This window comes from Hemitrygon akajei, chromosome 6 (genome assembly GCF_048418815.1).
Source record: "Hemitrygon akajei chromosome 6, sHemAka1.3, whole genome shotgun sequence".
Lineage (NCBI taxonomy): Eukaryota > Metazoa > Chordata > Chondrichthyes > Myliobatiformes > Dasyatidae > Hemitrygon > Hemitrygon akajei.
In genome coordinates this window covers 117030308-117174486 of record NC_133129.1, presented here as the reverse complement: position 1 = coordinate 117174486, position 144179 = coordinate 117030308, and the positions used below count along the sequence as shown (strand labels likewise).

Here is a 144179-nt window from a genome sequence, read left to right as displayed (position 1 = left end):
TCGATCTCCCTCTCCAGACTCCATCACACTTTTCCATCTCCCCCCCTACAGGCCCTATCACCCATTCCTATCTGCCCCCTACAAAGACCTTCACCCATTTCCGTCCTCCCCAGAATCCTTCACCCATTTCCATCCCCCACTACAGACCCATCACCCATTTCCAACCCCCCCCCCAGACACCATCATCCATTTCCGTCCCCCTCCAGACCCCATCACCTATTTCCATCTCCTCCTCCAGTCCCCATCACCTATTTCCATCCCCCTCCAGACCCCATCACCTATTTCCATCCCCTCCAGACCCCATCACCTATTTCCATCTCCCCCTCTAGACCCCATCACCTATTTCCATCTCCCCCTCCAGACTCCATCATCTATTTCCATCTCCCCCTCCAGTCCCCATCACCTATTTCCATCTCCCCTTCCAGTCCCCATCATCCATTTCCATCTCCCCCTCCAGACTCCATCACCCATTTCCATCTCCCCCTACAGACTCCATCATCCATTTCCATCTCCCCCTCCAGACCCCATCACCTATTTCCGTCCCCCTCCAGACCCCATCACCTATTTCCATCTCCCCCTCGACTCTATCACCCATTTCCATCTCCCCCTCCAGACCCCATCATCCATTTCCATCCTCCCTCCAGACCCCATCACCTATTTCCATCTCCTCCTCCAGACCCCATCACCTATTTCCATCTCCCCCTCGACTCCATCACCCATTTCCATCTCCCCCCTACAGACCCTATCACCAATTTCCCTCCCCCTCCAGACTCCATCACCCAGTTCCATCTCCCCTCCAGACTCCATCATCTATTTCCATCTCCCCCTCCAGACCCCATCATCCATTTCCATCCCTCTCCAGACTCCATCACCCATTTCCATCTCCCCCTACAGACTCCATCGTCCATTTCCATCTCCCCCTCCAGACCCCATCACCTATTTCGGTCCCCCTCCAGACCCGATCACCCATTTCCATCTCCCTCCGGACCCCATCACACATTTTCATCTCGCACTCCAGACCCCATCACCCATTTCCATCAACCCCCTCCAGACCCCATCACCCATTTCCATCTCCCCACCTACAGACCCTATCACCCATTTCCATCCCCACTCAAGACCGCATCACGCATTGCCAACAGCCTACAGACAGCATCACCGATTTCGATCTCCCTCTCCAGACTCCATCACACTTTTCCATCTCCCCCCCTACAAGCCCTATCACCCATTCCTATCTGCCCCCTACAAAGACCTTCACCCATTTCCGTCCTCCCCAGAATCCTTCACCCATTTCCATCTCCCCCTCCAGACCCCATCACCTATTTCCATCTCCCCCTCCAGACCCCATCACCTATTTCCATCTCCCCCTCCAGACTCCATCATCTATTTCCATCTCCCCCTCCAGTCCCCATCATCCATTTCCATCTCCCCCTCCAGACTCCATCACCCATTTCCATCTCCCCCTACAGACTCCATCATTCATTTCCATCTCCCCCTCCAGACCCCATCACCTATTTCCGTCCCCCTCCAGACCCCATCACCTATTTCCATCTCCCCCTCGACTCTATCACGCATTTCCATCTCCCCCTCCAGACCCCATCATCCATTTCCATCCCCCCTCCAGACCCCATCACCTATTTCCATCTCCTCCTCCAGACCCCATCACCTATTTCCATCTCCCCCTCGACTCCATCACCCATTTCCATCTCCCCCCTACAGACCCTATCACCAATTTCCATCTCCCCCTCCAGACTCCATCACCCAGTTCCATCTCCCCTCCAGACTCCATCATCTATTTCCATCCCCCTCCAGACCCCATCACCCATTTCCATCAACCCCCTCCAGACCCCATCACCCATTTCCATCAACCCCCTCCAGACCCCATCACCCATTTCCATCTCCCCACCTACAGACCCTATCACCCATTCCCTTCTCCCTCTGCAGACTCCATCACCCATGTCCATCTCCCCACCTACAGACCCTATCACCCATTTCCATCCCCACTCAAGACCGCATCACGCATTGCCAATAGCCTACAGACAGCATCACCGATTTCGATCTCCCTCTCCAGACTCCATCACACTTTTCCATCTCCCCCCCTACAGGCCCTATCACCCATTCCTATCTGCCCCCTACAAAGACCTTCACCCATTTCCGTCCTCCCCAGAATCCTTCACCCATTTCCATCCCCCACTACAGACCCATCACCCATTTCCAACCCCCCCCCCAGACCCCATCATCCATTTCCGTCCCCCTCCAGACCCCATCACCTATTTCCATCTCCTCCTCCAGTCCCCATCACCTATTTCCATCCCCCTCCAGACCCCATCAACTATTTCCATCCCCCTCCAGACCCCATCATACATTTCCGTCCCCCTCCAGACCCCATCACCTATTTACATCTCCCCCTCGACTACATCACCCATTTCCATCTCCCCCTCCAGACCCCATCACCTATTTCCATCTCCCCCTCCAGACCCCATCACCTATTTCCATCTCCCCCTCCAGACTCCATCATCTATTTCCATCTCCCCCTCCAGTCCCCATCATCCATTTCCATCTCCCCCTCCAGACTCCATCACCCATTTCCATCTCCCCCTACAGACTCCATCATCCATTTCCATCTCCCCCTCCAGACCCCATCACCTATTTCCGTCCCCCTCCAGACCCCATCACCTATTTCCATCTCCCCCTCGACTCTATCACCCATTTCCATCTCCCCCTCCAGACCCCATCATCCATTTCCATCCTCCCTCCAGACCCCATCACCTATTTCCATCTCCTCCTCCAGACCCCATCACCTATTTCCATCTCCCCCTCGACTCCATCACCCATTTCCATCTCCCCCCTACAGACCCTATCACCAATTTCCATCTCCCCCTCCAGACTCCATCACCCAGTTCCATCTCCCCTCCAGACTCCATCATCCATTTCCATCTCCCCCTACAGACTCCATCATCCATTTCCATCTCCCCCTCCAGACCCCATCACCCATTTCCATCTCCCCACCTACAGACCCTATCAACCATTTCCTTCTCCCTCTGCAGACCCCATCACCCATGTCCATCTCCCCACCTACAGACCCTATCACCCATTTCCATCCCCACTCAAGACCGCATCACGCATTGCCAACAGCCTACAGACAGCATCACCGATTTCGATCTCCCTCTCCAGACTCCATCACACTTTTCCATCTCCCCCCCGACAGGCCCTATCACCCATTCCTATCTGCCCCCTACAAAGACCTTCACCCATTTCCGTCCTCCCCAGAATCCTTCACCCATTTCCATCTCCCCCTCCAGACCCCATCACCTATTTCCATCTCCCCCTCCAGACCCCATCACCTATTTCCATCTCCCCCTCCAGACTCCATCATCTATTTCCATCTCCCCCTCCAGACTCCATCACCCATTTCCATCTCCCCCTACAGACTCCATCATCCATTTCCATCTCCCCCTCCAGACCCCATCACCTATTTCCGTCCCCCTCCAGACCCCATCACCTATTTCCATCTCCCCCTCGACTCTATCACGCATTTCCATCTCCCCCTCCAGACCCCATCATCCATTTCCATCCCCCCTCCAGACCCCATCACCTATTTCCATCTCCTCCTCCAGACCCCATCACCTATTTCCATCTCCCCCTCGACTCCATCACCCATTTCCATCTCCCCCCTACAGACCCTATCACCAATTTCCATCTCCCCCTCCAGACTCCATCACCCAGTTCCATCTCCCCTCCAGACTCCATCATCTATTTCCATCTCCCCCTCCAGACCCCATCATCCATTTCCATCCCTCTCCAGACTCCATCACCCATTTCCATCTCCCCCTACAGACTCCATCATCCATTTCCATCTCCCCCTCCAGACCCCATCACCTATTTCCATCCCCCTCCAGACCCGATCACACATTTCCATCTCCCTCCGGACCCCATCACACATTTCCATCAACCCCCTCCAGACCCCATCACCCATTTCCATCTCCCCACCTACAGACCCTATCACCCATTTCCTTCTCCCTCTGCAGACCCCATCACCCATGTCCATCTCCCCACCTACAGACCCTATCACCCATTTCCATCCCCACTCAAGACCGCATCACGCATTGCCAACAGCCTACAGACAGCATCACCGATTTCGATCTCCCTCTCCAGACTCCATCACACTTTTCCATCTCCCCCCCTACAGGCCCTATCACCCATTCCTATCTGCCCCCTACAAAGACCTTCACCCATTTCGGTCCTCCCCAGAATCCTTCACCCATTTCCATCCCCCACTACAGACCCATCACCCATTTCCAACCCCCCCCCCCCAGACCCCATCATCCATTTCCGTCCCCCTCCAGACCCCATCACCTATTTCCATCTCCCCCTCCAGTCCCCATCACCTATTTCCATCTCCCCCTCCAGACTCCATCATCCATTTCCATCTCCCCCTCCAGACCCCATCACCTATTTCCATCCCCCTCCAGACCCCATCACCTATTTCCATCCCCTCCAGACCCCATCATCCATTTCCGTCCCCCTCCAGACCCCATCACCTATTTCCATCTCTTCCTCCAGACCCCATCACCTATTTCCATCTCCCCCTCCAGACTCCATCATCTATTTCCATCTCCCCCTCCAGACTCCATCACCCATTTCCATCTCCCCCTACAGACTCCATCATCCATTTCCATCTCCCCCTCCAGACCCCATCACCTATTTCCGTCCCCCTCCAGACCCCATCACCTATTTCCATCTCCCCCTCGACTCTATCACGCATTTCCATCTCCCCCTCCAGACCCCATCATCCATTTCCATCCCCCCTCCAGACCCCATCACCTATTTCCATCTCCTCCTCCAGACCCCATCACCTATTTCCATCTCCCCCTCGACTCCATCACCCATTTCCATCTCCCCCCTACAGACCCTATCACCAATTTCCATCTCCCCCTCCAGACTCCATCACCCAGTTCCATCTCCCCTCCAGACTCCATCATCTATTTCCATCTCCCCCTCCAGACCCCATCATCCATTTCCATCCCTCTCCAGACTCCATCACCCATTTCCATCTCCCCCTACAGACTCCATCATCCATTTCCATCTCCCCCTCCAGACCCCATCACCTATTTCCATCCCCCTCCAGACCCGATCACACATTTCCATCTCCCTCCGGACCCCATCACACATTTCCATCAACCCCCTCCAGACCCCATCACCCATTTCCATCTCCCCACCTACAGACCCTATCACCCATTTCCTTCTCCCTCTGCAGACCCCATCACCCATGTCCATCTCCCCACCTACAGACCCTATCACCCATTTCCATCCCCACTCAAGACCGCATCACGCATTGCCAACAGCCTACAGACAGCATCACCGATTTCGATCTCCCTCTCCAGACTCCATCACACTTTTCCATCTCCCCCCCTACAGGCCCTATCACCCATTCCTATCTGCCCCCTACAAAGACCTTCACCCATTTCGGTCCTCCCCAGAATCCTTCACCCATTTCCATCCCCCACTACAGACCCATCACCCATTTCCAACCCCCCCCCCCCAGACCCCATCATCCATTTCCGTCCCCCTCCAGACCCCATCACCTATTTCCATCTCCCCCTCCAGTCCCCATCACCTATTTCCATCTCCCACTCCAGACTCCATCATCCATTTCCATCTCCCCCTCCAGACCCCATCACCTATTTCCATCCCCCTCCAGACCCCATCACCTATTTCCATCCCCTCCAGACCCCATCATCCATTTCCGTCCCCCTCCAGACCCCATCACCTATTTCCATCTCCCCCTCGACTACATCACCCATTTCCATCTCCCCCTCCAGACCCCATCACCTATTTCCATCTCCCCCTCCAGACCCCATCACCTATTTCCATCTCCCCCTCCAGACTCCATCATCTATTTCCATCTCCCCCTCCAGTCCCCATCACCCATTTCCATCTCCCCCTACAGACTCCATCATCCATTTCCATCTCCCCCTCCAGACCCCATCACATATTTCCGTCCCCCTCCAGACCCCATCACCTATTTCCATCTCCCCCTCGACTCTATCACCCATTTCCATCTCCTCCTCCAGACCCCATCACCTATTTCCATCTCCCCCTCGACTCCATCACCAATTTCCATCTCCGCCCTACAGACCCTATCACCAATTTCCATCTCCCCCTCCAGACTCCATCACCTATTTCCATCTCCCCCCTACAGACCCTATCACCAATTTCCATCTCCCCCTCCAGACTCCATCACCCAGTTCCATCTCTCCTCCAGACTTCATCACCCATTTCCATCTCCCCCTCCAGACCCCATCATCCATTTCCATCTCCCCCTCCAGACTCCATCATCTATTTCCATCTCCCCCTCCAGACTCCATCACCCATTTCCATCCCTCTCCAGACTCCATCACCCATTTCCATCTCCCCCTCGACTCCATCACCCATTTCCATCTCCCCCCTACAGACCCTATCACCAATTTCCATCTCCCCCTCCAGACTCCATCACCCAGTTCCATCTCTCCTCCAGACTTCATCACCCATTTCCATCTCCCCCTCCAGACCCCATCATCCATTTCCATCCTCCCTCCAGACCCCATCACCTATTTCCATCTCCTCCTCCAGACCCCATCACCTATTTCCATCTCCCCCTCGACTCCATCACCCATTTCCATCTCCCCCCTACAGACCCTATCACCAATTTCCATCTCCCCCTCCAGACTCCATCACCCAGTTCCATCTCCCCTCCAGACTCCATCATCTATTTCCATCTCCCCCTCCAGACCCCATCACCCATTTCCATCAACCCCCTCCAGACCCCATCACCCATTTCCATCTCCCCACCTACAGACCCTATCACCCATTTCCTTCTCCCTCTGCAGACCCCATCACCCATGTCCATCTCCCCACCTACAGACCCTATCACCCATTTCCATCCCCACTCAAGACCGCATCACGCATTGCCAACAGCCTACAGACAGCATCACCGATTTTGATCTCCCTCTCCAGACTCCATCACACTTTTCCATCTCCCCCCCTACAGGCCCTATCACCCATTCCTATCTGCCCCCTACAAAGACCTTCACCCATTTCCATCCCCCACTACAGACCCATCACCCATTTCCAACCCCCCCCCCCAGACCCCATCATCCATTTCCGTCCCCCTCCAGACCCCATCACCTATTTCCATCTCCCCCTCCAGTCCCCATCACCTATTTCCATCTCCCCCTCCAGACACCATCATCCATTTCCATCTCCCCCTCCAGACCCCATCACCTATTTCCATCCCCCCTCCAGACCCCATCACCTATTTCCATCTCCTCCTCCAGACCCCATCACCTATTTCCATCTCCTCCTCCAGACCCCATCACCTATTTCCATCTCCCCCTCGACTCCATCACCCATTTCCATCTCCCCCCTACAGACCCTATCACCAATTTCCATCTCCCCCTCCAGACCCCATCATCCATTTCCATCCCCACTCCAGACCCCATCACCTATTTCCATCTCCTCCTCCAGACCCCATCACCTATTTCCATCTCCTCCTCCAGACCCCATCACCTATTTCCATCTCCCCCTCGACTCCATCACCCATTTCCATCTCCCCCCTACAGACCCTATCACCAATTTCCATCTCCCCCTCCAGACTCCATCACCCATTTCCATCTCCCCCCTACAGACCCTATCACCAATTTCCATCTCCCCCTCCAGACTCCATCACCCAGTTCCATCTCCCCTCCAGACTTCATCACCCATTTCCATCTCCCCCTACAGACCCTATCACCAATTTCCATCTCCCCCTCCAGACTCCATCACCCAGTTCCATCTCCCCTCCAGACTTCATCACCCATTTCCATCTCCCCCTACAGACCCCATCACCAATTTCCATCTCCCCCTCCAGATTCCATCACCCATTTCCATCTCCCCCTCCGGACCCCATCACCTATTTCCATCCCCCTCCAGACCCCATCACCTATTTCCATCCCCCTCCTGACTCCATCACCCATTTCCATCTCCCCCTCCAGACTCCATCATCCATTTCCATCTCCTCCTCCAGACCCCATCATCCATTTCCATCCCCCTCCAGACCCCATCACCTATTTCCATCCCCCTCCAGACTCCATCACCCATTTCCGTCCCCCTCCAGACTCCATCACCCATTTCCATCTCCTCCCTCCAGACCCCATCATCCATTTCCATCACCCTCCAGACCCCATCACCTATTTCCATCCCCCTCCAGACTCCATCACCCATTTCCATCTCCCCCCTCCAGACCCCATCATCCATTTCCATCCCCCTCCAGACCCCATCACCTATTTCCATCACCCTCCAGACCCCATCATCCATTTCCATCCCCCTCCAGACCCCATCACATATTTCCATCTCCCCCCTCCAGACCCTATCACCCATTTCCATCTACCCCTGATCCATCACCCATTTCCATCTCCCACCTAAAAAACCCATCACCCATTTCCATTGCCACCCATAAATACCCCATCACCCATTTGCATCACCCCCTACAGACCCATCACCCATTTCCTTCTCCCCCTAAAAACACCAACACCCATTTCCATCTCCCCCTACAGACCCCATCACCCATTTCCTTCTCCCCCTACAGACACCATCACCCATTTCCATTTCCCCCCACAGACTTCATCACCCATTTACATCACCTCCCTCCAGACCACATCACCCATTTCCATCTCCCTCCACAGACCCCATCACCCATTTCCATCTCCCCCTCCAAACGCCATCACCCATTTCCATCTCGCCCTCCAGACCCCATCACCCATTTCCTTCTCCCCCCTACAGACCCCATCACCCATTTCCATCACCCCCTACAGACACCAACACCCATTTACAACTCCCCCTACAGACTGCATCATCCATTTCCATTTCCCTGCTACAGACCCATCACCTATCTCCATCCCCCAACAGACTGTATCATCCATTTTGATCTCCACCCTACAGTCCACATCAACCATTTCCATCCCGCAAAAGACTGCATCACCCATTTCCATCTCCGCCCTCCAGACCCCATCATCCATTTCCATCCCCCTCCAGACCCCATCACCTATTTCCATCCCCCCCCCTCCAGACTCCATCACCCATTTCCTTCTCCCCCTACAGACCCATCACCTATTTTCATCTCCCTCCAGACCCGATCACCCATTTCCATCTCCCTCCGGACCCCATCACACATTTTCATCTCGCACTCCAGACCCCATCACCCATTTCCTTCTCCCCCCTACAGACACCAACACCCAATTCCATTTCCGCCCACAGACTTCATCACCCATTTCTATTCCCCCCACAGACCCCATCACCCATTTCCATCAACACCCTACAGACCCCATCACCCAATTCTATTTCGCCCCTCCAGACCCCATCACCCATTTCCATCTCCCCCCTCCAGACCCTATCACCCATTTGCATCACCCCCTACAGACCCATCACTCATTTCCTTCTCCCCCTAAAAACACCAACACCCATTTCCATCCCCCTCCAGACCCCATCACCTATTTCCATCCCCCTCCAGACTCCATCACCTATTTCCATCCCCCTCCAGACTCCATCACCTATTTCCATCTCCCCCTCCAGACTCCATCACCTATTTCCATCTCCCCCTCCAGACCCCATCATCCATTTCCATCGCCCTCCAGACCCCATCATCCATTTCCATCCCCCTCCAGACCCCATCACATATTTCCATCTCCCTCCAGACCCCATCACCCATTTCCTTCTCCCCCCTACAGACACCAACACCCAATTGCATTTCCGCCCACCGACTTCATCACCCATTTCCATCCCCCCTACAGACCCCATCACCCATTCCCATCACGCCCCCTCCAGACCCCATTGCCCTTTTCCTTCTCCCCTCTGCAAAACAATCACACATTTCCATCTCCCCCTAGAGACGCCATCACCCATTTCCATCTCCCCCTATACAGCCATCACCCATTTCCATCAACCCCACAAAGACCCCATCACCCATTTCCATCTCCCCCCACAGACTTCATCACCCATTTCCATCTCCCCCCTCCAGACCACATCAACCATTTCCAACCCCCCTCCAGACACCATCACCCATTTCTATCCCCCCACAGACCCCATCACCCATTTCCATCAACCCCCTACAGACCCCATCACCCAATTCCATTTCCCCCCACAGACTTCATCACCCATTTCCATCTCCCCCCTACAGACCCCATCACCCATTTCCATCACCCTCTGCAGACCCCATCACCCATGTCCATAACCCCACCTACAGACCCTATCACCCATTTCCATCTCCCTCTGCAGACCCCATCACCCATGTCCATCTCCCCCCCTACAGGCCCTATCACCCATTTCTATCTGCCCCCTACAAAGACCTTCACCCATTTCCGTCCTCCCCAGAATCCTTCACCCATTCCCATCCCCCACTACAGACCCATCACCCATTTCCAACCCCCCCAGACCCCATCATCCATTTCCATCCCCCCCAGACCCCATCACCTATTTCCATCTCCCCCTCCAGTCCCCATCACCTATTTCCATCTCCCCCTCCAGACTCCATCATCCATTTCCATCCCCCTCCAGACTCCATCACCCATTTCCATCTCCCCTCCAGACCCCATCATCTATTTCCATCCTCCTCCAGACTCAATCACCCATTTCCATCCCCCACTACAGACCCATCACCCATTTCCAACCCCCCCAGACCCCATCATCCATTTCCATCCCCCCCAGACCCCATCACCTATTTCCATCTCCCCCTCCAGTCCCCATCACCTATTTCCATCTCCCCCTCCAGACTCCATCATCCATTTCCATCTCCTCCTCCAGACCCCATCATCCATTTCCATCCCCCTCCAGACCCCATCACCTATTTCCATCACCCTCCAGACCCCATCATCCATTTCCATCTCCCCCCTCCAGACCCCATCATCCATTTCCATCTCCCCCCTCCAGACCACTTCATCCATTTCCATCCCCCTCCAGACCCCATCACCTATTTCCATCCCCCTCCAGACTCCATCACCCATTTCCGTCCCCCCTCCAGACTCCATCACCCATTTCCATTTCCCCCCTCCAGACCCCATCATCCATTTCCATCCCCCTCCAGACCCCATCACCTATTTCTATCCCCCTCCAGACTCCATCACCCATTTCCGTCCCCCTCCAGACTCCATCACCCATTTCCATCTCCCCCCTCCAGACCCCATCATCCATTTCCATCACCCTCCAGACCCCATCATCCATTTCCATCCCCCTCCAGACCCCATCACCTATTTCCATCCCCCTCCAGACTCCATCACCCATTTCCTTCTCCCCCCTACAAACCCATCACCTATTTCCATCTCCCCCTCCTGACTCCATCACCCATTTCCTTCTCCCCCCTACAGACCCATCACCTATTTCCATCTCCCCCTCCAGACCCCATCATCCATTTCCATCCCCCTCCAGACCCCATCACCTATTTCCATCACCCTCCAGACCCCATCATCCATTTCCATCCCCCTCCAGACCCCATCACATATTTCCATCTCCCCCCTCCAGACCCTATCACCCATTTGCATCACCCCCTACAGACCCATCACTCATTTCCTTCTCCCCCTAAAAACACCAACACCCATTTCCATCCCCCTCCAGACCCCATCACCTATTTCCATCCCCCTCCAGACTCCATCACCTATTTCCATCCCCCTCCAGACTCCATCATCTATTTCCATCTCCCCCTCCAGACCCCATCATCCATTTCCATCACCCTCCAGACCCCATCATCCATTTCCTTCTCCCCCCTACAGACCCATCACCTATTTCCATCTCCTACCAGACCCGATCACCCATTTCCATCTCCCTCCAGACCCCATCACCCATTTCCTTCTCCCCCCTACAGACACCAACACCCAATTGCATTTCCGCCCACCGACTTCATCACCCATTTCCATCCCCCCTACAGACCCCATCACCCATTTCCATCACACCCCCTCCAGACCCCATCGCCCTTTTCCTTCTCCCCTCTGCAAAACAATCACACATTTCCATCTCCCCCTAGAGACACCATCACCCATTTCCATCTCCCCCTATACAGCCATCACCCATTTCCATCAACCCCACAAAGACCCCATCATCCATTTCCATCTCCCCCCACAGACTCCATCACCCATTTCTATCCCCCCACAGACTCCATCACACATTTCCATCCCCCCCTCCAGACCCCATCGTCCTTTCCATCTCCCCCTACAGACCCCATTACCCATTTCCATCTCCCATCTCCAGACCCCATCACCGATTTTCATCTCCCCACTGACCCCATCACGAATTTCCAACCCCCCTCCAGACCCCGTCACCCATTTCAATCTCCCCTCTACAGACCCCATCACCCATTTCCATCTCCCCCTCCAGACCCCATCATCCATTTCCATCCCCCTCCAGACTCCATCACCCATTTCCATCTCCCCATCCAGACCCCATCATCCATTTCCATCCCCCTCCAGACCCCCACATATTTCCATCTCCCCCCTCCAGACCCTATCACCCATTTGCATCACCCCCTACAGACCCATCACCCATTTCCATCTCCCCCTATACAGCCATCACCCATTTCCATCAACCCCACAAATCCCCATCACCCATTTCCATCGCCCCCCACAGACTTCATCACCCATTTCCATCTCCCCCCTCCAGACCACATCAACCATTTCCAACCCCCCTCCAGACACCATCACCCATTTCTATCCCCCCACAGACTCCATCACACATTTCCATCTCCCCCTCGACTCCATCACCTATTTCCATCTCCCCCCTACAGACCCTATCACCAATTTCCATCTCCCCCTCCAGACTCCATCACCCAGTTCCATCTCCCCTCCAGACACCATCATCCATTTCCATCCCTCTCCAGACTCCATCACCCATTTCCATCTCCCCCTCGACTCCATCACCCATTTCCATCTCCCCCCTACAGACCCTATCACCAATTTCCATCTCCCCCTCCAGACTCCATCACCCAGTTCCATCTCTCCTCCAGACTTCATCACCCATTTCCATCTCCCCCTCCAGACCCCATCATCCATTTCCAACCTCCCTCCAGACCCCATCACCTATTTCCATCTCCTCCTCCAGACCCCATCACCTATTTCCATCTCCCCCTCCAGACTCCATCATCCATTTCCATCTCCTCCTCCAGACCCCATCATCCATTTCCATCTCCTCCTCCAGACCCCATCATCCATTTCCATCCCCCTCCAGACCCCATCACCTATTTCCATCCCCCTCCAGACCCCATCACCTATTTCCATCACCCTCCAGACCCCATCATCCATTTCCATCTCCCCCCTCCAGACCCCATCATCCATTTCCATCTCCCCCCTCCAGACCACTTCATCCATTTCCATCCCCCTCCAGACCCCATCACCTATTTCCATCCCCCTCCAGACTCCATCACCCATTTCCGTCCCCCCTCCAGACTCCATCACCCATTTCCATTTCCCCCCTCCAGACCCCATCATCCATTTCCATCCCCCTCCAGACCCCATCACCTATTTCTATCCCCCTCCAGACTCCATCACCCATTTCCGTCCCCCTCCAGACTCCATCACCCATTTCCATCTCCCCCCTCCAGACCCCATCATCCATTTCCATCACCCTCCAGACCCCATCATCCATTTCCATCCCCCTCCAGACCCCATCACCTATTTCCATCCCCCTCCAGACTCCATCACCCATTTCCTTCTCCCCCCTACAAACCCATCACCTATTTCCATCTCCCCCTCCTGACTCCATCACCCATTTCCTTCTCCCCCCTACAGACCCATCACCTATTTCCATCTCCCCCTCCAGACCCCATCATCCATTTCCATCCCCCTCCAGACCCCATCACCTATTTCCATCACCCTCCAGACCCCATCATCCATTTCCATCCCCCTCCAGACCCCATCACATATTTCCATCTCCCCCCTCCAGACCCTATCACCCATTTGCATCACCCCCTACAGACCCATCACTCATTTCCTTCTCCCCCTAAAAACACCAACACCCATTTCCATCCCCCTCCAGACCCCATCACCTATTTCCATCCCCCTCCAGACTCCATCACCTATTTCCATCCCCCTCCAGACTCCATCATCTATTTCCATCTCCCCCTCCAGACCCCATCATCCATTTCCATCACCCTCCAGACCCCATCATCCATTTCCTTCTCCCCCCTACAGACCCATCACCTATTTCCATCTCCTACCAGACCCGATCACCCATTTCCATCCCCCCTACAGACCCCATCACCCATTTCCATCACACCCCCTCCAGACCCCATCGCCCTTTTCCTTCTCCCCTCTGCAAAACAATCACACATTTCCATCTCCCCCTAGAGACACCATCACCCATTTCCATCTCCCCCTATACAGCCATCACCCATTTCCATCAACCCCACAAAGACCCCATCATCCATTTCCATCTCCCCCCACAGACTCCATCACCCATTTCTATCCCCCCACAGACTCCATCACACATTTCCATCCCCCCCTCCAGACCCCATCGTCCTTTCCATCTCCCCCTACAGACCCCATTACCCATTTCCATCTCCCATCTCCAGACCCCATCACCGATTTTCATCTCCCCACTGACCCCATCACGAATTTCCAACCCCCCTCCAGACCCCGTCACCCATTTCAATCTCCCCTCTACAGACCCCATCACCCATTTCCATCTCCCCCTCCAGACCCCATCATCCATTTCCATCCCCCTCCAGACTCCATCACCCATTTCCATCTCCCCATCCAGACCCCATCATCCATTTCCATCCCCCTCCAGACCCCCACATATTTCCATCTCCCCCCTCCAGACCCTATCACCCATTTGCATCACCCCCTACAGACCCATCACCCATTTCCATCTCCCCCTATACAGCCATCACCCATTTCCATCAACCCCACAAATCCCCATCACCCATTTCCATCGCCCCCCACAGACTTCATCACCCATTTCCATCTCCCCCCTCCAGACCACATCAACCATTTCCAACCCCCCTCCAGACACCATCACCCATTTCTATCCCCCCACAGACTCCATCACACATTTCCATCTCCCCCTCGACTCCATCACCCATTTCCATCTCCCCCCTACAGACCCTATCACCAATTTCCATCTCCCCCTCCAGACTCCATCACCTATTTCCATCTCCCCCCTACAGACCCTATCACCAATTTCCATCTCCCCCTCCAGACTCCATCACCCAGTTCCATCTCCCCTCCAGACACCATCATCCATTTCCATCCCTCTCCAGACTCCATCACCCATTTCCATCTCCCCCTCGACTCCATCACCCATTTCCATCTCCCCCCTACAGACCCTATCACCAATTTCCATCTCCCCCTCCAGACTCCATCACCCAGTTCCATCTCTCCTCCAGACTTCATCACCCATTTCCATCTCCCCCTCCAGACCCCATCATCCATTTCCAACCTCCCTCCAGACCCCATCACCTATTTCCATCTCCTCCTCCAGACCCCATCACCTATTTCCATCTCCCCCTCGACTCCATCACCCATTTCCATCTCCCCCCTACAGACCCTATCACCAATTTCCATCTCCCCCTCCAGACTCCATCACCCAGTTCCATCTCCCCTCCAGACTCCATCATCTATTTCCATCTCCCCCTCCAGACCCCATCACCCATTTCCATCAACCCCCTCCAGACCCCATCACCCATTTCCATCTCCCCACCTACAGACCCTATCACCCATTTCCTTCTCCCTCTGCAGACCCCATCACCCATGTCCATCTCCCCACCTACAGACCCTATCACCCATTTCCATCCCCACTCAAGACCGCATCACGCATTGCCAACAGCCTACAGACAGCATCACCGATTTTGATCTCCCTCTCCAGACTCCATCACACTTTTCCATCTCCCCCCCTACAGGCCCTATCACCCATTCCTATCTGCCCCCTACAAAGACCTTCACCCATTTCCGTCCTCCCCAGAATCCTTCACCCATTTCCATCCCCCACTACAGACCCATCACCCATTTCCAACCCCCCCCCCCAGACCCCATCATCCATTTCCGTCCCCCTCCAGACCCCATCACCTATTTCCATCTCCCCTCCAGACCCCATCACCTATTTCCATCTCCCCCTCCAGACTCCATCATCCATTTCCATCTCCCCCTCCAGACCCCATCACCTATTTCCATCTCCCCCTCGACTCCATCACCCATTTCCATCTCCCCCCTACAGACCCTATCACCAATTTCCATCTCCCCCTCCAGACCCCATCATCCATTTCCATCCCCACTCCAGACCCCATCACCTATTTCCATCTCCTCCTCCAGACCCCATCACCTATTTCCATCTCCTCCTCCAGACCCCATCACCAATTTCCATCTCCCCCTCGACTCCATCACCCATTTCCATCTCCCCCCTACAGACCCTATCACCAATTTCCATCTCCCCCTCCAGACTCCATCACCCATTTCCATCTCCCCCCTACAGACCCTATCACCAATTTCCATCTCCCCCTCCAGACTCCATCACGCAGTTCCATCTCCCCTCCAGACACCATCATCCATTTCCATCCCTCTCCAGACTCCATCACCCATTTCCATCTCCCCCTCGACTCCATCACCCATTTCCATCTCCCCCCTACAGACCCTATCACCAATTTCCATCTCCCCCTCCAGACTCCATCACCCAGTTCCATCTCCCCTCCAGACTCCATCACCCAGTTCCATCTCCCCTCCAGACTTCATCACCCATTTCCATCTCCCCCTACAGACCCCATCACCAATTTCCATCTCCCCCTCCAGATTCCATCACCCATTTCCATCTCCCCCTCCAAACCCCATCACCTATTTCCATCCCCCTCCAGACCCCATCACCTATTTCCATCCCCCTCCTGACTCCATCACCCATTTCCATCTCCCCCTCCAGACTCCATCATCCATTTCCATCTCCTCCTCCAGACCCCATCATCCATTTCCATCCCCCTCCAGACCCCATCACCTATTTCCATCCCCCTCCAGACTCCATCACCCAAATTCCGTCCCCCTCCAGACTCCATCACCCATTTCCATCTCCTCCCTCCAGACCCCATCATCCATTTCCATCACCCTCCAGACCCCATCACCTATTTCCATCCCCCTCCAGACTCCATCACCCATTTCCATCTCCCCCCTCCAGACCCCATCATCCATTTCCATCCCCCTCCAGACCCCATCACCTATTTCCATCACCCTCCAGACCCCATCATCCATTTCCATCCCCCTCCAGACCCCATCACATATTTCCATCTCCCCCCTCCAGACCCTATCACCCATTTCCATCTACCCCTGATCCATCACCCATTTCCATCTCCCACCTACAAAACCCATCACCCATTTCCATTGCCACCCATAAATACCCCATCACCCATTTGCATCACCCCCTACAGACCCATCACCCATTTCCTTCTCCCCCTAAAAACACCAACACCCATTTCCATCTCCCCCTACAGACCCCATCACCCATTTCCTTCTCCCCCTACAGACACCATCACCCATTTCCATTTCCCCCCACAGACTTCATCACCCATTTACATCACCTCCCTGCAGACCACATCACCCATTTCCATCTCCCTCCACAGACCCCATCACCCATTTCCATCTCCCCCTCCAAACGCCATCACCCATTTCCATCTCGCCCTCCAGACCCCATCACCCATTTCCTTCTCCCCCCTACAGACCCCATCACCCATTTCCATCACCCCCTACAGACACCAACACCCATTTACAACTCCCCCTACAGACTGCATCATCCATTTCCATTTCCCTGCTACAGTCCCATCACCTATCTCCATCCCCCAACAGACTGTATCATCCATTTTGATCTCCACCCTACAGTCCACATCAACCATTTCCATCCCGCAAAAGACTGCATCACCCATTTCCATCTCCGCCCTCCAGACCCCATCATCCATTTCCATCCCCCTCCAGACCCCATCACCTATTTCCATCCCCCCCCCCTCCAGACTCCATCACCCATTTCCTTCTCCCCCTACAGACCCATCACCTATTTTCATCTCCCTCCAGACCCGATCACCCATTTCCATCTCCCTCCGGACCCCATCACACATTTTCATCTCGCACTCCAGACCCCATCACCCATTTCCTTCTCCCCCCTACAGACACCAACACCCAATTCCATTTCCGCCCACAGACTTCATCACCCATTTCTATTCCCCCCACAGACCCCATCACCCATTTCCATCAACCCCCTACAGACCCCATCACCCAATTCTATTTCGCCCCTCCAGACCCCATCACCCATTTCCATCTCCCCCCTCCAGACCCTATCACCCATTTGCATCACCCCCTACAGACCCATCACTCATTTCCTTCTCCCCCTAAAAACACCAACACCCATTTCCATCCCCCTCCAGACCCCATCACCTATTTCCATCCCCCTCCAGACTCCATCACCTATTTCCATCCCCCTCCAGACTCCATCACCTATTTCCATCCCCCTCCAGACTCCATCACCTATTTCCATCCCCCTCCAGACTCCATCACCCATTTCCGTCCCCCCTCCAGACCCCATCATCCATTTCCATCACCCTCCAGACCCCATCCCCCTTTTCCATCTCCCCCCTCCAGACCCCATCATCCATTTCCATCCCCCTCCAGACCCCATCATCTATTTCCATCCCCCTCCAGACTCCATCACCCATTTCCGTCCCCCCTCCAGACTCCATCACCCATTTCCATCTCCCCCCTCCAGACCCCATCACCCATTTCCATCACCCTCTGCAGACCCCATCACCCATGTCCATAACCCCACCTACAGACCCTATCACCCATTTCCATCTCCCTCTGCAGACCCCATCACCCATGTCCATCTCCCCACCTACAGACCCTATCACCCATTTCCATCTCCCTCTGCAGACCCCATCAACCATGTCCATCTCCCCCCCTACAGGCCCTATCACCCATTTCTATCTGCCCCCTACAAAGACCTTCACCCATTTCCGTCCTCCCCAGAATCCTTCACCCATTCCCATCCCCCACTACAGACCCATCACCCATTTCCAACCCCCCCAGACCCCATCATCCATTTCCATCCCCCCCAGACCCCATCACCTATTTCCATCTCCCCCTCCAGTCCCCATCACCTATTTCCATCTCCCCCTCCAGACTCCATCATCCATTTCCATCCCCCTACAGACTCCATCACCCATTTCCATCTCCCCCTACAGACCCCATCACCAATTTCCATCTCCCCCTCCAGACTCCATCACCCATTTCCATCTCCCCTCCAGACCCCATCATCTATTTCCATCCTCCTCCAGACTCCATCACCCATTTCCATCCCCCACTACAGACCCATCACCCATTTCCAACCCCCCCAGACCCCATCATCCATTTCCATCCGCCCCAGACCCCATCACCTATTTCCATCTCCCCCTCCAGTCCCCATCACCTATTTCCATCTCCCCCTCCAGACTCCATCATCCATTTCCATCTCCTCCTCCAGACCCCATCATCCATTTCCATCCCCCCCCTCCAGACCCCTTCATCCATTTCCATCCCCCTCCAGACCCCATCACCTATTTCCATCCCCCTCCAGACTCCATCACCCATTTCCGTCCCCCCTCCAGACCCCATCATCCATTTCCATCACCCTCCAGACCCCATCCCCCTTTTCCATCTCCCCCCTCCAGACCCCATCATCCATTTCCATCCCCCTCCAGACCCCATCATCTATTTCCATCCCCCTCCAGACTCCATCACCCATTTCCGTCCCCCCTCCAGACTCCATCACCCATTTCCATCTCCCCCCTCCAGACCCCATCATCCATTTCCATCACCCTCCAGACCCCATCCCCCTTTTCCATCTCCCCCCTCCAGACCCCATCATCCATTTCCATCCCCCTCCAGACCCCATCACCTATTTCTATCCCCCTCCAGACTCCATCACCCATTTCCGTCCCCCTCCAGACTCCATCACCCATTTCCATCTCCCCCCTCCAGACCCCATCATCCATTTCCATCACCCTCCAGACCCCATCATCCATTTCCATCCCCCTCCAGACCCCATCACCTATTTCCATCCCCCTCCAGACTCCATCACCCATTTCCTTCTCCCCCCTACAAACCCATCACACATTTCCATCCCCCCCTCCTGACTCCATCGTCCTTTCCATCTCCCCCTACAGACCCCATTACCCATTTCCATCTCCCATCTCCAGACCCCATCACCGATTTTCATCTCCCCACTGACCCCATCACGAATTTCCAACCCCCCTCCAGACCCCGTCACCCATTTCAATCTCCCCTCTACAGACCCCATCACCCATTTCCATCATCCCCTACAGACCCCATCACCCATTTCCATCACCCCCCCTACAGACCCCATCACCCATTTCCATCTCACACCTCCATACCGCATCTCCCATTTCCATCCCCGTCCGGACACAATCACCTATTTCCATCTCCCCCTACAGCCCTCATCACCCATTTCCATCCCCTCCCTCCCGACCGATCACCCATTTCCATCTACCCCCTCCTGACCTATCACCCATTTCCTTCTCCCCCCTCCCGACCAATCCCCCATTTCCATTCCTCTCCCAGTTCTATCAGCTACTGCTGCTCCTCATGTCTCCTTTTTCACTCTGCTCCCATCTTTCATGTCTTCCCAAACCATCCCTCTTTCTCCCCAACTAGCCTTGATCTGCCGATCATGCTTCAATATCCCCTCTCCCCGTTGGTAATCCAGTTACCTCGGTCTCCTGTTCCACCATGCCCCTCTATTTCCCCTCTTCACTCTCAGATCTGATGTAGGATCTCTAAGTGAAACATTGCCAGTCTCACAGATGCTGCTGGACCTGTTGTGCTCTACTGACTGATGCTGTCTTGCTCCAAATCCAGTATCAGCCCCCTCCTGTGCCTTGATGTGCATTAAATGTTGGTGAGTTCAAAATGGCACTGTGTCACAACCTTTACAAGACGGATACAGTGGGTCAAGAAGACAGTCCAGTGACCCCAGAGACCGGGGTTTGATGCTGACCTCGGGTACTGTCAATGCGGAGTTTGCATGCTCACCCTCTGTGATCTTTAAACTACCATTGTGACTACCAACTCACGTGAATTAAAGGACGAGTCATTGACGTACTCAGCTGGGGGGTTTGGAAAGAGGATTGAGTCCTGTGCTCCATTTCCACCGCTCTCCAGTTTGCTCCTCATCCCAAAGTTGGTAGGTTCATTGGCCACTGTAAATTGTCTCTCGTGTACGGCTGTGTGGTTGAATCTGGGGTGGGGGAGCCGAGGAGCTAATGAACTGCTGGTACAGTACACAGTAAAAACGAAACAACGTTCCTCCAGGACCCTGGTGCTACATGAAACAACACAAAACTACACTAAACTATGTGAGACAGCACAAGGCTACACTAGACTACGTAAAGCAACATAAAACTGCACTAGACTACAGACCTGCACAGGACTACATAAAGTGCACAAAATAGTGCAGGGCAGTACAATAATTATAAATAAAACAATAGGCACCGTAGGGGACAAATTACAATATAATAATAAATGATATAGATGTCAGTCTAGACTCTGGGGTTCCTGGTCTGCAGGGATCTGTCTCCTATCTTCCCCCACCCTATCTGGTTCCATCTCCCCCACCCTCACCCAACCTCACCTGCTTCCACGTCTCATCTACCAGAGCCTGTCTCACCACCTGCCCGCTCTTTATACCTGCCATCTCCCCTTTCCATTCTCAGTCCTGATGTGGACTCTCTTTGCCCCCTACTCAGCGGCTGTTCAACGTGCTGATCCCGGAGCGGTTTGCTTGTAGCATCTGCATCCAGAAACACAGAAACCTGGTAGAAATATCCAGCTTGAACCAACCCAGTCCAAGGCTACAGAGTGATGGGTGAGGATACCAGCACAGCAGAAGGGAGAGCAAAGCACCTCCCAAGGAAAGGAGTGACTTGCCAGGATGCTGTCCGATTAGAGAGCTCGTCTTATGAGGATAGAGTGAGTGAGCGAGGGCTTTTCTCTTTGGAGCGAAGGAAGAGGAAAGGCAACTTGATAAGAGGCCCTGACAGAATGGGTGGCCAGGCCTTTGTCCTAGCACCGCAAGGGCATTTTACCGTGAGTGGAGGAGTTTATGAAAGGTACGTTGATTATACCCAGTGTGCTAAGTGCATGAAGCACACTGTTGGGGAAGGCGGTAGGCACTTTTAAAAGTCACTCAGATAGGGACGTGGATGAATGGAAAACAGGGTTATGTGCTGTCTAGGATGGAAGAGTGAGATTGATCAAATCTAGTCGTATAAGAGGGGCCAAAGGATGTGTTGTACTGTTCTAGTGTAAGTGGGTGAACCTGCTTGCATCTGTGTGAGTTATTGCAAAATCAGACTACAGCACGGTGGTCAGAAGCTGAGGACGAGGCTGACGCCTTTAAATAAAGACTAGCTTTGCAGCCACTGTAAAGTTGCAGCTGGCTGTTGACGCCAGTTAATGGCTCCAGCAATCCGAACCCACCCAGTCAGCTGAGTCCAGACCCCGGGCGGGACCAACACCGGAGCCGACAGGAATGCAGGAAGGCGGAGGGTGGGATATGCCTGGGGGAGGGTGCCCTGCAGTGTTGGAGAAAGGGTGAGGAGGTTTGACCCTCTGCAGGTTAGCTGCTTGTTTTCAGTGGAATTGATAGCTGAGACTCCCTAGAAGCCCAGCTGTCTCTGCTTGCAAAGACTGGCAGCTTTTCACTGACCCCGGAAAGGGGTTTTAAATACAAGGACCTCCCCCCCACAACCTCCTCTCTGACGCTGTAAGGTGAGAAGCTGCAGGTTGTTTGATGTTATGTCCAGGCAGGCAACAAAGAGGGTCAGGAACAGCTGGACGATGCATCACATTTCATGCCATTGGGTTCAATCGATCGATCCCATGCAACTCACTTCCTTTCGTGAAGAGGGTGGTGGGTCTGTGGAGCCAGAGAAAGTTGCAGGGGCAGAGGTGCTATTACAATGGTTGAAGGAATTTGGACAGCTACGTGGATAGGAAAGGTTTAGAGGGTATGTGCCAAATAGGCAGCGACTTGGCCGGCATGCACGAGATGGGCTGAAAGGCCTGGGCGGTGTATAACTCTGTGGTGAGTGACTCATATCCAGAGACCACCAAGCTTTTAAACACACAAACATATGTGTGTGTTCACCCGTGTGAGAGGGTACTACCTCACTCTACTGTGCGCTCCAAACTCCGAAACCACTGAGCCCGCTAGGATTGGGAGGGAGAGGTGCTGATGGGGTAGGAGGGCAGGAAGCCCAAGAGCTAGCCCTCTCCTTCCACTGAGGAGCTGGGCATCACTCATAACAACAACCGAAATTATCAATCTGCAGGTAGGAACTGAGGGAATGTGGGGAATTTTCAATAAGGGAAGTAATCCCTGCATTGTGTGAGGAAGGGGCTTGCATGAATTTCAACTCTTTGTACAATGTCAGCTATTCCATATGGCTGACCCCTCCCAGGAATCTGCATTGTAACTAATCTGGGCATCAGGAGCGATTTGTGTGACATATGGTACAGAGGCATTTGGGCCAAAAATAGTCGGGGAATGCACAGGAGCATTCTGTGGGTCAGCCGGTGCACAACGGTGAGCCAGGCGCAATGCTGGGCGTCAGTGAGCAGCGGGTAGACAAGCAGAGATGGAGGCCCACGGCCCGGCCCTGCTGCTCTGGAGCAGCCCCGTGCTGTTCCTACATCCGAAGCAAGGTATGTACTCCACACCTTCCTGACCGGGCTCTGTCAGTCCCACAGAGAAACGGTGAAACTGGTGCAGGGGGGCACGAGCAGTGAGGGGACGGGGTTAATGGTGAGGAGTGGAGGAGATGAGGGCATAGTGGGGCAGATCCTGAGGTGAGTGTGTGAATCTGAGCGCGCGAGCATGCGGTTGTGACTGCTGTTGTGAGTGTGAGTGAATGTGATGATACGTGTGTGTGACTAAGTTAGTGCATATTTTGTGCCCACAAGCATGGAGTATGAGTGTGAGTGGGTGTGTATATATTTATAGAAATTAGTATCTCTAGGAATGTGTCTGTATGTCATTACGTATGTTCATGTGTGCATGTGTACTCATTTGTGTGTCTGTGTAGGTGTATCTGCTGGCGTATGTGTCTGTGTAGGTTTATCAGAGGGTGTGTGTCTGTGTAGGTTTATCTGAGGGTGTCTGTGTGGGTTTATCTGAGGGTGTCTGTGTAGGTTTATCAGAGGGTGTGTGTGTGTGGGTTTATCTGAGGGTGTGTGTCTGTGTGGGTTTATCTGAGGGTGTCTGTGTGGGTTTATCTGAGGGTGTCTGTGTGGGTTTAACTGAGGGTGTGTGTCTGTGTGGGTTTATCTGAGGGTGTGTGTGGGTTTATCTGAGGGTGTGAGTGTGTGGGTTTATCTGAGGGTGTGTGTAGGTTTATCTGAGGGTGACTGTGTGGGTTTATCTGAGGGTGTCTGTGTAGGTTTATCTGAGTGTGTCTGTGTGGGTTTATCTGAGGGTGTGTGTGTGGGTTTATCTGAGGGTGTGTGTGGGTTTATCTGAGGGTGTGTGTGTAGGTTTATCTGAGTGTGTCTGTGTAGGTTTATCTGAGGGTGTCTGTGTGGGTTTATCTGAGGGTGTCCGTGTGGGTTTATCTGAGGGTGTGTGTGTAGGTTTATCTGAGGGTGTGTGTCTGTGTGGGTTTATCTGAGGGTGTGTGTCTGTGTAGGTTTATCTGAGGGTGTCCGTGTGGGTTTATCTGAGGGTGTCCGTGTGGGTTTATCTGAGGGTGTGTGTCTGTGTTGGTTTATCTGAGGGTGACTGTGTGGGTTTATCTGAGGGTGTCTGTGTGGGTTTATCTGAGGGTGACTGTGTGGGTTTATCTGAGGGTGTCTGTGTAGGTTTATCTGAGGGTGTGTGTGGGTTTATCTGAGGGTGTGTGTAGGTTTATCTGAGGGTGTGTGTGTGGGTTTATCTGAGGGTGTCTGTGTGGGTTTATCTGAGGGTGTGTGTAGGTTTATCTGAGGGTGTCTGTGTGGGTTTATCTGGGGGTGTCTGTGTGGGTTTATCTGAGGATGTGTGTGGGTTTATCTGGGGGTGTCTGTGTGGGTTTATCTGAGGGTGTGTGTGGGTTTATCTGAGGATGTGTGTAGGTTTATCTGAGGGTGTGAGTCTGTGTGGGTTTAACTGAGGGGGTGTGTCTGTGTGGGTTTATCTGAGGGTGTGTGTGGGTTTATCTGAGGGTGTCTGTGTGGGTTTATCTGAGGGTGTGTGTCTGTGTGGGTTTAACTGAGGGTGTGTGTCTGTGTGGGTTTATCTGAGGGTGTGTGTGGGTTTATCTGAGGGTGACTGTGTGGGTTTATCTGAGGGTGTCTGTGTGGGTTTATCTGAGGGTGACTGTGTGGGTTTATCTGAGGGTGTCTGTGTGGGTTTATCTGAGGGTGTGTGTAGGTTTATCTGAGGGTGTGTGTCTGTCTCTGTGTTTAAACTTCATGATTATCTGCAGTTACATTTGCCACTGTGCAGCCGGTTTGTCTCCATTTGGGGCGCTGAAGACCCTAAACCCTCTAGGGAAGATGTGAGTGTGTCCCAGCTACTGATGGCTCAGTTATGGGAGGCTGCACATGCTCTGCTGGGTGCTCCATAGGCCAGGCTTTACCTGCAACCCCGATTCTCAACCCGGTGTCCACAGACCCCTCGTTAACGATGAGGGTCCCCTGACCCAGACATTTATCCTGTACTGAACGTCCTGCTTGTGCCACTTGGGGTGAAATGAAAACTCCAAATTCAGAGCAAGTCCGCGGATCACTGTTTCAGGATTTGCTTGTGCTGGGGGGCAGGGTCCCACGGTAGTGAGACAGGGAAGGTTACACCTCCCTGGGAAGAGTTTATGAATGTGTGAGTGCATGTCTGAGTGGGTGCTGTGTTCAGGAAGTGTAGTTATTACGCACACACTCGTCACTGGCTATACTGGTGCCCAGCTTCTAACACGTGCTCCGAAATCCAAGGCAGAGTGTGGATTCCCTTGGAAGCCATGTCCTTCTGAGGCAGAGGAATCCATGGTTAGATGGGAGTTTCTCTTTTGCCAAAGCCATTTTGACAGGTACGTGGATAGAAGAGGTCACGAGGGAAATTGGTCAAACAGAGGCAAATGGGAATAACTCAGGCAGACATTTTGATCAGCATAGATGTGGGGGAGAAGGGCCATAGTGTTATGTGACTCTATGACTCTGTGAGGCTATTTCCAGTAGTGGTTAGATATCGCTAAAGCTGCCTTTAAGATAATAAATCATAGGAATAGAATTAGACCATTCGCCCATTGATCATGACTGATTTACTTTCCCTCTTGATCTTATTTCTCCTGCCTTCTCCCACGTTTGATGTCATTACTAATGAAGTACTTATCAACCACTCCTTTAGATATACCCAATTACTTGGATTCCATAGTCATCTGTGGCATTAAATTCCATAGATTCACCACCCAAGGAGATGGCGGATGAACTAAATGAGTATTTTGCATCAGTCTTCACTGTGGAAGACACGAGCAGTGTGCCAGATGTTGAAGGGTGTGAGGGAAGAGGAGTGAGTGCAGTCTCTGTTTCAAGAGAGAAGGAGCTCAAAAAGCTGAAAGACTGAAGGGTACAGAAGTCACCCGGACCAGAGGAGCTGCACCCCAGGGTTCTGAAAGAGGTAGCGTGAGAGATTGTGGCGGCATTAGAAATGATCTTTCAAAAATCTTTGGATGCTGGCATGGTGCCAGAGGACTGGAAAGTTGCAAATGTCACTCCACTCTTTAAGAAAGGAGGAAGGCAGCAGAAAGGAAATTATAGACCAGTTAGCCTGACCTCAGTGGTTGGGAAAATGTTGGAATTAATTGTTAAGGATGAGGTTATGAAATATTTGGTGGCACAAAACAAGATAGGACAAAGTCAGAATGGTTTCCTCCAGGGAAAATCCTGCCTGATGAACCTGTTGGAATTCTTTGAGGAGATTACAAGTAGGATAGATAAAGGGGATGTAGTGGAAGTTGTATATTTGGACTTTCAGAAGGCCTTTGACAAGGTGCCACACGTGAGGCTGCTTACCAAGTTAAGAGCCCATGGTATTACAGGAAAGTTACTATCATGGTTAGACCATTGGCTGATTGGTAGGAGGCAGCAACTGGGAATAAAAGGACCCTTTTCTGGTTGGCTGCCGGTGACTAGTGGTGTTCTTCAGGGATTGGTGTTGGGACCCGCTTTTTATGCTGTATATCAATGATTTAGATGATAGAATAGATGGTTTTGTTGTCAGTTTGCAGATGATATGAAGATTGATGGAGGGTCAGGAAGAGGAAACAGGTCGGATGCAGAAGGACTGAGTCAGATTGGGGAATGGGCAGGAAAGAGGCAAATGTAATGCAATGTTGGAAAACGCATGGTCATGTACTTTGTTAGAAGAAATAGATGTGCAGACTATTTTCTAAACGGAGAAAATCCAAAAATCTGAGATGCAAGGGGACTTGGGCAGAACACCCTAAAGGTTAACTTGCAGGTTGAGTCGGTGGTGAGGAAGGAAATTACAATGTTAGCATTCATTTCAAGAGGTCTAGAATACAAGAGCAGGAATGTGATGCTGGCTGAGGCTTTATAAAGCACTGGTGAGGCCTCACCTTGAGTATTGTTAACAGGTTTGGGCTCCTCATCTTAGAAAAGATGTGCTGGCATTGGAGAGGGTCCAGAGGAGGTTCTCTTGAATGTATGCCATCATTTCATGTGTCTTCCTTCCTATCAAATCAATCTGCAAGTTAACCTTTAGGGAATCCTGCTGTATTGTTCCCAAGTTCGTTTGCACTTCCAATTCTGAATTTGCTCCCCATTTAGAAAATAGTCTGTGCTTTTATTCCTCATATCAAAGTGCATGACCATACATTTTCCTGTACTGTATTCCAATTGCCACTTCTCCAAGTCCTTCTGCATATTCCCTGCTCATCAACACTACCTTCCCCTCCATATTGTCTGCAAACTCGGCCACAAAGGCACCAATTCCATCTTCCAGATTATTAACGTATAACGTGAGAAGTAGTGAACCCAAACAGAAACGGCCCCCTTTATTTCCACTCTTTCCGTCCTCCCGATCAGCTAATATCTTTCCTGTAATACCATGGACTCTTAGTTTGTTTAGCAGCCCCATTTGTGGTGCTTTGTCATCGGCCTTCTGAAAATCCAGGTAAACAACATCCACTTTGTCTATCCTGCCTGTCATTTCCTCAAAGAGTTCCAACACATCTGTCTGGCAGGATTTCCCCTTAAGGAAATTAGGCCAACTTCAGCCTATTTTATCACTTGCCTCCAAGTACCCTGAAGCCATTCCTGAATAATGGACTTCAGCATCTTCCCAGCCACTAGAGTCAGGTTACTTACTCCAGCCCTTTACCCTTACTGGTGTATCGGCCACCGACAGTAGATGGTCAGCGTCCTCTGTCCTGAGCCAGTCTTCCACTGTCCCCAGGAGTAGCCCATTTTCCTCTCCTAAGGACAAGGTCTTTGGAGCTTCTGTTGGTGTTTCTGTAGCACTGGGCTTTTGTGAGATGGTGCTGCTAGCCCCATGTCCAACCCTCCTCCTATCACAGCTGGGACTGGGACTGTCCATGGCCAACTGGCCTGTCTTTTGCTACCCTTCCTTTGCAACAAGTGGAGTGAAATTTGCAATTTTCTAGTCCTCTGGAATCATTCCAGAATCTTGAAATATCACTACAAATGTATCTACAATGTCTTCAACCACCCCTTTTAGAACCTTGGGGTGTTTTTAGATCTTTCAGACTGTCAAACAAAACTACACTGAGTTCTGCCTCCCGACTCGTTTGAGCTTCTGGTACACTGATGATTGCTGTAGATTGTGTGCGGGCGAGGGGTAGAATCCCCGGGGAAGTTGTTGAGAACGTGGGGAGAACGTAATGGGCTTTTTTCTGTGCTAAGTGTCTCTATGGCTATAAATGTGTATGAGCTGGGTAAATACTGAGTGTGATCCCACAGTCCCAAGGCAATCTCAGTACTGAGGGCAAGTGAAAAACTTGTCCTGTAAACTGTTCATTCACATCAGGCAGTGCAAGGGACACGTTAACACAATACTAATAAAATATACCATCTACAGAGAAAGTCAGATTCTAGTGACAAATGAGAGATTCTACAGATGCCGGAAATCCGAAGCAACACACAAAATGCTGGAGGAACTCAGCAGGTCAGGCAGCATCTATGGAAATGAATACACAGTCGACGTTTCAGGTCTAGACCATTCTTCTGGACTCAAAAGTCCCAGGAACCATCCAATAGCCTTGTCATTGGTAGAATGGGGTTAAACACCAAATAAATCTTCCTCAAAAGTGGTGTCAGAGGTGTAGATACAGAGGAGTAAAGCTACTTCAGCACTGGAGAGTGGGGCTGAATATAGACCAGCATGGCAGGCATTTAAACACGTAGCGCTCAACCCTATCTACGAGCCAATATGGGCAAAATCCCAGACCACAATGCATAACGTTCAGCACGCAACCAATCAGTGATGAGATTTCCACCCCACATCACAACCGAGTTTCTGAAATGACAACCAATCAGTGATGAGATTTCCTCCCCACATCACAACCGAGTTTCTGAAATCACAACCAATCAGTGATGAGATTTCCTCCCCACATCACAACCGAGTTTCTGAAATCACAACCAATCAGTGATGAGATTTCCTCCCCACATCACAACCGAGTTTCTAAAATGACAACCAATCAGTGATGAGATTTCCTCCCCACATCACAACCGAGTTTCTAAAATGACAACCAATCAGTGATGAGATTTCCTCCCCACATCACAACCGAGTTTCTGAAATCACAACCAATCAGCTGATTGATAAGTATCTTAAGGCCAAGCATTCGGAGGACACACCACAATTAACAGCACACTGATGGTGTCTCCTTGTATGGTGACAAAATTTTTGCGAGTAAATTGCCAAAATCAGAGAGCAAGTCAACACAACCATCAACCACCTGAGCTGCACATCTTCCGAATTATTTGCAACTGAATAAAGCTTCTACAAGACTTGTACACCAGAGGGGGTTAGAGAGTAGAGTTCCCTCTGTACTGGTAAAATAGAGGAGAAACGACAAGATACTGGGTGAACACTGCTTCACTGGTACAGCGAGTTTAGGAGCAGTAAGGGACCCTCCACTAGAACAATAAAACTAAACTGAAGATGTCGAAAATCTGAAATAAAAACAGAAAATACTGACCATGATCTAGAGGAACAGAAATCAAGGCCAACTTTCTTATGAAAGATCTTTAACCTGAATGTTAACCGTTTGCCTGACCTGCATTCTCTGTTTGAGCGGTGTTAATGTTACAAGTCACGGACTTTTTATTTCTTCTGGATTCCTCCTAAATCAGAATGAAAAAGTAAACATTGTCCAATTTCCAGACTCGTGTCCCAACTCCTGGTGTGGCTTAGCACCAAATCAGACCAATAAGGGGACAGAGGGCAAGTTGATGTTGAGGCCCTTTCTGTGAAGATACCTATTCCCTACTCTTGCACAACAGCAGATTGCTGGTTACAAGCTTCCTGGCATGAAGGGTTATGTTCGAAGAACTTCCCAAGATCCTGATGCTTGGCACTCGCACTCCACCGGGAGGTAAAGGACTGGTGGTATCAGACAGGCACTGTGCTTTGAGGATGTAAACCCAGACTCTGTGCAGTCTAGGAAGCTTACTCTGCTAAATGACAAACACAGGCCTTTCATCGTGTGCCTGTGGTTAGAAATACAAACTTTCCTGCAGTCTTCAGCCTGCATCCCATTAAGCAGGCTGATCTTCCACAGGCTTTATGTAATTCTGATTAATCATTTCTGTGCTCTAATACTCGAAAAAATCAAGTAAAGCAGCACTGAGATTCATAGAATACCTTCCAATGACAACATTGTTGATTGAAAGGATTAAATCTGGTGCAGAATGAACCCACGGATAATCTCAATTTGATGTAAAGATTTAAGTACTGAATGAAACACTACAGCTACAGCTGTGTGGTATGACCGGACCGGCAGGTGGCGCTGGTGCTGAGGGAATGAACGGGGCAGAGAGCGACTGGATGCAGTATCTGCAACTGTAGATAGATAGATAGATACTTTATTCATCCCCATGGGGAAATTCAACTTTTTTTCCAATGTCCCATACACTTATTGTAGCAAAACTAATTACATACAATACTTAACTCAGTAAAAATATGATATGCATCTAAAATCACCCTCTCAAAAAGCATTAATAGCTTTTAAAAAGTTCTTAAGTAGTTTACTTAAATACATTGAGTCCTAACCCCGGCACTTTAACATATCTTACCCCTGGCGGTTGAATTGTAAAGCCGAATGGCATTGGGGAGTATTGATCTCTTCATCCTGTCTGAGGAGCATTGCATCGATAGCAACCTGTCGCTGAAACTGCTTCTCTGTCTCTGGATGGTGCTATGTAGAGGATGTTCAGGGTTTTCCATAATTGCTACCGATGTTATACTCTCCAGTACTTTGCCCACGACAGAGCCCGCCTTCCTTACCAGCTTATTAAGACGTGAGGCGTCCCTCTTCTTAATGCTGCCTCTCCAACACGCCACCACAAAGAAGAGGGCGCTCTCTTTACAGTAGCGATGGAGCCCTTCTCTGGGGAGGGTTCAGAGCAGACCAGGGAGAGGACGTGGGCAGGCTGTAACACCCATATACATTGGACTTTGAGCTGCTGTCTCTTCATACTTTCAATGTGACAAAGTCACACACATACTTACCTCTCTGCAAAACACATTCCCCTTCTCGCTCTCAGTAAGTAACCCCACCACATTTTTCATCCACCCTACAGCTCGATCCCTCAATGCTCCCTTACGCCCTTCTTTATTACACACCAGTGTACATTATCTTTTCCCACTCCCTCTCTATTACACACCACTGTGTACATTATCTCTGCCTACCCCCTCTCTATTACACACCGCTCTGTGTCCTCTATCCCTGACCTCCCCTCTCTATTACACACCGCTCTGTGTACTCTATTCCTGACCTCCCCTCTCTATTACACACCGCCCTGTGTACTCTATCCCTGACCTCCCCTCTCTATTACACACCGCTCTGTGTACTCTATCCCTGACCTCCCCTCTCTATTACACACCGCTCTGTGTACTCTATCCCTGACCTCCCCTCTCTATTACACACCGCCCTGTGTACTCTATCCCTGACCTCCCCTCTCTATTACACACCGCCCTGTGTACTCTATCCCTGACCTCCCCTCTCTATTACACACCGCTCTGTGTACTCTATCCCTGACCTCCCCTCTCTATTACACACCGCCCTGTGTACTCTATCCCTGACCTCCCCTCTCTATTACACACCGCTCTGTGTACTCTATCCCTGACCTCCCCTCTCTATTACACACCGCTCTGTGTACTCTATCCCTGACCTCCCCTCTCTATTACACACCACTCTGTGTAAATCACATTATCTCTTCCCACTCCCTCTCTATTACACACCACTCCGTCTACATTATCTCTGTCATTACACACCGCTCTGTGTACATTACATTATCTCTGCCCTCTCCTGAGCAACACACACACAAAATGCTGGGGGATCTCAGCAGATCAGGCAATATCTACGGAAACAGTCGACATTTCAGGTCTGCAGGGTCTCAGTCCAAAACATTGACTGTTTATTCATCTCCATAGACGCTGCCTGACCTGCTGAGTTCCTCCAGCATCTTATGTGTGTTGCTCTGGATTTCCAGCATCTGCAGAATCTCTCCTGTTTATGATCCGCCCTCTGCTGTATACTCCATTGCATGGTTACATATAACTCTTTATCAAAAACCTTCAGCAATTCTCTATCGTGTTCCTGTCGTTTCTCACCTCCTACAACTACTCCTCTTTGTCTACAGCTCCTCTGTGGACAGACCCGTCTGCTCACCACTCCAACGTTTGTTTCCTTCTGCCCAGATCTCCTCTCCACTGAGCAGTGGCGGGCAGTTTATTGTCACATGCGAGGAACAGGTACAATGAAAAACTTTCTGTGGTTTTGCAGCAGAACCACAGGCATTTTGGTGCAGACAAAACCGAATATAAATTATACAATGCTGTGAAGAAAATTTACAGCAAAACAAGACATTACTGGAAAAAGCACAATCTTAAATAACTAACGGCAGTACAAGAGGCGTTCTGTTAGTGAGGTAAGATCAGCGCTGTACAGTTCCATTCAAGAACTGGATGTAACTGTTCTTGAACCTGGGAGTGTTGAACTTCTGAACCTCCCGTCTGACGGTAGCAGCGAGAAGAGAGCATGGCCCGGGCGGTGGGATTTCCGATAGATGCTGCCTTCTTGAAACAGGGCCTCCTGTAGATGCTGTCAGTAGTGGGGAGGGCTGTGCCCACTACTCCGCGGACTCTAGCACGTTGGAATCTTGTTCCAGGCCGTGATACAATCGGTTAGGATACTTCCTACAGTGCATCTGGAGAAGTCTGTTTGCTTTTGGTGACGGGCCAATTCTCCCGAAGTTTGAGAGAAACTGGAGGCATTGGTGTGCTTTCACTGTGCTGGGCCCAGGAGAGGTCATCGGCGATGCTGCTGGCTCACACGCTCCCTGGCTCCTGAAGTGCTGTACCACCGAGATACCGAACATGGCTGCAACTGAACAAACGGGGCAGCAATAGATGTGTGTGAGCCAGCTCTGAAATAGTGCCGGAGAAGTAAACGGAGGCGTGGGAGATACGCTCGCCCATACACCAGCCCTGCAGCAGTCTAAATTTCCCTGTGCTAGTCTTATAAATATCTGCTACTTTAGTCTGTCACGGAATTCTGCCCCTGTACGTTCAGAGCTGAACCTGCCTCAATCGCTGGGGTAGTGTCCAGCTCTTTGTACCCCCCCCCTCCCCCACAGTACGCTGCCTCGTTACATTAGCAGTCCACCTTTCCTGTCCCCCGTCACCTCCGCGCCTCTCGTCTCTGGCGGCACAAGCCAATGTCTCCTTCCCCGGCCTCGACCGCTGATTCAGCCTCCCGCCTGGCCCACAACCAGGAGCGAATGCCCAGAACGCGGAGCATTTGTTCAAAGCCGGGGAGATTAATATTAAACCCCGTCTCTCATACACTGATGCCGACCCTTGAACCTGTTAAGAGTTCTCAATCCCCTGCCTCCGAACCACAGCTTCCTTAACCCCGCGCCCGCAGCTGCTGGTCCGTGCGTTGATGATAGACACCCGCAGTGGACACGGCCATCCCTACAGGCAGCCCGGGGTTGCGGGCTGGAAGATGCGGGGCGAAGAGGAATTGTCTCTGCAGAGTGGGAGACCGGCTCTCTCTGCAGGATGCGCCGCTGCTGCTCTCTGATTGGCTTGGAGGGTGGGCACCTGGTCCGGGATTGGCTGGGAGCGGGCCGCCGCGGATGAGATCGCGACTTTAATTGGAAAGGAGCCGGTGACAGCGAGCGAGCGAGCGAGCGAGCGGAGCCGGAGCGCAGGGGGAGCGGAGCCCGATCGCTCGGTGCGGCCGCGGTCCGCGGAAGAGGGAGCGGGAGGAGTGAGGGACAGACCTTCCCAGGACCCCTGTCCCCAGCCGGACCATGTGAGGAGGAAAGGGCTACCACATTAGCAGCGTCCGGGCGGTCACCCCAGGGGATCCTCGTCCCGGGACCATGCCCCTCTCGGGAAGAGTTGGTCTCGCATGAGAAGACCCCGGTGGGAGCGTCCCCGAAGATGAACCGATCGGAGAGCGACGAGTCGACCTATCACCGCAGCCCGTCCGTGGACAGCAGGGACTACGCCGGCGCCCAGAACGGCTTCCGCCGCTACAGTAGCGTGTATGGTGGCCAGTTCGGGGCCAACACCTCCTTCCTTGGGATGCATACCAACCCCGGGCCTAAAGCCAGCAAGACGGCATACAAGTCGGCCAAGGGCAGTAAATATGTGGTCTTTTACTTGGATCTCTCCTTTATATTCCTTCTAGAATTGAAGAGGTGCAGCCTGGCCCAGAACTGCTTGCAGTGCCTCAAGTACCTCATGTTTGTCTTCAATCTTCTCTTCTGGGTAAGTGCTCTCTCCTTCTTCAACCTCTGACCCACTGCCTGTTAGTTCTTGCTCTGTACTGGTACTTTAGAAGAACTATTCCTCCGAGTCTAATAGCATGGAAGTGAACCGTCTGGGGCTATCCGTACTAATCACAATGATCACATTTCATTGTCTTCATCTATTCCCCCCGGGACAACCTGCAGTCACCCACTAACCTGTTGGCCTGCACAACTTTGAGAAACCAGGATGGATAAAGGGAAGGTGTAAGGCCAAATATGGGAATTGGACTAACTTAGGCATCTTGGTTGGATTGAAGAGGATGGGTTGAATGGCCTGTTTCCATGCAGTATTATTTTATGGCTGTAGAAATCCATGAACACTGCAAGAACATGCAAACTCCACGTGGACATTGACAGAACATGCAAACTCCACGTGGACACTGCAAGAACATGCAAACTCCACGTGGACATTGACAGAACATGCAAACTCCACGTGGACACTGACAGAACATGCAAACTCCACGTGGACACTGACAGAACATGCAAATTCCACGTGGACACTGCTAGAACATGGAAACTCCACGTGGACACTGACAGAACATGCAAACTCCACGTGGACACTGCGAGAACATGCAAGTTCCACGTGGACACTGCGAGAACATGCAAACTCCACGTGGACACTGCGAGAACATGCAAACTCCACGTGGACACTGACAGAACATGCAAACTCCACGTGGACACTGCGAGAACATGCAAACTCCACATGGACACTGACAGAACATGCAAACTCCACGTGGACACTGCGAGAACATGCAAACTTCACGTGGACATTGACAGAACATGCAAACTCCACGTGGACATTGACAGAACATGCAAACTCCACGTGGACACTGCGAGAACATGCAAACTCCACGTGGACACTGACAGAACATGCAAACTCCACGTGGACAGCACTGGATGTAGGTTTGAATCTGGGTCTCTGGCATTGTGAGACAGTAGTTCTACCTGTTTGTCTCTCTGCTGGCCCTGTGTCTTCACGCCTTGGCACTGGTTCTGAACCATGACTGAGTGAGTTAATTTCCACAAAGCTGCATGACCTCCCTATATTTTACTCACATTCCCGACCACTTCCCCTCTCCAAAGGGATTAATCTCCATTATACTTAACGGGTGTTGCTAGAGGTTTAAATCGTTGTAACCAGGACAGTTGCACCCCCACCCCCAGCAGCAATCGTTCCAGGACCGGTATTCCCATTATTCCTTTGGACAGAGGGGTGGCTTGGGAAAGCAGGGAGGCTATTGCCTGGAGGGAACCAAAAGGAGGCACTTCTGTTGATCGAGAGCGTGCATCTGGGACCAGATCAGCACGATGACCTGAGTTAACCCCACGCTTGCCTCCTGGTGCACGGGACTGAGTTTAACTTCCCAGAATCTACAGAATGACGGCTCCCTCTGCTTCGGAGCCCGATGACTAAGTTGTTTGGGGTGGGAAGATGCTCCACTCATCAGCACCCAGACTGAGGGGCACGCGCAATGTGCACGTCTCCACACGCGGCTGAGGACAACTTGCGGCTGCTGCGAGTGGTGACAAGTGGCACCAGGTTTTCGGGGGTGGCAGGCACCACAAGCTTGTCAGCCAACTGTAGTTACAAACAGCCAGCCTGGGCTACGAATACTCTGCAACATTTCAAATAACTTTAATAATTGGAGAACAGCAGGAAAAGTTAACATGGTGGGATTCTGAACCTTTAAGCTGAGTTATGTTTGCAGCTGGATTTGTCATTTGGAATTGGGTTTTTTTTGGTATTGTTTAGTGTCCGAGACACAGTGAGAACTGCTACAGACAGGTCATGCCGTACATAACTACACTGAGGCAGCAGAAAGAAAAGCAGATTGCAGAATACAGGGTCACAGTTACGGGGATGGTGCAGTGGAGCTAAATTTGAAGATATCAGAGGTCTATTCACCAATGGCATAGAAGCTGTCCTTGAGTCTGTTGATACGTGTCCTAGCTTTGGTAGCTTCTTCCCAGTAAGCTGTGTGGAGGTGGCACGGTGGGGTCAGATTTCTGGTGGGATGAGGGGCTGGTGTCTCTACGTGGCAGAACAAGGATGGGGCGCTGGTGGAGGCTGTGCTGTGGCACCTACTGAGAGTCACTGCACGGCACCTTTCCTTCGTCGGCTAGAAGTTGATTTGCTTGCAGCTGAAGCTTATGCACGAGTTAGCATTAGGGAACCAGGTCCTTCAGCTCAACACATCCATGCTAACCATCAACCAGCCAATTACACTAATCCCATTTTATTCTTCAACTCTCTTCTACCACTAACCCGTACGCTGGAGACAATTTACAGGGGCCGATTAGCCTACCCAACCCACACGTCTTTGGGATGTGAGAGGAATCCGGAGCACCGGGTAAAGCCAGGGAGAGTGTACGGATTCCACACACATAGCACTGAACCCAGGAACAAACCAACCAGGAGATCCCCCAACCCAGCACCAGCTCCCCCCCACCGCTCTGCATTGGTGACTAGAGATGAGGAGTGGGGCCTGAAGATAGAAAATGCAACGTCCCACACCCTGTGTATACATGGAGCACTGACTCCTCCCGGCTGCAGAAAGGGAACTGTGGACTGACACTGACTGGTTGTGTATTCCAACGGCTGCACTCCATACTTCCTGTGGAAAGGTAGACATCATTCTGCATGAAGTCACAGAGTTCACGGATGTCACTGTGTGACAGTTTACGCCTACGCTTGCAGGATGCGGGTCTTCGGCAAGGCCAGTGTATGTAACTCCTTCAGTTTCAAGTTTATTGTCACTCTTCCATACACATGTATGCAGCCGGAAGAACCATTGTACCTCTGGGTCCCAGGTACAAAACACAATACACACAGTCACGCACAGCACGTAGTTACAACGCAGCACTGACTGTCACAGAATCATATTAACACAGATCCCTGAGTGGCGTGGCTTGAAGATTGATGGTGCACAGGATGTTGTCCTGAAGCCACGTTTCTGTAAGAATAAGCAAGTTGCAGTTCCTCATTTCGTGTTTGGTCAGTTGATAGATAGATAGATAGATAGATAGATAGATAGATAGATAGATAGATAGATAGATACTTTATTCATCCCCATGGGGAAATTCAACTTTTTTCCAATGTCCCATACACTTGTTGTAGCAAAACTAATTACATACAATACTTAACTCAGTAAAAAATATGATATGCATCTAAATCACTATCTCAAAAAGCATTAATAATAGCTTTTAAAAAGTTCTTAAGTCCTGGCGGTAGAATTGTAAAGCCTAATGGCATTGGGGAGTATTGACCTCTTCATCCTGTCTGAGGAGCATTGCATCGATAGTAACCTGTCGCTGAAACTGCTTCTCTGTCTCTGGATGGTGCTATGTAGAGGATGAAGATGTAGATGAAGGTAATCCAGTTTGTTTTGCAGGGGATGGGAGAGATGGCCTCAAGGATTTAGGCTTTAATCTAGCAGTAATTCCAGCAGGCTTGCCCTGCTTCTCTTTTCTCTTACACAACTTCCCCGAGTAGCTGTGACAGGGGACACCGCCTGGTCCATGCAGTTGCCCAAGGCTACACAGCTCCTACGCGGTCAGTCTCACAGCATTTTGTATTATTACTGTCTAACAGGGTCTTGCAATCATACGAAAAACAAACATTGCACCATTTGTTGCACCTGGACTGTGACTAAGTCCGCCACCATCTTATCGGAAAATGTAATGAGACTCCTCATTGCCCTTACGCTAAATGTCTCACTGGACCATTACAAAAGACCAGTAGTGATCAATTTCACTGTACAGCCCTGTCTGGGGAAGAAGCCAGATTTCCTTTCTTAATGGGCATTAGTGCACCAAATGCAATCTGACAGTTCATAGCTGACATTACCCAGGCTGACTTTTTAATTCCAGATTTACTTAATTGTCCAGCTGCCAAGGCAGGACTTCAACTCGTGCCTCTGGGCACTGCTAAGCCAGTAGCTGATGTGTCTGTCAGGGTTTGCAGCACACAGACATGATGAGTTTCCGTGCCTGACGATGGGGCAGATGTTTGCCCCCTTGCTCTGGGTAGGGGAGGTCTGGGCACAAGGTGTGAATATTTGTCTGGTTTCTGGGAATTTAAACCCCTACGTGAGCTCTGAGCTTCCCCTTGACATCACAGACCACGGTCCAGAAACATTCTGCACTGGACACTGTGCGGCTGGGAAGTTGGCTAGATTACAGAACAGACGAGTTATGTTCCTGAGTCCATTTTTAAGTCGGATTTGTACATAAGTCGGAACAAGTACATCCGGTATTATTTAGCGTCAGTTAGTCAAACGTTTGTCTTAGTATATAGTATATATTTTACCTTTCTATGCATATAAAACACAAGAAACATATGTATTCCAATAATTAAACCACTGCATTGCTTAGTAATAATTGTAGCTTTCATCGGGGCAGCGCCTTCACACACTCCATCATTCTCACTTTATCCGTTATCCTTTAAAATTGTTCCGATTGTTGACCGACTTTTAACGATTGTTAACGATTGTTAACGATTTTCCAATGACTGATGGCGTTTCACCACTTTCCAAACGCTTTATTATTTCCACTTTATTTTCAATCGCGATCGCTTCCCGTCAATGGAACAGAGACACTGTGGCCGTCGGGTCCCAAGCTCCGCCGGCTCCCGAGGTCCACTGGGTCCTAAGAACCACAGCACTGAGACAGGTTAAATGGGACAAGTGGGGGCTGTGCTGGGTTTGGGTATTTGATCCTCCACAATATTCTGCGTGGGAATTCAAACAGGAGGTGGCAGTGTTTTTTTTTACGAGGTTGAGTTTCGAGCTCGACATCAACCCGGCACAGATGGTACGGGAGTCACTGGATTGACATCAGTCTGTCACTGGATCAAACTCGGGAACCTCCGTTCTCGAGCCCAGCACTGATCTCACTGCACCACCAGCCGACCGGAATGGGGGGGGGGGGGCGGCGGGGTCAGGGTGAATCTTGCTAAGAAAAATTTAAGCCAAATACAAAGTTACACACTCAACACAGTGTCACCGGCAATGATTTAACATGGCAGATGGTGTTCTCCTTCCTCGGTTCATAAGTACGAGTTGTCCATAAGTCGGATGTTCGTAACTCGATGACTACCTGTAATTCGAAGGCAGCCCAAATCCTGCCTTTTTATAGCCTCTGTTCTCTGCTGAGAGACGCTGCTGATTGCCTCGGGTCCTCTCTGCATCCATGACTCCTCTACCAAGTAAGGACACAGAGCGATAGAGCTCAGGAATAGGCCCTTCAGCCCAGACAGTCCATGCTAACCAAGACATCGACCTGATCTAGTTCCACTTGGGCCCATATCCCTCAGAACCTTTCCTATCCGTGTACCTGTCCAAACTACCTTTGAAACATTGTAATTACACCTGACTCTACACCTGCATGCAGGCTCATTCCGTATCCTCAGCACCTTCAGTACAGAGAAATCTCCTCTAGTCTCCTCTCCCCTTAAACCTGTGCCCTTTAGCTTTAGACTCCCCTATCCTGGGGGTAAAAGACTGTTACTATCTGCCTTACCGAAACCCCTCTTGATGTTATAAACCTCTATAAGGTTGAATAAACTCTTCTAGGATTTCCAGCCGGTTACAGGTGTTGATTATAACTGATGTTTCAATGACAACTCTGCCACCTTCACCAGGGATGATGCCTGGGCGTCTCCAGTCTGGTGAGATATATCATTTCGTCTAGTTTGATTTTGGTGGCTTCCTTTACCAGATAGCCCCAAAAACCACTGGCATGGCACGGTAGTTTTGTGCTGTTGAAGTCAATCCTAAGGCCATGTTCTGCTACCGCCGATTTCTCTGGGTAACCCAAACGGATACACCTCCTGTGCTCCTTGACGCGGGTTTTCACTGTGTGTCCCATCGGGTCGATATACGCTGCTCCACATTCACAGGGAATCCTGTAAATGCCAGCCAGCCCAAATCCCAGGTCATCTCTGACCCGCATAAGCTGTGCTTTGAGCTTCCTTATGGGATTGTGGGTGGTATTATTCCAGTATTTCTTCAAGAAGTCGGGTGGTTTCCACGTTTTCTGGAAGGATTGCCAGGATCCTGAAGAAATACCGGATTAATACCCTCCACAAGCCTGTGAGGAAGCTCGGTGGACACCCGTATTAAGGAGCACGGGAGGCTCACCCGGAGAAATCGGTGGAGGCAGAACACTGCATTCATAATGGCTACAGGACTGAGTTGGATGACACAAAACCACTGTACCGTGCCAATGGATTTCGGGACTGCTTGGTAAATAAAGCCATTGAAATAAAACTAGAGGATTTTAACAATGGTGAAGGTCTCATTCTAAATAAAAATGGAATTTGATTGTAAACAAGGTGGGACTGCAGAAAGCTGATTGGATAAGGACTAGCCAATCAGGAGGGACGGACTACAGGGGTGTAAATACCACCGGACTAGAGTTGGCCAGGCATCATCCCTGAAGAAGATGGCAGAGTTTGTCATTGAAACATCGGTTATAATTAATATCTGTACCCGGCTGGAAGCCTGAGAAAAAATTATTTGTCATATATGCTGGAAGAGCACTAGATCCTTTTTCACTGTCAGGTCACATTCAACCCTGACATGCCAGGGAAAAACATACCCGGCTTATTGAGTCTTCCAGTCACAATAACATCCTCGTGAATCTTTCCTGCTCAATGCCATCCCTCCTCGAGCTGGGCAGCCAAAACTGAGAGGGTGCTGAAGAATGCGATTGCAATCAGAGCCAAGGGGCGTGTAGATCATAAAGACGACCTCAGGGGTCCTAGAGGTGGACTGGATGGTGACATGGCAGAGAAACTGCAGAATCACTTGTCTGCGGTGTGGTGGTGGAGCATTGTGGTACGGGCAGCTCCATTATGTCCAGGTAGGTACACATTTATAGACCTGTCTCACTGCTCCAGGTTCAGTCCTCACCTTGGGTGCTGCCTGAGTGGACTCTGTATGCTCTTCCATCAGCTTTAATGCCAGTGGATGCTTACTGTGCTGGCCACAGCCAAGCCAGCGGGCTGCTGCTCTCCCACAGGGGAAAAGTCTGAAAGGTGGAGGTCGTATGGCTTTGGATAAGCCGACGATGCCTTGGCTGACAGGCAATCCGAGTGTAGCAACGGGAGATCCAGTTTACGTTCACTGAAACCCACCTTCCCCCACAAGCGAAGTTACAGGTCAGGGTGGAGTCTAGCCTTCCGCTCGGCCCTCTGCATTCTGTACTCAAAGGCATGGGACATGGGACAAAGGGCATGGGACAAAGGAAATCTGTGGTGGGAGGCTGTGAGGACAAAGGCTGTGGTCAGTGAGTCATCAGTGGGTTCCACGTGGGCAGGAGGCACGAGCAACAGTGACCCCCCTCCCCCCAGGTACATAAGACTGGAGTTCAAGGCCTGCTGTTTGGGGCCCGAGTCATCGGAGAGTCTGGAGTCGAGGCCTGGTGTTTGGGGTCCAAGTCATCAGAGTCCGGAGTCGAGGCCAGGAGTTTAGGGTTCTAGTCATTAGAGAGTCCGGAGTCAAGGCCTGGTGCTTGAGGTCCGAGTCATCAAAGAGTCCGGAGTCGAGGCCTGGTGCTTGAGGTCCGAGTCATCAAAGAGTCCGGAGTCAAGGCCTGGTGCTTGAGGTCCGAGTCATCAGAGAGTTCGGAGTCAAGGCCTGGTGTTTGAGGTCCGAGTCATCAGAGAGTTCGGAGTCAAAGCCTGGTGTTTGAGGTCCGAGTCATCAGAGAGTCTGGAGTCGAGGCCTGGTGTTTGAGGTCCAAGTCATCAGAGAGTCCGGAGTCAAGGCCTGGTGTTTAGGGTTCTAGTCATCAGAGAGTCCGGAGTCAAGGCCTGGTGCTTGAGGTCCGAGTCATCAGAGAGTTCGGAGTCAAAGCCTGGTGTTTGAGGTCTGAGTCATCAGAGAGTTCGGAGTCAAGGCCTGGTGTTTGAGGTCTGAGTCATCAGAGAGTTCGGAGTCAAAGCCTGGTGTTTGAGGTCCGAGTCATCAGAGAGTCTGGAGTCGAGGCCTGGTGTTTAGGGTTCTAGTCATCAGAGAGTCCGGAGTCAAGGCCTGGTGTTTGAGATCTGAGTCATCAGAGAGTCTGGAGTCGAGGCCTGGTGTTTAGGGTTCTAGTCATCAGAGAGTCCGGAGTCAAGGCCTGGTGTTTGAGGTCCGAGTCATCAGAGAGTCCGGAGTCAAGGCCTGGTGTTTAGGGTTCTAGTCATCAGAGAGTCCGGAGTCAAGGCCTGGTGCTTGAGGTTCGAGTCATCAGAGAGTCCGGAGTCAAGGCCTGGTGTTTGTGATCCTTATCAAGGCCTTCATTTGTCATTATTGGTGAGTCCTGAGGTTGATACCAAAGATCAAAGCTCGAAGGTCAATCAGAAGTCAAGGCTCAAGGTTGAGTCTGCATGTCCAGGGAGGAAACTGAAGCCCCATCGGGAAACCCCAATGGTCATTCCTGGGGTTGGAGAACTGTGTATGTGTGTGCTCGGAGGGAGGGAGGCTCTTGTTTTGTTGCGTATGTGTTCTATTTCCTTTTGCCTTGTGTTGTTCTGCTGAACGTTGTGGGCACGCTAAGTTGGCAGAATGTGTCACAAACAGGAGAATATCTGCAGATGCTGGAAATCTGAGCAACGCACACAAAATGCTGGAGGAACTCTGCAGGCCTTGCAGCGTCTGATGCCATGTCAGAGGTTACAGCGGGACATTGATAGGATGCAAAACTGAGCAGAGAAGTGGCAGACGGAGTTCAACCCAGATAAACGTGAGGTGGTTCATTTTGGTAGGTCAAATATGATGGCAGAATATAGCATTAATGGTAAGACTCTTAGCAGTGTGGAGGATCAGAGGGATCTTGGGGTCCGAGTCCATAGGACACTCAAAGCTGCTGCGCAGGTTGACTCTGTGGTTAAGAAGGCATACGGTGCATTGGCCTTCATCAATCGTGGAATTGAATTTAGGAGCTGAGAGGTAATGTTGCAGCTATATAGGACCCTGGTCAGACCCCACTTGGAGTACTGTGCTCAGTTCTGGTTGTCTCACTGCAGGAAGGATGTGGAAACCATAGAAAAGGTGCAGAGGAGATTTACACGGATGTTGCCCGGATTGGGGAGCATGCCTTATGAGAATAGGTTGAGTGAACTTGGCCTTTTCTCCTTGGAGCGACAGAGGATAAGAGGTGACCTGATAGAGGTGTATAAGATAATGAGAGACATTGATCGTGTGGATAGTCAGAGGCTTTTTCCCCAGGGCTGAAATGGCTAGCACGAGAGGGCACAGTTTTAAGGTGCTTGGAAGTAGGTACAGAGGAGATGTCAGGGGTAAGTTTTTTACGCAGAGAGTGGTGAGTACGTGGAATGGGCTGTCGGTGACGGTGGTGGAGGCGGATACGATAGGGTCTTTTAAGAGACTCCTGGACAGGTACATGGAGCTCAGAAAAATAGAGGGCTATGGGTAACCCTAGGTAATTTCTAAGGTAAGGATATGTTCGGCACAGCTTTGTGGGCCGAAGGGCCTGTATTGTACTTTAGGTTTTCTCTGTTTCTGTGTTTCTAACGCACACAAAATGCTGGAGGAACTCAGCAGGCTGGGCAGCAACTATGGAAAAAAGTACTCCCTACGCGACTCCCTTGTCCATTCGTCTCTCCCCACCATCCTGTAGACAATACAAACTGCTGCCGCTGTGCCTCGGTAATGGTGGAGTGTGTGAACGGTTGTGGATGGCATTCCTGTGAAGTGGCTGTAGTTGAGCTTGTTTTGAAGCTGTGTGTTCCTCATGCTCCTAACTGGAGCTTTGCCAATGCTGAACAGACTGGGGGGGGGGGGGGTATTTCTCAAGCCGGACCAGTGTACTTGACTGTGAAGGAGGCAAGTCTACAGCTCACTGAAAGGGTCAGGATATCTTATAAAGATGTGTTGCTCAAAACTAAACAGACACGTATAAATTAAGCTGGAGCCGAGTAGCCAATCAGTTACGAAGTCAGGTCTGTGGCTCAGTATAGCAGGTGGCAAAGGGCACTTGCGACACAACTTTGCCCGCACAGAGATAAGGAGGAACACTGGTAAGATAACTTTGCCCGCACAGAGATAAGGAGGAACACTGGTAAGATAACTTTGCCCGCACAGAGATAAGGAGGAACACTGGTAAGATAACTTTGCCCGCACAGAGATAAGGAGGAACACTGGTAAGATAACTTTGCCCGCACAGAGATAAGGAGGAACACTGGTAAGATGTTGCTGCAAGTAAATGTGTGCTAATCAATAAAATGTACACCACCTGACAGAGATCGTGATCTTCAGGAGGAGACAAATTACTTGGAAACACCGTCTCACCCAGGGAGATTTTCACTTGCTTTAAAGAGTTGGATTTGTGTTCCATTCAGCAGATAAGATAAAGGGAAGTCCGTTGTTAGGACAAGATGGAGTGGAGTTTGTCTCTGAGTAAATTTAATATTCAGCTCAGGTTCACATCCTGGCTCCCACTGTTGTCTAGCATCACCCACACATGCCTAGGTGCCCTTGAGTCTCCACAACAGCAACTTGCATTTACGAACACCTTTATCCAGCAAAACGCTCCTGGCTGATCTGGGGGGACCTTCATCGAGGTAACCTGGAGACATTGATGACCAAAAGATGGGTTGAAAGCTCTGCAAGTCTGGCATGATGAGAGGCAGGGGAATTCAGAGACTCCAGGGTAGTGGGGTGGTGGGAATCACCGTGGAGAACCCCAGGGGAGGCAGGAGATTAGTGGGGTGGTGGGTTTCTGTGTAAACCCCCTGGGGATGCAGGGGATTAGAGAGGCTGGGGGTAGTGGGTTTCAGTGCGGAGAACCCCAGCAGCTGAAGTAGTCCCCTTTGGTGGCGGGCCTAAGCTCAGGGGTGATTAGAGGCTGGTATCATATTGGACAAGTATCTCCAGAGAAAAAGGATCTAGTGCTTTCCCGGTGTACATGATGAATAAACACTTCTCGGCTTCCAGCCGGGTACAGGTATTGACTATAACCAACGTTTCGATGACAAACTTTGCCATCTTCTTCAGGAATTCATTCCTGTACCCGTCTGGAAGCCCAAGAAGAGTTTATTTATCTGCAGAGAGTTGCTCTGTTTATAATGGATGGGACAGACCTATTGCCAATGGGGTAAGACCCCAGGCATTCAGTAAGTCACTGTTCTGTGATCTAGAGAGATAACCACAACTCTGTACTGGATGGCAGGCTAACCCCCAATACTAAGTTACGTTAACCCTGCGCACCCAGTTGTAAAGACTTGGTGACTTGACCAGTTCACCTTTCCTGCATTGCCCCATCCTCTGGAGGGCCACCGTCTCCTGTCAGTTCCCAGCTACTCCTTGCCCCGCAGTCTCACTTACGTCAATCATCTGTGGATTACAAACCTTGCTTGCTGTTTCTCTGATCCAATACACTAGAATTCAACTCAAACTGGTGAAACAGCCCTTCATAGAGTCATAGACTGACTGGTCCGACATGGAAACAGGCACTTCAATCCAACTCAGGAGCTAATCCCACATTTGGCCCATAGACTTCCAAATCATTCCTATCCATGTACCTGTGCAATGTCTTTTAAATGTAAATTGTATCTGCCTCTATCACTTCCCCTGCTAGTTCATTCCATGTAGCCCCTGGCCTCTCTGGGAAAAACTTGCCTTGCAGACCCCCCCCCCACCTTAAATCTTTCCCCTCTCAAATCTGAACAAATACCCTCTAGCTGTCGATTCCCCTGAAGGCTTTGACCACATATTGATTTTATAAACCTCTGGTCATCCCTCACCCTTCTTCACTCCAGGGAAAATAGCCCCAGTCTATCGAGCCCTCCTGTCTGTAACGTCCCTGAGAATCCTTTGTGCATTTTCTTCAGCTTTATCACGTCCCTCCTACGATGTACTGACCAGAACGGTACCAATACTCCCAAGTGCAGTCACGTTGGAATGGGAGATATTAATCAGTGCTGCTGCAGGGTTTCAGCCCAAACTCTTCCTCCTCCCCACCCACAGGTTGGTTGTTGCTCCAGATTCCAACGTTGCAATCGCTTGTGTCTCTCTCTGAATGTCACTAGAATCGATTTTAGACATTTAACAACAACTATCCAAGTTCATCAGCAAGCTGAGTGCTCAGGGAGTGGGACATCAAATTAGTTTGGTGGGACAGGGGAAGAGATTGAGGTAACAATAACTTCGCTGTCTCATGCTCAAGTTCATGCATGTAAATATGCAGTTTCAACCTGCTTGCAACAGCATCGCAGGAACTTAGCATCATATAGGCAGCATTCACAAGAAAATATAAACTATGTATAATTTTTACAAGAGAACACAATCAGAACAAAAAGAAAGCAAAAAGATCACAGTGAAGCTAAACCGAGGTGATGGTTAGGTCAAAGGGTTCAGCAGCAGCTGAGCCAAGTCGTGGAGTGAGATGGACGATGTTACTGTGAGGGGGAGTAGATCGGTTTGCTGACTCTGTGGCTGTGTGGTCCAAAGCTCAGCTCGGTATTAAATGTATCTCCAAAGAGTGGTGACTTTCATCGCTCAGGACTGCTGGCCAGCAGTGGGAGGTGCCGAGAGAGGCCATCGTGAGGATGGCCATTGCTCGTTTTGTGTGGAAACAGATTGCCACATTCTCCAACGATGTTGCTGGGGAACAGGAAGCAGATGGAAGAATGGGTGAGTGGAGGAGGGACCATTGCAAGTGAATCTAACCCAGGACTGGATAGGGACCAATAAAGGTCATAGACTTGTAGAGCACGGAAGCAGGAGCTTCAACCTGTTTGGTCCAAGATGCAAGTCCATTTCACTGCATTAGGCCCATAGCTCCCTAACCGTTCCTGTTCATGAACCTGTCCAGATACCTTTTCAAAGCTTCAATTCTATCTGACCCAATTACTGGCTCGTTCCATCGACCCATCATATTCTGTCGCTCAGTTCCTTTTAAATCTTTATCCTTTAATTTAAAATCTGTCTCCTCTAGTTTTTAATTCCCATTCCCTAGAGAAAAGACTGTATGCATCAACCTATCTACATCCTTCATGCTTGTACACACCATTATCAGTCACATGTACCAGGATAGTGATTGTACACACCATTATCAGTCACATGTACCAGGATAGTGATTGTACACACCATTATCGGTCCAGAGTACCGAGATAGTGATTGTACACACCATTGTCGGTCCCGTGTACCGGGATACAGTGATTGTACACACCATTAATTGTCCCGTGTACTGAGATACAGTGATTGTACACACCATTATCAGTCACATGTACCAGGATAGTGATTGTACACACCATTATCGGTCCAGAGTACCGAGATTGTACACACCATTGTCGGTCCCGTGTACCGGGATAGTGATTGTACACACCATTATCGGTCCAGAGTACCGAGATAGTGATTGTACACACCATTATCGGTCCCGAGTACCGAGATAGTGATTGTACACACCATTATCGGTCCCGAGTACCGGGATAGTGATTGTACACACCATTATCGGTCCTGTGTACCAGGATAGTGATTGTACACACCATTATCGGTCCTGTGTACCAGGATAGTGATTGTACACACCATTATCGGTCCCGTGTACCGGGATACAGTGTTTGTACACACCATTCTCGGTCCCGAGTATCGAGATAGTGATTGTACACACCATTATTGGTCCCGAGTACCGGGATACAGTGATTGTACACACCATTAATGGTCCCGTGTACTGAGATACAGTGATTGTACACACCATTAATTGTCCCGTGTACTGAGATACAGTGATTGTACACACCATTATCGGTCCCGAGTACCGGGATACAGTGATTGTACACACCATTAATGGTCCCGTGTACTGAGATACAGTGATTGTACACACCATTAATGGTCCTGTGTATTGAGATACAGTGATTGTACACACCATTATCGGTCCCGAGTACCGGGATACAGTGATTGTACACACCATTATCGGTCCCGTGTACCGGGATACAGTGATTGTACACACCATTATTGGTCCCGTGTACCAGGATAGTGATTGTACACACCATTATCGGTCCCGTGTACCAGGATAGTGATTGTACACACCATTATCGGTCCCGAGTACCGGGATAGTGATTGTACACACCATTATCGGTCCTGTGTACCAGGATAGTGATTGTACACACCATTATCGGTCCTGTGTACCAGGATAGTGATTGTACACACCATTATCGGTCCCGTGTACCGGGATACAGTGTTTGTACACACCATTCTCGGTCCCGAGTATCGAGATAGTGATTGTACACACCATTATTGGTCCCGAGTACCGGGATACAGTGATTGTACACACCATTAATGGTCCCGTGTACTGAGATACAGTGATTGTACACACCATTAATTGTCCCGTGTACTGAGATACAGTGATTGTACACACCATTATCGGTCCCGAGTACCGGGATACAGTGATTGTACACACCATTAATGGTCCCGTGTACTGAGATACAGTGATTGTACACACCATTAATGGTCCTGTGTATTGAGATACAGTGATTGTACACACCATTATCGGTCCCGAGTACCGGGATACAGTGATTGTACACACCATTATCGGTCCCGTGTACCGGGATACAGTGATTGTACACACCATTATTGGTCCCGTGTACCAGGATAGTGATTGTACACACCATTATCGGTCCCGTGTACCAGGATAGTGATTGTACACACCATTATCGGTCCCGAGTACCGGGATAGTGATTGTACACACCATTATCGGTCCTGTGTACCAGGATAGTGATTGTACACACCATTATCGGTCCTGTGTACCAGGATAGTGATTGTACACACCATTATCGGTCCCGTGTACCGGGATACAGTGTTTGTACACACCATTCTCGGTCCCGAGTATCGAGATAGTGATTGTACACACCATTATTGGTCCCGAGTACCGGGATACAGTGATTGTACACACCATTAATGGTCCCGTGTACTGAGATACAGTGATTGTACACACCATTAATTGTCCCGTGTACTGAGATACAGTGATTGTACACACCATTATCGGTCCCGAGTACTGAGATACAGTGATTGTACACACCATTAATGGTCCCGTGTACTGAGATACAGTGATTGTACACACCATTAATGGTCCTGTGTATTGAGATACAGTGATTGTACACACCATTATCGGTCCCGAGTACCGGGATACAGTGATTGTACACACCATTATTGGTCCCGTGTACCGGGATACAGTGATTGTACACACCATTATTGGTCCCGTGTACCAGGATACAGTGATTGTACACACCATTGACAATAAGTACTCATGTTTGAGTACTGTTGGGGGGGACAACCTACCTGGAGGAAGTGACAGTGGCCGGGCCTCCGGCACAGAGGTCGGCCCTGTAGCTCAGAAGGGTAGGGATAGAAGAAAGAGGACCATAGTAATAGGGGACTTGATAGTCAGGGGTTCAGACAGGCGGTTCTGTGGAGGTGATCGGGAGTCCCGGATGGTAGTTTGCCTCCCTGGTGCCAGGGTTCGGGACATTTCTGATTGCGTCCAAGATATCCTGAAGTGGGAGGGTGAGGAGCCAGAGGTCGTGGTACATGTAGGTACCAATGACATAGGTAGGAAAGGGGAAGAGGTCCTGAAACGAGAGTATAGGGAGTTAGGAAGGCAGTTAAGAAGAAGGACCGCAAAGGTAGTAATCTCGGGATTACTGCCTGTGCCACGCGACAGTGAGAGTAGGAATGGAATTAGGTGGAGGATGAATGCGTGACTGAGGGATTGGAGCAGGGGGCAGGGATTCAAGTTTCTGGATCATTGGGACCTCTTCTGGGGCAGGCGTGACCTGTTCAAGAAGGACGGGTTACACTTGAATCCTGGGGGGACCAATATCCTAGCGGGGAAGTTTGCTAGGGCTACAGGGCAGACTTTAAACTAGTAAGGTGGGGGGGTGGAAATCAATTTGAGGAAACTATGGGAGAAGAGGTTAGTTCACCAGTAGAGCAAGTAAGTTGACAGTGTGTGAGGGAGGAAAGGCAGGTGATGGAGAAGGGATGCGCTCAGCCCGAAGATGTAGGGGAGAAGAAAGAAAAGAATAATAAATTTGAATACATTGTTAGGGATGAAAAGAGAGGAGGAGGTGGAGAGTATCTTAAATGTATCTATTTTAATGCTAGGAGCATTGTAAGAAAGGTGGATGAGCTTAAAGCGTGGATTGATACCTGGAATTATGACGTTGTAGCTATTAGTGAAACATGGTTGCAGGAAGGGTGTGATTGGCAACTAAATATTCCTGGATTTAGTTGCTTCAGGTGTGATAGAGTAGGAGGGGCCAGAGGAGGAGGTGTTGCATTGCTTGTCCGAGAAAATCTTATGGCGGTGCTTTGGAAGGATAGATTAGAGAGCTCCTCTAGGGAGGCTATTTGGGTTGAATTGAGGAATGGGAAAGGTGTAGTAACACTGATAGGAGTGTATTATAGGCCACCTAATGGGGAGCATGAGTTGGAAGAGCAAATGTGTAAGGAGATAGCAGATATTTGTAGTAAACACAAGGTGGTGATTGTGGGAGATTTTAATTTTCCACACATAGATTGGGAAGCTCATTCTGTAAAAGGGCTGGATGGTTTAGAGTTTGTGAAATGTGTGCAGGATAGTTTTTTGCAACAATACATAGAAGTACCGACTAGAGATGGGGCAGTGTTGGATCTCCTGTTAGGGAATGCGATAGGTCAGCTGACAGATGTATGTGTTGGGGAGCACTTCGGGTCCAGTGATCGCAATAGCATTAGCTTCAATATAATTATGGAGAAGGACAGGACTGGACCTAGAGTTGAGATTTTTGATTGGAGAAAGGCTAACTTTGAGGAGATGCGCAGGGAATTAGAGAGAGTGGATTGGGTCAAGTTGTTTTATGGGAAGGATGTAATAGAGAAATGGAGGTCATTTAAGGGTGAAATTATGAGGGTACAGAATCTTTATGTTCCTGTTAGGTTGAAGGGAAAGGTTAAAGGTTTGAAAGCGCCATGGTTTTCAAGGGATATTAGAAATTTGGTTCGGAAAAAGAGGGATGTCTACAATAGATATAGGCAGCATGGAGTAAAGGAATTGCTCGAGGAATATAAAGAATGTAAAAGGAATCTTAAGAAGAGATTAGAAAAGCTGAAAGAAGATACGAGTTTGGTTTGGCAAATAAAGTGGAAGTAAATCCGAAAGGTTTCTACAGTTATATTAAAAGCAAGAGGATAGTGAGGGATAAAATTGGTCCCTTAGAGAATCAGGGTGGTCAGCTATGTGTGGAGCTAAGGGAGATGGGAGAGATTTTGAACAATTTCTTCTCTTCGGTATTCACTAAGGATATTGAATTGTGTAAGGTGTGGGAAACAAGTAAGGAAGTTATGGAACCTATGACAATTAAAGAGGTGGAAGTACTGGCGCTTTTAAGAAATTTAAAAGTGGATAAATCTCCAGGTCCTGACAGGATATTCCCCAGGACCTTGAGGGAAGTTTGTGTAGAGATAGCAGGAGCTCTGACGGAGATCTTTCAGATGTCATTAGAAACGGGGATTGTGCCGGAGGATTGGCGTATTGCTCATGTGGTTCCATTGTTTAAAAAGGGTTCTAGAAGTAAGCCTAGCAATTATAGACCTGTCAATTTGACATCAGTGGTGGGTAAATTAATGGAAAGTATTCTTAGAGATAGTATTTATAATTATCTGGATAGACAGGATCTGATTAGGAGTAGCCAGCATGAATTTGTGCGTGGAAGATCACGTTTGACAAACCTTATTGAATTTTTTGAAGAAGTTACGAGGAATGTTGACGAGGGTAAGGCAGTGGATGTAGTCTATATGGACCAGCAAGGCCTTTGACAAAGTTCCACATGGAAGGTTAGTTAAGAAGGTTCAGTCGTTAGGTATTAATGCTGGAGTAATAAAATTGATTCAACAGTGGCTAGATGGGAGATGCCAGAGAGTAATGGTGGATAATTGTTTATCGGGATGGAGGCTGGTGACTAGCGGGGTGCCTCAGGGATCTGTTTTGGGCCCAATGTTGTTTGTAATATACATAAATGATCTGGATGATGGGGTGGTAAATTGGATTAGTAAGTATGCCGATGATACTAAGGTAGGAGGTGTTGTGGATAATGAGGTGTGTTTTCAAAGCTTGCAGGGAGATTTATGTTGGTTAGAAGAATGGGTTGAACGTTGGCAGATGGAGTTTAATGCTGAGAAGTGTGAGGTTCTACATTTTGGCAGGAATAATCCAAATAGAACATACAGGGTAAATGGTAGGGCATTGAGGAATGCAGTGGAACAGAGAGATCTAGGAATAACAGTGCATAGTTCCCTGAAGGTGGAGTCTCATGTAGATAGGGTGGTGAAGAAGGCTTTTGGAACGCTGGCTTTTATAAATCAGAGCATTGAGTACAGAAGTTGGGATGTAATGTTAAAATTGTACAAAGCATTGGTAAGGCCAAATTTGGAATATTGTGTACAGTTCTGGTCACCGAAGTATAAGAAAGATATCAATAAATTAGAGAGAGTGCAGAGACGATTTACTAGGATGTTACCTGGGTTTCAGCACTTAAGTTACAGAGAAAGGTTGAACAAGTTAGGTCTCTATTCATTGGAGCGTAGAAGGTTGAGGGGGGATTTGATCGAGGTATTTAAATTTTTGAGAGGGATAGATAGAGTTGACGTGAATAGGCTGTTTCCATTGAGAGTAGGGGAGATTCAAACGAGAGGACATGATTTGAGAGTTAGGGGGCAAAAGTTTAAGGGAAACACGAGGGGGTATTTCTTTACTCAGAGAGTGATAGCTGTGTGGAATGAGCTTCCTGTAGAAGTAGTAGAGGCCAGTTCAGTTGTGTCATTTAAGGTAAAATTGGATAGGTATATGGACAGGAAAGGAGTGGAGGGTTATGGGCTGAGTGCGGGTAGGTGGGACTAGGTGAGATTAAGAGTTCGGCACGGACTAGGAGGGCCGGAATGGCCTGTTTCCGTGCTGTGATTGTTATATGGTTATATATTATTGGTCCCGTGTACCGGGATAGTGATTGTACACACCATTGTCGGTCCCGTGTACCGGGATACAGTGATTGTACACACCATTAACAGTCATGTGTACTGGGATACAGTGATTGTACACACCATTAATGGTCATGTGTACCGGGATACAGTGATTGTACACACCATTAACGGTCCCATGTACTGAGATACAGTGATTGTACACACCATTATCGGTCCCGTATACCAGGATACAGTGATTGTACACACCATTATTGGTCCCGTGTACTGAGATACAGTGATTGTACACACCATTATCGGTCCCGTGTACCAGGATACAGTGATTGTACACACCATTATTGGTCCTGTGTACCGGGATACAGTGATTGTACACACCATTAACGGTCCCGTGTACTGAGATACAGTGATTGTACACACCATTATTGGTCCCGTGTACCGGGATACAGTGATTGTACACACCATTATCGGTCCCGTGTACCAGGATACAGTGATTGTACACACCATTATTGGTCCCGTGTACCGGGATGCAGAGATTGTACACACCATTATTGGTCCCGTGTACCAGGATACAGTGATTGTACACACCATTGTCGGTCCCGTGTACTGAGATAGTGATTGTACACACCATTGTCGGTCCCGAGTACCGGGATACAGTGATTGTACACACCATTGTCGGTCCCGTGTACCGAGATAGTGATTGTACACACCATTATCGGTCCCGTGTACCAGGATACAGTGATTGTACACACCATTATCGGTCCCGAGTACCGGGATACAGTGATTGTACACACCATTGTTGGACCCGTGTACTGGGATACAGTGATTGTACACACCATTATCGGTCCTGTGTACTGGGATACAGTGATTGTACACACCATTGTCGGTCCCGTGTACCGAGATAGTGATTGTACACACCATTATCGGTCCCGTGTACCAGGATACAGTGATTGTACACACCATTGTTGGTCCCGTGTACTGGGATACAGTGATTGTACACACCATTGTTGGTCCCGTGTACTGGGATACAGTGATTGTACACACCATTATCGGTCCCGTATACCAGGATACAGTGATTGTACACACCATTATTGGTCCCGTGTACTGAGATACAGTGATTGTACACACCATTATCGGTCCCGTGTACCAGGATACAGTGATTGTACACACCATTATTGGTCCTGTGTACCGGGATACAGTGATTGTACACACCATTAACGGTCCCGTGTACTGAGATACAGTGATTGTACACACCATTATTGGTCCCGTGTACCGGGATACAGTGATTGTACACACCATTATCGGTCCCGTGTACCAGGATACAGTGATTGTACACACCATTATTGGTCCCGTGTACCGGGATGCAGAGATTGTACACACCATTATTGGTCCCGTGTACCAGGATACAGTGATTGTACACACCATTGTCGGTCCCGTGTACTGAGATAGTGATTGTACACACCATTGTCGGTCCCGAGTACCGGGATACAGTGATTGTACACACCATTGTCGGTCCCGTGTACCGAGATAGTGATTGTACACACCATTATCGGTCCCGTGTACCAGGATACAGTGATTGTACACACCATTATCGGTCCCGAGTACCGGGATACAGTGATTGTACACACCATTGTTGGACCCGTGTACTGGGATACAGTGATTGTACACACCATTATCGGTCCTGTGTACTGGGATACAGTGATTGTACACACCATTGTCGGTCCCGTGTACCGAGATAGTGATTGTACACACCATTATCGGTCCCGTGTACCAGGATACAGTGATTGTACACACCATTGTTGGTCCCGTGTACTGGGATACAGTGATTGTACACACCATTGTTGGTCCCGTGTACTGGGATACAGTGATTGTACACACCATTGTTGGTCCCGTGTACTGGGATACAGTGATTGTACACACCATTGTTGGTCCCGTGTACTGGGATACAGTGATTGTACACACCATTGTTGGTCCCGTGTACTGGGATACAGTGATTGTACACACCATTGTTGGTCCCGTGTACTGGGATACAGTGATTGTACACACCATTATCGGTCCCGTGTACCGGGATACAGTGATTGTACACACCATTATCGGTCCCGTGTACCGGGATACAGTGATTGTACACACCATTATCGGTCCCATGTACCGGGATACAGTGATTGTACACACCATTATCGGTCCTGTGTACCGGGATACAGTGAAATGCTTGACGTAGACCATTGATACAGATGGGGTCAGTACACTCTACATTGAGGCAGAACATGGCAAAAGAACAGCAATGCAGAAATACAGCTCCGGAGAAGGTGCAGGTTAACAGTAAACAGCGAGGTTATAATGAGGAAGGTAGTGAGTGCTCCTCTCTCTCCTAGCTTCCTGGTTATCACAGTCATGGAGAGTGATGCAGTGATGCACTAAAGGTTGCTCTTTGCCTGGAGCTTGGTAGCAGGCTGTCTGCTTTTAGTTAGAGTGTGATGAGTCTAATTTGCGGCATTGTTGCCCGGCTGAAGTGCCCCTGGTCTGGCTGCCACTGAGGGCAGTGCCTTTGGTGTCACTGACTTTCCTGCCCGGGTCAGGTCCCTGATCTTCGAGCAGAGCTCTGACTGACAGGGGAGAATCAGTTCTGTACAGGTGGATGAACTGTGAGCTAGACTGAGTGTGCGATGCCAGAATTTTCCAGGAACTTCAGAACAGTCCATCAGCCACTGCGAAACAAGTGGCATATGTCATTGTGTCATTGGCTACAAACAGCCACACTGCCGCATTACTCAGGCAGAACCTTCTCCATCCGGTATCCAGCTTCCCTCAATGTCCCAGACCATCTGCACTGTTTGAAACTGGGAAGGTGACTCACTGCTGTGGTCTTCAGCAGCAACACTTTCTGTATCCACCTTAGAGTGCAGATACATGATCACGTATTCCCTCGTACTGTATGTGGAACTGTGGCACCATATATTGCTTCATGTTTGGATATGCGCCTCCGGTTGTCATATATCTCCTTATAACCCTTCCCATATGGACACGTTCCCTTCACGTATCTGCAGGGTGATCCTCTGCCAGATTGAACCTGCTGGCCTGTCCAAGGTGTATCAGCTGTTGTGTCGGATCCACCTGCGCCTCATCTTCAGAGCCCCATCTTTTCTAACTAGGCTGGACATCCCAGCTCTGAGTTGCCTCTCATTGTCGGTGTTCCTGACCCGGACAAGCTCCATCACCTCAGGCTGGAGAAGCTGGTATGGGGTGATATGGATGATTTATGGTCACTCTGGAGGCTCTTTAGAACACATTCTGCTTCAAGACTTCCTCCAGCTCTCGCCGCCTCTCCGTTCTGGACAGAGTGAGGAGGAAGCCATGAATGGCCGGGGCCATGATGGGCTACAGAGCCTGTTTTTCTGTTGTAAAACTTTATAACTCTGTTACTCTCTGATCACATGAAGCATTCGACCAGATGCAATGTGAACTGAGGGCCTTTTGTGAATACCGATTTCTCCCAAGCCCCATTGCAGTTCTGTACCCCACGGCTTCAGACCGACCCCCTCTGTGTCTACAGGATCTAGGACATCGGCATGTGTTTTCTGGTCAAGGTCAGTATTGGTATTGGTAGTAGTTTATTGTTGGCGCATGTACTGAGGTGCAGTGACTTCCAAACTGTCCATACACGGCAAATTGAGTTTGAACAAGGTAAAACAATAACGTTGCAAGATAAAGTGTAACATCTACAGGGAAAGTGCAGTACAGGTAAACAATAGACAAGATCATAATGAGGTGGACTGAGGCCTGAAATCCACTATCGTACAAGAGGTCTGTTCAAAAATCTGACAGCAAGGAGGTGGTAGATATCTTTGAGCCTGTGCTGTGTATTTTCAGGCCTATGTATCTTGCGTCTGACTGGAGAGGGGAGAGGACAGAATGGCGTCTTTGAGTATGCTGTCTGCTTTACTGAGGCTGCAAGGAATATGGACAGAGTCCGTAGCAGGGTGTGCTGAGCTGTGTCCACAACTCCCTGCAACACCTTACAGTCACATGCAGAGCAGTGCCATGCCCGGTCATTACAGATTCAGGTAAGATGCTTTCCGTAGTGCATCAATAACAATTGGTCATGCTCGATGGGCGTGCCCAATTTTATTAGCTTCCGGAGGAAGTGGAGACATCAGTGAGCTTCTTGGGCTGTGATTGGACTGAACAGGTTAGTGGTGACGTTCTCACATAGGAACTTGAAACTGTCAATCTCAACACTGTTGATGCAGTCAGGAGTGCGTGCACTGAGGTTAGTGATCACTGTTTTTGTTGACATTGAGGGAAAGGTTGTTGTCACTCACCAAGCTCTCCTCCTCCTTCCTGTACTCAATGAGGTGACTCCATACTGCAGGCTTCCACTACACTGTCGAAGTCCTTCCGAATGTGGCTGTCCAGCTGCTTTAGAACCTCCTGCAGACACCCAGATGTGTGTTAGCCATGGTGATGAGAAGCTCATCCCTTAACACAGGAGAGGTTGGTCTGTCGTGTTGAAGATTTGATGTTATCCTATGGCTTTGATAGCGAAGTACTTTGGAGTTTTATATATAAATATATGGTTCCCTTACATGCTTCTTTAGTACCTGTGTCTGTTTTTACGAGGTCGAGATGCTAGCTTGATGCTCAACCCAGCACAGATAGAAAGCGTGTAAAGAGCCAGCCGGAATTTGAACCTGGGATTACTTGCTTCGAAGCCCAGTGTGGATGCCACTATACCACTGGCCAGCTAATTCAGAGTTTCCTCGTCCAAAAGTAGTTGTGCCGGAGACTGCGTCTCCCCGTCCTGGTGCTGGAGACTGTCCGTCTGCCCTGGCACCGGAGACTGCATCTCCCCGTCCCAGCACTGGAGACTGTCTCCCCGTCCTGGCGCTGGAGAATGTGTCCACCCGCCCTGGTGCTGGAGACTGTCTGTCCGTCCCGGTGCTGGAGACTGTCCGTCTGTCCCGGTGCCGGAGACTGCGTCTCCCCGTCCCGGTGCTGGAGACTGTCCGTCTGTCCCGGTGCCGGAGACTGCGTCTCCCCGTCCCGGTGCTGGAGACTGTCCATCTGTCCCGGTGCCGGAGACTACGTCTCCCCGTCCCGGTGCCGGAGACTGTCCGTCTGTCCCGGTGCCGGAGACTGCGTCTCCCCGTCCCGGTGCCGGAGACTGTCTGTCTGTCCCGGTGAGTCGCCGGTGCAAATTGTCGCTTGGTGCTGCATCCTCCTTCAGGGAGCAAACTCGAGTGAAGGTCCTCCTGATTCCCAGCACATGCAGTCACGTGATCCCACTCTTGGTCACGTGACACTGCCCCTGTCCAGACGGAGATCTTCGGCTCCACTGAAACTGGTTTGTCAGTCACGTGTGGGCTCACTGAAGCCAGCAGCTTGGCTGGATCTTTTCACCACACAAACCCCACACCATACACAGGTTACACCTCCCTGACCTGTGACACCATTCTTGGGCATTCCCCCACCCTGTGGTGCTGGCTGACGGCTTGCTTCTCTCACCTGGGTGTGCTTTGCAGAGTTGTTAGTGGGGTACAGGTAGTAAGAAGAGAGTGAATGAGACTGCTAGAATTATTCCCTAGGAACTAGCATGGCCCAATGGGATGAATGGCCTGTGAGAGAGTGTGTGATGCGCTTTATTTATTGAGTAAAGTAACTGCTTTCACCAGAGTATGCAATGCCAGTGTGATCTCAGAAATATCACTGCATAGGGATCCGTGCCATTTGGCCTTCCAGTGCCTTGTGAGACTAGTGCGTCCTTGTCACTACCTTCGATCCATTTTCCTTTCTCATGGAGATGTGGTGCCCAGATCTCTTGCTCACTCACTCATCTGCCGCCAGTCCCTCTTACCTCTGCCCTCGATTCCTGCTGCCTGTGCCTCTCCTCTCTCCCTCCCTCATCCTCCCGCAGTCCAACAGTGGACATCAGTGCCTGGAAACCATCATTGCCAAGAAATGGTCCCAAACCAGTGCCGAAGCTTTTCCGGAAGAAGCCTCATCCCTCCTCTGTCAATCTGCGTCTGAGTGAAGACTATCCTCATCATCAGATGTAACAGACTGAGTCTGGCTCAAGTTTATTGTTACATGTGTAATTATGGTGAGGTACAGCTGCAATGATGGAGCCACATCACGACACATAGGTACTGATGATGGTCAGGGTATGAATTGTATCATAGAATATAGAACATACAGCCCAGGAGTCCCATGATGTTGTGCCAGCCTAATGACATTTAATCAGTCCCGTGTCGGCAGGGTCTGTATGGCCTCCATCCTCTGTATACTGAGACTGTGTAAAAGCCTCTTAACTTCCTCTGTTGTATTTGCCTCCAGCATCACCCCAGCAGTGCATTTCAGGGACCTGCTGCTCTCTGTGTACTGGAAACTTGCCGCAGACATCTCTTTTGAACTTCCCCATCTCATCTTAAATGTCTGCCCTCTAAGATTAGGTATTTCAACCCTGGGAAAAGATACTGGCTGTCTGTCTATGCTTCTCGTAAGTTTGTAATCTTTTGTCAGATCTCCCCTCAGCCTCTGCCACTGCCACTCTAAGAGACAACTCAAGTTTGTCCGGCCTCTCCTTACAGCACAGACCCTCATCCTGGTAAATCTGGACTGCAGCCCCTCCGAAGCTTCCACGTCCTTCCACGTCCTTCCTGTAATGTGTGACTAGAACTGGATACAATACTCCAGATGTGACCAACCTGGAGTTATAGAAAGCTGCGGAAAAACTTCCTGGCTAAAACTTAGAGTCTCAACTAATAAAAGCAAATATACCATAAACCTGAATTATACATAAATTATACCAAACAGTGAAAGAAAAAAGACTGTGCAGAAGCAGGACACGTTCATAGACAAGTCCATGGTAGTTCAAAAGGTGGTCTATAGTGTTCTGTGGGTTCGAGTTGTGCAGGTTGGTTCAAGAACCTGATTTTTGTAGGAAAATGGGTGTCCCTGAACCTATGTGGTACTTCTGTATGATGGTAGTAGTGAGAAGAGGGCACGTCTCAGATGCTGAGGAATCTTGTTATAGAAGTCATCTTCTATAGGTGCTGTCAGTGCTGGGAGCCTACTGTCCTGTGTGTTGAAATTGCCAAACCAGGCTGTGGTCAAATCAGTCATAAAAACATCAGCCATTGAGGCCTGCCTGCCTTTTCTCCATAAACTTTAATTCCCCTACTATGCAAAAATCTATCCAACCTTGTCTTAGAGATATTTGATGAGGTAGTTTCTTCTGCTTCCCCAGATTTACCACTCTCTGGGAAAAACAGTTCTCCTTATCTGCATCATAAATGTATTCCCTTGAACCTTGAGGCCACGTCCCTAAGTTCTACTGTCATTTACCAGAGGAGACAACTTCCCTGTCTCTATCTTTCATAATTTTCCATGTTTCTATAAGGTCTGCACTTATTCCTCTTCCCCTTGTCAGGAAAGGGGGAATTCCAGCGAGTATATTCCCAGGTGACTCAATCTCTCCTCATGGTCTAACCCCCTCATCTCTGGAATCAACCTGGTGAACCTCTTCTTTAGTACTCCATCTATCAGATCCTTGCCCACTCAGTTAACCTATCTATATCTCTCTGCACAAATTACCTTTCCGGTAAATTTAGTGCCGTCATCAGACTTGGATATATATGCTACACTATGTCCCCTCTTCCAAATCGTTAATATATATCATGAACGGTGGTGGGTCCAGCAGCAAACCCTGTTCACTGCTGACTGCCTACCAGAGAAAAACCCATTTATCCCAACTCCCTGCCTCCTGTTGGTTAACCATCACTCCCAACTACATGCATCCTTATCTTCTGGATAAGTCTTTTATGCAGCACCTTATCGAACCCTTCTGGAAATCCAGGTGTACTCCATTCATCTGTTTCCCCCCTACCAGTTAGGATATTTACAACAGTACATCTATAGAAGTTTGACAAGCATTTGGTGACAAACCAAGTCAAGTCAAATTTATTTATAAAGCACATTTAAAAACAACCCATGTTGACCAAAGTGCTGTACGAACCATAACAGGTAGCTAAAATCACAAATACGAGAAACACAGATATTAACAACAAACCAGATCTTGGTTATTGGGTGTGAGGGCCCTTGCTTGAGGATCATCCCTGAACAGGGAGCAGGCCATGACTTCCCATCTCACCAACTGCATCACTTCCTCACCTGCAGAAAACGACCCGAGTTCTGCACACTGTCATAATGAGGAAACACATGAAATGAGACTCAACTTCAAATGTAATTAGACAGGGAGATTTAAAAAAAAGAATATCACCAGGAGACTGATGACAGCTCCATCATTCATTCTGTCTCTTCCATAATTTTATCTTCATTTATAATTCAGGAAAGAAACAATGACCATAGAACTTTCATTCAAACTGGGATAATTTGTCTTTATTAAGGCTTAATCGGGGACCATTTATTTCACTTCTACATTGGGTCTTTTCCACACATGCACTTGCCTGCCACTGTTCAAGTCAAAGATGTTAAATAATTAGGTGAACTCTTCCTTAGACAACTTGTTTGTGAAGCCTCACTCTCAATTCACAATCATTATCCACTTCCACTCCCAATTCACACTGTGTGTGTTGATCTACCTGCAAATACAACTTAGGTTGAGTGCAATAATTTTACATCTCACCCTATTCCAGCTTACATTGAGCTGCCCCAATTGCCACCCTGTTCACATACACACAGATATACTCAGGGTGCACAATCCCCTCACTCCCAATGCCAAAGTTCTTGACCCTCACCCTCATTCATAATGAATGCACACTGGTTCCCCCTCCTCACCCATCTCACAATGGCTGTGCATTGATTCCACCCTCCCAGTGATTTCATACTGTGCACCAGATTCCCATGCACTCAATTCTCAACACACACACACACACACACACACACACACACACACACACACACACACACACACACACACACACACACACACACACACACACACACACACACACACACAGTTCGTGCACGAATTTCACCCTCACGCTCACTCTGTAGTTTGACTGTAGAACACAGAAGAGCACAACTCAGGAACAGGGTCACGGTGTCTGTGCCAGCATTTGATCCATTCACTTGGAGGGAAGAAGATGGAATATGTAGGAACTCAACTGTACAACATCCACAACATTGTAAATTTTAAATTGTCCCATTCAGGCCTAAAAATTGCATCGCTGTGGAGGATTTCTTACTCTTGTGGGATAGTGTCTTTCCTGACGGGGGGGTGGGATCACTCTGCTTGGCAACTGAGACTTGTAGCTGTGAAACAATCTCAGGTTCTGGAGCCTCCTCCACAGTGGTTGTCGGAGTTGACTCTGGGACTGCAGGAAGTGGTTCTGACAGCTCTGGGCACCTTTCTTCTGGATGTGTTGACATCTGGAACAGTGCATTGCAAGTTTCACTGGACGATGTAGGTCAGAATGTGTGAGTGCAGGGTCTGGGGTCACCATTTCCTTTGCCTTTTGGAAAGCCACCTCACGCTGCTTTGTCCATGGCCATTTCTTCCCGATTTGTAGTAATGAGTTCAAGGGGAGAAGCACAGTGTCCAGGTTTAGCAGAACAAATCATAAAAAGAACTACAACTAACACATCCTATGGCCTTGGGGCATCCATCACTGCTCGAATTTTCTCAGCACACTTGTGTAATGCTTGTGTGTCAATGGTGTGACCACAGTTAGTGATGTTTTGTTTAAAGAATTCACACTTGTTGCATTGTGCTGTGAGCCCATAATCTAATCTTTTTATCACTGTTGAGATTTTGGAAATGTTCCTTGTTACCCTCACCAGTAACAATGATGTCATCCAGGTAACAGTGAGTACCTGGGCAGCCTTGCAGCACCTGGTCCATAGCAGATGCTGCTCCAAAAATAAGCCTGTTATAGCGATAAAGCCTTTTGTGAGCACTTATAGTGAGAAACACTTTGGACTCTTCTTCCATCGCCATCTGTAGGTAGGTTTCAGCTAAGTCCACTTTGCTGAAGTGTTTTCCTCTAGAAAGGTTTGCAAAGATATCCTGTATCATGGGCAGAGGGTATTGATTTGCTTTCAGTAAAGGGTTGATGGTGACCTTAAAATCACCACAGATCCTGACAGATGCATTCTTCTTGGCTACTGGGATGTCTAGCCTTGCCCATGAGATCCACTCAAACTTGGAAAGAATTCCTTCAGCCTCCCTGCAATACAATGTAGCTCACTGGCTACTTTATCACAGATGGCATTTTTATTTGTATTTTTTGCACAACTTATTTTAACTTAACTATTTATTAGAGATATATATATTTAATGTTCATTGTACTGTTGCAGTAAAGTTAACAATTTTCATGACATTATAGGCATCTATTAGTCTCGAGAGACCATGGATTTGTGCCTTGGAAAATTTCCAGGGCGCAGGCCTGGGCAGGGTTGTATGGGAGACCAGCAGTTGCCCAAGCTGCAAGTCTCCCCTCTCCATGCCACCGATGTTGTCCAAGGGAAGGGCAAGGGCTGATACAGCTTGGCACCGGTGTCATGGCAGAGCAATGTGTGGTTAAGTGCCTTGCTCTTGAAATATGAGGAGGATGTTAGGAGATGCAGGGTGACTTGGACAAGTTGGGTGAGTGGGCAAATGCATGGCAGATGCAGTTTAATGTGGATAAATGTGAGGTTATCCACTTTGCTGGCAAGAACAGGAAGGCAGATTACTATCTGAATGGTGTCAAGTTAGGATGACAATGAGATCTAGGTATTCTTCTACATCAGTCACTGAAAGTAAGCATGCAGGTACAGCAGGCAGTGAAGAAAGCTAATGGCATGTTGGCCTTCATAACAAGGGAAGTTGAGTATAGGAGCAAAGAGGTCCTTCTGCAGTTGTACAGGGCCCTGGTGAGACCACACCTGGAGTATTGTGTTCAGTTTTGGTCTCCAAATTTGAGGAAGGACATTCTTGCTATTGAGAGAGTGCAGCATAGGTTCACGAGGTTAATTCCCGGAATGGCGGGACTGTCATATGTTGAAAGATTGGAGCGACTGGGCTTGTATACACTGGAATTTAGAAGGATGAGAGGGGATCTGATTGAAACATATAAGATTATTAAGGGATTGGACACACTAGAGGCAGGAAACATGTTCCCGATGTTGGGGGAGTCCAGCACCAGAGGCCACAGTTTAAGAATAAGGGGTAGGCCATCAGGAAAAACTTTTTCACCCAGTGAGTTGTGGATCTGCCTCAGAAAGCAGGGAGGCCAATTCTCTGGATGCTTTCAAGAAAGAGTTAGCTAGAGCTCTTAAAGATAACGGAGTCAAGGGATTATGAGGAGAAGGCAGGAACGGGGTACTGATTGATGATCAACCATGATCACATTGAATGGTGGTGCTGGCTTGAAGGGCCGAACGGCCTACTCCTGCACCTATTGTCTATTGATACAACACGCTGCCTTAGCTGAGGCTCAAACTAGTGACCTTCAGATCACTAGACCAACGCCTTAACCACTTGGCCACGCGCCAACACTTTCATGACATAAGGTGGTGATATTTAACCTGATTCTGATTCTAATGAACCAGACGAACTTTGTAAAACTTGGTTGTGGCATTTTCCTTTAACACTATTTTACCCCTGATATGTTTGAGTTTTCAGATGCCATCCTTGACACAGCCGTGGCATCATCCAGTACCTTCCTTAATTCACTTTCAGTTGCTTCTGTTGCAGAGGGTGTGGCATGCAAATGGTGGATGGATCTCCAATTAAGTTGTGGTTGTTTCAGCCACTTACATCCCCACAACACTGTCCCTCCTGTTTTTACCACATTCAAGCCCAATGTGGCTTGTTGGTTGTTGTATTTCAGTGTTACAAATGTCATTCCCACAGGAATTATACTTTCTCCTGTATAACTTCTTACTTGGATATCTGCAGGCTTAAGTTCAGAATCTTTGAAATGCCGTTCAAACTCATTTTGTGGAATGATTGAAACAGCTGAGCCAGTGTCCAATCCATTTTAATTAATTTGCCGTTCACTTCTGGTGTAAGGCACATTGCTGTCTATTGTTATTTTTCACATTGAGTATCTCAAGGTTATCCAGTCCTGGATCACTCTCATCAATGTATGATTTTTCATCAACAGTGTACAGATTAGTGTTTTTGAAATTGAAACTTTACTTCTTAGCTTTTTCTCTTCCCTGTGCAGTCCATTTATTTTTGCCTGCCCAGCATGTTCTTTGTATGTGTCCTACTTTGTTGCATTTTATGTAAGTTTCGCCTTTAAATCTGAATTGGTTTGGTGTATGTGAGCCCCTGCCACAACAGTAACTCAGTTCGTTTGGCCAGGCCATTTTCTGTTTAGACATTGCAATTTTTTTGATGCTCACTTTCATTCGTGACTGCAACTCAATTGTGTCTTGGTCCACTGTTTCCATTGATACAGCTATTTCAATTGCTCTTTTAAATGTAAGTTGTATTTCAGTTAGGAGCTGTTTTTGAATGTTTTCTTGTACGATTCTACAAACAAAATGATCTCTCAATGCATCATTAATCCCATTACTGAACTGACAATGCTCAGACAGTCTCTACAATTCAGCCACATACACTGAAATGGACTCCTCATCCTTTGATATTGCTTATGAAATCTAAAGTGTTCTGCAATTAACAGAAGTTTTGGTTCTAAGTGTTCTTGCATTACTTTCATGATACAGCAATGCTCATTTCAGCTGGTTTGGTTGGTAGTCGAACTTCTAATCAAACTGTACGTTTTTCCACCAATTCAGAAAACTCATTTCTCATTGGCTATTCCATTTGCTTTAAAATACTGCTCAATTTGTTCAGTGTACTTCATCAACTTATCTCTTGTGCAATCAAGCATACCTGTCTTTGTGATGTAGCCAGCCATTGCTGCTTTTAAAAAAATATGATTTCTATAATCAAGTACTTACTGTTTATGAACCCATGAATTTAGTACACTTTCTACCTTTTTTTTCAACCTGACAAAACTGCATTGTCCAGCACTTTTGTTCCAACTGTAATCTTGGGATTGCTGTCTGTGCCATGTGACATTGAGGATAGGAATAGAATGAGGTGGCGGATAAATGTGTGGCTGAAGAATTGGAGCAGGGGGCAGGGATTCAGATTTCTGTTCATTGGGGCCTCATCTGGGGCAGGTGGGACGAGTTGAATACAAGGGGGACTAGTATCCTTGCAGGCAGATTTATTAGAGTTGTTGGGAGTGGTTTAAACTAATATGACAGGGGGATGGGAACCAGTAATGTAGAGCTGAGATGAGCCAGCAGGTTTACGAGTAGATGATGGGTGTAACATGAATGTAAGGAAGGACAAGCAATGACTGGGTACAAGTGCAGACAGAGCCAAGAATTAAATTGTACCACAGAGGCAAAATTCAAAAGGGCGAAGAATGCAGGACTGAAGATGCTGTATTTAAATGCGTGTAGCATTCAGAAATAGGTGGATGAACTCGTGGTGCAATTTGAGATTGATCGGTATGACCTTGTGGGCATCATTGACTCGTGGCTGAAAGTAGGCCATAGTTGGGAGCTTAACATCAAAGGACGTTCTTTGTATCAAAAGGACAGGCAGGAAGGCATAGGCGGTGGTGTGGTTCTGTTGGTAAGAGATGGAATTACATCCTCAGAAAGAGGTGACATAGTGAATGTTGAATCTTTGTGGGTGGAGTTAAGTACATGCAAGGGTAGCGAAAACCATTATGGGAATCATATATAGGCTTCCAAATAGCAGCCAAGTTGTGGGGTTGAGATTGCAAGGGGAGCTGGAAAAGGCGTGTGATAAGGGGAATGACACAATTATAACGGGGGACTTCAATATGCAAGGGGATTGGAAAAATCAGATTGGAGTTGGATCACAAGAGAGGGAATTTGTTGAATGCCTACGAGATGGCTTTTTAGAGCAGCTTGTGCTTGAGCCTACTTGGGGAAAGGCTGTCTGAGATTGGGTGTTGTGTAATAACCCAGGTCTCATTAGGGAGCTTAAGGTAAAAGAGCCCTCAGGAGGCAGTGATCATAATATGATTGAATTCATACTGAAATTTGAGAGGGAGAAGCTAAGTCAGATGTATCAGTATGGCAATGGAATAAAGGGAATTACAGGGGCATGAGAGAGGAGCTTGCCCAGGTGGATTGGAGGGGGTAGTGGCGGGAATGATGGTGGAGCTAAGGAGGCTGAATTTTCTGGGAATAGTTCACAAGGTGCAGGATAGGTATGGCCCACAGAAGAACTCAAATGGCAGGGGTAGGCAACAGTGGCTGACAAGGGAGGTTAAGAACTGCATAAAAGCCAAGGAAAGGGCATATAAGGTAGCAAAAGTGAGTGGGAAGTTGGATGATTGGGAAGCTTTTAAAATCCAACAAAAGGCAACTAAAAAGCTATAAGAAGGGAAAAGATGAAATATGAGGGTAAACTAACTAATATATAGCAGGATACTAAAACTTTTTTCAGTTATGTAAAGAGTAAAAGGGAGGTGAGAGTTGATACTGGACCACAGGAAAATGATGCTGGTTAGGTAGTAATGGGGGACAAAGAAATGGCAGATGAACTTAATGGGTACTTTGCATCAGTTTTCACTGTGGAAGACTCTAGCAGTGTGCCAGAGGTCTGTGAGTGTCAGGAAGCAGGAGTGAGAGCCATTGCTATTACAAGGGGAAAAGTGCCAGGCAAACTGAAAGGTCTGAAGGTGGGTAAGTCACCTGGACTACATCCCAGAGTCCTGACAGAGGTTGCTGAAGAGATAATGGATCCATTGGTCATGATCTTTCAAGAATCACTTGATTCTAGCATGGTCCCAGAGGACTGGAAGATTGGAAATATCACTCCACTTTTTAAGAAGGGAAGAAGGCAAAAGAAAGGAAATTATAGGCCAGTTAGCCTGACCTCAGTGGTTGGGAGATTGTTGGAGTCTATTATTAAAGATAAAGTTTCAGAGTACATAGAGACTAATGATAAAATAAGTCAAAGTCATCATGATTTCTGTGAAGGGAAATCTTGCCTGACAAATCTGTTAGAAGTAACCAGCAGGGTGGACAAAGGAGAGGCAGTGGATGTCACTTACTTGAATTTACAGAAGGCATTTGTTAAGGTGCCACGCACAAGGCTGCTTAACAAGGTAAAATCCTGGTGTTACAGGAATATACTGGCATGGTTAGAGGATTGGCTGACAGGCAGGAGACAGCAAGTGGGAATAAAGGAGGCCTTTTCTGGATGACTGCCAGTGACTAGTGGTGTTCCTCAGGGGTCAGTACTGGGACCGCTGCTTTTCACATTGTTTGTCAGTGATTTGGATAATGGAATTGATGGCTTTGTGGTAAAGTTTGCGGATGATCGGTGGAGGAGTAGGTAGTACTGAGGAAGCAATGTGATTGGAGCAGGACTTAGACAAATTTGAAGAATGAGCAAAAATGTGGTAGATGGAATACAGTGTTGGGAAATGTATGATGATGCATTTTGATAAAAGATACAATAGTGCGGACTATTATCTAAATGGGGAGAAGGTTCAAACATCAGAGGTGCAGAGGGACTTAGAAGTTCTTGTGCAAGACTCCCAGAAGGTTAATTTACAGGTTGAGTCTGTGGTAAAGAAGGCAAATGCAATGTTGGTATTTATTTCAAGGGAAATAGAATATAAAAGCAAGGAGATAATGCTGAGGGTTTAAGAGACACTAGTCAGGCCGCACTTGGAGTATTGTCAACAGTTTTGGACCCCATATCTCAGAAAGGATGTGTTGTCATTGGAGAGAGTTCAGAGGAGGCTCAGAAGGATGATTTCGGGAATGAAGGGGTTAACATATGAGTAGCGTTTGGCAGCTTTGAGCCTGTACTCACTGGAATTTAGAAGAATGCATGGGGATCTCATTGAAATCTGCCGAATGTTGAAAGGACTTGATAGGGTGGATGTGGAGAGGATGTTTCCTGTGGTGGAGGCAGCCAGGAGGAGGCACAGCCTCAAAATTGAGGGGCAACCCTTTAGAACAGAGGTAAGGAGGAACTTTTTAGCCAGAGAGTAGTGAATCTGTGGAATATTCTGCCACAGACTGCAGTGGAGGTCAAGACTGTGGGTATATTTAACAGAAAAATTGAGTTTCCTATCAGAAACAAGAGAAAATCTGCAGATGCTGGAAAACCAAATGAAGGGTCTCTGCATGAAACATCAGCTGTACTCTTTTGCATAGATGCTACCTGGCCTGTTGAGCTACTCCAGCACTGTGTGTGTTGCTTTGATAGTTTCCTGTTTGGTCAGGGCATCAGAGGGGTGTATGGAATTCAGTGGGATCCAGGATCAGCCATGGTGGAATGGCAGAGCAGACTCGATGGGCTGAATGGCCTAGCTCTGCTCCAATGTTTTATGGTCTTATGGAGTGCAATAGGTAGGATGGCCAACCTTTTAAATCTGCTTCCTATTCCAATTCCAACAATTTGGTCCATGACTTCTTGTAACATCACTTCCAGGTTGGAGGAGCAACACCTCATATTCTGTCTAGGTAGCCTCCAACCTGATGGCATGAACATTGATTTCTCCAGCTTACGGTCATTTCCTCCCCTTCCCCTTCCTCTCTTTTTCCAGTCCCCATTCTGTCTCCCCTCTTATGCCCTTACCCCACCTTCTTCCCTCTCTCCCACAGTTCACTCTTCTCTCCTACCAGATCCTTCCTTCTTCAGTCCTTACCTTCTCCACCTATCACCTCCCCTCCCCACCTCGCCCCACTCCTGGCCTTACCTGACGGCTTGTACTCCTCCCACTCCCCCCCCACCTTATTCTGGCATCCTTCTCCTTTCCTTTCTGGTCCCAGTGAAGGATCTCGGCTCGAAATGTTGACTATTTGTACATGTCCGTACGTGCTGAATCCCTCCAGCACTGTGTATGTGTAACGCGTACAGAGGGAGCTCATCGACCTGGGCAGACTCATCTCGGAGCCTGAACTGCCGCATGTAATTCCCCCAAACTGGCTGAGACTTGGCTGAAGCCGGTGTCAGACCCATCTGTAACCACCCCCACCCCCAGTCACAGTGACATGAAGCCGGGAGTGGCCCTTGCATTGTCTTGCAGAACCACTGACCCCTAAGCTTCAAGGAGAGAGGGGAGAATACCGCTGGAAGCAGGAGTCATGGTGAGATCGTAGCAGGGAACCCTCCAAGGGCAGCAGGAGCTGTCAGTTCAATGTGATGGCCTCATATTTGACAGAGCAGTTCCAAAAGAAGCAGCGAGAAATAAAATAGCCAGGTGTCCCTTCGGCTTATCTGTGATGCAGTGATTTCAGAGCTCAGCAAGCTCCTCCATTCCCTGTGAATCGCTAAGCAGTTTAGACTTACGGTGAAGTGGCTCCAAGTAATATCAATTTAATGCTTCAGTCAAGCCTTCATCTGTTCCAGATGTATTTCCCTCTGCCTTTAAACACTTCTGTGGTGAGCTGCATGAGATTCTGGTCCACTGTGGGCTTAGTGCCTTGCATTTGCTGTAGCTATCTCGCTGTGTCAGCAATCGCAATCTGACCTCTTGCTCTCCGGCTGGTATTTAACTCCACCAGGGCCCCCCTGCTCCCAGTAATCTCACCTGTCCTACTGACAAATGACGGTACAGCTTTGTCAGCATGGGCCCGTTTCCTGGCTATATGACTGTAACATGAATTAAAATTGTGTCGTTTCAATATTAAGTAAAACATTAAACCAAAAATCTTAACTTTATTGTCAACATACACAAGTTGCTGAAGGAACTGAGCAGTGGCAGGACGTACAGGAGCAATGGAAGAATTACTTGGAGCAGCATCACAGGCACATAGCATTACAGTCACCCCATTCACAAGGAAAGCATAAATGAAAATTATACAAAATTGTATAAAAAAACACATTTAGGGCAAAATTAAACCCACTGTGGTGCAAAGTGTACCTGATGTTACTATGCTGTGGCAGTGATTAGATTGTCGCGATTGGTTCAAGAACTGAATGGTTGAAGGGAAGTAGCTGTTCTTGAACCTGGTGGCATTGGACTTCAGGCTTCTGTATCTCCTGAATGGTAGCTGCGAGAAGATTGTAATGGCCTGGATTGCGAGGAACGTTGATGACGAGGACAAATTATTGGATCTAATAATCTGGAAGATCTGCCAGTCGGGTACTAGCTCTGAGTGTGTCAGGTTATCAGAGTTTCATTGTAGCTTTAACTCCTTGTTCTGATTGGTATTTGACCTCATTTACTCACCCTGACAGTTCTGCTCAGTCAGATTCTCTCTAGGTTTCTGAATCGCCTCTCCTCCTCCTCTCTTTCTTATCAGATGTAGGTGAGTCTATCTGCACCATAAGTTGAAGGCCAAGATTGGACACTAGTCCAACATATCCTGATGCCATGGTCAACAACACCACTGCTTTTATTAATCCAAGTTCACCCATTCTGAAGGCATCATCATGATCCAAACCCCAAATGAATTTATTGAGTTCCTTTAGAGTTGACAATATATTCACCTATCTTATTTTTCAAGTTTGCTCCGTCCTCCATCCCCTCCACTTCCTCAATCACTGTCACCTGCTGCACAGCTCATTGAGGTAGAATTACACAGCATGGAACCAGGCCTAGAGTTACACAGCATGGAACCAGGCCTAGAGTTACACGGTATGGAACCAGGCCTAGAGTTACACGGCATGGAACCAGGCCTAGAGTTACACAGCATGGAACCAGGCCTGGAGTTACACAGCATGGAACCAGGCCCAGAGTTACACAGCATGGAACCAGGCCCGAAGTTACACAGCATGGAACCAGGCCTTTGCACGGCATGGAACCAGGCCTAGAGTTACACAGCATGGAACCAGGCCTGGAGTTACACGGTATGGAACCAGGCCTAGAGTTACACAGCATGGAACCAGGCCTTTGCACGGCATGGAACCAGGCCCAGAGTTACACAGCATGGAACCAGGCCCGGAGTTACACAGCATGGAACCAGGCCCAGAGTTACACAGCATGGAACCAGGCTCAGAGTTACACAGCATGGAACCAGGCCCGGAGTTACACAGTATGGAACCAGGCCTTTGCACGGCATGGAACCAGGCCCGGAGTTACACAGCATGGAACCAGGCCCAGAGTTACACAGTATGGAACCAGGCCTTTGCACGGCATGGAACCAGGCCCGGAGTTACACAGCATGGAACCAGGCCCAGAGTTACACAGCATGGAACCAGGCCCGAAGTTACACAGTATGGAACCAGGCCTTTGCACGGCATGGAACCAGGCCCGGAGTTACACAGCATGGAACCAGGCCCGAAGTTACACAGCATGGAACCAGGCCTTTGCACGGCATGGAACCAGGCCTAGAGTTACACAGCATGGAACCAGGCCTGGAGTTACACGGTATGGAACCAGGCCTAGAGTTACACAGCATGGAACCAGGCCTTTGCACGGCATGGAACCAGGCCCGGAGTTACACAGCATGGAACCAGGCTCAGAGTTACACAGCATGGAACCAGGCCCGGAGTTACACAGCATGGAACCAGGCCTAGAGTTACACAGCATGGAACCAGGCCTGGAGTTACACAGCATGGAACCAGGCCTGGAGTTACACGGTATGGAACCAGGCCTAGAGTTACACAGCATGGAACCAGGCCTAGAGTTACACAGCATGGAACCAGGCCCGGAGTTACACAGTATGGAACCAGGCCTTTGCACGGCATGGAACCAGGCCTAGAGTTACACAGCATGGAACCAGGCCCGAAGTTACACAGTATGGAACCAGGCCTTTGCACGGCATGGAACCAGGCCCGGAGTTACACAGCATGGAACCAGGCCCAGAGTTACACAGTATGGAACCAGGCCTTTGCACAGCATGGAACCAGGCCCGGAGTTACACAGCATGGAACCAGGCCCGAAGTTACACAGTATGGAACCAGGCCTTTGCACGGCATGGAACCAGGCCCGGAGTTACACAGCATGGAACCAAGCCCAGAGTTACACAGCATGGAACCAGGCCCGAAGTTACACAGTATGGAACCAGGCCTTTGCACGGCATGGAACCAGGCCCAGAGTTACACAGCATGGAACCAGGCTCAGAGTTACACAGCATGGAACCAGGCCCGGAGTTACACAGCATGGAACCAGGCCCGAAGTTACACAGTATGGAACCAGGCCTTTGCACGGCATGGAACCAGGCCCAGAGTTACACAGCATGGAACCAGGCTCAGAGTTACACAGCATGGAACCAGGCCCGAAGTTACACAGCATGGAACCAGGCCTTTGCACGGCATGGAACCAGGCCTAGAGTTACACAGCATGGAACCAGGCCTGGAGTTACACGGTATGGAACCAGGCCTAGAGTTACACAGCATGGAACCAGGCCTTTGCATGGCATGGAACCAGGCCTAGAGTTACACAGCATGGAACCAGGCCCGGAGTTACACAGCATGGAACCAGGCCTGGAGTTACACGGTATGGAACCAGGCCTAGAGTTACACAGCATGGAACCAGGCCTGGAGTTACACAGTATGGAACCAGGCCTAGAGTTACACAGTATGGAACCAGGCCTAGAGTTACACAGCATGGAACCAGGCCCGGAGTTACACAGTATGGAACCAGGCCTTTGCACGGCATGGAACCAGGCCTAGAGTTACACAGCATGGAACCAGGCCCGGAGTTACACAGCATGGAACCAGGCCCGAAGTTACACAGTATGGAACCAGGCCTTTGCACAGCATGGAACCAGGCCTAGAGTTACACAGCATCGAACCAGGCCTTTCAGCCAGACTCGTCTATGCTCACCAAGGTGTCTTCCTGAACTAGTCTGCAGTTGGTGCATATCCCTTTAAAGTTTATCCCTTTCCTATCCATGTATCTGTGCAAAATGTCTTTTAAATTTTGTAATTATTACTGAATATGGAGTCCGTTTCTGTCAGTGACAGTAGGGTGCTGTTGCTAACCGTGGGACTGGGGTCCAGTCACTGAGCGTTGCTGGGAGTGGGCGTCATCAACAGACATGAAGTACAGTCACTATCACAGGTGTAACTTCCATTCATCAGATGTGGGTGTGGTCACTGTGGTCTGTTGTCTGATGTTAGGCATGGGGTACAGTCACTCACTCCAGTGTGGAGTACAGACACCAGATGACTGTACAACCACTGTGAGTTGAAAATAGTCACCATAACTGTCCATTTCTCCTGGCGCTGAGGGGAGGTTTTGTCCTTGAAAGGATGCCAAGGGAGATGATGATTCCATTCCAGAGTATCAACAGTAAGCTAGTCCATTGACTACACCATTGGCATTTAGCTAAAGGAGAGATTAGACAAACTTGGACTATTTTCTCTGATGGAGTATTGGAGGCCGAGGGGAGCTGATAGAAGTTTGTGTCATTATGAAAAGCCAAATCAGAGTGGGCAGTCAAAATCTTTTTCCCCAAGTTACATGTACAAAATCCTTATGAAGAGTCCCAGCTTGAAGCAGTGACTGTTTATTCCTCTCCGTAGATGACACCTGATCTGGTGAATTCCTCCAGCATTTTGTGTGCGTTCTGCAGGATCTCTTGTGTTTAGAATCTTTTCCCTACGATTTTTACTGGGGTTGGGAGTTCAGCACCTGGCTGGACAGTGGAGCACTTTTATAATAGATTAAGAGAACTGTGCTGCTTCAGAGAGCGCTGTATGAGGTCATTCTTACCCTCAGCCATTAGGCTCTACAATGAGTCAGCCTACGTTCAGGGAGGTGATGACCTCCTCCTGTTAGACTGTTTATGGTAACTTACTTTTTATTCTTTCTACTTCTCTTCTAATATTTATATCTATGCACTTGTAATGCTACTGTGACACTGTAATTTCCTTTGGGATCAATAAAGTATCTCTCTATCTGTCTCTAGCGAGATAAGGTAGATGGTCACAGTCTTTTCCCCAGGGCAGGGAAGTCTAAATCTAGATGGCATAGATTTAAGGTTACAAGGGAAGGATTGAAAGGGTACCTGAGGGGCAATTTTCACACAGAGGGTGGTGGGTAATAGAATGAGTTGTCAGAGGAATCTGTAGAGGCAGGTACAATTACAATGTTTAAAGGTCATTTGGGCAGGTACATGAATAGGAAAGGTATAGAGGGATATGGGTGATGTGCAACAAATGGGATTGGCTGAGGTAGGCAACTTGGCCAGAACAGATGAGATGGGCTGAAGGGCCTGTTTCTGAAATGTATTACTCTATGAATACTAGAGGGCATAGGTTTTAGGTGAGGTGGGGGAGTTTAAAGAAGATGTGCAGAGCAAGTCTTTTACACAGAGAATGGTGGGTGGCTGGAACGTGCTGCTGGGGAGATGATGGAAGCAAAACAGAAAGCAATATTTAAGAGGCATTTAGACACATGAACACACGGGGTATGAAGAGATATGGGTACATGTGCAGTCAGTTTTGTAGTTTAAAATTGGTATTATGTTCTGTGGAAGGACCTGTTCTGTGAAGAAGCTTCCTCAATAAATATATTTAAGATACAGTTAGATAGGTTTTTACATAGTAAGGGAATTAAGGGTTATGGGGAAAAGGCAGGTAGATGGAGCTGAGTTTACGGACAGATCAGCCATGATCTTATTGAATGGTGGGACAGGCTCGATGGGCCGGATGGCCTACTCATGATCTGATTTCTTATGTTCCTGCACTGTACTGTTCAATGTATTCTGGGCATCCCAAGGTCTAGCTTGGTGCTATATAAAGGCAGGCTCTTCTTTTCTCCAAGTTCAGCCTGCTGTGTCCTGTTCCCCGGCAGCGCGCAGTGTTGCATGGCTGCTGCAAGGACAGAGCTAGCTGTCCGCGAGATCTGAAGGAGACACAAGCTGTTGGCCAGCTGCCCGTCCCCACACCTGCTCTGCTTTGACAGACAGACATTCTTTATTGATCCCGAGGGAAATTGGGTAATTCGTCAGTGACCTTCTTCCAGTTTATCAAGGGCCGGAGGACAGGGCCCTGTGTTGTCTTATTCTGCATTTTAAGATGTGCAGGCCTTGTGCATTCGGAGTTCACTGTTCCCGAGGCAGTGTCTTTGCCTGGTTGGTGTCCTTGTGAACTGCTGGAAGCCTGGTATCAGCACGTGGTGTTGCAACCCATTCCCTGTGGCCTGCCAGCGTACACTGTGGCCCCTTTTCGGTAAGGCTGTCTCCATGCTGACATGTCCTGTCAGCACCACTCTAGCACCATTTACACAGAGGGACAATGGAAGCAGGGATGTAAGGAATACCTTGAGTCAGTCAGCCGCCACTGTGCACAGCGGGCTGCCCCACAAAATACTCTGCAGACGCTGGGATCAAAGCAACACGCTGGAGGAACTCAGCAGGTCAGGCAGCATCCATGGAAACAAGCAGTCAACATTTCGGGCCGAGACCCTTCGTCAGGACTGAAGAGGGAGGGGGCAGGGGCCCTATAAAGAAGGTGGGGGGCGGGTGGGAAGGAGAAGGCTGGTAGGTGCCAGGTGAAAAACCAGTAAGGGGAAGGATCAAGGGGTGGGGGGAGGAGAAACAGGAAGGGGATAGGCAGGAAAGGTGAAGAAGGAATGTAAGGGGAAAGCACTATGGGTGACCTACCACCCCACCGGCCTCCAGATCCAGCACATTATCCTCCACAACATCCGCCACCTTCAACAGGACCCCATCACTAAGCACATCTTTCCCTCTCTACCCCTCTCCGCTCTCCGCAGGGATCATTCCCTCCGCAACTCCCTGGTCCACAGATCCATCCCCACAGATCTCCCACCTGGTACTTATCCCTGCAAGCGTAAGTGCTACACCTGTCCTTACACCTCCTCTCTTACCACCATTCAGGGCCCCAAACTGTCCTTCCAGGTGAGGCAACACTTCACTTGTGAGGCTGTTGGGGTAATCTATTGCATCCGGTGTTCCCGGTGCGGCCCTCTCTACATCAGTGAGACCCGACGCAGATTGGGGGACCGCTTCGTCGAGCACCTCCACTCCGTCCACCACACAGACAGGATCTCCCGGTTGCCACTCACTTAAACTCTGCTTCACATTCCCATTCAGATATGTCCATACATGGCCTCCTCTACTGCCATGATGAGGCCAAACTCAGGTTGGAGGAGCAACACCTCATATACCGTCTGGGTAGTCTCCAGCCCCTTGGTATGAACATCGAATTCTCCAACCTCTGGTAATTCCCTCCCTCTCCCTTCCCCCATCCCACCTTCACTCTGCCTCCTCCTCCAGCTGCCTTTCACCTCTCTCATGATTCTGCCTTCTTCTACAACCCATAGTGCTTTCCCCTTAGATTCCTTCTTCACCTCTCCTGCCTATCCCCTCCCTGCTTCCCCTCCCCCACCCCTTGATCTATCCTCTGATTGGTTTTCCACCTTCCCCCCACCTTCTTTATGGGGCCCCTGCCCCCTCCCTCTTCAGTCCTGACGAAGGGTCTCGGCCCGAAACGTTGACTGCTTGTTTCCACGGATGCTGCCCGACCTGCTGAGTTCCTCCAGCGTGTTGCCTCAGATGGGAAGTGGGGCAGAAGGTGCACTGAACACCTCGAGTCAGTCAGCTGTCGCTGCACACTGCTCGCTTTCTCAGGGAAAATGGTCACAACCGGAGATGCAACACAGCTTGGGCTAGGCTGGACATTCACAGCTGCATCCCAGGCGTGATTAACATGCACTCATTTCCAGACACACTCACATGTCTCGAGGCACAGGAACGCTGTATCCATCACCAGAGACCCCCACCACCCAGGACACGCTCTCGTCTCACGGCTGCCATCAGGAAGAAGGAACAGGGGCCTCAGGACTCACTCCACCAGGTTCAGGAGTAGTTACTATCCCTCAACCACCAGCCTCCCGAACCAGAGGAGATAACTTCACACAACTTCACCCCGTCACTGAGATGTTCCCACAACCGATTCACTCACTTTCAAGGACTCTTCATCTCATGTTCTCAATATTTATTGCTTATTTATTATTTTTATTTCTTATTTTTTTTGTATTTGAAGTTGTCTTTTGCCCATTGGTTAAGCCCAATGATTCTGTAGTGGTTATTATTCTATTGTGGATGTATTGAGTGTGCCCACAAGGAAGTGAATCTCAGGGTTGTATATGGTGACATAAATATACTTGGATAATGAATTTACTTTGAACTTTGATCAGCTCAGCTCCTCACGGTGCACTGTGATTTCACTGTGTCCTCGATCTCAGTGAACAATCACACACCAAACAGGCAGACACAACCACTGGGTCTTGGTAATGATTTCCACTGCGCCCCGAGCCCCATATTTATTCAGTTTGTAACACTATATTCTGAAATTGCTTTTCCCTAGTACTGATGTGATGGAAGGATTTGACCTCAGTACTCATGACAAGAATAAGCCAGTTCACCCATTTCACAGCTCGCTGCTGTGACAAACTGAACAAGCTGCGGTAATGTCACTGCATTGAGAGACTGTGGGTGACCTGTCGCAGCAAACACTGCCTCGGAAGGTAGTGGAGGCCAATTCTCTGGATGCTTTCAAGGAGCTAGATAGGTATCTTATGGATAGGGGAATCAAGGGATATGGGGACAAGGCAGGAACCGGGTATTGATAGTAGATGATCGGCCATGATCTCAAAATGGTGGTGCAGGCTCAAAGGGCCGAATGGTCTACTTCTGCACCTATTGTCTATTGTCTATAAACAGGAATAGAACAAAGCGGCTGGAGAGAACTGCTGTGACTAGGGGGAGAGGAAATGGATTAGAGCAGACATGTCAGAGGGAAGGAGGGTGGAAAGCCAGACAAAGGAAAAAGATGGGATAGGGAAGGAAGACACAGATATGGCAGTGAGATATTGTTGGTGGAAGCTCAGACAGACATGAGGGATGGACTCCAGTCAGGATGATGGAGAAAGTGTCCTGGTCAGATGTTATATGTGGAGCTTTGACCAGACGTTGCACATGGTACTTTGGTAAGATTTTTATTGATAGTACCTTGGTCAGTTGTAGCGAATGGAGACTTGTACAGATGAATAAACTCTTCATGGGCTTCCAGCAGGGTACAAGTATTGCTTACAACCGACATCTGAATGACAAACTCCAGCATCTTCATCAGGGATGATGTACCCAGCTGGAAGCCCAAGAAGAATTTATTTATCATATATGCCAGGAAAGCACTAGATCCTTTTTCACCTGTACAGATGTTGTGGGTGGAGGAGTGATCTGATAAGTTAATTGCCCTTCTCAGACATTTCAGATAGTATATAAAACTGGAGATTGGACAGTTGTTGGGATGTAGTAAGGGCAGATGTTGGGGATGGTGTCATGAGTGATCATTGAAGATGGTGTTGTGAATGAGTGTTGGGGATGGTGTTGTGAATGAGTGTTGGGAGTGATGTTGTGAGTGATCATTGAAGATGATGTTGTGAATTAGCGTTGGGATGGTTTTGTGAATTAGCGTTGGGGATGCTGTTGTGAATGAGCATTGGAGATAGTGTTGTGAATGAGCGTTGGAGATGGTGTTGTGAATGAGCGTTGGAGATGGTGTTGTGAATGAGTGTTGGGGATGGTGTTGTGAATGAGTATTGGGGATGGTGTTGTGAATGAGTGTTGGGGATGGTGTTGTGAATGAGCGTTGGAGATGGTGTTGTGAATGAGCGTTGGAGATGGTGTTGTGAATGAGCGTTGGGGATGGTGTTGTGAATGAGCGTTGGAGATGGTGTTGTGAATGAGCGTTGGGGATGGTGTTGTGAATGAGTGCTGGGGGTGGTGTTGTGAATGATTGTTGGGGATGGTGTTGTGAATGAGTGTTGGGGATGGTGTTGTCAATGAGTGTTGGAGATGGTGTTGTGAATGAGTGTTGGAGATGGTGTTGTGAATGAGCGTTGGAGATGGTGTTCTGAATGAGTGCTGGGGATGGTGTTGTAAATGAGCGTTGGGGATGGTGTTGTGAATGAGTGTTAGGGGTGGTGTTGTGAATGAATGTTGGGAATGCTGTTGTGAATGAGTGTTGGAGATGGTGTTGTGAATGAGTGTTGGAGATGGTGCTGTGAATGAGTGTTGGAGATGGTGTTGTGAATGAGCGTTGGAGATGGTGTTGTGAATGTGTGTTGAAGATGGTGTTGTGAATGAGTATTGGGGGTAGTGTTTGTGAATGAGTGTTGGGGATGGTGTTGTGAATGAATGTTGGAGATGGTGTTGTGAATGAGCGTTGGAGATGGTGTTGTGAATGAGTGTTGGGGATGGTGTTGTGAATGAATGTTGGAGATGGTGTTGTGAATGAGCGTTGGGGGTAGTGTTGTGAATGAGGGTTGGGGGTGGTGTTGTGAATGAGTGTTGGAGATGGTGTTGTAGACGCACGTTGGGGATGCTGTTGTGAATGAGTGTTGAAGATGGTGCTGTGAATGAGTGTTGGAGATGGTGCTGTGAATGAGTGTTGGAGATGGTGTTGTGAATGAGTGTTGGAGATGGTGTTGTAGACGCACGTTGGGGATGGTGTTGTGAATGAGTGTTGAAGATGGTGCTGTGAATGAGTGTTGAAGATGGTGTTGTGAATGAGTGTTGGGGGTAGTGTTTGTGAATGAGGGTTGGGGATGGTGTTGTGAATGAATGTTGGAGATGGTGTTGTGAATGAGCGTTGGGGGTAGTGTTGTGAATGAGGGTTGGGGGTGGTGTTGTGAATGAGTGTTGGAGATGGTGCTGTGAATGAGTGTTGGAGATGGTGTTGTAGACGCACGTTGGGGGTGGTGTTGTGAATGAGTGTTGGAGATGGTGCTGTGAATGAGTGTTGGAGATGGTGTTGTAGACACACGTTGGAGATGGTGCTGTGAATGAGTGTTGGAGATGGTGCTGTGAATGAGTGTTGGAGATGGTGTTGTGAATGAGTGTTGGAGATGGTGTTGTAGACGCACGTTGGGGATGGTGTTGTGAATGAGCGTTGTGAATGGTGTTGTGAATGAGCGTTGGGGATGGTGTTGTGAATGAGTGTTAGGGGTGGTGTTGTGAATGAATGTTGGGGATGCTGTTGTGAATGAGTGTTGAAGATGGTGCTGTGAATGAGTGTTGGAGATGGTGTTGTGAATGAGTGTTGGAGATGGTGCTGTGAATGAGTGTTGGAGATGGTGTTGTGAATGAGCGTTGGGGATGGTGTTGTGAATGAGTGTTAGGGGTGGTGTTGTGAATGAATGTTGGGGATGCTGTTGTGAATGAGTGTTGAAGATGGTGCTGTGAATGAGTGTTGGAGATGGTGTTGTGAATGAGTGTTGGAGATGGTGCTGTGAATGAGTGTTGGAGATGGTGTTGTGAATGAGTGTTGGAGATGGTGTGATTGAGTGTTGGGAATAGTGTTGTGAATGAGTGTTGAAGATGGTGTTGTGAATGAGTGTTGGGGGTAGTGTTTGTGAATGAGTGTTGGGGATGGTGTTGTGAATGAATGTTGGAGATGGTGTTGTGAATGAGCGTTGGGGGTAGTGTTGTGAATGAGGGTTGGGGGTGGTGTTGTGAATGAGTGTTGGAGATGGTGTTGTAGATGCACGTTGGGGATGCTGTTGTGAATGAGTGTTGAAGGTGCTGTGAATGAGTGTTGGAGATGGTGCTGTGAATGAGTGTTGGAGATGGTGTTGTAGACGCACGTTGGGGATGGTGTTGTGAATGAGCGTTGGGGATGGTGTTGTGAATGAGCGTTGGAGATGGTGTTGTGAATGAGCGTTGGGGATGGTGTTGTGAATGAGTGCTGGGGGTGGTGTTGTGAATGATTGTTGGGGATGGTGTTGTGAATGAGTGTTGGGGATGGTGTTGTCAATGAGTGTTGGAGATGGTGTTGTGAATGAGTGTTGGAGATGGTGTTGTGAATGAGCGTTGGAGATGGTGTTCTGAATGAGTGCTGGGGATGGTGTTGTAAATGAGCGTTGGGGATGGTGTTGTGAATGAGTGTTGGGGATGGTGTTGTGAATGAGTTTTGGGGATGGTGTTGTGAATGAGTGTTGGAGATGGTGTTGTAGATGCACATTGGGGATGCTGTTGTGAATGAGTGTTGAAGATGGTGCTGTGAATGAGTGTTGGAGATGGTGTTGTGAATGAGCGTTGGAGATGGTGTTGTGAATGTGTGTTGAAGATGGTGTTGTGAATGAGTATTGGGGGTAGTGTTTGTGAATGAGTGTTGGGGATGGTGTTGTGAATGAATGTTGGAGATGGTGTTGTGAATGAGCGTTGGAGTTGGTGTTGTGAATGAGTGTTGGGGATGGTGTTGTGAATGAATGTTGGAGATGGTGTTGTGAATGAGCGTTGGGGGTAGTGTTGTGAATGAGGGTTGGGGGTGGTGTTGTGAATGAGTGTTGGAGATGGTGTTGTAGACGCACGTTGGGGATGCTGTTGTGAATGAGTGTTGAAGATGGTGCTGTGAATGAGTGTTGGAGATGGTGCTGTGAATGAGTGTTGGAGATGGTGTTGTGAATGAGTGTTGGAGATGGTGTTGTAGACGCACGTTGGGGATGGTGTTGTGAATGAGCGTTGTGAATGGTGTTGTGAATGTGCGTTGGGGATGGTGTTGTGAATGAGTGTTAGGGGTGGTGTTGTGAATGAATGTTGGGAATGCTGTTGTGAATGAGTGTTGGAGATGGTGTTGTGAATGAGTGTTGGAGATGGTGCTGTGAATGAGTGTTGGAGATGGTGTTGTGAATGAGTGTTGGAGATGGTGTGATTGAGTGTTGGGAATAGTGTTGTGAATGAGTGTTGAAGATGGTGTTGTGAATGAGTGTTGGGGGTAGTGTTTGTGAATGAGTGTTGGGGATGGTGTTGTGAATGAATGTTGGAGATGGTGTTGTGAATGAGCGTTGGAGATGGTGTTGTGAATGAGTGTTTGGGATGGTGTTGTGAATGAATGTTGGAGATGGTGTTGTGAATGAGCGTTGGGGGTAGTGTTGTGAATGAGGGTTGGGGGTGGTGTTGTGAATGAGTGTTGGAGATGGTGTTGTAGACGCACGTTGGGGATGGTGTTGTGAATGAGCGTTGTGAATGGTGTTGTGAATGAGCGTTGGGGATGGTGTTGTGAATGAGCGTTGGGGATGGTGTTGTGAATGAGTGTTAGGGGTGGTGTTGTGAATGAATGTTGGGGATGCTGTTGTGAATGAGTGTTGAAGATGGTGCTGTGAATGAGTGTTGGAGATGGTGTTGTGAATGAGTGTTGGAGGTGGTGTGATTGAGTGTTGGGAATAGTATTGTGAATGAGTGTTGGGGGTGGTGTTGTGAATGAGTGCTGGGGGTGGTGTTGTGAATGATTGTTGGGGATGGTGTTGTGAATGAGTGTTGGGGATGGTGTTGTCAATGAGTGTTGGAGATGGTGTTGTGAATGAGTGTTGGAGATGGTGTTGTGAATGAGCGTTGGAGATGGTGTTCTGAATGAGTGCTGGGGATGGTGTTGTAAATGAGCGTTGGGGATGGTGTTGTGAATGAGTGTTGGGGATGGTGTTGTGAATGAGCGTTGGGGATGGTGTTGTGAATGAGTGCTGGGGGTGGTGTTGTGAATGATTGTTGGGGATGGTGTTGTGAATGAGTGTTGGGGATGGTGTTGTCAATGAGTGTTGGAGATGGTGTTGTGAATGAGTGTTGGAGATGGTGTTGTGAATGAGCGTTGGAGATGGTGTTCTGAATGAGTGCTGGGGATGGTGTTGTAAATGAGCGTTGGGGATGGTGTTGTGAATGAGTGTTGGGGATGGTGTTGTGAATGAGTTTTGGGGATGGTGTTGTAGATGCACGTTGGGGATGCTGTTGTGAATGAGTGTTGAAGGTGCTGTGAATGAGTGTTGGAGATGGTGCTGTGAATGAGTGTTGGAGATGGTGTTGTAGACGCACGTTGGGGATGGTGTTGTGAATGAGCGTTGTGAATGGTGTTGTGATTGAGCGTTGGGGATGGTGTTGTGAATGAGCGTTGGGGATGGTGTTGTGAATGAGTGTTAGGGGTGGTGTTGTGAATGAATGTTGGGGATGCTGTTGTGAATGAGTGTTGAAGATGGTGCTGTGAATGAGTGTTGGAGATGGTGTTGTGAATGAGTGTTGGAGGTGGTGTGATTGAGTGTTGGGAATAGTATTGTGAATGAGTGTTGGGGGTGGTGTTGTGAATGAGTGTTGGAGATGGTGTTGTGAATGAGCGTTGGAGATGGTGTTGTGAATGAGTGTTGAAGATGGTGTTGTGAATGAGTGTTGGGGGTAGTGTTTGTGAATGAGTGTTGGGGATGGTGTTGTGAATGAATGTTGGAGATGGTGTTGTGAATGAGCGTTGGAGGTAGTGTTGTGAATGAGGGTTGGGGGTGGAGTTGTGAATGAGTGTTGGAGATGGTGTTGTGAATGAGCGTTGGGGGTAGTGTTGTGAATGAGGGTTGGGGGTGGTGTTGTGAATGAGTGTTGGAGATGGTGCTGTGAATGAGTGTTGCGGATGGTGTTGTGAATGAGCGTTGGGGGTAGTGTTGTGAATGAGGGTTGGGGGTGGTGTTGTGAATGAGTGTTGGAGATGGTGTTGTGAATGAGCGTTGGGGGTAGTGTTGTGAATGAGGGTTGGGGGTGGAGTTGTGAATGGGTGTTGGAGATGGTGTCGTAGACGCACGTTGGGGATGCAGTTGTGAATGAGTGTTGAAGATGGTGCTGTGAATGAGTGTTGGAGATGGTGTTGTGAATGAGTGTTGGGGATGGTGTTGTGAATGAGTGTTGGGGATGGTGTGAATGAGTGTTGGAGATAGTGTGTATGAGTGTTGGGGATGGTGTTGTGAATGAGTGTTGGGGATAGTGTTGTGAATGAGTGTTGGAGATGGTGCTGTGAATGAGTGTTGGAGATGGTGTTGTGAATGAGCGTTGTGAATGGTGTTGTGATTGAGCGTTGGGGCTGGTGTTGTGAATGAGTGTTGGGGATGGTGTTGTGAATGTGTGTTGTGGTGGTGTTGTGAATGAGTGTTGGGGGTGGTGTTGTGAGTGAGTGTTGGGGATGGTGTTGTGAATGAGTGTTGGGGATGGTGTTGTGAATGAGCGTTGGGGATGGTGTTGTGAATTATCGTTGGGGATGGTGTTGTGAATGAGTGTTGGGGATGGTGTTGTGAGTGAGTGTTGGAGATGGTGTTGTGAATGAGCGTTGGAGATGGTGTTGTGAATGAGCGTTGGGGATGGTGTTGTGAATGAGTGTTGGGGATGGTGTTGTGAATGAGCGTTGGGGATGGTGCTGTGAATGAGTGTTGCGGATGGTGTTGTGAATGAGCGTTGGGGATGGTGATGTGAATGAGCGTTGGAGATGGTGTTGTGAATGAGCGTTGGAGATGGTGTTGTGAATGAGTGTTGAAGATGGTGTTGTGAATGAGTTTTGGGGGTAGTGTTTGTGAATGAGTGTTGGGGATGGTGTTGTGAATGAATGTTGGAGATGGTGTTGTGAATGAGCGTTGGGGGTAGTGTTGTGAATGAGGGTTGGGGGTGGTGTTGTGAATGGGTGTTGGAGATGGTGTTGTAGACGCACGTTGGGGATGCTTTTGTGAATGAGTGTTGAAGATGGTGCTGTGAATGAGCGTTGGGGATGGTGTTGTGAATGGTGTTGTGAATGAGCGTTGGGGGTGGTGTTGTGAGTGAGTGTTGGGGATGGTGTTGTGAATGAGCGTTGGAGATGGTGTTGTGAATGAGCGTTGGAGATGGTGTTGTGAATGAGTGTTCGGGATGGTGTTGTGAATGTGCGTTGGGGATGGTGTTGTGAATGAATGTTGGAGATGGTGTTGTGAATGAGCGTTGGAGATCGTGTTGTGAATGAGCGTTGGAGATGGTGTTGTGAATGAGTGTTGGGGATGGTGTTGTGAATGAATGTTGGAGATGGTGTTGTGAATGAGCGTTGGGGGTAGTGTTGTGAATGAGGGTTGGAGATGGTGCTGTGAATGAGTGTTGGAGATGGTGTTGTAGACGCACGTTGGGGATGGTGTTGTGAATGAGCGTTGTGAATGGTGTTGTGAATGAGCGTTGGGGATGGTGTTGTGAATGAGCGTTGGGGCTGGTGTTGTGAATGAGTGTTGGGGATGGTGTTGTGAATGTGTGTTGTGGTGGTGTTGTGAATGAGTGTTGGGGGTGGTGTTGTGAGTGAGTGTTGGGGATGGTGTTGTGAATGAGCGTTGGGGATGGTGTTGTGAATGAGCGTTGGGGATGGTGTTGTGAATTAGCGTTGGGGATGGTGTTGTGAATGAGTGTTGGGGATGGTGTTGTGAGTGAGCGTTTGAGATGGTGTTGTGAGTGAGCTTTGGAGGTGGTGTGGTGAGTGAGCGTTGGGGATGGTGTTGTGAATGAGCGTTGGGGATGGTGTTTTGAATGAGCGTTGGGGATGGTGTTGTGAATGAGCGTTGGGGGTGGTGTGAATGAACGTTGGGGGTGGTGTGAATGAGCGTTGGGGGTGGTGTGAATGAGCGTTGGGGGTGGTGTGAATGAGCGTTGGAGATGGTGTTATGAATGAGCGTTGGGATGGTGTTGTGAATTAGCGTTGGGGATGCTGTTGTGAATGAGCGTTGGAGATTGTGTTGTGAATGAGCGTTGGAAATGGTGTTGTGAATGAGCGTTGGGGATGGTGTTGTGAATGAGCGTTGGGGATGGTGTTGTGAATGAGTGTTGGGGATGGTGTTGTGAATGAGCGTTGGGGATGGTGTTGTGAATGAGCGTTGGAGATGGTGTTGTGAATGAGCGTTGAAGATGGTGCTGTGAATGAGTGTTGCGGATGGTGTTGTGAATGAGCGTTGGGGATGGTGATGTGAATGAGCGTTGGAGATGGTGTTGTGAATGAGCGTTGCGGATGGTGTTGTGAATGAGCGTTGGGGATGGTGTTGTGAATGAGTGTTGGGGATGGTGTTGTGAATGAGCGTTGAAGATGGTGCTGTGAATGAGTGTTGGAGATGGTGTTGTGAATGAGCGTTGAAGATGGTGTGATTGAGTGTTGGGAATAGTATTGTGAATGAGTGTTGGGGGTGGTGTTGTGAATGAATGTTGGAGATGGTGTTGTGAATGAGCGTTGGAGATGGTGTTGTGAATGAGTGTTGAAGATGGTGTTGTGAATGAGTGTTGGGGGTAGTGTTGTGAATGAGGGTTGGGGGTGGTGTTGTGAATGGGTGTTGGAGATGGTGTTGTAGACGCACGTTGGGGATGCTTTTGTGAATGAGTGTTGAAGATGGTGCTGTGAATGAGCGTTGGGGATGGTGTTGTGAATGGTGTTGTGAATGAGCGTTGGGGGTGGTGTTGTGAGTGAGTGTTGGGGATGGTGTTGTGAATGAGCGTTGGAGATGGTGTTGTGAATGAGCGTTGGAGATGGTGTTGAGAATGAGTGTTGGGGATGGTGTTGTGAATGTGCGTTGGGGATGGTGTTGTGAATGAATGTTGGAGATGGTGTTGTGAATGAGCGTTGGAGATGGTGTTGTGAATGAGCGTTGGAGATGGTGTTGTGAATGAGTGTTGGGGATGGTGTTGTGAATAAATGTTGGAGATGGTGTTGTGAATGAGCGTTGGGGGTAGTGTTGTGAATGAGGGTTGGGGGTGGTGTTGTGAATGAGTGTTGGAGATGGTGTTGTGAATGAGGGTTGGGGGTGGTGTTGTGAATGAGTGTTGAAGATGGTGCTGTGAATGAGTGTTGGAGATGGTGCTGTGAATGAGTGTTGGAGATGGTGTTGTAGATGCACGTTGGGGATGGTGTTGTGAATGAGTGCTGGGGATGGTGTTGTGAATGAGCGTTGGGGATGGTGTTGTGAATGAGCGTTGGGGATGGTGTTGTGAATGAGTGTTGGGGATGGTGTTGTGAATGAGTGTTAGGGGTGGTGTTGTGAATGAATGTTGGGGATGCTGTTGTGAATGAGTGTTGAAGATGGTGCTGTGAATGAGTGTTGGAGATGGTGTTGTGAATTAGTGTTGGAGATGGTGCTGTGAATGAATGTTGGAGATGGTGTTGTGAATGAGTGTTGGAGATGGTGTGATTGAGTGTTGGGAATAGTGTTGTGAATGAGTGTTGAAGATGGTGTTGTGAATGAGTGTTGGGGGTAGTGTTTGTGAATGAGTGTTGGGGATGGTGTTGTGAATGAATGTTGGAGATGGTGTTGTGAATGAGCGTTGGAGATGGTGTTGTGAATGAGTGTTGGGGATGGTGTTGTGAATGAATGTTGGAGATGGTGTTGTGAATGAGCGTTGGGGGTAGTGTTGTGAATGAGGGTTGGGGGTGGTGTTGTGAATGAGTGTTGGAGATGGTGTAGTAGACGCACGTTGGGGATGGTGTTGTGAATGAGTGTTGGGGTGGTGTTGTGAATGAGTGTTGGGGATGGTGTGAATGAGTGTTGGAGATAGTGTGAATGAGTGTTGGGGATGGTGTTGTGAATGAGTGTTGGGGTGGTGTTGTGAATGAGTGTTGGGGATGGTGTGAATGAGTCTTGGAGATAGTGTGTATGAGTGTTGGGGATGGTGTTGTGAATGAGTGTTGGGGATAGTGTTGTGAATGAGTGTTGGAGATGGTGTTGTGAATGATTGTTGGGGATGGTGTGAATGAGTGTTGGAGATAGTGTGAATGAGTGTTGGGGATGGTGTTGTGAATGAGTGTTGGGGATAGTGTTGTGAATGAGTGTTGGAGATGGTGTTGTGAATGAGTGTTGGAGATGGTGTTGTAGACGCACGTTGGGGATATTGTTGTGGACACATGTTAAGGATGGTACATACTAAGAGCTCTCATTTCTCTGGTAGGAGCTGGAAACTCCCTGCACATTCGCTCCACTGATAAATCAGAATTCCTCCCCTCCCTTCCTCACCCGAGGACTAGATCCAAATCATCTGGGAGACCTGCCAACAACCAGATACTTCCCCGCTGCTCCTGGATTTGAGGGATTGTCTTCCCACCGGGAGAGCCCCATGCTCGGCTGCTACATCACCAGTGCACCATCTGCACTCCGTGGGAGATAGTCACACCTCCCCTGGCACCCGTCCAAACACAGCTATTCCTGTTATCTGAAGGAAACGGGATCGCTTCATGTTCCATTCATCCAGCTTCTTAAAAATAATTCCAACCAATCCACTCAGTCTTTTTCCCAGGGTTGGGGGATTATGAACTAGAGGTCACAGTGTTAATCAGAATCCGGTTTAATATCACCAGCATATGTCGTGAAATTTGATAACTTAGCGGCAGCACTACAATGCAATACATAATAATAGAAAAAAACTGAATTACGGTAAAAAATACACACACGCACACACACACACAGACACACACACGCACACACACACACAGACACACACTACTCTCACACAGAGACACACACACACAAGTGTGTGTGTGTGTGTGTATAATAGTTAAATAAGTAGTACAAAAGTAGAAATAAAAAAGTAGTGAGGTAGTGTTCATGGATTCAATGTCCAGTCAGAAATCGGATGGCAGAGGGGAAGAAGCTGTTCCTGAATCACTGAGTGTGTGCCTTCAGGCTTCTGTACCTCCTACCTGATGGTAACAGTGAGAAGAGATCTAATGGGAACTTGAGGGGCATCTGTTTTATACAGTGGGTGGTGAGTACTGTATGTGGAACGAGCTGCCACAGGAAGTGGCCAGAGGCATGAAATGTGACATTCAAAAGGCACTTGCACAACTACAGTACATGGATAGGAAAGGTTTAGATGGGCATCTTGGTTAGCATGGATGTGTTGGGCCGAAGGGTCTTTTTCTGTGCTCTACAGTCAGATGTGGTGTTGAAAAGGTCAGCCACACCCCACACACGTTGCAGTGGCTGAAGTTGAGGGCACAGTCTAATGCACTCCAGGATCCTGTTGTTCGTGCTCTGTGAGGGTAATATCACACAGCCCCCCGGCAAAACGCAACCTGAGATGAGGCCTACTGGTCACGAGCTTTCTGAATCGCAGCTGCTCTGCACACTCACCCTCAATAGTGGGGAGTCCTTCAGCAGGCAGCATATGAGATCTGTTTCGACGCTGAATTTACAGAGTTGAGACCTTCGCTGTCCTTACATCAGCCTCCTCTGCTCTCACGGGAGGGCAGGGTCCAGGCCGACAACATTGTGGGAGCTTGCCGTACACCACCCATCCCTCACTGGCTCTGGTTGGCCCTGGCAACTGATTGTATTCGGGGTGGCTACTGAACCTTCAAACCCCACCTGCCACGCCAAAAACATCAGGTCAACGTCTGCCTGTGGCGCTGCTACTCAAAGTGCCTACAACCCAGTGGGTCCCAGCTGCTCAGAGGAGCTCAGTAAGTTAATCCAGTCTCTGCCACACTCTCTCAACCCTCATCGGCCCCAGACCTCAGGCACCATCTCAGTGGCCGGCCACTGCTGTCCACGGGATGCTCGAAACCAAGCTGTCGGTGTTCCAGGTTCCTCCCACAGTCATTGGCAGGTTAAATAGTCATTGTAAATTGACCTGAGATTGGGCTGGGATGGAATCGGGGTTTGTCTGAAGGGGCCAGGATGGCCTATTCTCAACATGGCAGGTGTGGGACACCCTGTCTGTCCATCCAGGGGTGAGGTCAGGGTTACCCATAATGCAACATTTAAAGCTCTGGTTAAACAGAGGGAAGGGGGTTCCACATTCAGTGATTATGTTTGAGTCTGTGGTTACTAACAATATAACGATGATGGCTTTGTACTCATCGTGAGTCAGTGTTGGGGTTCTGTGGTTGTGGCTGTTGATGAATGGGAACTCAGTTCTCTGTGGGACGTCAGCTCATTGATCTGAATTGATGGTGAGGGACCTCAGTGTTGAGACTGACGTGACAGAGAGCAGATGGGGCTCTGTCCCAGGATAGTTAATCTGTCTAACAGTAGACAAAGATGACAGTGTCTTTCAGTCACCTTACTGCTCCAGCTGACAAAGAGTACTGTCTGAGAACAGCCATCCAGTCAGACTCTATCCTGTCCACACCACATCATGTCATTAGGATCTGCTGATTTAATATTTACACACTCGGGAGATCAGCGGAAGTCCTGTCTCACACTTTCTCTAACAAATGTACGGACATATCCTGAGGAATTGGTCAATTAGAATGGTGGTCAGTTTCCAGATCACTCGTGGCAAGTGGTTCCTCCTGTGCACTGGCCCACCAGGCAACAATCTTCCTTCATCACCTGGTGATTCCAGCGTCACTGCAGGTCTGAGAACTCACACAGCACCAGCATCTCTCCCACCGATTTCCGACTAATGGTGGACCTCCAACATGCTGTTGGTGAGTTCCTGAACTCACAATCGGCCTCATCGTGGAGCTCGCAGCTTATTTGTCCCCCGGCACTGCATTATCTCACATCCCGAGGTTTGTACCACCTCATCTGTCTGGATAGAGGTCTTCCACTGTTCCTGGGTACATAATAAACAGATGATCAATTACCCTTCAATGGCAGAATGTTGTTCACTAATCCCATGTCCTTGTAGGTATTTAAATATTTTATTGTGCCTATTAATATGTGTTAATAGTTTTAGAATACAATAGAACATATTTAAGTTTATTTGGGAGGGTCTATTTGGGTATGTGTGTGAGAGAGAGTGAAAGATTGTGCACATGTGTGGATTCTGTCCATCCAGAGGAACAGTGGACATCAAGATGTTTCGTCCATCCAGAGGAACAGTGGACACAGGATGTTCCGTCCATCCAGAGGAACAATGGACATCAAGATGTTCCGTCCATCCAGAGGAACAGTGAACACAGGATGTTCCATCCATCCAGAGGAACAGTGGACATCAAGATGTTCCGTCCATCCAGAGGAACAGTGGGCACAGGCTGTTCCGTCCGTCCAGAGGAACAGTGGACACAGGATGTTCTGTCCATCCAGAGGAACTGTGGACACAGGATGTTCCGTCCATCCAGAGGAACAGTGGACACAGGATGTTCCGTCCATCCAGAGGAACAGTGGACACAGGATGTTCCATCTGTCCAGAGGAACAGTGGACACAGGATGTTCTGTCCATCCAGAGGAACAGTGGACATAGGGTGTTCTGTCCATCCAGAGGAACTGTGGACACAGGATGTTCTGTCCATCCAGAGGAACTGTGGACACAGGATGTTCCGTCCATCCAGAGGAATAGTGGACACAGGATGGAAGGAGTGCACTGCCCCCAAAAGCCCCATCTATGGAAGAGACAGTGGGGCCCACATTTGTCACCACAGAGCCCAGACAACTAGGTGGAAGAGACCATCCTATCCTCGATCTCCTAAGACTGACTGAGAAGAGGAGTGGGTGTGTGTGTGTGTGTGTGTGTGTGTGTGTGTGTGTGGGTATATGTCTGTGAGTGTGTGTGTGCGTGTGTGTGTGTGGGTATATGTCTGTGTGAGTGTGTGTGTGTGTGTGGGTATATGTCTGTGTGAGTATGTGTGTGCGTGTGTGTGTATGTGTGGGTATATGTGTGTGTGTGTGTGTGTGTGTGCGTGTGTGTGTGTGTGTGTGGGTATATGTCTGTGAGTGTGTGTGTGTGTGTGTGTGTGTGGGTATATGTCTGTGTGAGTGTGTGTGTGTGTAGGGGGGGTATATGTCTGTGTGAGTGTGTGTGTGTGTGTGTGTGTGTGTGGGTATATGTCTGTGTGTGTGTGTGTGGGTATATGTCTGTGTGAGTGTGTGTGTGCGTGTGTGTGGGTATATGTCTGTGTGAGTGTGTGTGTGTATATGTCTGTGTGCATGTGTGTGTGTGCGTGTGTGTGTGTGTGGGTATATGTCTGTGAGTGTGTGTGTGTGGGTATATGTGTGAGTGTGTGTGTGCGCGCGCGTGTGTGTGTGGGTATATGTCTGTGTGAGTGTGTGTGCGTGTGTGTGTGTGTGTGGGTATATGTCTGTGTGCGTGTGTGTGTGTGTGGGTATATGTCTGTGTGAGTGTGTGTGTGCGTGTGTGTGTGTGTGTGTGTGGGTATATGTCTGAGTGTGTGTGTGTGTGTGTGTGTGGGTATATGTCCGTGTGAGTGTGTGTGTGTGTGTGTGTGTGGGTATATGTCTGTGTGCGTGTGTGTGTGTTTGTGTGGGTATATGTCTGTGTGAGTGTGTGTGTGCGTGTGTGTGTGGGTATATGTCTGTGTGCGTGTGTGTGTGTGTGGGTATATGTCTGTGTGAGTGTGTGTGTGTGTGTGTGTGTGTGTGTGTGTGTGTGGGTATATGTCTGTGTGAGTGTGTGTGTGCGTGTGTGTGTGTGTGTGGGTATATGTCTGTGAGTGTGTGTGTGTGTGTGTGTGTGGGTATATGTCTGTGTGAGTGTGTGTGTGCGTGTGTGTGTGTGTGTGTGTGTGGGTATATGTCCGTGTGAGTGTGTGTGTGTGTGTGTGTGTGTGGGTATATGTCTGTGTGCGTGTGTGTGTGTTTGTGTGGGTATATGTCTGTGTGAGTGTGTGTGTGCGTGTGTGTGGGTATATGTCTGTGAGTGTGTGTGTGTGGGTATATGTGTGAGTGTGTGTGTGCGCGCGCGTGTGTGTGTGGGTATATGTCTGTGTGAGTGTGTGTGCGTGTGTGTGTGTGTGTGGGTATATGTCTGTGTGCGTGTGTGTGTGTTTGTGTGGGTATATGTCTGTGTGAGTGTGTGTGTGTGTGTGTGTGTGGGTATATGTCTGTGTGTGTGTGTGGGGGTATATGTCTGTGTGTGTGTGTGTGTGTGGGTATATGTCTGTGTGAGTGTGTGTGTGTGTGTGTGTGTGTGTGTGTGTGTGTGTGTGTGTGTGTATATGTCTGTGTGAGTGTGTGTGGGTATATGTCTGTGTGAGTGTGTGTGTGTGTGTATAGATACATCATATCCTGACATTGACACATAGCATGTGTCGGTGTGAGAGTTGTGAGTGTGGGATAGGTGAAGAGTGTGAGTATTGTGGGTGTGAACAGTGTGGGAACTGTGAGTGAGCACTGTGAGGATGTGCTTCACTCTGGGGCAGACAGACTGACTGACTGACAATCGTCTCTGCTTCCTCCTCAGCTGGCGGGCTGCGGTATACTGGGAGTGGGAATCTGGCTGGCAGTGACACAGGGCAACTTTGCCACACTCTCTGCTACCTTCCCCTTCCTGTCTGCTGCCAACGTGCTTATGGGCATGGGCACCGTGGCGATGGTGGTCGGATTTCTTGGCTGTGTTGGTGCCATCAAAGAAAACAAATGTCTCCTGCTGTCTGTGAGTATCAAAGCAGCTTCTCCTACACACCGTTCACACTTGCTCACACTCACACTGCATACCCACCGCACACTTCGTACCCACACTTCCTGTGCACACCTCAGTCCCACACTTCCTGTGCACACCTCAGTCCCACACTTCCTGAGCACACATCAGTCCCACACTTCCTGAGCACACCTCATTACACCACTTCCTGTGAAGACCTCAGTCCCACACTTCCTGTGCACACCTCAGTCCCACACTTCCTGAGCACACCTCAGTCCCACACTTCCTGAGCACACTTCATGACACCACTTCCTGTGCACACCTCAGTCCCACACTTCCTGAGCACACATCAGTCCCACACTTCCTGAGCACACCTCATTACACCACTTCCTGTGAAGACCTCAGTCCCACACTTCCTGTGCACACCTCAGTCCCACACTTCCTGAGCACACATCAGTCCCACACTTCCTGTGCACACATCAGTCTCGCACTTCCTGTGCACACATCAGTCCCACACTTCCTGTGCACACATCAGTCTCACACTTCCTGTGCACACCTCATTACACCACTTCCTGTGCACACCTCAGTCCCACACTTCCTGTGCACACATCAGTCCCACACTTCCTGAGCACACCTCATTACACCACTTCCTGTGCACACCTCAGTCCCACACTTCCTGTGCACACCTCAGTCCCACACTTCCTGAGCACACATCAGTCCCACACTTCCTGAGCACACCTCAGTCCCACACTTCTGTGCACACCTCAGTCCCACACTTCCTGTGCACACCTCAGTCCCACACTTCCTGAGCACACCTCAGTCCCACACTTCCTGAGCACACATCAGTCCCACACTTCATGTGCATACATCAGTCCCACATTTCCTGTGCACACCTCATTACACCACTTCCTGAGCACACATCAGTCCCATATTTCCTGTGCACACCTCATTACACCACTTCCAGTGCACACCTCAGTCCCACACTTCCTGTGCACACCTCATTACACCACTTCCTGAGCACACATCAGTCCCATATTTCCTGTGCACACCTCATTACACCACTTCCAGTGCACACCTCAGTCCCACACTTCCTGTGCACACCTCAGTCCCACACTTCCTGTGCACACATCAGTCCCACACTTCCTGAGCACACATCAGTCCCACACTTCCTGAGCACACATCAGTCCCACACTTCCTGTGCACACTTCATGACACCACTTCCTGTGCACACCTCAGTCCCACACTTCCTGTGCATACCTCAGTCCCACACTTCCTGTGCACACATCAGTCCCACACTTCCTGTGCACACCTCAGTCCCACACTTCCTGTGCACACATCAGTCCCACACTTCCTGTGGACACCTCAGTCCCACACTTCCTGTGCACACCTCAGTCCCACACTTCCTGTGCACACCTCATTACACCATGTCCTGTGCACACCTCGTTCCCACACTTCCTGTGCACACCTCAGTCCCACACTTCCTGTGCACACATCAGTCCCACACTTCCTGTGCACATCTCAGTCCCACACTTCACGTGCACACATCAATCACACACTTCCTGTGCACACCTCATGACACCACTTCCTGTGCACACCTCGTTCCCACATTTCCTGTGCACACCTCGGTTCCACACTTCCTGTGCACACCTCATTACACCACTTCCTGTGTACACAACAGTCCCACACTTCCTGTGTACAGCGCATTCTCCTACAATCTCTCACTCCCCCTTCACTCACTGAATGCCACACTGACCATTCCCTCTCCCGTCCCCAGACTGACCGCTCCCTCTCCCGTCCCCACACTGACCGCTCCCTCTCCGGTCCCCACACTGACCGTTCCCTCTCCCGTACCCACACTGACCGCTCCCTCTCCGGTCCCCACACTGACCGTTCCCTCTCCCGTACCCACACTGACCGTTCCCTCTCCCATACCCACACTGACCGCTCCCTCTCCCGTCCCCACACTGACCGTTCCCTCTCCCGTACCCACACTGACCGTTCCCTCTCCCATACCCACACTGACCGATCCCTCTCCCGTCCCCACACTGACCGCTCCCTCTCCCGTACCCACACTGACCGCTCCCTCTCCCGTCCCCACACTGACCGTTCCCTCTCCCGTGTCCGCACTGACCGCTCCCTCTCCGGTCCCCACACTGACCGTTCCCTCTCCCGTACCCACACTGACCGTTCCCTCTCTGGTATTTTTTGGCAGTTTTTCTTCCTGCTGCTTCTGATTTTCTTGATGGAGTTGATTGGAGGAAGCCTCTTCTGCGTTTACAGAGTTCAGGTACGAAGAGGCAGTCCGCTTGTGTCCACCCCCACCCCCCCCAGCCGTGCACACATCCCTTCCGTTTGTCCCTGGCTCAGTGGCAATGTGGGTCCGGTGTGGGAAGAGCACTTTGGGAGCTGGACTAACCTCTTCTCACCCACAGCGACTCGAGGTCCAGGATCATCATCAGTCAATCCGTCAATCTGCTCCACCTTCCATTAATCTGTCCCTAATCTTCCCAGCGCTGATTTACTGAATTACCTTTGTATCCTTTACCCTCCCTCACTGTCAATGGACACCATGTCTCACCCATTGGAGGGACAGAGTTCCGGATATTTCCATGGCCCACCTGAAGATATCTTCCCTCATCTATGTATCAGAAGGCCTCATCCTGACTGGAGACCGCTCCCCGGCCCTGGATCCCACTAGCTTACTCCTTAGATACTGCTGAGTTCCTGCGGCAGGTTGTGTGCTGCATTGCAGGAGCTGTACAAGAGGGTATGTCCCAGGTGGTGAGGGTCCTTACTGATGGATTCTGCCTTCTGGAGGCACCATCTCTTGAAGATGTTCTCGATGGTGGAAGGGTTATGTTCTCGACGGTGGGAGGGTTTGTGTACTCGACGGTGGGAGGGTTTGTGTACTCGACGGTGGGAGGGATTGTCTACTCGACGGTGGGAGGGTTTGTGTCCTCGACTGTGGGAGGGTTTGTGTCCTCGACGGTGGGAGGGTTTGTCTACTCGACGGTGGGAGGGTTTGTGTACTCGACGGTGGGAGGGTTTGTCTACTCGACGGTGGGAGGGTTTGTGTACTCGACGGTGGGAGGGTTTGTCTACTCGACGGTGGGAGGGTTTGTGTACTCGACGGTGGGAGGGTTTGTCTACTCGACGGTGGGAGGGTTTGTGTACTCGACTGTGGGAGGGTTTGTCTACTCGACTGTGGGAGGGTTTGTGTACTCGACGGTGGCAGGGTTTGTGTACTCGACGGTGGGAGGGTTTGTCTACTCGACGGTGGGAGGGTTTGTGTCCTCGACGGTGGCAGGGTTTGTGTACTCGACGGTGGGAGGGTTTGTGTACTCGACGGTGGGAGGGTTTGTCTACTCGACGGTGGGAGGGTTGTGTACTCGACGGTGGGAGGGTTTGTGTACTCGACGGTGGGAGGGTTTGTCTACTCGACGGTGGGAGGGTTGTGTCCTCGACGGTGGGAGGGTTTGTCTACTCGACGGTGGGAGGGTTGTCTACTCGACGGTGGGAGGGTTTGTGTCCTCGACGGTGGGAGGGTTGTGTCCTCGACGGTGGGAGGGTTTGTCTACTCGACGGTGGGAGGGTTTGTGTCCTCGACGGTGGGAGGGTTTGTGTACTCGACGGTGGGAGGGTTGTGTCCTCGACGGTGGGAGGGTTTGTGTCCTCGACGGTGGGAGGGTTTGTGCCCTCGACGGTGGGAGGGTTTGTGTCCTCGACGGTGGGAGGGTTTGTGTACTCGACGGTGGGAGGGTTTGTGCCCTCGACGGTGGGAGGGTTTGTGCACTCGACGGTGGGAGGGTTTGTGTCCTCGACGGTGGGAGGGTTTGTGTCCTCGACGGTGGTAGGGTTTGTCTACTCGACGGTGGGAGGGTTTGTGTCCTCGACGGTGGGAGGGTTTGTGTCCTCGACGGTGGTAGGGTTTGTCTACTCGACGGTGGGAGGGTTTGTGTTCTCGACGGTGGCAGGGTTGTGTACTCGACGGTGGTAGGGTTTGTCTACTCGACGGTGGGAGGGTTTGTGTTCTCGACGGTGGCAGGGTTGTGTACTCGACGGTGGGAGGGTTTGTGTTCTCGACGGTGGGAGGGTTGTCTACTCGACGGTGGGAGGGTTTGTGTTCTCGACGGTGGCAGGGTTGTCTACTCGACGGTGGGAGGGTTTGTGTTCTCGACGGTGGCAGGGTTGTGTACTCGACGGTGGGAGGGTTGTCTACTCGACGGTGGGAGGGTTTGTGTTCTCGACGGTGGGAGGGTTATGTTCTCGACGGTGGGAGGGTTTGTGTACTCGACGGTGGGAGGGTTTGTGTACTCGACGGTGGGAGCGTTATGTTCTCGACGGTGGGAGGGTTGTGTCCTCGACGGTGGGAGGGTTTGTCTACTCGACGGTGGGAGGGTTTGTGTCCTCGACGGTGGGAGGGTTTGTGTACTCGACGGTGGGAGGGTTTGTCTACTCGACGGTGGGAAGGTTGTCTACTCGACGGTGGGAGGGTTGTGTACTCGACGGTGGGAGGGTTTGTGTCCTCGACGGTGGGAGGGTTTGTGTACTCGACGGTGGGAGGGTTTGTCTACTCGACGGTGGGAGGGTTGTGTGCTCGACGGTGGGAGAGTTTGTGTACTCGACGGTGGGAGGGTTTGTCTACTCGACGGTGGGAGGGTTGTGTACTCGACGGTGGGAGGGTTGTCTACTCGACGGTGGGAGGGTTGTCTACTCGACGGTGGGAGGGTTTGTCTACTCGACGGTGGGAAGGTTGTGTACTCGACGGTGGGAGGGTTGTGTACTCGACGGTGGGAGGGTTTGTGTACTCGACGGTGGGAGGGTTTGTCTACTCAACGGTGGGAGGGTTTGTGTCCTCGACGGTGGGAGGGTTTGTCTACTCGACGGTGGGAGGGTTTGTGTACTCGACGGTGGGAGGGTTTGTCTACTCGACGGTGGGAGGGTTGTCTACTCGACGGTGGGAGGGTTTGTGTCCTCGACGGTGGGAGGGTTTGTCTACTCGACGGTGGGAAGGTTGTGTACTCGACGGTGGGAGGGTTTGTGTCCTCGACGGTGGGAGGGTTTGTGTACTCGACGGTGGGAGGGTTTGTCTACTCAACGGTGGGAGGGTTTGTGTCCTCGACGGTGGGAGGGTTTGTCTACTCGACGGTGGGAGGGTTTGTGTCCTCGACGGTGGGAGGGTTTGTGTACTCGACGGTGGGAGGGTTTGTCTACTCGACGGTGGGAGGGTTGTCTACTCGACGGTGGGAGGGTTTGTGTACTCGACGGTGGGAGGGTTTGTCTACTCGACGGTGGGAGGGTTGTGTTCTCGACGGTGGGAGGGTTTGTGTCCTCGACGGTGGGAGGGTTTGTGTACTCGACGGTGGGAGGGTTTGTCTACTCGACGGTGGGAGGGTTTGTGTATCGACGGTGGGAGGGTTGTGTACTCGACGGTGGGAGGGTTGTGTTCTCGACGGTGGGAGGGTTTGTCTACTCGACGGTGGGAGGGTTTGTGTACTCGACGGTGGGAGGGTTGTGTACTCGACGGTGGGAGGGTTTGTGTCCTCGACGGTGGGAGGGTTGTGTCCTCGACGGTGGGAGGGTTATGTTCTCGACGGTGGGAGGGTTTGTCTACTCGACGGTGGGAGGGTTTGTGTCCTCGACGGTGGGAGGGTTTGTCTACTCGACGGTGGGAGGGTTGTGTACTCGACGGTGGGAGGGTTGTGTTCTCGACGGTGGGAGGGTTTGTGTCCTCGACGGTGGGAGGGTTTGTCTACTCGACGGTGGGAGGGTTTGTGTATCGACGGTGGGAGGGTTGTGTACTCGACGGTGGGAGGGTTGTCTACTCGACGGTGGGAGGGTTTGTGTCCTCGACGGTGGGAGGGTTTGTGTCCTCGACGGTGGGAGGGTTGTGTCCTCGACGGTGGGAGGGTTATGTTTTCGACGGTGGGAGGGTTTGTCTACTCGACGGTGGGAGGGTTTGTGTCCTCGACGGTGGGAGGGTTTGTGTACTCGACGGTGGGAGGGTTTGTCTACTCGACGGTGGGAGGGTTGTGTACTCGACGGTGGGAGGGTTGTGTTCTCGACGGTGGGAGGGTTTGTGTCCTCGACGGTGGGAGGGTTTGTGTACTCGACGGTGGGAGGGTTTGTCTACTCGACGGTGGGAGGGTTTGTGTATCGACGGTGGGAGGGTTGTGTACTCGACGGTGGGAGGGTTGTGTTCTCGACGGTGGGAGGGTTTGTCTACTCGACGGTGGGAGGGTTGTCTACTCGACGGTGGGAGGGTTGTGTACTCGACGGTGGGAGGGTTTGTGTCCTCGACGGTGGGAGGGTTCTGTCCTCGACGGTGGGAGGGTTATGTTCTCGACGGTGGAAGGGTTTGTCTACTCGACGGTGGGAGGGTTTGTGTCCTCGACGGTGGGAGGGTTTGTCTACTCGACGGTGGGAGGGTTGTCTACTCGACGGTGGGAGGGTTTGTGTCCTCGACGGTGGGAGGGTTTGTGTCCTCGACAGTGGGAGGGTTGTGTACTCGACGGTGGGAGGGTTTGTCTACTCGACGGTGGGAGGGTTTGTGTCCTCGACGGTGGGAGGGTTTGTCTACTCGACGGTGGGAGGGTTGTGTACTCGACGGTGGGAGGGTTTGTCTACTCGACGGTGGGAGGGTTTCTGTCCTCGACAGTGGGAGGGTTGTGTACTCGACGGTGGGAGGGTTGTGTACTCGACGGTGGGAGGGTTTGTGTCCTCGACGGTGGGAGGGTTGTGTCCTCGACGGTGGGAGGGTTTGTCTACTCGACGGTGGGAGGGTTTGTGTCCTCGACGGTGGGAGGGTTTGTCTACTCGACGGTGGGAGGGTTGTGTACTCGACGGTGGGAGGGTTGTGTTCTCGACGGTGGGAGGGTTTGTGTCCTCGACGGTGGGAGGGTTTGTCTACTCGACGGTGGGAGGGTTTGTGTATCGACGGTGGGAGGGTTGTGTACTCGACGGTGGGAGGGTTGTGTTCTCGACGGTGGGAGGGTTTGTCTACTCGACGGTGGGAGGGTTGTCTACTCGACGGTGGGAGGGTTGTCTACTCGACGGTGGGAGGGTTTGTGTCCTCGACGGTGGGAGGGTTGTGTCCTCGACGGTGGGAGGGTTTGTGTACTCGACGGTGGGAGGGTTTGTCTACTCGACGGTGGGAGGGTTGTGTACTCGACGGTGGGAGGGTTTGTGTATCGACGGTGGGAGGGTTGTGTACTCGACGGTGGGAGGGTTGTGTACTCGACGGTGGGAGGGTTGTGTTCTCGACGGTGGGAGGGTTTGTCTACTCGACGGTGGGAGGGTTGTCTACTCGACGGTGGGAGGGTTGTGTACTCGACGGTGGGAGGGTTTGTGTCCTCGACGGTGGGAGGGTTGTGTCCTCGACGGTGGGAGGGTTTGTGTACTCGACGGTGGGAGGGTTTGTCTATTCGACGGTGGGAGGGTTTGTGTACTCGACGGTGGGAGGGTTTGTGTTCTCGACGGTGGGAGGGTTTGTCTACTCGACGGTGGGAGGGTTGTGTACTCGACGGTGGGAGGGTTGTATACTCGACGGTGGGAGGGTTGTGTTCTCGACGGTGGGAGGGTTTGTGTACTCGACGGTGGGAGGGTTTGTCTACTCGACGGTGGGAGGGTTTGTGTTCTCGACGGTGGGAGGGTTTGTCTATTCGACGGTGGGAGGGTTTGTGTACTCGACGGTGGGAGGGTTTGTGTACTCGACGGTGGGAGGGTTTGTCTACTCGACGGTGGGAGGGTTTGTGTCCTCGAAGGTGGGAGGGTTTGTGTCCTCGACGGTGGGAGGGTTGTGTACTCGACGGTGGGACGGTTTGTGTACTCGACGGTGGGAGGGTTGTGTACTCGACGGTGGGAGGGTTTGTCTACTCGACGGTGGGAGGGTTTGTCTACTCGACGGTGGGAGGGTTTGTGTCCTCGACGGTGGGAGGGTTTGTCTACTCGACGGTGGGAGGGTTGTGTACTCGACGGTGGGAGGGTTTGTCTACTCGACGGTGGGAGGGTTTGTCTACTCGACGGTGGGAGGGTTTGTGTCCTCGACGGTGGGAGGGTTTGTCTACTCGACGGTGGGAGGGTTGTGTACTCGACGGTGGGAGGGTTTGTCTACTCGACGGTGGGAGGGTTTGTGTCCTCGACGGTGGGAGGGTTTGTCTACTCGACGGTGGGAGGGTTTGTGTACTCGACGGTGGGAGGGTTTGTCTACTCGACGGTGGGAGGGTTGTGTACTCGACGGTGGGAGGGTTTGTCTACTCGACGGTGGGAGGGTTGTCTACTCGACGGTGGGAGGGTTGTGTACTCGACGGTGGGAGGGTTTGTGTCCTCGACGGTGGGAGGGTTGTGTCCTCGACGGTGGGAGGGTTATGTTCTCGACGGTGGGAGGGTTTGTCTACTCGACGGTGGGAGGGTTTGTGTCCTCGACGGTGGGAGGGTTTGTGTACTCGACGGTGGGAGGGTTTGTCTACTCGACGGTGGGAGGGTTGTGTACTCGACGGTGGGAGGGTTTGTGTCCTCGACGGTGGGAGGGTTGTGTCCTCGACGGTGGGAGGGTTGTGTCCTCGACGGTGGGAGGGTTTGTCTACTCGACGGTGGGAGGGTTTGTGTCCTCGACGGTGGGAGGGTTTGTCTACTCGACGGTGGGAGGGTTTGTCTACTCGACGGTGGGAGGGTTTGTGTATCGACGGTGGGTGGGTTTGTGTCCTCGACGGTGGGAGGGTTGTCTACTCGACGGTGGGAGGGTTTGTGTCCTCGACGGTGGGAGGGTTGTCTACTCGACGGTGGGAGGGTTTGTGTCCTCGACGGTGGGAGGGTTGTGTACTCGACGGTGGGAGGGTTTGTGTACTCGACGGTGGGAGGGTTTGTCTACTCGACGGTGGGAGGGTTTGTGTCCTCGACGGTGGGAGGGTTTGTCTACTCGACGGTGGGAGGGTTGTGTACTCGACGGTGGGAGGGTTTGTCTACTCGACGGTGGGAGGGTTGTCTACTCGACGGTGGGAGGGTTGTGTACTCGACGGTGGGAGGGTTTGTGTCCTCGACGGTGGGAGGGTTGTGTCCTCGACGGTGGGAGGGTTTGTCTACTCGACGGTGGGAGGGTTTGTGTCCTCGACGGTGGGAGGGTTTGTCTACTCGACGGTGGGAGGGTTTGTCTACTCGACGGTGGGAGGGTTTGTGTATCGACGGAGGGAGGGTTTGTCTACTCGACGGTGGGAGGGTTTGTGTATCGACGGTGGGTGGGTTTGTGTCCTCGACGGTGGGAGGGTTGTGTACTCGACGGTGGGAGGGTTGTGTACTCGACGGTGGGAGGGTTTGTCTACTCGACGGTGGGAGGGTTTGTGTCCTCGACAGTGGGAGGGTTGTGTACTCGACGGTGGGAGGGTTTGTGTCCTCGACGGTGGGAGGGTTGTGTCCTCGACGGTGGGAGGGTTTGTCTACTCGACGGTGGGAGGGTTTGTGTCCTCGACGGTGGGAGGGTTTGTCTACTCGACGGTGGGAGGGTTGTGTACTCGACGGTGGGAGGGTTGTGTTCTCGACGGTGGGAGGGTTTGTGTCCTCGACGGTGGGAGGGTTCTGTCCTCGACGGTGGGAGGGTTATGTTCTCGACGGTGGAAGGGTTTGTCTACTCGACGGTGGGAGGGTTTGTGTCCTCGACGGTGGGAGGGTTTGTCTACTCGACGGTGGGAGGGTTTGTCTACTCGACGGTGGGAGGGTTTGTGTATCGACGGTGGGAGGGTTGTGTACTCGACGGTGGGAGGGTTGTGTACTCGACGGTGGGAGGGTTGTCTACTCGACGGTGGGAGGGTTTGTGTCCTCGACGGTGGGAGGGTTGTCTACTCGACGGTGGGAGGGTTTGTGTCCTCGACAGTGGGAGGGTTGTGTACTCGACGGTGGGAGGGTTTGTGTACTCGACGGTGGGAGGGTTTGTCTACTCGACGGTGGGAGGGTTTGTGTCCTCGACGGTGGGAGGGTTTGTCTACTCGACGGTGGGAGGGTTGTGTACTCGACGGTGGGAGGGTTTGTCTACTCGACGGTGGGAGGGTTTGTGTCCTCGACAGTGGGAGGGTTGTGTACTCGACGGTGGGAGGGTTTGTGTCCTCGACGGTGGGAGGGTTGTGTCCTCGACGGTGGGAGGGTTTGTCTACTCGACGGTGGGAGGGTTTGTGTCCTCGACGGTGGGAGGGTTTGTCTACTCGACGGTGGGAGGGTTGTGTACTCGACGGTGGGAGGGTTGTGTTCTCGACGGTGGGAGGGTTTGTGTCCTCGACGGTGGGAGGGTTTGTGTATCGACGGTGGGAGGGTTGTGTACTCGACGGTGGGAGGGTTGTGTACTCGACGGTGGGAGGGTTTGTCTACTCGACGGTGGGAGGGTTGTCTACTCGACGGTGGGAGGGTTGTGTACTCGATGGTGGGAGGGTTTGTGTCCTCGACGGTGGGAGGGTTGTGTCCTCGATGGTGGGAGGGTTTGTGTACTCGACGGTGGGAGGGTTTGTCTACTCGACGGTGGGAGGGTTGTGTACTCGACGGTGGGAGGGTTTGTGTATCGACGGTGGGAGGGTTGTGTACTCGACGGTGGGAGGGTTGTGTTCTCGACGGTGGGAGGGTTTGTCTACTCGACGGTGGGAGGGTTGTCTACTCGACGGTGGGAGGGTTTGTGTCCTCGACGGTGGGAGGGTTTGTGTCCTCGACGGTGGGAGGGTTTGTGTACTCGACGGTGGGAGGGTTTGTCTACTCGACGGTGGGAGGGTTTGTGTCCTCGACGGTGGGAGGGTTTGTCTACTCGACGGTGGGAGGGTTTGTGTCCTCGACGGTGGGAGGGTTTGTGTACTCGACGGTGGGAGGGTTTGTCTACTCGACGGTGGGAGGGTTGTCTACTCGACGGTGGGAGGGTTTGTGTACGCGACGGTGGGAGGGTTTGTCTACTCGACGGTGGGAGGGTTGTGTTCTCGACGGTGGGAGGGTTTGTGTCCTCGACGGTGGGATGGTTTGTGTACTCGACGGTGGGAGGGTTTGTCTACTCGACGGTGGGAGGGTTTGTGTATCGACGGTGGGAGGGTTGTGTACTCGACGGTGGGAGGGTTGTGTTCTCGACGGTGGGAGGGTTTGTCTACTCGACGGTGGGAGGGTTGTCTACTCGACGGTGGGAGGGTTGTGTACTCGACGGTGGGAGGGTTTGTGTCCTCGACGGTGGGAGTGTTGTGTCCTCGACGGTGGGAGGGTTGTGTCCTCGACGGTGGGAGGGTTTGTCTACTCGACGGTGGGAGGGTTTGTCTACTCGACGGTGGGAGGGTTTGTGTCCTCGACGGTGGGAGGGTTTGTCTACTCGACGGTGGGAGGGTTGTGTACTCGACGGTGGGAGGGTTGTGTTCTCGACGGTGGGAGGGTTTGTGTCCTCGACGGTGGGAGGGTTTGTCTACTCGACGGTGGGAGGGTTTGTGTATCGACGGTGGGAGGGTTGTGTTCTCGACGGTGGGAGGGTTATGTTCTCGACGGTGGGAGGGTTTGTGTCCTCGACGGTGGGAGGGTTTGTGTACTCGACGGTGGGAGGGTTTGTCTACTCGACGGTGGGAGGGTTGTGTACTCGACGGTGGGAGGGTTGTGTTCTCGACGGTGGGAGGGTTTGTGTCCTCGACGGTGGGAGGGTTTGTCTACTCGACGGTGGGAGGGTTGTGTACTCGACGGTGAGAGGGTTGTGTTCTCGACGGTGGGAGGGTTTGTGTCCTCGACGGTGGGAGGGTTTGTCTACTCGACGGTGGGAGGGTTTGTGTATCGACGGTGGGAGGGTTGTGTACTCGACGGTGGGAGGGTTGTGTTCTCGACGGTGGGAGGGTTGTGTTCTCGACGGTGGGAGGGTTTGTCTACTCGACGGTGGGAGGGTTGTCTACTCGACGGTGGGAGGGTTGTGTACTCGACGGTGGGAGGGTTTGTGTCCTCGACGGTGGGAGGGTTGTGTCCTCGACGGTGGGAGGGTTATGTCCTCGACGGTGGGAGGGTTTGTCTACTCGACGGTGGGAGGGTTTGTGTCCTCGACGGTGGGAGGGTTTGTGTACTCGACGGTGGGAGGGTTTGTCTACTCGACGGTGGGAGGGTTGTGTACTCGACGGTGGGAGGGTTGTGTTCTCGACGGTGGGAGGGTTTGTGTCCTCGACGGTGGGAGGGTTTGTGTATCGACGGTGGGAGGGTTGTGTACTCGACGGTGGGAGGGTTGTGTACTCGACGGTGGGAGGGTTTGTCTACTCGACGGTGGGAGGGTTGTCTACTCGACGGTGGGAGGGTTGTGTACTCGATGGTGGGAGGGTTTGTGTCCTCGACGGTGGGAGGGTTGTGTCCTCGATGGTGGGAGGGTTTGTGTACTCGACGGTGGGAGGGTTTGTCTACTCGACGGTGGGAGGGTTGTGTACTCGACGGTGGGAGGGTTTGTGTATCGACGGTGGGAGGGTTGTGTACTCGACGGTGGGAGGGTTGTGTTCTCGACGGTGGGAGGGTTTGTCTACTCGACGGTGGGAGGGTTGTCTACTCGACGGTGGGAGGGTTTGTGTCCTCGACGGTGGGAGGGTTTGTGTCCTCGACGGTGGGAGGGTTTGTGTACTCGACGGTGGGAGGGTTTGTCTACTCGACGGTGGGAGGGTTTGTGTCCTCGACGGTGGGAGGGTTTGTCTACTCGACGGTGGGAGGGTTTGTGTCCTCGACGGTGGGAGGGTTGTGTACTCGACGGTGGGAGGGTTTGTGTACTCGACGGTGGGAGGGTTTGTGTCCTCGACGGTGGGAGGGTTGTGTACTCGACGGTGGGAGGGTTTGTGTCCTCGACGGTGGGAGGGTTGTGTACTCGACGGTGGGAGGGTTTGTGTACTCGACGGTGGGAGGGTTTGTCTACTCGACGGTGGGAGGGTTGTCTACTCGACGGTGGGAGGGTTTGTGTACGCGACGGTGGGAGGGTTTGTCTACTCGACGGTGGGAGGGTTGTGTTCTCGACGGTGGGAGGGTTTGTGTCCTCGACGGTGGGATGGTTTGTGTACTCGACGGTGGGAGGGTTTGTCTACTCGACGGTGGGAGGGTTTGTGTATCGACGGTGGGAGGGTTGTGTACTCGACGGTGGGAGGGTTGTGTTCTCGACGGTGGGAGGGTTTGTCTACTCGACGGTGGGAGGGTTGTCTACTCGACGGTGGGAGGGTTGTGTACTCGACGGTGGGAGGGTTTGTGTCCTCGACGGTGGGAGGGTTGTGTCCTCGACGGTGGGAGGGTTGTGTTCTCGACGGTGGGAGGGTTTGTCTACTCGACGGTGGGAGGGTTTGTCTACTCGACGGTGGGAGGGTTTGTGTCCTCGACGGTGGGAGGGTTTGTCTACTCGACGGTGGGAGGGTTGTGTACTCGACGGTGGGAGGGTTGTGTTCTCGACGGTGGGAGGGTTTGTGTCCTCGACGGTGGGAGGGTTTGTCTACTCGACGGTGGGAGGGTTTGTGTATCGACGGTGGGAGGGTTGTGTTCTCGACGGTGGGAGGGTTATGTTCTCGACGGTGGGAGGGTTTGTGTCCTCGACGGTGGGAGGGTTTGTGTACTCGACGGTGGGAGGGTTTGTCTACTCGACGGTGGGAGGGTTGTGTACTCGACGGTGGGAGGGTTGTGTTCTCGACGGTGGGAGGGTTTGTGTCCTCGACGGTGGGAGGGTTTGTCTACTCGACGGTGGGAGGGTTGTGTACTCGACGGTGAGAGGGTTGTGTTCTCGACGGTGGGAGGGTTTGTGTCCTCGACGGTGGGAGGGTTTGTCTACTCGACGGTGGGAGGGTTTGTGTATCGACGGTGGGAGGGTTGTGTACTCGACGGTGGGAGGGTTGTGTTCTCGACGGTGGGAGGGTTGTGTTCTCGACGGTGGGAGGGTTTGTCTACTCGACGGTGGGAGGGTTGTCTACTCGACGGTGGGAGGGTTGTGTACTCGACGGTGGGAGGGTTTGTGTCCTCGACGGTGGGAGGGTTGTGTCCTCGACGGTGGGAGGGTTATGTCCTCGACGGTGGGAGGGTTTGTCTACTCGACGGTGGGAGGGTTTGTGTCCTCGACGGTGGGAGGGTTTGTGTACTCGACGGTGGGAGGGTTTGTCTACTCGACGGTGGGAGGGTTGTGTACTCGACGGTGGGAGGGTTGTGTTCTCGACGGTGGGAGGGTTTGTGTCCTCGACGGTGGGAGGGTTTGTGTACTCGACGGTGGGAGAGTTTGTCTACTCGACGGTGGGAGGGTTTGTCTACTCGACGGTGGGAGGGTTTGTGTATCGACGGTGGGAGGGTTGTGTACTTGACGGTGGGAGGGTTGTGTTCTCGACGGTGGGAGGGTTTGTCTACTCGACGGTGGGAGGGTTGTCTACTCGACGGTGGGAGGGTTGTGTACTCGACGGTGGGAGGGTTTGTGTCCTCGACGGTGGGAGGGTTGTGTCCTCGACGGTGGGAGGGTTATGTTCTCGACGGTGGGAGGGTTTGTCTACTCGACGGTGGGAGGGTTTGTGTCCTCGACGGTGGGAGGGTTTGTCTACTCGACGGTGGGAGGGTTTGTGTATCGACGGTGGGAGGGTTTGTCTACTCGACGGTGGGAGGGTTTGTGTATCGACGGTGGGAGGGTTTGTGTCCTCGACGGTGGGAGGGTTGTCTACTCGACGGTGGGAGGGTTTGTCTACTCGACGGTGGGAGGGTTGTCTACTCGACGGTGGGAGGGTTTGTGTCCTCGACGGTGGGAGGGTTGTCTACTCGACGGTGGGAGGGTTTGTGTACTCGACGGTGGGAGGGTTGTCTACTCGACGGTGGGAGGGTTTGTCTACTCGACGGTGGGAGGGTTTGTCTACTCGACGGTGGGAGGGTTTGTGTCCTCGACCGTGGGAGGGTTTTTCTACTCGACGGTGGGAGGGTTTGTCTACTCGACGGTGGGAGGGTTTGTGTCCTCGACCGTGGGAGGGTTGTGTACTCGACGGTGGGAGGGTTTGTCTACTCGACGGTGGGAGGGTTTGTGTCCTCGACGGTGGGAGGGTTGTGTACTCGACGGTGGGAGGGTTTGTGTACTCGACGGTGGGAGGGTTGTGTACTCGACGGTGGGAGGGTTTGTCTACTCGACGGTGGGAGGGTTTGTGTCCTCGACGGTGGGAGGGTTTGTGTATCGACGGTGGGAGGGTTGTGTTCTCGACGGTGGGAGGTTTGTGTACTCGACGGTGGGAGGGTTTGTGTATCGACGGTGTGAGGGTTGTGTATCGACGGTGGGAGGGTTGTGTACTCGACGGTGGGAGGGTTGTGTACTCGACGGTGGGAGGGTTGTGTTCTCGACGGTGGGAGGGTTTGTCTACTCGACGGTGGGAAGGTTGTCTACTCGACGGTGGGAGGGTTGTGTACTCGACGGTGGGCGGGTTTGTGTCCTCGACGGTGGGAGGGTTGTGTCCTCGACGGTGGGAGGGTTATGTTCTCGACGGTGGGAGGGTTTGTCTACTCGACGGTGGGAGGGTTTGTGTCCTCGACGGTGGGAGGGTTTGTGTCCTCGACGGTGGGAGGGTTTGTCTACTCGACGGTGGGAGGGTTGTGTACTCGACGGTGGGAGGGTTGTGTTCTCGACGGTGGGAGGGTTTGTGTACTCGACGGTGGGAGGGTTTGTCTACTCGACGGTGGGAGGGTTTGTGTATCGACGGTGGGAGGGTTGTGTACTCGACGGTGGGAGGGTTGTGTTCTCGACGGTGGGAGGATTTGTCTACTCGACGGTGGGAGGGTTGTCTACTCGACGGTGGGAGGGTTGTGTACTCGACGGTGGGAGGGTTTGTGTCCTCGACGGTGGGAGGGTTGTGTCCTCGACGGTGGGAGGGTTATGTTCTCGACGGTGGGAGGGTTTGTCTACTCGACGGTGGGAGGGTTTGTGTCCTCGACGGTGGGAGGGTTTGTGTACTCGACGGTGGGAGGGTTTGTCTACTCGACGGTGGGAGGGTTGTGTACTCGACGGTGGGAGGGTTGTGTTCTCGACGGTGGGAGGGTTTGTGTCCTCGACGGTGGGAGGGTTTGTGTACTCGACGGTGGGAGGGTTTGTCTACTCGACGGTGGGAGGGTTTGTGTATCGACGGTGGGAGGGTTGTGTACTCGACGGTGGGAGGGTTGTGTTCTCGACGGTGGGAGGGTTTGTCTACTCGACGGTGGGAGGGTTGTGTACTCGACGGTGGGAGGGTTTGTGTCCTCGACGGTGGGAGGGTTGTGTCCTCGACGGTGGGAGGGTTATGTTCTCGACGGTGGGAGGGTTTGTCTACTCGACGGTGGGAGGGTTTGTGTCCTCGACGGTGGGAGGGTTTGTCTACTCGACGGTGGGAGGGTTTGTCTACTCGACGGTGGGAGGGTTTGTGTATCGACGGTGGGAGGGTTTGTCTACTCGACGGTGGGAGGGTTTGTGTATCGACGGTGGGAGGGTTTGTGTCCTCGACGGTGGGAGGGTTGTCTACTCGACGGTGGGAGGGTTTGTCTACTCGACGGTGGGAGGGTTGTCTACTCGACGGTGGGAGGGTTTGTGTCCTCGACGGTGGGAGGGTTGTCTACTTGACGGTGGGAGGGTTTGTGTCCTCGACGGTGGGAGGGTTGTGTACTCGACGGTGGGAGGGTTTGTGTACTCGACGGTGGGAGGGTTGTGTACTCGACGGTGGGAGGGTTTGTCTATTCGACGGTGGGAGGGTTTGTCTACTCGACGGTGGGAGGGTTTGTGTCCTCGACGGTGGGAGGGTTTGTCTACTCGACGGTGGGAGGGTTGTGTACTCGACGGTGGGAGGGTTTGTCTACTCGACGGTGGGAGGGTTTGTGTCCTCGACGGTGGGAGGGTTTGTCTACTCGACGGTGAGAGGGTTTGTGTACTCGACGGTGGGAGGGTTGTGTACTCGACGGTGGGAGGGTTTGTCTACTCGACGGTGGGAGGGTTGTCTACTCGACAGTGGGAGTGTTTGTGTCTTCGATGGTGGGAGGGTTTGTGTCCTCGACGGTGGGCGGGTTTGTCTACTCGACGGTGGGAGGGTTTGTGCCCTCGACGGTGGGAGGGTTTGTGCCCTCGACGGTGGGAGGTTTATGTACTCGACGGTGGGAGGGTTGTGTACTCGACGGTGGGAGGGTTTGTGTACTCGACGGTGGGAGGGTTTGTGTTCTCGACGGTGGGAGGGTTATGTTCTCGATGGTGGGAGGGTTTGTCTACTCGACGGTGGGAGGGTTGTGTCCTCGACGGTGGGAGGGTTTGTCTACTCGACAGTGGGAGGGTTGTGTACTCGACGGTGGGAGGGTTTGTCTACTCGACGGTGGGAGGGTTTGTGTACTCGACGGTGGGAGGGTTGTGTACTCGACGGTGGGAGGGTTGTGTCCTTGACGGTGGGAGGGTTGTGTACTCGACGGTGGGAGGGTTGTGCCTGTGATGACTCTGGCTTGGTTTACAACTCCCTCAGTCCTGTGCAGTGGAGCCTCCACTCAAGACGGTGATGCAACAGTCAGAATACTCTCCACGGTACATCTGTAGAAATGTGCAGAGACACAGAATTTACAGATGCTGGAAATCTTGGGCAACACATACAAACTGCTGGAGGAACTCAGCAGGTCAGGCAGCGCCTACTGGAGGAATACCCAGTCAATGTTTTGCGCCTGTTGTTACTGTTCAACCTCTGCCTTTGGTTCCAGATGAAGGGATTTGTTCCAAAATGTCAACTGTTGAAGTATAGGTGCCCGTAACGTTAATGTATCAGTTTAGAGAATGTTGTCTGGTGGCCAGTGGTGGGTTTGTAGGGAATAAAAGATACAGCCTGACGTTAGAAGAAAGACAAGGAGGAATTTCTCTATCCAGAGCGTGGTGAATCTGGAATTTATTACCGCAGACAGCTGTGGAGGCCAGGTCATTAGGTTTATTTAAAGCGGAGGTTGATTGGTAAGGGTGTCAAAGGTAATGGGGAGAAGGCAGGAGAATGGGTTTGAGAGGGGTAATAAATCAGCCATGGTGGAATGGCGGAACAGACTCGATTAGCCTCACTCTGCCTTATGGAAGATGAGGCCTCTGGTTTTTGCAGGAATGCAGAGCTGTATGGGGCAACTCAGTGGAGGCTTTCACAAAGAGATTTATTTTCTATGTGAAGGAAAACTGTCCCATCAGCAACTAGAAACAGGCCAGGATTGGGGCTAACTGGGTTGGCAAGGATTTATCAGCCGAATGGCCAACTTGTCCTGTAACCATTCAACAATTTGAAGACTTTCTTTACATCACTCCAATACAGCCTGGCTCTAACTTTCCGGTATGCAGGGTCCCACAATTACCCAGCAGCATATTTTCAGTTACAGAGTGAGATGGCCGCCCTTTGGGAGAGATACCCATTGCTCGATTTGAGATTTCCATTCCCCTTGAGTGGATTTTCTCCCTCTGAATGAAGGTGCGCAGCCACAGTCCTGGTACACTGGGCTGAGACTGCGGGGGCCTGCAGTAATGGGCCTAACCGTTTAACAATTACAGCACGGAAACAGGCCATCTCGGTCCTTCTAGTCCGAGCCGAACGCTTACTCTCACCTAGTCCCACCAACCTGCACTCAGCACCTAACCCTCCATTCCTTTCCTGTCCATATACCTATCCAATTTTACTTTAAATTACAATACCGAACCTGCCTCTACCACTTCTACTGGAAGCTCATTCCACACAGTTACCACTCTCTGAGTAAAGAAATTCCCCCTCGTGTTACCCTTAAACTTCTGCCCCCTAAGTCTCAACTCATGTCCTCTTGTTTGAATCTCCCCTACTCTGAATGGAAAAAGCCTATCCTTATCAACTCTATCTATCCCCCTCATAAGTACCTCTATCAAGTACCCCCCTCAACCTTCTATGCTCCAAATAATAAAGACCTCACTTGTTCAACCTTTCTTTGTAACTTAGGTGCTGGAACCCAGGTAACATTCTAGTAAATCTTCTCTGTACTCTCTCTATTTTGTTGACATCTTTCCTATAATTCAGTGACCAGAACTGTACACAATACTCCAAATGTGGCCTCATCAATGCCTTGTACAATTTTAACATTACATCACAACTCCTATACTCCTATACTTTGACTTATAAAGACCAGCATACCAAAAGCTTTCTTCACCACCCTATCCACATGAGATTCCACCTTCAGGGAACTATGCACCATTATTCCTAGATCATTCTGTTCTGCTGCCTTCCTCAATGCCCTACCATTTACCATGTATGTCCTATTTTGATTATTTCTACCAAAATGTAGCACCTCACACTTATCAGCATTAAACTCCATCTGCCATCTTTCAGCCCACTCTTCTAATTGGCCTAAATCTCTCTGCAAGCTTTGAAAACCTACTTCATTATCCACAACGCCACCTATCTTAGTATCATCTGCATACTTAGTAATCCAATTTACCACCCCATCATCCAGATCATTAATGTATATGACAAACAACATTGGACCCAGTACAGATCTCTGAAGCACACCACTAGTCACCGGCCTCCAACCTGACAAACAGTTATCCACCACTACTCTCTGGCATCTCCCATCCAGCCACTGTTGAATCCATTTTACTACTTCAATATTAATACCTAACGATTGAACCTTCCTAACTAACCTTCCGTGTGGAACCTTGTCAAAGGCCTTTCTGAAGTCCATATAGACAACATCCACTGCTTTACCCTCGTCAACTTTCTTAGTAACCTCTTCAAAAAATTCAATAAGATTTATCAAACATGACCTTCCACACACAAATCCATGTTGACTGTTCCTAATCAGACCCTGTCTATGCAGATAATTATATATACCATCTCTAAGAATACTTTCCATTAATTTACCCACCACCGACATCAAACTTACAGGCCTATAATTGCTAGGTTTACTCTTAGAACCCTTTTTAAACAATGGAACAAAATGAGCAATACGCCAATCCTCCGGCACCATCCCCGTTTCTAATGACATTTGAAATATTTCTGTCAGAGCCCCTGCTATTTCTACACTAACTTCCCTCAAGGTCCTAGGGAATATCCAGTCAGGATCTGGAGACTTATTCACTTTTATATCCCTTAAAAGCCCCAGTACTTTCTCTTCTTTAATCATCATAGTTTCCATAACTTCCTTATTTGTTTCCCTTACCTTACACAATTCCAAATCCTTCTCCTTAGTGAATACCGAAGACAAGAAGTTGTTCAAAATCTCCCCCATCTCTTTTGGCTCCACACATAGCTGTCCACTCTGATTCTCTAAGGGACCAATTTTATCCCTCACTATCCTTTTGCTATTAATATAACTGTAGAAACCCTTCGGATTTATTTTCACCTTACTTGCCAAAGCAACCTTGTATCTTCTTTTAGCTTTTCTAATTTCTTTCTTAAGAGTCTTTTTACATTCTTTATATTCCTCGAGCACCTCATTTACTCCATGCTGCCTATATTTATTGTAGATATCTCTCTTTTTCCAAACCAAGTTTCCAATATCCCTTGAAAACCATGGCTCTCTCAAACTTTTAACCTTTCCTTTCAACCTAACAGGAACATAAAGATTCTGTACCCTCAAAATTTCACCTTTAAATGACCTCCATTTCTCTATTACACCCTTCCCATAAAGCAAATTGTCCCAATCCACTCTTTCTAAATCCTTTCGCATCTCCTCAAAGTTAGCCTTTCTCCAATCAAAAATCTCAACCGTGGGTCCAGTCCTATCCTTCTCCATAGTTATATTGAAACTGATGGTATTGTGATCACTGGACCTGAAGTGCTCCCCAACACATACCTCCGTCACCTGACCTATCTCATTCCCTAACAGGAGATCCAACACTGCTCCTTCTCTAGTTGGTACCTCTATGTATTGCTGCAAAAAACTACCCTGCACATATTTTACAAACTCCTAATCATCCAGCCCTTTTACAGAATGGGCTTCCCAGTCTATGTGTGGAAAATCAAAATCTCCCACAATCACAATCCTGTGCTTACTACACATATCTGCTATCTCCTTACAAATTTGCTCCTCCAATTCTTGCTCCCCATTAGGTGGTCTATAATACACCCCTATAAGTGTTACTACACCTTTCACATTCCTCATTTCCACCTAAATAGTCTCCCTAGACGAGCCCTCTAATCTATCCTGCCAAAGCATCACTGTAATATTTTCTCTGACAAGCAATGCAACACCTCCCCCTCTTGTCCCTCCGATTCTATCACACCTGAAGCAACGAAATCCAGGAATATTTAGTTGCCAATCACACCCCTCCTGCAACCATGTTTCACTAATAGCTACAACATCATATTTCCAGGTATCAATCCATGCTCTAAGCTCATCCACCTTTCTTACAATGCTCCTAGCATTAAAATAAATGCATTTAAGAAGTTCTCCACCTCTTACTCTCTGTTTATCCCTAACGATGCAAACAACTTTACTATCTTCTTTTTCTTCCTTCTCCCATACATCTATTCCTACACTCTGGTTCCCCTCCCCCCCCCCCCCTTGTATTTAGTTTAAATCCACTAGAGCCTCTCTAGTAAACCTACCCGCAAGAACATTTGTCCCCCTCCAGTTCAGATGTAAACCGTCCTACCAGAACAGGTCCCACCTTCCCTGGAAAACTCCCAATTATCTATAAATCTGAAGCCCTCCCTCCTGCACCATGTCTTCAGCCATGTGTTATAGACAATAAACAATAGGTGCAGAAGTAGACCATTCGGCCCTTCGCGCCTGCTCCGCCATTTTGAGATCATGGCTGATCAACTACTATCAATACCCGGTTCCTGCCTTGTCCCCATATCCCTTGATTCCCCTATCCATAAGATACCTATCTAGCTCCTTCTTGAAAGCATCCAGAGAATTGGCCTCCACTACTTTCCGAGGCAGTGCATTCCAGACCCCCACAACTCTCTGGGAGAAGAAGTTTTTCCTTAACTCTGTCCTAAATGACCTACCCCTTATTCTCAAACCATGCCCTCTGGTACTGGACTCTCCCAGCATCTGGATCATATTTCCTGCCTCTATCTTGTCCATATAATAATCTTATATGTTTCAATCAGATTCCCTCTCAATCTCCTTAATTCCAGCGTGTACAAGCCCAGTCTCTCTAACCTCTCTGCGTAAGACAGTCCAGACATCCCAGGAATTAACCTCGTGAATCTACACTGCACTTCCTCTACAGCCAGGATGTCCTTCCTTAACCCTGGAGACCAAAACTGTACACAATACTCCAGGTGTGGTCTCACCAGGGCTCTGTACAAATGCGAGAGGATTTCCTTGCTCTTGTACTCAATTCCCTTTGTAATAAAGGCCAACATTCCATTAGCCTTCTTCACTGCCTGCTGCACTTGCTCATTCACCTTCAGTGACTGATGAACAAGGACTCCTAGATCTCTTTGTATTTCTCCCTTACCTAACTCTACACCGTTCAGATAATAATCTGCCTTCCTGTTCTTACTCCCAAAGTGGATAACCTCACACTTATTCACATTAAACGTCATCTGCCAAGTATCTGCCCACTCACCCAGCCTATCCAAGTCACCCTGAATTCTCCTAACATCCTCATCACATGTCACACTGCCACCCAGCTTAGTATCATCAGCAAATTTGCTGATGTTATTTTCAATGCCTTCATCTAAATCGTTGACGTAAATTGTAAACAGCTGTGGTCCCAATACCGAGCCCTGTGGCACCCCACTAGTCACCACCTGCCATTCCGAGAAACACCCATTCACCGCTACCCTTTGCTTTCTATCTGCCAACCAGTTTTCTATCCATGTCAATGTCTTCCCCCCGATGCCCTGAGCTTTGATTTTACCCACCAATCTCCTATGTGGGACCTTATCAAATGCCTTCTGAAAATCGAGGTACACTACATCCACTGGATCTCCCCCGTCTAACTTCCTGGTTACATCCTCGAAAAACTCCAACAGATTAGTCAAGCATGATTTACCCTTGGTAAATCCATGCTGGCTCGGCCCAATCCTATCACTGCTATCTAGATATGCCACTATTTCATCCTTAATAATGGACTCTAGCATCTTCCCCACCATCGATGTCAGGCTGACAGGTCGATAGTTCTCTGTTTTCTCCCTCCCTCCTTTCTTAAAAAGTGGGATAACATTAGCCATTCTCCAATCCTCAGGAACTGATCCTGAATCTAAGGAACATTGGAAAATGATTACCAATGCATCCGCAATTTCCAGGGCCACCTCCTTTAGTACCCTAGGATGCAGACCATCTGGACCTGGGGATTTGTCAGCCTTCAGTCCCATCAGTCTTCTCATCACCGTTTCCTTCCTAATGTCAATCTGTTTCATTTCCTCTGTTACCCTATGTCCTTGACCCATCCATACATCTGGGAGATTGTTTGTGTCTTCCTTAGTGAAAACAGATCTAAAGTACTCATTAAATTCTTCTGCCATTTCTCTGTTTCCCATAACAATTTCACCTAATTCATTCTTCAAGGGCCCATCATTGTTCTTAACTATCTTCTTTCTCTTCACATACCTAAAAAAGCTTTTGCTATCTTCCTTTATATTCCTGGCTAGCTTACGTTCGTACCTCATTTTTTCTCCCCGTATTGTCTTTTTAGTTAAGATCTGTTGTTCCTTAAAAACTTCCCAATCATCTGTCCTTCCACTCACCTTAGCTCTGTCATACTTCCTTTTTTTTAATGCTATGCAATCTCTGACTTCCTTTGTCAACCACTGTGGCCCCTTTCCCCCCTTTGAATTCTTCCTTCTCTGGGGCATGAACTGATTTTGCACCTTGTGCATTATTCCCAAGAATACCTGCCATTGCTGTTCCACTGTCTTTTCTGCTAGGCTATCCGACCAGTCAACTTTGGCCAGCTCCTCCCTCATGGCTCCATAGTTTCCCCTGTTCATCTGCAACACTGACACCTCCGAGCTGCCCTTATCCTTCTCAAATTGCAGATAAAAACTTATCATATTATGATCACTACCTCCTAATGGCTCCTTTACTGCGAGATCGCTTATCAAATCCTGTTCATTACATAACACTAAATCCAGAATAGTCTTGTCCCTGGTCGGCTCTCGTACAAGCTGTTCCAAGAATGCATCCCGTAGGCACTCTACAAACTCCCTATCCTGTGGTCCAGCACCAACCTGATTCTCCCAGTTCACCTGCATGTTGAAATCCCCCATAACTACTGCGACATTACCTTTGCCACATGCCAATGTTAACTCCCTATTCAACTTGCACCCAATATCCATGCTACTGTTTGGTGGCCTGTAGACAACACCCATTAGGGTCCTTTTGCCCTTACTGTTCCTCAGTTCTATCCACACAGACTCTACTTCTCCTGACCCTATGTCCCCCCTTGCAAAGGACTGAATCTCATTCCTCACCAACAGGGCCACCCCACCCCCTCTGCCCACATTTCTGTCCCTACGATAGCACATATACCCTTGTACATTCATTTCCCAGGTCTGATCTCCCTGCAGCCATGTCTCCGTTATCCCAACAACATAATAGTTACCCATTCACACCTGGGCTTCAAGCTCATCCACCTTATTTCTGACACTTTGTGCGTTCAGATATAGAATTTTTAGCCCATTTTTCCTCTCTCTGTTTGAATCGCTGCCTATTGTGCTTAACCCAGCTCCCCGAACTCCCATCGGGCTATACGCCCCTAGAATTTTGCTGTCCTTCCTACATTTACTTATTCTTTCAACACATTTAACTCCATGTTCCGTCAGACCATCCCTCTGTACACGAGTCCTCCTTATCACTTGTTCCGCCCCACCTTCCTCTACTACACACTTAATATTCCGGAACCGTGTAGTCCCCACCTGTCCTTTATTCTTCCTCTCGCTATCCTCTCTCACATTCTGGATCCCCGCCCCCTGCAAATTTAGTTTAAACCCCCCCCAAGAAGCACTAGCAAACTTCCCTGCAAGAATGTTAGTACCGCTCCAGTTCAGGTGTAAACCGTCCCTTCGGAACAGATCCCACCTTCCCTGGAACAAAGCCCAATTATCTACAAACCTGAAGCCCTCCCTCCTGCACCATCCTCTCAGCCACGTATTAATCTTTATAATCTTTTGTTGATCTGCACTATCTTACTATTTCTAAACCCACCTGCACGTGGCACTAGTAGCAATCTTGAGATTGCTATCCTGGAGGTCCTGTCCTTTAACTTGACGCCTAAGTGCCTAAACTCACCTTTCAGTACCTCCTCTCTCTTCCTACCCACGTCATTGTTCCCTACATGGACCACAACATCCGGCTGCTCACCCTCCCTCTTGAGAATACTGAGAACTCGATCCGAGATATCACAGACCCTGGCACCAGGGAGGCAACAGACCATTCGGGATTCTCGATCTCTTCCACAGAACCTCCTATCTGTCCCCCTAACTATCGAATCCCCTATCACTACTGCTCTCCTCTTTTCCCTCCTTCCCTTCCGAGCTGAGGGTCCAGTCTCGGTGCCAGAGACGCAACCACTGCAAGTTGTCCCTGGTAGGTCGTCCCCACCAACAGTATCCAAAACGGTTTACTTATTATTGATGGGAACGGCCACAGGGGTGCTCTGCTCATTCTGTCTAATCCCCTTCTCTCTCCTGACAGTCACCCAGCTGCCTGTCTCCTGACTCCTAGGGGTGACTATCTCCCTGAAACTCCTGTCTATTTCTGCCTCTGCCTCCCGAATGATCTGAAGTTCATCCAGTTCCAGCTCCAGTTCCCTAACTTGGTTTGTCAGGAGCTGCAGCTGGATGCACCTTTTGCAGGTGTAGTCATCAGGGAAAGTTGTGTTGTCCCAGACTTCCCACATACTGCAAACGGAGCACTCGACTGCCCTAACTGCTGCCTCCATTACCTACTCCTAAGCTAATTAGATTAATTAAAGGTGCTGACCCGGCCTTACCTCACTTGGCGTGGAGCTCGTCCTCAGCCTCTCAAGCCAAAGCCTTCCTACTCTGTCTCCCACTCCATTAATCTGCTCGCTTTTTAAATTCTGCCGCTGCCTCACGGACCTACTTTCACGCGCTTGTGCAGTCGTGCCCCGTTCAAACTGCCGAAGAAATGACCCTGATTTTGAAACCCTGGCAGCTGCGAGGCTCCCTCCAATTTCCAGTGTCCTGTGCAACGTGACCTTGCATGAGCAGTCGTGAGAGGGTTCTCACGGTCACAGATTATTTTATTTAGTACTGGTCGGTGTAGATGGTAGTTGACAAAGTTAATCTCCCTTATTCTCTCTGATAGTGAGGGCGACATCACAGTGCTCCCAGTCCCAATCTCTGAACAGTTCAAGAGATGTGAGTGAGATTGCAGCTCAGAGTCTGCAAGTTCAAAGTTTACAGTAAAATTTATTATCAGAGTACTTACATATCACCACATACAACCCTGAGATTTTTTTCTGTGGGCATACTTAGCAAATCTATAGAACAGTAACTGTAAGCTGTAAACATCAGGAACTGCAAATGTAAACAAACTGTGCAAATACAGATATAAATAAATAACGAGCATAAAATAACAAGATAAAAGAGTTCTTAAATGGGTGTAGTTATCCCCTTTTGTTCAAGAGCATGATGGTTGAGGGTAGTAACTGTTCTTGAAGCTGGTGGTGTGAGTCCTGAGGTTCCTATACCTTCTGCCTGACGGCAGCTACGAGAAAAGGGCATGGGTGGTGAGGATCTTTGATGATGGACGCCGCTTTTCTACGGCAATATTTCATGTAGATGAGCTCAGTGGTTGTGAGGGCTTTACCCGTGATGTACTGGGTCAAATCCACTACCTTTTGGAGGATTTTCCACTCAAAGCTATTGGTGTTCCCATACAGCCAGTCAGCACGCTTTCCACTACGCATCTATAGAAGTTTGCCAAGGTTTTTGATGACATGCCAAATTCCGCAGACTCCTGAGGAAGCAGAGGGACTATCGTGCTCTCTTCACAATTGTACTTATATGACAGGCCCTCTGAGATAGTGACAGCCAGGAGTTTAAAGTTACTGACCCTCTCCACCTCTGATACTCCAATGATTACTGGCTCATAGACCTCTGATTCCCCTCTCCTGAAGTCTACAATCTGTTCCTTGATCTTACTGACATTGAGTGAGAGGTAGTTGTTATTACACCTCTCAGCTACGTTTTCAATCTCCCTCCTGTATGCTGATTCATCATCACCTTTGATACGGCCCACAACTGTGGTGTTGTCAGCAAACTTGTATACGGTGTTGGAGCAGTACTTAGCCACACAGACACAGGTGTAAAGCGAGTAGAGCAGGGGGCTAAAGACACATCACTGTGGTGCCCCTGTGCAGACAGAGATTGTAGATGAGATGTTTTTACCATTCTAAACTGACTGGGGTCTACAAGAGAGGAAATCCAGGATCCAGTTGAACAGTGGGATTGTATTGGTCCCAGGTCTTGGAGTTTACTGATTAGTTTTGAGGGGATGATGGTGTTAAATACTGAGCTGTTATCGATAAAGAGCTGTATGCATCTTTATTGTCCAGATGTTCCAGGGTTGTGTGAAGAGCCAACAAGATGGCGTCTGCTGTAGACCTGTTGCTTCAGTAGGCGAATCAGAGTGGATCCAAGTCACCACTCAGACAGGAGCTGATATGCTTCAACACCAGCCTCTCAAAACATTTCATCGTTGTGGATGTAATTGCCACTGGGCGACAGTCATTGAGACAGGTTACCATGTTTTTCTTGGGCACCAGTACGACTGAAGCCTGCTTGAAGCAGGTGGGTACCACACACTGTTGGAGTGAGAGGATGAAGATATCCATGAAGACACCAGCCAGTTGGTCAGCACAGATCTTCAGTACTCGGCCAGGTACTCCATCCAGACCGGATGCTTTTCTTGGACTCACTCTCTTGAAGGCAGTCTGCATGTCATCTTCAGATACTGAGACCAAAAGATCACCGGGAGACAGGGGGGTGTGCGATGGTTCCTCCCTGTTCTGGTGGTCAAAGTGAGCATGGGAGGATTGAGCTCACCTGGAAGCGAAGCTTTGCTGCCCCTTTTGTCACAAGATTTAACCTTGTAAGGAGGTTATGGCATTCAAACCCTGCCACAGCTGTTGAGAGTCCCTCGTTGTTTCCAGTCTAGTCCAGAGTCTCCATTTCACCCGAGAGATGCTTTCCGGAGACCATACCTGCACCTCTTGTAGCATTCTTGATCGCCAGACTTGAATGCCTCTGACTTGGCTCTCAGCAGATTCCAGATTTCATTGTTCATCCAGGGCTTCTGATTGGGGAAGACCCTGAATGGTTTCATGGGGACACTCTCATCCACAGCTGTTTTAATAACAACCCTGGTGTAGTCGTTCAGGCCCTCAGATCAGTTCTTGAACACAGCCCAGTCCACTGACTTGAGGCGGTCCTGTAACTGTTCTCTGCTTTCTGCAACCACCTCTTGTTTGTCTTGATCTCTGGAGCCTTGCTCTATAGGCTCTGTTTGTGTACAGCTAGTAGGAGTACAGCTAAATGGTTGGATTTGACAAAGTCTGGTCTGCAGTAGTGTAGCAGTGGTCTAGTGTGTTGGGACCACTGGTGCAATAGGTTATCTACTGGTGATAATTGAGGAGGGTTTTCTTCAAACAGGCTTGGTTAAAGTCACTGACTATGATTTGAAATGCATCGGGATGGGCTGTTTCTTGTATACAGACAACATCATGCAGTTTCACGAGTGTTCTTTAAAATCAGCTCCTAGTGGTATATGAACTGTGGTCAGAATCACAGACGAAAACTCCTGAGGCAAGTAGAAAGGCCTGCATTTAATCGTTAGTTGTTCTAAGTTGGGGGATCAAGAGGTCGACATAACCCTAATGTTCATACACCAACCAGAATTGACTAAAATGCACACGTTGCTACCTTTTTCCTCAACAGAGTTCATGGTTTGATCCATTCTGAAAATTGTAAAACCTTCTGGTTGTATTGCATCTGGTGTATCTGCATTTAACCAGGTATCAATGCAACAAACAATCGAGATCTGCCGCTGATACAGCAGCCTTCCCCCGAGGTCGTCAGTGAGTGTACATTCGCTGGGTGGAGGAAGTATCAACCCTCTCTGCTTCAACCTGGTTTGAAATCCGCCTCTCCTGCCGTGTTTCAGCCATGGCGTTGGCCTTTAAAGGTGCCACGCTTTACTGCTCCACATTTAACCATCATATATCAGATCTGAAGATCATTGATGTAATTTCGTAGTTCGTTGTTAAGAGGAAATTTACGTGCCCACCATCCGAGTCATTCCCTCTTCTCACTGCTACCATCAGGAGCCTGAAGTCCTACGTCACCAGGTTCAGGAACAGCTAATTACCTAATTATCAGGTTTTTAAACTGACCTGTACAACCCTAACCCCACCTCAGTAACAGAACACTACAGACCACCTCTTGCACAAGTCTGTGGTTATATTTTTTGCATTAATGTCTTGTTTAATTTATATATAATTTATTATGTGTGTGGTGTGCACTCATGCACTGCAAGAAGGTTTTTGATTGTACTTGTGCACGTGACAATGTATAAAAAGGCATGAGCCTAGAACAGGGAAATGTGGTTAGTGTACTGTAGATTAACACAAAGGTCAACAAGGATATGGTGGCCCTTTGGCCCGTTCCTGTACCGTTTGATTCTGACTCAATATCCATGCACAGCAGTCCGCCCCAGTCTCTCACAAATCCACAACTTCACCCTGGATCAAAACTCTGCTAACACAAGCCTCTCTCCTGTCGTCTTCAGATCGACACTTACGCCCGTGAAGACCTGAAGGATGGGCTTCAGCTGTTCGGAACAGATGGGAACATTGGCCTCACTAATGCCTGGAGCATCATACAAACAGATGTAGGTACCACCTACTCTGCACAGCAGTGAGGGGGTCGAAATCCTTTCTGATTGACACCCCTCTACTTGGTTGCCAGCAGAGAGGGCCTTATGTTGTGTGAATCAAATCTCAGTGTACTTCTGAGTGGGTGCTAGTCTGAAACACAGGTTAATACTGACTGAGGGCTCTGTCCCACCCTTTTTTATGCCATGGAGGGTCTGTGGACCCCAGGCTGGGAACCACTTTCAGCTCACATTAGTGAGCTTCACTCCATCAGCAGGTTGGATGGTGAGGTTTACGCCAGAGACTGCAGTTTGATTCAGAACTCCCCGATCAGTCCTCTTAGAACTCTTCGGAAAGTGATGTTACAGGTTGGAGAAGAAGTTGGCTTTCATCAGTCAGAGCACTGAGTAATGAGGTTTGATGTTATGTGCAGTTGTCAAAGACACCAGTAAGGCCACATCTGGAGTATTTGATCACCCCATTATAGGAATGGTGCCATATATAACCATATAAAAATTACAGCATGGAAACAGGCCATCTCGGCCCTTCTAGACCGCGCTGAGCGCTTACTCTCACCTAGTCCCACCAACCCGCACTCAGCCCATAACCCTACGTTCCTTTCCTGTCCATATACCTATCCAATTTTACTTTAAATGACAATATCGAACCTGCGTCTACCACTTCTACTGGAAGCTCGTTCCACACAGCTATCACTCTCTGAGTAAAAAAGTTCCCCCTCGTGTTATCCCTAAACTTTTGCCCCCTAACTCTCAACTCATGTCCTCTTGTTTGAATCTCCCCTACTCTCAATGGAAAAAGCCTATCCACGTCAACTCTATCTATCCCCCTCATAATTTTAAATACCTCTATCAAGTCCCTCCTCAACCTTCTACACTCCAAAGAATAAAGACCTAACTTGTTCAATCTTTCCCTGTAACTTAGGTGCTGAAACCCAGGTAACATTCTAGTAAATCTTCTCTGTACTCTCTCTATTTTGTTGACATCTTTCCTATAATTCGGTGACCAGAACTGTACACAATACTCCAAATGTGGCCTTACCAATGCCTTGTACAATTTTAACATTACATCCCAACTCCTATACTCAATGCTCTGATTTATAAAGGCCAGCATACCAAAAGCTTTCTTCACCACCCTATCCACATGAGATTCCACCTTCAGGGAACTATGCACCATTATTCCTAGATCACTCTGTTCTACTGCATTCCTCAATGCCCTACCATTTACCATGTATGTCCTATTTTGATTATTTCTACCAAAATGTAGCACCTCACACTTATCAGCATTAAACTCCATCTGCCATCTTTCATCCCACTCTTCTAATTGGCCTAAATCTCTCTGCAAGCTTTGAAAACCTACTTCATTATCCACAACGCCACCTATCTTAGTATCATCTGCAGACTTACTAATCCAATTTACCACCCCATCATCCAGATCATTAATGTATATGATAAACAACATTGGACCCAGTACAGATCTCTGAGGCACACCACTAGTCACCGGCCTCCAACCTGACAAACAGTTATCCACCACTACTCTCTGGCATCTCCCATCCAGCCACTGTTGAATCCATTTTACTACTTCAATATTAATACCTAATGATTGAACCTTCCTAACTAACCTTCCGTGTGGAACCTTGTCAAAGGCCTTACTGAAGTCCATATAGACAACATCCACTGCTTTACCCTCCTCAACTTTCCTCGTAACCTCTTCAAAAAATTTAATAAGATTTGTCAAACATGACCTTCCACGCACAAATCCATGTTGACAATGCCTAATCAGACCCTGTCTATCCAGATAATTATATATACCATCTCTAAGAATACTTTCCATTAATTTACCCACCACTGACGTCAAACTTACAGGCCGATAATTGCTTGGTTTACTCTTTTTAAACAATGGAACCACATGAGCAATACGCCAATCCTTTGGCACCATCCCCGTTTCTAATGACATTTGAAATATTTCTGTCAGAGCCCCTGCTATTTCTACACTAACTTCCCTCAAGGTCCTAGGGAATATCCTGTCAGGATCTGGAGACTTATCCAATTTTATATTCCTTAAAAGCACCAGGACTCCCTCTTCTTTAATCATCATATTTTCCATAACTTCCCTTCTTGTTTCCCTTACCTTACACAATGCAATGTCCTTCTCCTTAGTGAATACTGAAGAAAAGAAGTTGTTCAAAATCTCCCCCATCTCTTTTGGCTCCACACATAGCTGTCCACTCTGATTCTCTAAGGGACCAATTTTATCCCTCACTATCCTTTTGCTATTAATATAACTGTAGAAACCCTTTGGATTTATTTTCACCTTACTTGCCAAAGCAACCTCGTATCTTCTTTTAGCTTTTCTAATTTCTTTCTTAAGATTCTTTTTACATTCTTTATATTCCTCAAGCACCTCATTTACTCCATGCTGCCTATATTTATTGTAGATATCTCTCTTTTTCTGAACCAAGATTCCAATATCCCTTGAAAAACATGGCTCTCTCAAACTTTTAACCTTTCCTTTTAACCTAACAGGAACATAAAGATTCTGTACCCTCAAAATTTCACCTTTAAATGACCTCCATTTCTCTATTACATCCTTCCCATAAACCAAATTGTCCCAATCCACTCTTTCTAAATCCTTTCACATCTCCTCAAAGTTAGCCTTTCTCCAATCAAAAATCTCAACCCTGGGTCCAGTCCTATCCTTCTCCATAATTATATTGAAACTAATGGTATTGTGATCACTGGACCTGAAGTGCTCCCCAACACATACGTCCGTTACCTGACCTATCTCATTCCCTAACAGGAGATCCAACACTGCCCCTTCTCTAGTTGGTACCTCTATGTATTGCTGCAAAAAACTATCCTGCACACATTTCACAAACTCCAAACCATCCAGCCCTTTTACAGAATGGGCTTCCCAGTCTATGTGTGGAAAATTAAAATCTCCCACAATTGCAACCCTGTGCTTACTACAAATATCTGCTATCTCCTTACAAATTTGCTCCTCCAATTCTTGCTCCCCATTAGCTGGTCTATAATACACCCATATAAGTGTTACTACACCTTTCACATTCCTCAGTTCCACACCAATATTCTCCCTAGACGAGCCTTCTAATCTATCCTGACAGAGCACCACTGTAATATTTTCTCTGACAAGCAATGCAACACCTCCCCCTCTTGTCCCTCCGATTCTATCACACCTGAAGCAATGAAATCCAGGAATATTTAGTTGCTAATCACACCCCTCCTGCAACCATGTTTCACTAATAGCTACAACATCATATTTCCAGGTATCAATCCATGCTCTAAGCTCATCCACCTTTCTTACAATGCTCCTAGCATTAAAATAGATGCATTTAAGAAATTCTCCGCCTCTTCCGCTCTGTTTATCTCTAACGGTACAAACAACTTTACTATCTTCTTTTTCTTCCTTCTCCCATACATCTGTTCCTACACTCTGGTTCTCCTCCCCCCTTGTATCTAGTTTAAATCCACTGGAGCCTCTTCAGCAAACCTACCTGCAAGAATATTTGTCCACCTTCAGTTCAGATGTAAACCGTCCCACCGGAACAGGTCCCACCTTCCCTGGAAAACTGCCCAAATATCTATAAATCTGAAGCCCTCCCTCCTGCACCATGTCTTCAGCCATGTGTTGATCTGCACTATCTTACTATTTCTAAATCCACCTGCATGTGGCACTGGTAGAAATCCTGAGATTGCTATCCTGGAGGTCCTGTCCTTTAACTTGGCGCCTAACTGCCTAAACTCACCTTTCAGGACCTCCTCACTCTTCCTACCCACGTCATTGTTCCCTACATGGACCACGACATCCGGCTGCTCACCCTCCCTCTTGAGAATACTGAGAACTCGATCCGAGATATCGCGGACCCTGGCACCAGGGAGGCAACAAACCATCCGGGATTCTCGATCTCTTCCACAGAACCTCCTATCTGCCCCCCTAACTATTGAATCCCCTATCACTACTGCTCTCCTCTTTTCCCTCCTTCCCTTCTGAGCTGAGGGTCCAGTCTCGGTGCCAGAGTCACAACCACTTCAACTTGTCCCTGGTAGGTCGTCCCCACCAACAGTATCCAAAACGATATACTTATTATTGATGGGAATGGCCACAGGGGTGCTCTGCTCTTCCTGTCTATTCCCCTTCCCTCTCCTGACAGTCACCCAGTTACCTGTCTCCTGACTCCTAGGGGTGACTATCTCCCTGAAACTCCTGTTTATTTCTGCCACTGCCTCCTGAATGATCCAAAGTTCATCCAGTTCCAGTTCCCTAACACAGTTTGTCAGGAGCTGCAGCTGGATGCACCTTTTGCAGGTGTAGTCATCAGGGAAAGTTGTGTTGTCCCAGACTTCCCACATACTGCAAACGGAGCACTCGACTGCCCTAACTGCTGCCTCCATTACCTACTCCTAAGCTAATTAGATTAATTAAAGGTGCTGACCCGGCCTTACCTCACTTGGCGTGAAGCTCGCCTTGAGCCTCTGCTTGCCAAAGCCTCTCGAGCCAAAGCCTTCCTACTCTGTCTCCCTCTACTCTGTCTCCCGCTCCGTTAATCTGCTTGCTTTTTAAACTCTCCCGCTGCCTCACGGACCTACTTTCACGTGCTTGCGCAGTCGTGCCCCGTTCAAACTGTCGAAGAAATTAAGCTTAGAAGAGTGCAAAGAAGATATTGCCAAGACTCGGGGCCTGTGTTATAGGGAGAGGTTGGGCAGGCTGGGACTTTCTTCCTTGGAACATAGGGGTGAATGCACACATTCATTTTCCCTGGTAAAGTGAAGAAAAGCTCAAGTGGGATGGCTTGGGGTGGGAGAGGAGAGATTTAAAATCTGCCAGAAGACATGGTTGAGGCAGGAACAAAAACAGATACTGTACCTAGACAGATAGATGGATAGGAACTAATTAGAGGGAAATGGGGCACATGGAACTGGCTTAGAGGGACATCGTGCTCAGTTTCATTTGTGGATTGTCTTCATTATATAAAGCAGCACCTGATATTAACTGATCTCAAGTCTTGTTGAGGCAAAACTTCTCAGTGAGTTTGGGTTTCTTCCACAGCATTCACAAGGGCACTGTAGTCAGTGAATGCTAAAGAGATATTAAATAACCCAATCCACTAAATAGAATCCTCACCAACTCCTATAACACAGAGATCCCACAAGGAGAGACATCCTGTCACATTCCTGACAATGCCACATTTCCCTGTCCACACGCTTGCGAAGTGTAGCTGTCCCACCCATTTTGTTCCTTAAATCTGCCGCGTTGAAAGCAACAGATCATTTTGTGTTATGGGACCCCTCACAAAAATGGCAGGATATGGTGTAATCCTGCTCTGCCGTTTAATTTCATCACGGCTGAGCGAGTCATAGACTCGAAGAACATAGAAGAAGGCTGTTCTGCCCATCTGGTCCATGCTCAACATGTTGCTCATCTAAGCTAGACCCATTTTCCTGCAAACCTTTCTTATCCATTTACCTGTCCAAGTACTTTTTAAATGTTGTAAATGTACTTGCCTCAGCCGCTTGCTCTGAGTGAAGATGTTGCCCCTCAGGTTCCTATTAAATCTCACCCCCTCGCCTAGTTCTTGATTCCTGAACCTTGGGCAGTCACACTGCCCCCTTCTCCTTGCCTTTGTCCCTCATGATTTTATACACCGCCACAGGATCGCCCCCATTTCACTTACAGGACGAGGAATAAAGGATTAGCTCTCCCCGTAACTCGGCTGTCCAGTTCTGGCAATATCCACACTTATTTTCTTTGTTAATGCCATCTTTCCTGTAAGAGGATAGATAACCAAAACTGTAGATAGTCCAGGCACAGCCACCCCAATGTCTTGCAACACAATGTCACATCTGACTGACAAGGGCCAGTGTGCCAAAATCTTCTTCACCAACTCTATCCACCTCTTTTAGGGAACCATGTACTAATACTCCCGAGTCCCTCTCTTCCACCAGTCTCCCAGTCTCCTCAGGCTCTATCCAGTGGAAGCAGGTCAGAGCTAGATGATCGAATGTAAGACTTGGAGAGGAATGGTTAAAGACGGAGAGTCACATTCCACTGACCTGCCTGTGTCATCTGCTTCAGTTTAGATGCTGTGGGGTGTCAAACTACACAGACTGGTTTGACGTCTTCAACACCACGCAAGTTCCGGACTCCTGCTGCCGGGAATACACAGTGAGCTGTGGCCTGCACTCTCCAGAAACCTGGTGGAAAGATGTAAGTAGGACAACATGTCTCTGCTCGCCGTGGACTGCAGGCAGGGTAGTTCCCACCTGTGGGAGCGTCTACAACCAGGGCTTTTGTTGAAAGATACTGGGTAGCTCAAAACAAGATGATTCAGTTTTCCTCACAGAGGTCAGTCTCTTCCTCAGAGGGCAGTGGAGGGAGCACACCGAAGCGATGAGGCAGAGGTTTGAGGTGAGGAGGAGGGAGCTTTAAAGGGGAAATGAAAGGGTTTTTTGCACAGAGCAGTTGGTACCTGGAACTGGAAGTCACTGCCAGAGATGGAGGAGTCAGATATGATAAACAGACTGATGAGGCATTTAGGGAGCCAAGAATAGGCGAGGCGAGGTGTAGGAGGGTATGATGCTACTGTGGGCAAATGGAATTCATATAGCTGGCCAGAGTCTGTTTGTGTACTGTGAAACGCGTAACGTGGAACATCAGCTGACCCTCCCTGTTAGTGTTACTGCAGCCTTCAAATTAAGAAGGACAAATCCAAATCAGCCCCTGTTCACCTGAAACGTGGCTCCCTTCTCTTCTGCATCCATCCCCCCAGCCCAGTGCACCTTCATTTTGAAATCACCCATGTTTCAATTATTTTTTGTTCTGGGGTGTATTCACCAGTAAAGTCTCATTCTCCATCTGCCCCAGCCTCTTGTCACTTCGTTGCCCTGGTGACCGCACTTTTTACATACAGAATTTTTTTTATTCACGACTGTATCAATCAAAAAAAACAAGGCAAAAGAGTTTACAGGGAAAAGTTAACAGAAGAAAACTATTATTATTTTTTTAAAGAGTGGAACCAATATCATTTTGACTCCGTGTACTTTTGTTTTTAAATATGTCTCACAGCGGTTTAAACCCGCTGCACCACATTGAGCTCCACTGCTGTTTAGAATACAGCTCGTGCTATGGTTTGAATGAATTTGTACAATTTTAATGTATTCACTGAATACTACAATATTTACAGGAAGTCCCAGAAATTGAAGATTTATTTTTCCTGGTCCTTTGGAACAGTAGAATGTGGGGTCTTGGTTCATGCATCACGTAACGGACCCAGCTCAGAGTCTGCTGCACACCTAGTTTCCGCCATTCATCCTCAGACATAAGATGAGCCTTTGGTGCTTGCTTTACAAGTTCCTTGGGCAACGTAACATGTCTGTACTCGTACTGGTTGTCATAATACTTGCCCGAGTAGTATATTTGTTTGTTCGACATGTCTACCTGCTCAGTGTGGGCTGAGCGACTCTGAAGCAGTGACAACACGTCTCCGAATAACCATCGTGAGTTCCAACTACAGAGCTCCACTGTGACTGCGCTTTTAGGGTCCCATCCCCTCACCTCCTCAGATCCTCCCTCCTCCCTTTGAGTTGAAGCTCCCAACTGCACTGGGAGGAAACCCTGTCACTTTCATCCAAGGAGGTTAACTGATGAACAGACTCTAAGGGGAAAGATTAATAATGAATAAGGTTTCCTTTAAAAATTACATGAGTACAAGGGGAAAACCTGAGGTTTCAGAAGCTCCAAATGCTTTTCCTTTCAACTTTAATTGATGTTAAATCTCACTGCTTGAATATACAATACGCAGGGTGTATATTCGGCACGGACTAGAAGGGCTGAGATGGCCTGTTTACGTGCTGTAATTGTTATACGTTGTATGTTCAGACCCAGGAAAGGCCTGGGCGCTATTTTTGGAGACGTAGAGTCATACAGCATGGGCACAGGCCTTTCAGCCTAACTGCTTCATGATGACCAAGATTCCTATCTTAGCTAGTCCCATTTCCCTGCATTTGGTCCAAATTCCTCTCACCTTTGGCCTATTCAGCTTCACCAGAGCTCTGTTGGCTCGCCTTACCCCTTCCCACCTCCCGCCACAGGGATGTGGGGTTGGACTTTGTGAGGTTTTCCTATCCGTGTAGTTGTCCAAATGTTTCTTAAGCATTGTTAAGGTACCCAGCTCAATCTGTTTCACTGGCAGCCCATTCCACAAACACACCACCCTCTGCGTGAAGGAGATGCCTCTCAGCTCCCTTTTAAACTTTACAGTGAAGAACTTTGATTACATGCCACGCAGACAGGTGATTCCACTGAGGCAGCACAAATGGAAAGGCAAAAAACAAATTGCAGAGTATAGTGTTGCTTTTACAGAGCTGGTAGATAAGGGCCATGGATGAGGAACTTTGGGTTAATCTTTATTGTTCAAGAGATAACAGTGGGATAGACGTTGAGCACGGTGATGCAGGTCCTCAAAGTTTTGCATTTTGCTCAACAAGAGTGAGGTAGAACAGAATAAAAGGGTGGGAGGAGTTGTTGAATCCGTTTGCTGCTTTCCTGAGGTTGGTTTGCGTGACAGACCAGGCTACGTTTGTTCACAAATCCAAGCAATTTCTTGCCGTCCTGGGCAGGGCAGTTGTCATAGCAAGTTGCGGAGGATCTAGACAGGATGCTTTCTGTGGTGCTCCTGTGAAAGTTTGTGAGCATCATGGGGAAATGCCATATTTCCTTAGTTTGCTGAAGGAGTAACACCCTAGCCAGGGGAGACATCACTGTTCATACCACCTTGCAATCCCTGCAAGAACTGTACATGCTTCAATGGGATCAACCACAGACCGGGTTGGCTTAATCTGGCCATGAGGAATCAGCCAGATTCACCTCTGATGAACTTTCCCTTTTCCAAACATCATCTTCCTCCAGTAGAGAATCTGGAGCTGACCCAGATACAATCTCACAAAGGCTCGGTATAGCCGGAGTAATATCTCCACTCATAAATTAAGAGGATTTATGATGGCAACGTTAAAGGGATGCTTGAGGAGGATTTTGACAGGGAATTCAGGGGCTTAGACCATTTGCAGGCGAATGGGGTTAGTTTAACGCAGAGCCATTGCAGATGAAGGGTCTTGAGTTGAAACGTGGACTGTCCTCTTCCTTCCACGGTTGCTGCCTCATCTGCTGAGTGCCTCCAGCTCTTTGAATGCTGCTGGGCTTCACTTACATTGGGGTCATGGTCAGCACCAATATGATGGGCTGAAGGGCCTGTTCCAGTTCTATAAGGCCTACAAATAGGGGACTGGCCCTTTCGCTGTCCGTGCATGAGAAAGGGACTGGCCCCTTCTGTGTCCGTGCACGAGAAAGGGACTGGCCCCTTCGGTGTCCGGGCATGAGAAAGGGACTGGCCCCTTCAGTGTCCGGGCATGAGAAAGGGACTGGCCCCTTCTGTGTCCGTGCACGAGAAAGGGACTGGCCCCTTCTGTGTCCGGGCATGAGAAAGGGACTGGCCCCTTCTGTGTCCGTGCATGAGAAAGGGACTGGCCCCTTCTGTGTCCGTGCATGAGAAAGGGACTGGCCCCTTCGGTGTCCGGGCATGAGAAAGGGATTGGCCCCTTCTGTGTCCGTGCACGAGAAAGGGATTGGCCCCTTCTGTGTCCGGGCATGAGAAAGGGATTGGCCCCTTCTGTGTCCGTGCATGAGAAAGGGACTGGCCCCTTCTGTGTCCGTGCATGAGAAAGGGACTGGCCCCTTCTGTGTCCGGGCATGAGAAAGGGACTGGCCCCTTCTGTGTCCGTGCACGAGAAAGGGACTGGCCCCTTCGGTGTCCGTGCATGAGAAAGGGACTGGCCCCTTCTGTGTCCGTGCATGAGAAAGGGACTGGCCCCTTCTGTGTCCGGGCATGGGAAAGGGACTGGCCCCTTCTGTGTCCGTGCACGAGAAAGGGACTGGCCCCTTCGGTGTCCGTGCATGAGAAAGGGACTGGCCCCTTCGGTGTCCGTGCATGAGAAAGGGACTGGCCCCTTCTGTGTCCGTGCATGAGAAAGGGACTGGCCCTTCGGTGTCCGTGCATGAGAAAGGGACTGGCCCCTTCTGTGTCCGTGCATGAGAAAGGGACTGGCCCCTTCTGTGTCCGTGCACGAGAAAGGGACTGGCCCCTTCTGTGTCCGTGCATGAGAAAGGGACTGGCCCCTTCTGTGTCCGTGCATGAGAAAGGGACTGGCCCTTTGGTGTCCGGGCATGGGAAAGGGATTGGCCCCTTCTGAGTCCGTGCATGAGAAAGGGACTGGCCCTTCGGTGTCTGTGCACGAGAAAGGGACTGGCCCCTTCGGTGTCCGGGCATGAGAAAGGGACTGGCCCCTTTGGTGTCCGGGCACGAGAAAGGGACTGGCCCCTTCAGTGTCCGTGCATGAGAAAGGGACTGGCCCTTCGGTGTCCGTGCATGAGAAAGGGACTGGCCCTTCGGTGTCTGTGCACGAGAAAGGGACTGGCCCCTTCGGTGTCCGGGCATGAGAAAGGGACTGGCCCCTTCGGTGTCCGTGCATGAGAAAGGGACTGGCCCCTTCTGTGTCCGGGCATGAGAAAGGGACTGGCCCCTTCTGTGTCCGTGCACGAGAAAGGGACTGGCCCCTTCGGTGTCCGTGCATGAGAAAGGGACTGGCCCCTTCTGTGTCCGTGCATGAGAAAGGGACTGGCCCCTTCTGTGTCCGGGCATGGGAAAGGGACTGGCCCCTTCTGTGTCCGTGCACGAGAAAGGGACTGGCCCCTTCGGTGTCCGTGCATGAGAAAGGGACTGGCCCCTTCGGTGTCCGTGCATGAGAAAGGGACTGGCCCCTTCTGTGTCCGTGCATGAGAAAGGGACTGGCCCTTCGGTGTCCGTGCATGAGAAAGGGACTGGCCCCTTCTGTGTCCGTGCATGAGAAAGGGACTGGCCCCTTCTGTGTCCGTGCACGAGAAAGGGACTGGCCCCTTCTGTGTCCGTGCATGAGAAAGGGACTGGCCCCTTCTGTGTCCGTGCATGAGAAAGGGACTGGCCCTTTGGTGTCCGGGCATGGGAAAGGGATTGGCCCCTTCTGAGTCCGTGCATGAGAAAGGGACTGGCCCTTCGGTGTCTGTGCACGAGAAAGGGACTGGCCCCTTCGGTGTCCGGGCATGAGAAAGGGACTGGCCCCTTTGGTGTCCGGGCACGAGAAAGGGACTGGCCCCTTCAGTGTCCGTGCATGAGAAAGGGACTGGCCCTTCGGTGTCCGTGCATGAGAAAGGGACTGGCCCTTCTGTGTCCGTGCATGAGAAAGGGACTGGCCCCTTCTGTGTCCGTGCATGAGAAAGGGACTGGCCCCTTCTGTGTCCGTGCATGAGAAAGGGACTGGCCCCTTCTGTGTCCGTGCATGAGAAAGGGACTGGCCCCTTCTGTGTCCGTGCATGAGAAAGGGACTGGCCCCTTCTGTGTCCGTGCACGAGAAAGGGACTGGCCCCTTCGGTGTCCAGGCATGAGAAAGGGATTGGCCCCTTCTGTGTCTGTGCACGAGAAAGGGACTGGCCCCTTCGGTGTCCGTGCACGAGAAAGGGACTGGCCCCTTCGGTGTCCGGGCATGAGAAAGGGATTGGCCCCTTCGGTGTCCGGGCATGGGAAAGGGACTGGCCCCTTCGGTGTCCGTGCACGAGAAAGGGACTGGCCCCTTCTGTGTCCGGGCATGAGAAAGGGATTGGCCCCTTCTGTGTCCGTGCACGAGAAAGGGATTGGCCCCTTCTGTGTCCGGGCATGAGAAAGGGATTGGCCCCTTCGGTGTCCGTGCATGAGAAAGGGACTGGCCCCTTCGGTGTCCGTGCACGAGAAAGGGACTGGCCCCTTCGGTGTCTGTGCACAAGAAAGGGACTGACCCCTTCTGTGTCCGGGCATGAGAAAGGGACTGGCCCCTTCTGTGTCCGTGCACGAGAAAGGGACTGGCCCCTTCTGTGTCCGTGCATGAGAAAGGGACTGGCCCCTTCGGTGTCCGGGCACGAGAAAGGGACTGGCCCCTTCTGTGTCCGTGCACGAGAAAGGGACTGGCCCCTTCGGTGTCCGGGCACGAGAAAGGGACTGGCCCCTTCTGTGTCCGTGCACGAGAAAGCGACTGGCCCCTTCGGTGTCCGTGCATGAGAAAGGGACTGGCCCTTCGGTGTCCGGGCATGAGAAAGGGACTGGCCCCTTCTGTGTCCGGGCATGAGAAAGGGACTGGCCCCTTCGGTGTCCGTGCATGAGAAAGGGACTGGCCCCTTCTGTGTCCGTGCATGAGAAAGGGACTGGCCCCTTCTGTGTCCGTGCATGAGAAAGTGACTGGCCCCTTCGGTGTCCGGGCATGAGAAAGGGACTGGCCCCTTTGGTGTCCATGCACGAGAAAGGGACTGGCCCCTTCGGTGTCCGGGCATGAGAAAGGGACTGGCCCCTTCGGTGTCCGTGAACGAGAAAGGGACTGGCCCCTTCGGTGTCCGGGCATGGGAAAGGGACTGGCCCCTTCGGTGTCCGGGCATGAGAAAGGGACTGGCCCCTTCGGTGTCCGGGCATGAGAAAGGGACTGGCCCCTTCGGTGTCCGTGCATCAGAAAGGGACTGGCCCCTTCGGTGTCCGTGCACGAGAAAGGGACTGGCCCCTTCTGTGTCCATGCATGAGACGGACAGGTTGTGTAATGACGATCGGATGCTCCCAAGCTCAGGCTCTCAGTGCAGTGGCTCTGGCTACAGGTATGTCTCCCTACCAACTCCCAGACTACATGCTCTGAACAGTGAGGTGTGAAAATAACATGGTGCTTTGAACTTCCAACAGGCTTGCTACGAAAGAGTCAAGTTGTGGCTCCAAGACAATCTCCTGGCTGTGGGGACCTTTGCACTCTGCACGGCCCTTGTTCAGGTAACGTTCTGTCAAAACAGCAACCCTTGACACCCCCCCTCCCTGCCCACCACGACCCAGAGGCCGCTGAACCCAACCCAGGAATCTGTGTGTCTGGGTCCTTTGAGCTAGCCAGGCCCAAAGGAGGGAGCCTGCAGTTCACCAGCACCCCCTTCCTTGCCCCTCCAGCCCGGAGAGTGGCACGAGTAATTCAGCTGAACTGAGAGTGGTTGGGTGGGGACTAAACCAGTGGTGTATGGGGTGCAGAAGGGGATGGCATCACGCAACTATTTAGAAAAAACAGATGGTCCATCACATCAGGACCAAGATGAAAGACCCAGCCTCAGGAAGGGGAGGTGGACTGGCCTCAGGAAGGGGAGGTGGACCGGCCTCAGGAAGGGGAGGTGGATAGGCCTCAGGAAGGGGAGGTGGATAGGCCTCAGGAAGGGGAGGTGGACCGGCCTCAGGAGGGGGAGGTGGATAGGCCTCAGGAAGGGGAGGTGGACCGGCCTCAGGAAGGGGAGGTGGACAGGCCTCAGGAAGGGGAGGTGGACCGGTCTCAGGAAGGGGAGGTGGACCGGCCTCAGGAAGGGGAGGTGAACAGGCCTCAGGAAGGGGAGGTGGACAGGCCTCAGGAAGGGGAGGTGGACCGGCCTCAGGAAGGGGAGGTGAACAGGCCTCAGGAAGGGGAGGTGGACCGGCCTCAGGAAGGGGAGGTGAACAGGCCTCAGGAAGGGGAGGTGGACCGGCCTCAGGAAGGGGAGGTGGACCGGCCTCAGGAAGGGGAGGTGAACAGGCCTCAGGAAGGGGAGGTGGACCGGCCTCAGGAAGGGGAGGTGAACAGGCCTCAGGAAGGGGAGGTGGATAGGCCTCAGGAAGGGGAGGTGGACCGGCCTCAGGAAGGGGAGGTGGACCGGCCTCAGGAAGGGGAGGTGAACAGGCCTCAGGAAGGGGAGGTGGACCGGCCTCAGGAAGGGGAGGTGGACCGGCCTCAGGAAGGGGAGGTGAACAGGCCTCAGGAAGGGGAGGTGGACAGGCCTCAGGAAGGGGAGGTGGATAGGCCTCAGGAAGGGGAGGTGAACAGGCCTCAGGAAGGGGAGGTGGATAGGCCTCAGGAAGGGGAGGTGGATAGGCCTCAGGAAGGGGAGGTGAACAGGCCTCAGGAAGGGGAGGTGGATAGGCCTCAGGAAGGGGAGGTGGATAGGCCTCAGGAAGGGGAGGTGGATAGGCCTCAGGAAGGGGAGGTGAACAGGCCTCAGGAAGGGGAGGTGGACCGGCCTCAGGAGGGGGAGGTGGATAGGCCTCAGGAAGGGGAGGTGGACCGGCCTCAGGAAGGGGAGGTGGACCGGCCTCAGGAAGGGGAGGTGAACAGGCCTCAGTAAGGGGAGGTGGACAGGCCTCAGGAAGGGGAGGTGGACAGGCCTCAGGAAGGGGAGGTGGACAGGCCTCAGGAAGGGGAGGTGGACAGGCCTCAGGAAGGGGAGGTGGATAGGCCTCAGGAAGGGGAGGTGGACCGGCCTCAGGAAGGGGAGGTGGACCGGCCTCAGGAAGGGGAGGTGGATAGGCCTCAGGAAGGGGAGGTGGATAGGCCTCAGGAAGGGGAGGTGGACCGGCCTCAGGAAGGGGAGGTAGACAGGCCTCAGTAAGGGGAGGTGGACCGGCCTCAGGAAGGGGAGGTGGACCGGCCTCAGGAAGGGGAGGTGGACCGGCCTCAGTAAAGGGAGGTGGACCGGCCTCAGGAAGGGGAGGTGGACCGGCCTCAGGAAGGGGAGGTGGACAGGCCTCAGGAAGGGGAGGTGAACAGGCCTCAGGAAGGGGAGGTGGACAGGCCTCAGGAAGGGGAGGTGGATAGGCCTCAGGAAGGGGAGGTGGACAGGCCTCAGGAAGGGGAGGTGGACCGGCCTCAGGAAGGGGAGGTGGACCGGCCTCAGGAAGGGGAGGTGGACCGGCCTCAGGAAGGGGAGGTGGACAGGCCTCAGGAAGGGGAGGTGGACCGGCCTCAGGAAGGGGAGGTGGACAGGCCTCAGGAAGGGGAGGTGGACCGGCCTCAGGAAGGGGAGGTGGACCGGCCTCAGGAAGGGGAGGTGGACCGGCCACAGGAAGGGGAGGTGGATAGGCCTCAGGAAGGGGAGGTGGACCGGCCTCAGGAAGGGGAGGTGGATAGGCCTCAGGAAGGGGAGGTGGACCGGCCTCAGGAAGGGGAGGTGGACCGGCCTCAGGAAGGGGAGGTGGACAGGCCTCAGGAAGGGCAGGTGGACCGGCCTCAGTAAAGGGAGGTGGACAGGCCTCAGGAAGGGGAGGTGGACCGGCCTCAGGAAGGGGAGGTGGACCGGCCTCAGGAAGGGGAGGTGGACAGGCCTCAGGAAGGGGAGGTGGACAGGCCTCAGGAAGGGGAGGTGGACCGGCCTCAGGAAGGGGAGGTGGACCGGCCTCAGGAAGGGGAGGTGGACCGGCCTCAGGAAGGGGAGGTGGACAGGCCTCAGGAAGGGGAGGTGGACCGGCCTCAGGAAGGGGAGGTGGACCGGCCTCAGGAAGGGGAGGTGGACAGGCCTCAGGAAGGGGAGGTGGACCGGCCTCAGGAAGGGGAGGTGGACAGGCCTCAGGAAGGGGAGGTGGACCGGCCTCAGGAAGGGGAGGTGGACCGGCCTCAGGAAGGGGAGGTGGACCGGCCTCAGGAAGGGGAGGTGGATAGGCCTCAGGAAGGGGAGGTGGACCGGCCTCAGTAAGGGGAGGTGGATAGGCCTCAGGAAGGGGAGGTGGACCGGCCTCAGGAAGGGGAGGTGGACCGGCCTCAGGAAGGGGAGGTGGACAGGCCTCAGGAAGGGCAGGTGGACCGGCCTCAGTAAAGGGAGGTGGACAGGCCTCAGGAAGGGGAGGTGGACCGGCCTCAGGAAGGGGAGGTGGACCGGCCTCAGGAAGGGGAGGTGGACAGGCCTCAGGAAGGGGAGGTGGACAGGCCTCAGGAAGGGGAGGTGGACCGGCCTCAGGAAGGGGAGGTGGACAGGCCTCAGGAAGGGGAGGTGGACCGGCCTCAGGAAGGGGAGGTGGACAGGCCTCAGGAAGGGGAGGTGGACAGGCCTCAGGAAGGGGAGGTGGACAGGCCTCAGGAAGGGGAGGTGGACCGGCCTCAGGAAGGGGAGGTGGACCGGCCTCAGGAAGGGGAGGTGGACGTGCCTCTGGTAAGTAACAACAACTGGCCAGGATGCGCAAGAGAATGGCAAATAAAATACAATTTTAGAAAATGCATGGTCACGCATGAAAATCATGTAGAAAATCCAAAAATCTGAGATGTAAAGTGATTTGGGAGTCCTTGTGCAGAACACCCAAAAGCTTAACTTGCAGGTAGAGTCGGTGGTGAGGAAGGCAAATGCCATGTTAGCATTATTTCGAGAGGTCTAGAATACAAGAGCAGGAATGTGATGCTGAGGCTTTATAAGGCACTGGTAAGGCCTCACCTTGAGTATTGTCAACAGTTTTGGGCTCCTCATCTAAGAAGTGTTGTGCTGTATTCGGAGAGAGTCCAGAGGAGGTTCACAAGGATGATTCCAGGATTGAAATGGTTATCATACGAGAAACATTTCATGGTTCTGGGTCTGTACTCGCTGGAATTTAGAAGGATGAGGAGGGATCTCATTGAAATCTTTCAAATGTTGAAAGGCCTAGACAGAGTAGATATGGAAAGGATGTGGGAGCGTCCAGGACAAGAGGGCGCAAACTCAGGATAGAGGGGGTCTATTTAAAACAGAGATGTGGAGAAATATCTTCAGCCACAGGGTGGTGAATTTGTGGAATTTATTACCACAGACAGCTGTGGAGACTAGGTTGCTGGGTGTATTTAAGGCAGAGATTGATAGGTTCTTGATTGGACTTGGAGAAGGCTGGGCAGTGGGGAAAATGGATCAGCCGTGATGAGATGGCAGAGCAGACTCGATGGGCCAAACAGCTTAATTCTGCCCCCATGTCTTACGGTCTTATTGTAACGGAGCATCATGAGATGCTGCGAGGAAGGGGAGACTCACAGAAAATAATTTGTTCCAGGGGTGAGAGAAAGATTCACAATCACCTATAACAGTATCCTGATGGCTGTACACTCCTTGTACCCACACTGTACCTGTACCACACTGTACCCTGTACCCACTCTCTCCCTGTACCACACTGTACCCTGTACCCACTCTCCCTGTACCCTGTACCCACTCTCTCCCTGTACCACACTGTACCCTGTACCCACTCTCCCTGTACCCACACTCTCCCCTGTACCACACTGTACCCTGTACCCACTCTCCCTGTACCACACTGTACCCTGTACCCACACTCTCCCTTGTACCACACTGTACCCTGTACCCACACTCTCCCTGTACCACACTGTACCCTGTACCCACACTCTCCCCTGTACCACACTGTACCCTGTACCCACTCTCCCTGTACCACACTGTACCCTGTACCCACACTCTCCCTGTACCTCACTCTCCCTGTACCACACTGTACCCTGTACCCACTCTCCCTGTACCACACTGTACTCAGTGCCCCGTGCCTGTACCACTCCATCATCCAGGGTGTTTCCGATGTCTGGAGGTTTATTATTTTTCTCTCTCCTTCCGCAGGTGGTGGGATTGACCCTGGCCATGGTGATATTCTGTCAGGCTGTGCATGGGACCGAGAGTCACACTTAGACCCAGCGGCCTACTGTCTGCACGTATTCCTGGGTCCTGTTGCCATCCCTGCTCCGGTCCTCTCCCATCCCCTCCCTTCCACGATATCCCTTCGTTGTCACAGACCTCAGGTGACTCTCTCCCTCGCGAGAAGCCGTCTCTCCCTCCATGAGAAGTGCAGTGTTTCAACTCTTTGATAGTGGTGTTCGCCTCTAATTTTCGAGTGGACTTTGGATGGATACAGGTAATCGAGGGAGGGTCCGTGCTGTCTGGTGGAGCCATTCCTGGAGTGGCTACCCTGCCGGAGTATGTGCCAGGAGTGCATTCCTTTGGGGTTACGCTGAGAGACCCGCGCAGTGACGGGCTGCAGTTGTCAGTCGCTGTCAGCCCCAGCGAGGCAGTCAGCAGAGAACCTTCACGGCGATTCACTGCGGCAGTACGTTTGACAGCGGGCAGCCTGAATACCAGTGAGAGGAGACCTCACCAGTGTGTGAACAATCGCACTTACAGTGTGACCTTGCCCTTCTGCTGCCCGCGGGTGTGGACACGGGTGAGGTGGGGCATCCGAGACTGTTGGTGGGAACCCTCACCCCCACACCGGTCCAGGTGGCCAGCCCAGGACCGTCCATCGAAACCAAACGCAAAGGGAACAACTAGACGATCATGATCAAGGAACAGTGTGGACTGGATGGACTCTGGGCTTTCCAGACAACCCAGGACAGGGCATTGTCCACACTCCTGACAGTTGTTCTATTCCAGTGGGACAGTCACCTCCACCCACTGGTCAGCGTCCTCGTCAGCCTGTGAACGTGTGGAGGCCACAGGGCTGCTGGAGTACGGCAGCTCAGTAATTGTCTTGGTCTGTGACAGTCTGCACAGCAGCAGTTTATCAACCCGTACGGTATGGGATACAGGCCGAGACCATCATACTAGGGGCTTTTTATTAACACAGTACGGTAGAACAAGGAAGCCCACACTCTGGAACGGTTATGCATGGTTACGTATTTGTTCATCTGTTACAGTAAGGCCAATGATTTATCAGTGTGTGATAATGCGCTAGTGAAATGTGGGGTGTCACAGCCCCCATCTACCCAACTGGTCAGATACTGATTTACTGAAGTTACGGTGCAGTGTGCCCTTGTTTTTATGGGTTCGGGCATCAGCGACTGGTCACATTCTGTTGCGGAGCACTTAACGGTGACAGCGCAGTCAGAATTCTCACCGTGTCACTTTATAAAAGGTGTCTTCAGTTTCATGTATTACACATGAATTGTAACTATGTTTTCTAACCTATCAAAGGCTGGTGTAAATATAAGCCTCCGTTTTACTGTGCTAAACCTTCTGCAGAGCTTTCCTGTGAGTCACAGCCCAACTTCTTACCCGATTGTGACTAATCAATGATGGCTGAGCTGTCTTCCCGTGCCTGTCCTCACCTTAAATCTATTGATCTCGGTTTATCGACTGCACTGGCCCCAGCTGCCACTGGTGGGGAGGTGTCTGTGGTCACCCGATAGGCGTGGAGGTGTTGTCTGTCTCGTTTTAACACTTTGTTCCAGCATTTGATCCGAGGTTCATCAGGTAAGAGAGAGAGAAACATAGAGAGAGAGCGAGAGAGAGAGAGACAGATAGAGAGTGAGAGAGAAAGACAGATAGACAGAGACAGAGAGAGAGAGGGAGACAGAGAGAGATAGATAGAGAGTGAGAGAGAAAGACAGATAGACAGAGACAGAGAGAGAGAGCGAGAGAAAGAGACAGATAGAGAGTGAGAAAGACAGATAGACAGAGACAGAGAGAGAGAGGGAGACAGAGAGAGACAGATAGAGAGTGAGAGAGAAAGACAGATAGACAGAGACAGAGAGAGAGAGGGAGACAGAGAGAGACAGATAGAGAGTGAGAGAG

The 144179-nt window shown here is 50.4% G+C and overlaps 1 protein-coding gene across 3 annotated transcripts; it reads left to right on the top strand.

Moving 5' to 3' along the window:
* The first annotated feature begins 23590 nt into the window (after positions 1–23590).
* Positions 23591–143611, top strand: tspan4a (tetraspanin 4a). 3 transcript variants are annotated; one of them, XM_073049111.1, is made up of 8 exons: positions 23591–23717; positions 34946–35025; positions 94832–95023; positions 97221–97295; positions 124667–124768; positions 130863–130994; positions 137569–137652; positions 142233–143611. In XM_073049111.1, the coding sequence occupies exons 1-8, from the start codon at positions 23651–23653 to the stop codon at positions 142299–142301; spliced, it is 801 nt and encodes a 266-aa protein (XP_072905212.1). In that variant the 5' UTR covers positions 23591–23650; the 3' UTR covers positions 142302–143611. The 3 variants fall into 3 exon arrangements, with proteins under 3 accessions (XP_072905212.1, XP_072905213.1, XP_072905211.1); XM_073049112.1 differs by lacking the exon at positions 34946–35025; XM_073049110.1 differs by lacking the exon at positions 23591–23717 and having other exon boundaries at positions 34405–35025.
* Positions 143612–144179: the final 568 nt, after the last annotated feature.

Coding starts and splice junctions, on each gene's coding strand:
- tspan4a (XM_073049110.1), top strand. CDS start 34,696: ATGAACCGATCGGAGAGCGACGAGTCGACCTATCACCGCAGCCCGTCC. Junction 97,296..124,666: donor TCTGCGTTTACAGAGTTCAG/GTACGAAGAGGC, acceptor TGTCGTCTTCAG/ATCGACACTTACGCCCGTGA. Junction 124,769..130,862: donor GGAGCATCATACAAACAGAT/GTAGGTACCACC, acceptor CATCTGCTTCAG/TTTAGATGCTGTGGGGTGTC.